General features: G+C 39.2%; 1 protein-coding gene across 1 annotated transcript; it reads left to right on the forward strand.

The window, feature by feature from the left end:
• Positions 1-26,333: 26,333 nt before the first annotated feature.
• On the forward strand, positions 26,334-86,754 carry LOC149792546 (uncharacterized). Its single transcript, XM_089971196.1, has 8 exons — positions 26,334-26,577; positions 41,139-41,312; positions 43,491-43,664; positions 45,669-45,824; positions 46,834-46,974; positions 48,752-48,894; positions 79,158-79,236; positions 80,903-86,754. Exons 1-8 carry the CDS (start codon positions 26,490-26,492, stop codon positions 82,114-82,116), a joined length of 2,169 nt encoding a protein of 722 aa, XP_089827322.1. The 5' UTR covers positions 26,334-26,489; the 3' UTR covers positions 82,117-86,754.
• The last annotated feature ends 57,425 nt before the right edge of the window (positions 86,755-144,179 follow it).

Consider the following 144,179-nt stretch of genomic DNA (forward strand, 5'->3'; position numbering starts at 1 on the left):
GCACTGTTCCGTCTTGGAAGGCTGAGTAGGAAAAGAAGACAATTATTATTAATAATAGCTAGTTTTATTTTCATGCATTCTTTAAAATTGTCCACAGGGGAACGAAGTACATGGTGCGGCAATACTATTTGTATAATCTAATTACGATATTCATAGAATCATTTCTAAATTTACATAAAAGCATGTTTCTTTGAGTTGTTTCTGGGTCTTCAAAAGTGATATAGAAAGAAAGTGAAACCAATAATTAAAGAAAAAAAATCAACAAGCAATTTATTTCCCTACAATCCAAAGTAAAGAGTCAAGAGACAATATTGTAAATTAAATTATCAATTATTATAAATGTCCTATCACAAGTCCAAAATCTAGAATAAATTCCATTAGTCTTGAATATTCTGATAAAACACAAAGTAGTAGCATTATGTCAGTTTTGCCTTTCCATTCCTGATATAGGTTACTGCCTTTATACCTCATAATTTCACTTATGTTAGCAAGCGAGCAACATAATACTTGCAACTCGTGAATTATTAATAATCCATATAAATGAAACATCCGAACAAACAGCCAAACAGTGGCCAGAGTCATACAAGATAGACGCAGTGACGCAGACAATTAACCGGCAAAACAGTTTATAACAATAGACATTTCTTTGAGCTTGTTTATTAAGATTAATGATCTCGGTAAAGTTTCCAGTCAGGCCTATATTATTGTTTGTATCTAAAATGCACAGAAATAACAGAACATACTCCTGGCTACAGAAAACTTATTCTCTGCAATTAAGGCTATTGCTTTTAATTACACAGTGTGGTACAGTTTAATTTCTTACAGCAGAGAATGTGTACTGACAGTATAAAATGTCGACGATAACAGATTTATCAAAGAAGCTCAAAAAATGTTAAACGCGATTTTGAACACATATTCGGAACATATTGATCAATTGATCAACTTAGGAATGGTTTTAAAACAGGAAACGGTGTAAACTTGGCAAAGCTTATGAGCAGAATATTTTAAAAATAATATTGTGCAAGAAAAAAGAAGGATCTAACTTTATCTAAATCACCCAGCTCATCTAATGTGGACAAGGAGATCTAGACAAATGAATACTCTGATGATATTAGCAGTGAATATTCTAGTAAACCAATTATACCAATTTTTTTTGTAGTATATAACAATCGAATCCCAACTCACCAATCTTTAGTACATCAACGATGCAGACGAAGAGGAACTCAAGCACCGAACAAAAGTTTCAGAAGCTATTACTAAAAACAATGAAGCGAAAACTATTTATTTAATTTACCAAGTCCCTAAGACACTTATTGTTATTGGAAACAACATTACTATGTCTGGTCACATTCGAGTTGGTGTAATACTCAGTGACGGGTGGTTTTAATTACAGGTGATACTTGTTGTTGTTGTTGTTGTTGCTGTGGGGTTTAACGCCATTTTCAGTTCTCGATAGACTATACATGGCGGCCAGTATTAATGGTGGCGGGAGAATCCGGGAAAACAACGGAAAGAGCCACCGACCCACGAGGAGCTACTGGCAAGCTTTCTCACATACCCACATGGGCCGAATCCGAGACTCGAACCCACGCAGACAGAGGTGAGATGGCAGTGATTCATAATGAAGAGCGCTTCAGACCACTCGGCCATTGGCGTTTTCAGTTGAATTTATATTTACGTTGGCAACCATTTTTATTTGAGAAAGTCTGATTTAAAATTTTGAATTATCATAAAATCTCGTCATGGATTCTGTAATTGTATTACTCAATGGCATTCTGAGAAAGAAAAAGATCAGAAGATTCTAAAGATTTTAAATTTCCGCTTTTACCGAGATTGACTTTTCCGTGCAAGCAGCACCTAAACCATCCAAGAGTGGAACCAATTCCGTGTTTCCAAACTCAGTTCGTGCACTGATCATTGGCCATGCTGGATAAGGTAACCACAACTGTTGTTGAATATGATTTTTTGATGATTTAAATAGGCTCGATTGCGCAATCGGCTGATGATCAGCCGTGTTATGATGTTTTGAAAGATGTTTGCAAGGTTATTTCGGGGGCAAAACATACAGTCACGTCAGCTCGTTTTTTGAAATTTTATATTCATTGTATGATATGGATAATTGTATTTTAGACTTGACCTTGTCAAAATCAAGTTTATTTTCTACCTGACCTGAAACATTGATTATTTTAATTTTGTAAACAACTAAAATATTGAAGTGGGGCGATATAGCGACAGTGGGTGGGAATTAGCATTACAAGACCCCTTGGGCCTGTATGGCGAAGACCTTTTTAGGCACACCCTGGGCCTATATAGCGACAAGCTTTATAGCGACAAAAGGTTGGGACTGTATACTGACAATCGGAATGGAACAGGTGCGTGACATCACGGCACTGGACACTGGCCGCAATTTTGCAAGGGGTTGTCTTGAAATGGGACTAACGTTTTCAAATGCTCGTATCGGTGATCCAGATGATTGTCCATGTTGATTTGACATACATAGGTAAGTCCATGCGGAACAGCATCGACGATACGAGGGTAGATGACTCAAGGTTAGTCCCCATCTTGTGACAAGACAAGGTGAGTGGAATGAAGTGAACCGGGGTTACTTATAGTGGAAGACCGTATCGAAATGGATTTAGTTTTTGTCATCAATCCTAACACGAGTTACAAAATACAGTCACAGTGCGGAGTCTGTCCTAAGAGAGCTACCTGTGAGGTCATATTCCCTATACAGATGCACTAGCGTATGTGCACAGTGAATCAATGCGACATTGTTTTCAAACATGACGGAAACTAGGAAGACGATGAATTGGGGCTCACAAGCCATGGAGAGGAAATGCGATGCTATAGCATCGGCTACCAAAGTCAACACGGTCCTACTTCCAGAAGAGACCGATTTTAATTGGGATTTAGCGGATTTTCGCTCTTCTTTGCAAGAATTTGTTCGGGCATCAGTACCATCACCACCTTGTCCTTCCTTACCACACGTCGAGGATTTTAAATAGAGACAGAAAAAAGAATTGGAGAAGTATTTACATTACTAGAAAGAAGCACAACAAACTTTTCTCCTTCAACAGTAGCAGCGAGAAGACGAAAAGGCAATGAGGAAACGACAGGATGAAGAAGCAGCAGAGAAGAAACGCTGTATATAAGAGATTGAAGACAGCAAAAGTCAAACGGAAACGGTACTCTTAGACATTTTTGCAGAGTTAGGGAGTCTGAAACAAATGTATCACACTTCTGTAATACACCCGAGAGAAAAAACCGTGCCGAGCCAAACAGCCCAATCCTGTTACTACGCCTGAGATACCAGCCCTAGAGGTTTCAACCAAATCATCTACAGGAGCAAGTCCAGAAGTAGGCCTTAGCCGTGGCAAAGGCTTAAGGCATTTAAGCTGATTACTTCCTGAATTTTTTTATACAATAAACAAACACTCAACGGTCCTTTCCAGAGCAACTCACTTCTCTGTAATAGAGATAGTATTCAATTTGTAAAATCAATTAAAACTCAAAATCCGTTTTTGTCCCATGATGTACCTTCGTGTGTGAGTGCGTGAGTGGTGGTCCTTATCGTAAAAGATCAAAGCCAAGAGACACTTACGTTTTCTGTCTTGTCTATTCTGGTACAAATTTTACAATTCAATTTACAACACAAAACGTTGAAAAGTTCATAGACTGCTTCTGTGACTTTTTTCACTCTCTCGGTGTTTTGAAAATTTTCATTTTCACAGGTTTTCCCTCTTCTTCATCACTTTCTCGTCGTCTTCTTTTCTTCTCTTTTTTCTCTTTCTTTACTTGTATGTGGTCTTCCTTTTATTGGGGGGGGGGTATCTCTTATTCTTCCTGTTCTGAGCCCCTCTCTTCCTGTTACTCCTTTTGTTTCTTACTGCAGTCTGAAGACCAATGTCCTTTCTTTTGACAATGATAACAGGTATTTTGACGTTTGTCTGTTCTGGCACCTGTTTTACTTTTGTGACTGTCTGGACATTCTGTAGCCCAATGCCCTTTCTCCTGACAGATAAAACAACGTATACAGACAAGAACGATACGGTAGAATGTACAAGAGCCTGGAAACTATTCAACAAACAACGAAGAGAAGCAGAACTCCTGTTACAGCAAGCGTGGCTATCCGAAGACACACGCTGAGGAATTCCCGAAATGCAAAAACTGCAAGACGTCTTGGCTCCACGCTACACGTTAACAAGTACACCCTCAAGAAGTGCGCGGACCTCTGTCGTTTCGAGGCAAAAATTTCTAAGACGGAAAAGACATTCACGTCTATTATCACGATGACATCTCAAGGCCATTACCAGTATCACCGCATTGCTTGGATACGGTTATTAATCTGAGAAATGTGACTATGGCTATAACAATTAAGAGAAACACAAACATTGTGGATCAACATATGAGGAATAATTGGCCTCTAAACCCTGTCAGGAGGAAAGACTAGAACGAGTGCATTACCTTGCTGGTCAGCGCACTTTTGTCAGCCCTACCTGTTACCAACAATATCTGAGGATGCATGGTTCAGAGCAGAAAAGTGCTTGTCAACTCCAGGTTCAGAGCTGTGAACAATTCCACACTGACCCACGTTACCATCAATGCGCGTTCTTCCTGGGTGTGATGACATGGTTGGTCTTCGTTACACGTTTAGGCACAAGTACGGCACAAGGGAAACATCATTTGTCCTTGACGATGGTGAGGTAAAACGGAATGATATAAGTCGGTGGGAGGCAAGACTTTATATTTAATTAATCCTTTGTATTGTCGAACGATATCTGTAAGTCGATTTGTTCTGTCAGAAATTGCAGGTGTCCTGCGAAAAAAGACAATATTTGCATAAGGATACAGTAAACAGACGTACAATTATTTGTTTTCTTCTCCTTTCTCCTCGTCGGCCTGGTACAGCAAACAAACTGTCCCTCGGGTTCAGAGGGTCCACGATGCGCTTAAACTCTGGATCAGTTTTCTAACGGTGATCGTACTCGTGTTCCGACATTTCCACCACTTGATATCCTTGCTGTTCAGGTGGTCTGGTACAAGTCTTCCAGGGCCGTTGCAAAAATTATTTTTTAGTGCCACGTTGAGGGTAATAAATGGAACTTCAGTGAAATAAGCAACAGTTAAACTCGTTCACGATCTTATGGTTTTCTTAGTCTCAATCATCCACCAAATACGTTACAATAGTCTTTTCGCCTCCTCCGTTTCGGGCATGTTGGATCCATTTGTCTTCCTTGTTGCACAAGTAATGTAACATAGGGCTTTGACCGAATATTGACGTTTCAGAAAGATCGTCGTTTGAGGGGTTATGACAGCCAGGATGTTTTCTGGCATGAATCGTTGGCGGTACACTAAGTAACACGCTTTGACAATGGTGCAGGCTTTCTCCGAAGGATCGATCCCTCCATGCTCTATGAATAATTCTCGAAATTTCCACAGCAACGCCGTATAATGTCGAAGTCGGAACGACACTATTTTAACATTTCTTCCTGAACGTCGAAGGGGTCTGAGGCGTGAGTCTGGTACCAAGCATAGAAAGCTTCTCGCTGTTCGGTGCGCATGTTGTCGGGGTCGTAGTAGTGAGCCATGGGATAATGGGGTAGAACGGCGCGTTGATTGACTTCGATATTGAAAAAGTGTGGCCATTTCTGTCATTCCAAATGTTTTAGGCATTCGGCCCAAAAACATGGCCAAGTAACTGATCGAATCTTTATACTGCACTTGTCCCACTTTTATTTAGATGAGTTTGACTCCATTCAAGTTGACGTTAGGACGTGCAGTGCCTTGTTTCGAACAGTATTTTAGAAGAAAGTGTCCATTGTATCCCGAGATATTGTGAGCCATAACCGTGGCATAGCGATAACAATCTCCGTAACGTTCTATGTCCTCTTGACTCCACGTCTCATCAACATGATTTAAGATCGAATTGGCGAAATCGGTCAGCGTGTTTGGTCCCCAAAAGATTTTTTCACGTCCTCCAGGAATCTTGCTACACTGGCGGCAATGCGAAGGATAGGTTCTTGGATGCACTTCTCGCACGCCCGATGAGCCATGATGAAATTAGGAAAGTAAATGCCAGTCTCTTGAATGCATTCGAAATCGAAAAATATGAATTCACTATCAGCTGGTCATACTTCTGAATGTCCTCTGGAACTGAGAGAACACATTTACCGAGAGTTGGTCAATGCATGTGAAACGGAAACTCAGAATTTTTTCTCCGTTTTTAAACTATGCTCTTTAACAAAGTAAACAAAGACTGATTATGGGAGCATACTACTGCAATCACAAATATAAACGAGACTATTGGCCACGACCCAGTGATTCCTGATACTTCGAGGACACTGAATGGATACTTTACAAGACAACATTCGTGGTTTGCCTGTGGTGTTGAGAGAACGCATTTACCGAGAGCTGGTCAAATTTCAAAGCAAAGAACAATTACATCCGTTACGTCACCGATGTTTAAACCACTGGTGCCTGAATTCTATAAGATGACTGATCCAGATGAAAATGTTTCAGTGTTCCAACATTGATCAACTACTCACGGACAAGAAGGATTGGATTGTTGTTAGAGATTTTGTAACCTACGAGATAGACATGCTGACGAATACCGTGGAAGTAAATCAGTGACAGAATTCAAACTGTGGACAATTACCAACACTTATTACCAGAAATGTGTCCCATGAATTGGGGGTCGACGTGTGGTGTGTGTCTTAGTGACTTCCTTTCTGGGATTTCGTTTACCAGCCTATTACTTGTGGGCTCCTTACGAACAGTACTTAACACCAAATAAAACGTGAAAGAGGTCCATTTAAATGTCATTCTGTTAAAAGCCTTGTGTTTTCATCTGGATACTTCTCGACCTCTACGCGAGATAAGATTCGTCAATATTTAGGTACTGAAGATTTGTACGACGATGTGTGTGTGTAACTTGTGACTTACACCCTCACTGGACAGATTTACGTGACTGGAAACTATAGGACATCGAGGCTTGGACCAAAGAAGTGGCCAATTATGCCCAAGAGTTGTGATCCTCAATTCAAGCGTCCAGTAAAGAAGTAACTTTCAAACCTGGAAAACCACTTCCTTCATTACAGGACTGCCATGGACATTCCCGAAAGACCATTCTGGGAGCACACCTGTGTGACTGTACCTAGTGTAGAGACTGTAAAAACATTACACACTGTCCCAAGGACATTTGTTAACAAAAACATGTTGTACAGAGACTTGTTTATTTTCCACTTTGCTCGTTCTCATGTGCATTTTATCGCTGTACTTAACCATTTGGTCTTTATGTAATTTTGTCTTTTGTGCTGTTCCATTTTAACAAAATCAATAAACGTGTCCTGAAAAAAGTATAAAAACTTTTGTCTTGTCTGTCTTCGTGTAACAAGTGACATTTCCTGCACTACTATGGCTACCTCTACTCTCTATGCTCCCTCTCCCTCCACTTTCAAAGTCATCCACGAAAACTTAGATCGTACCAGTTGGGAGTCCTTGTATCTTCGTCATTTCTTCAGCATGTTAATTGCCGGACCTAGCGGTTCAGGCAAAACCGAATTTATCAAACGTTGATCGAACACAAACATCATTTGATCGATCTTCTTCCTCAATGCATCGTGAGGAGTTACAAAGAGTGGAATTGGGCGTACAGTCTCTTGCAAGAAAGTCAATGCGATTACACCGTGTTTGTGGAAGGCATTCCTGGCGAATCGTGTCTGACCCCAGTCAAACCCATCTGGTCATTTTCGACGACACGTTAGGAGAAGACGAAATAGAAATTAAACTGTGGTTTACGCGCAAAGGGAATCATCGTAATCCCAGTGTCATTTACATCACTCAAAATTTGTTTCAACAAAGTAAAGTCCATCGCACCACCAGTCTCAATGTTCATTACATGGTCTTGTTTAAAAGCCTTAGAGATAAATTGCATGTGCAAGTGTTAGCCAGACAGTTAGGAACATCTTGACTGACTCATTTTGTACCCATTTGTTTCACAACTGGTGCAAAGACAGAGGGCCTGTCATGTACACATCCCCGTCGACTTAAGAAACAAACAAAAATCTTTAAAAACCTCGGCCACTTTTGGTCTGTCTCACACAGCGTGAACATGACGTCCCTTCAGTCTCATCTTCCCGTCAAAATGATACGTGCCTTGTACGGCATCAGTCGCGGAAAAAGTCCGCAAGGCATCATTCACATCCCTCATCAAACCAAACGCTTTTTGTGTCAGACACAAAGTAGCCTTCACGCAAGTGGCCGATCCTCACATCGACACGCAAATCAAATAGCAAGTCATTTTGAAACCGAGAGGTTCTCTAGGCGGTCCCATCATTTGCTCTCTTAAAATGGGATTCAAATGTCCCCAAAGTCATCTCAAGCAACAACAACAACAAAAACTACTCCCCGACGTACCAGAAGAAGAAGAAAAAGTTCAACGTGTCAAGACATGGTCACAACCTCAGAAAATGGAAGGTCCCCAGAAAAGACCCCAGAAAACAGCTTCTACCCGCAAAGAGGCACTTTGGCCAGGACGAAAATTTACATTCGCAAACCACGACCTGCAGAGACAGTGACCTCGTGTCCAGTAGCTTCAGGTGATGCCAGCCAATCCCAGTTTGACACCTGTTCTTCCTCATTTGATGAAACAATGTAAATCCGCGTCTCCAAGAACTTCTCCTCCAGAGGGGACACCCTATTCCTCTCTAGCTTCAGTGGCAGCTGCTCACAAAGTACATGCTCCCAAAATCATAGTCCAATAGAGATCGGGCATGTTACAGAGATTAGAGGGTTTATCCAAGCAAGAACTGTCCCGATGTAGTCCTTTGCAATCCACTTCACGACGTGTGATGCCTGTCATTCAGTTAATTCGACGTAATGACAATCAGTGGCGACGCATTCCAGTAAAAAAAAGACCTGAGGCAAACGATGGGAATTAGTGTTTTCGTGCTCCTAAACATCCAAATAAGCCCCATCAAAAATGTGCACACCGTCACCATCGTAGTTCTTCTGTCAGAAAAGGACAAGGAAAAAGACATCTGCAAAATCGCTTAGCCAAGCACCAACGTCACCCTCAGAAAGACCCTATCGTCCAACGAAAAGGAGACGGAAGAAAATGGTAACATTGTATGGCATAGAACATATAGTTAATCAGTTTAAACAAAATCTTTTATAAAAAAAATGATAGAAGTACGCGCGTCAAGTCATGGACTTCAGTGCATATTTGTGGGTGTTCCTGAACTCCCAAAAATGTCACTTTAAAGAAGTTCACACCGTCACCATGGTCATTCTTCTCTCCAAAATGGAAAAGGAAAAAGAAAAGGACAGTCTCATCATCCAAAACAACGGTTAGTCAAGCATCGCCGTCGAAAAAAAGAAGCAACCAAAGGGGGAGGGATTCTTTGGCGATTTTGGAAAACACATCGTCACCTTTATGACCAAGCGAGATTCCAACAAAGATAAAATGGTGTGTTCCAAGTCATCGACATCAGTGTATTTTTATGTGTGCCCCGGAACCAACAAACAAAGATGTCACCACACCAGAAAACATCCATCTTCACTCCTCAAAGGAAAGAAAAGGAAAGGACTTCCTCGTCGTTTAGTCAAAACTGGGGAGATATTGTTCGTTCTGGCCAAAGATTCTCCACCCAAGCGAAAAATTTCATTCAAACAGCCCCCAAAGGCGTCATCGATGCCGTGAGCGAATGTTTTCTAAATGTCTTGAAAGGCATGATACCTTTGTCTCCACATCAGAAAATATGCTTAGCCAACTTCAACACGTTCGTCGCCAAATGGGCCAAACGAATATCACCATCCGCCAAAAGAAAAAAATGTTTGTCGAACGTGGAAGATTTTTACCCCTGTTAGCATCTCTTGCCAAATCAATAGTAGAGCCTGCGTTGGGACTTATGGGGGTATTTTCCCCATGCTTCTAGGAAGATTATAGGGACCTCTGGAGTTAAAAGATCTCAGACATGACCATTGAAATCTTATGGAGGGACGAAAACTGACTTTAGTGCCTTACAAACGATGGATGAAATACCTTCGATGGCAAGAACAACAGACCCCATATTTACCTCCCAATCCTCATTTTACCGAAATGTCCCAGTTGCAACACGAATCGCAATCACTGATGGATCGCAACGGTATGGTCAATTGTTGCAACGACTGCAACTCTGTCACCAGAAAGCGTTAGACGAAACAGATCTACCAACTCTGAAAAATTTTAAGGTCCTGATGAAACGTTCATCATCACCGCGTCCACCATCCCCCAGCGGTCAAGGCAGACGCAGCCCCACGGATGAAGAGGCATAAGAAGTCTTTAAAACACCACCAAAAGCTCCCATTCCTGGTAATATTGCAGCGTCCTTGTTGATCCCTTCCCCCAGTCCTCAACGAGAAAAACTAAAAACTTGGATTAAAAAAATGATGTCCACTCCTCTTTTGACAGAAGTGTAAAGAAAGAAGGGAATCCAGAAGTGAAAAAAGAAAAAAGACCAAGCCATTACCACTCTCACCGCCACCACTAGCCTCGAATTCACCTCCCGTGGCACGTTGGACACGTAAAGCCGTTTCCAAACCACCATTTCGCCTCATACCGAGTAGCATCAGCGAAGAGTGGTTCACATTAAAAAATGGAGGTGTTAGCCAGCATTTACTACGATCCAGCCCATCCTGCAGGTTACGGAGGAGTTCAAAAATGATATCGTGCTGTCAAACGCAGCTTAAAAGTCTCCGTTTATCTCAGTCGCAACGATGGTTAGAAGAACAAGCCACGTACACCATACACAAACCCATTCGACAAAAAGTTTCCAGAAGTCGCACCCGAGTGGAAGGCATCGATCATCAGTGGCAAGCCGATTTAGCCGATGTCTCTCATTTGGTCACTTACAATCGTGCATACAAATATTTGTTTTCTGTCATCGACGTCGTTTCTAAATTTGCCTGGGTCGTGCCACTGACTTCCAAATTGAGCAGTGAGTTAGTGCGAACCCTCCAACTGGTGTTAAAAGAAAGTGGTTGCCACCCTCTTTGACGGCAAACCGACAAAGATACTGACAAAGGTTCCTTATTAAACTGGACCACTGAAATGGTCGTCTATAAATTGGAAGACATGAACGGGGAAGTTTTAAAAGGAACGTTGAACTTGCCCTAGTTACAACGCGTAACCAAAAAAGAAGACGAAGTGTACGACATCGAAAGTCTTTTTTTGAACGAAGAAACCGAAAAGTGGGAAAACGTCGTGTCAAAGAAGTCAAAGTACGTTGGGAAGGATATCCTCCCAGTTTTGATTTTTGGATCGACGCTTTGCAAGTCATCGACTATAAAAAGAAGTGACCATCATGCCCTTCCACACAGCCTCAGTTACCGCTACCACAGTAGTAACCACGCCTTTACCGAGTTCCTTTCTGTAAGATCTACAAAAGAAACCCTTGTGGATGTGATGTGGAGAACGTGTGCCTAAAACGCAAATCGTCTTTTTCTGAAAAATCATTGTGGTGTATTGTGTCATCGGTCCTGCCATTGCCAATTTGACTTTGCAATAAGGACATAAACAATTCCAATTTATAGACGACAGGATGACAACCACGCACTTGTCCAGTGACACGAAACACTTTTGTGGTCCAGATGGGTAAGTAACCTTTGTCGAAAGCACGTTTGGTTTTGCCAATACGCACCCAATCTCCTGTTGCCAGTACTACACTTTTCTTGGTGACTGTCACCGTCGGGATGTACTAAAGAGGTGCTCAAAAACAGTCATTTCGTTGTCGGGAGTCACTTCTTGGGGTGGGGGGCACGTCCGATGCTCCGATGGTAAGATTAGTTGTATCCTTGAACCAAGTGCGGTAAGGCATCAATGTACATAAGAGTGTGTTGATGCCTATAAATATTTCCACATGCGATTTTTCAAAGTGCGTTCAAAACGTTCCACGATGCTGGCCTTAGTTTAGGGATTCTAGGTGCTGAAATTCTTTATGGAAAGCTTGATTCGTCAAGGGGGTTTGTGTAAAGTGTACGTGTCTTGTTCTTGTAACCATCGTTGCACTTCAGGTAAACGGAGACTTTTCAGACGGGTTTTGGCAGCACGATATAATTTCTGAACTTCTTCGTATTCCGCAGGATGGAATGGATAGTAGTAAATGCTGGCTAACACCTTCTCCATTTGTGTTAATAGGTCACTCACTCTTCACTGATGCTACCCTTTTTTGTGTTGTATTTTCTTGGCTTGTAAAGCTTTGCGTGTCATGATAGGAATAGGTGTCGAGAAGGAGGAGGATTCTGAACAGGTATAATCAGTTCTTGTTTCACTCCTGTCTTCACCTTCCTTTTCTCTTCTGTGGAAGAAGGGTTGGCCATCATGTTTTTAATCCATCCAATTCTGGATGTAGGTGATGTTGTTAACTTGCATACTTTCTCTGGTGGTGTTGTTAACTTGCGTTCTTTTCCTGGTGGAGTTTGAAACACTTGTTCTTCTCCTTTTTATGTCTTGGTAACTGGGAGTAATGGTGATGGGCTTTTCAGCAGGGTCTTAAAATCTTTCAGAGTCGGCTGAGCTGTTTCTTCTACACCTTTCTGGTGAAAAAGTTGCAATAGTTGCAACAGTTGACTTTGTGATTTTTCTGTTTGGCACAAATCGTTGCGATCGATCAACGGTTGAAATTCGTGTTGTAATGGCCCTCTTGATCGAATGAGGATTGAAAGGCAAATGTGGGGACCGTTGTTCTTGCCAACGATGGAATACCATCCATTGTTTGTAAGGCATTAAAGTCAGTTTTCGTCGTTCCATTGGATTTCAATGGTCACGTCTGAGATCTTTTAACTCCCTTTAACTTCTTGGTCCTTTATATCTTGCTCCAATGGGTCCTCCCAGCATTGTTCCCAATACACTTTTCAGCAAGGTTCCTAACAACATGGGCAAAATTCCTCCTAGTTATAGCAATGTCTTTTTCTTTTGACAAATGCGTGTTTTCTTTTGGACTATTTGGCAAAGAAGGTATCGACGCTTGGCTAAGCATTCTTTCTGATGTTTAAACAAAGGTATCGTTCCTTTTAAGATATTCGGGCAACATTCACACACGGAATCGACGACGTCTGTGGAGGCTGTATGAATGAGTTGTTTTTGCATGGGTGAAGGAGCATTGAACAGGTCATACAACATGTCCCAATGTTTGGCTAAACAAGGAGGAAGTACTTTTCTTTCCTTTCCTTTTTTAGCCAGAGAGTGGTGTGCGTTTCCTTTAAGGGTCATTTTTATGCGTTCAGAAGCACAAAAACACTAATTCCCATCATTTTCCGCAGATCTTTGTATACTGGAATGCGTCTCGTGGAGGGGTTCGCAAAGTATAAATCGGGACAGTTCTTACTTTGACATATCCAGTAAACTCTGTAACATGCCCGATCTCTCTTGGACTTTGATCTTGGGGCAGGGTACTTTGTGAGCAGTTGCCTTTTCAGCTAAAGAGGAGGAAAGTGTCACCGCTGGAGGAGTGGTTCTTGTAGACGTGGGTTTCCGTTGATTCATCATATGAAGAAGAACAGGTGTCAAATTGGGCTTCGTAGGTATCACCAACAACGGAGAATTGGAAGAACCTGAGTCTTTTGGAGACGCGGTCACCGTTGCTGCAGGTCGTGGTTTGCGAATGTAAGGTTGCATCCTGGCTGAAGTGCATCTCTTGCGGTAGAAACTGTTTTCTGTGGGCTTTTCTTTTCCTTGGGACTTTTCTTATTCTTTTTCTGTGGACTTTATTTTCTGTGGCTGTGACCTGGTCTTGACACAGTTGCTCTTTTTCTTCTTTTGGGTTCGTTTGACTTCTTTGGTAGTTCCTTTTTTTCTTGGGTAGAACTTTGGGGGCATTATAATAACATTTTAAGAGGGAGAGAATGATGACACCTCCTAGAGAACCGCTACCTGCACTAAGTAGTGACATTGCGGAGACCATTGAGCATATTCTAAGTAGGCTGAATCTTTCTGCTCCCACTGGTGAAGTGACACGCCGCAACTGAAGGACTTGCCTTTATCCCCTTCGCCTAAGTAGAAAAATCCGGCTCTGGCTAATTCTTCGGGATTAGGTCCTCCCATATATTTAGGTTATTTTCCTTTGAAAGTTAGAAAACGAATTTCAAAGTCGCAGTATTTAGGCGAACGCGCAATGAACGAACATTCGTCTTTCACAGTTTTATTTCGATGACGGTACGGTGAAACCCGCAGCAGTTTTCTTATGGTAGGATGACATCTGTAGGGTGGTAGCTGCATGGTTTCACGTGGAGAATGACATCTACCATAAAAGTCAGTAAAAAATATCCACGACAAAGAAGAATATCTGTCAGGTTTGACACGTACAGCATCACTTTCCATGGTAGGTATTGTAGTAGTTATAGCAAAGTTCCCATGATGTGGTACTGAATCGCTGAGGTCACAGCGTACGGCATCTCTATCATCGAGAATCACCGAACGTGAATTATATCTGTTTAAAAGGATTCATCTTTCTCGCTTGTTCTTGGTAGTTACAATGAACTATTTGGACGTTGCCTTTTTTATATGCTGGCCAGTATCGACGTGTCCGTACGGGAAAGTGAAGTGGTTGGGGAGCCAATCTCTCTTCTGGTACACGATTTGATACACTTTTTTCAAAGGTCGACTGACGATTTGGTGAGTGGGTAAACTTACAATCTTGTGCGGTTCGTAGGTGGTCACTATAAGTTACCATACTGTCCAGACTGCAAACCTTCTTTCAGCACGCCAAAGTTAACCACTCAACGGGTGCGACAAATGAGAGTCAATCCTTTCACTTTACACTTCTCCTTGTTTGGACCACCACTAGCAAAACTTAGAATCTCGTCGTCGGGGTGCTCGTTCATCCAGGCTCCTAAACGGTCTCTTTCGATATCAGAGTGACGTTGACTCAAGAGATCAATGTAGATGCAACTGTCCGTGTCAAAGTACAGGACGCGATCTCTTAACAGTTCTAAATCTTCGTACACTTTTAATCAAGCATGGGCTGTCACGTAACCGCAATGCTGACATTTTCAAATTCGTAATTGACTAAGATCAAGTCCTCACGAAGGACATCCACGTGTTTCATGTATTTGGTTTTGTCGTGAATCATCTGAAAGCAATGGTAAGGTTTTGTCAAATACTCTGTCTTGGGTAGACACGGTCGTTGTGCCATGTTGCCTTGCAAGCAATTTAACATCACTTTGGCAAACGATCGCCTTCCTTCGTTTTTCTCCACGTGGTCTAAAGTGATGTCTTACTGCTCCAAGTATTTCTCTTTGTTTGAATTTATTTTGGTCTTCAGGAGTGTAGCACCAAGAAGGATAGCCACTGGCTTCTTGTTTTCAGTTTCTAAAAGGCATCCACGTAGTCAATAATAATGCCTTTCTGATTCTCGTGACCCTTGTCTGTCTTTCTGAGTTTGGTCATCCTTGTGGTGTTTTTGTGTCGTGGGAAAGTGGTAAATTTCGTACACTTCTAACAGTTGGTATCCCAGGTCCAGAGCTTTAAACAATTCCATACTGATCCACGTTCCCGTCAAGGCGCGTTTTTCCTGGGTTTGCTGACAATGTTGGGTTTGGTTGCACGTTTTAGCCCAAGTACTACACAAGGGAAACATCAGTTTTCCTTGCCAATGGTGAGGTAAAATAGGATGGTACAAGTCGGTTGGAGGCAAGACTTTGCACTTAATCAATCCTTTCTATTGTGAATGTTCTCCAGGTCGACGTTTTTTGTCACCAATTGCGGGTGCCCTGCGTAAAAACGACAATATATGCAAACGTAAGGATACAGTGAACACACATCCAAGTATTTTTTAAATTATCCTTTCGCCTCGTCGGTTTGGTACAGCCCTGTCCCTCGGGTTCAGTGGATTTACCAACTTGTAACTTTCCACGGTCCGTTTAAACTCAGGATCGGTTTCCATACGGTGTTCGTACTCGTGTTCCCACATTTCCACACCTTGGTATCCTTGCTGATCTAACTTCAAGCGCCGCTGACAAGTGGCCTGGTAGAAGTCTTTCATGGTCTGTTTTAAAATGTGATCGTTTAGGGTAGCAGAGGGGACATTTGTGAAATAAGCATCCGTTAAACGATTTTTGGGTTTTCTAAGTCCCAATCATCCACCGAATACGTGCCAATGATCTTTTAGTCATTTTCTTTGGATCCACTTGTCTCTCTTATCGCACAATTAATGTAGCCAGCGTAGGGCTTAGACCGAGTATTGACGTCTGACAAAGTACGTCGTTTGAGGACTGATGACAGCCAGGGTGTTTTCGGGCATGAATCGTTGGCGTTACCCTAACGAACACGCTTTGGCAATGAAGCAGGCTTCTTTCAAATCATCAATCTCTCCGTTTTCCATGAACGGTTCTCGAAATTTTCACGTCGAAGGGGTTCGAGGCGTGAGCCTGATACCAAGCGTAGAAAGCTTCTCCTTGTTCGTCAATGGGGTCTAAGATCCATAGGGCAAATTCGGCTAGAATGTTAAATCCCAAAATAATTTGTTAACGTCCTCCAAGAATCTTGATGCAGTGAGGGCAATGACTAAAGATAGGCTGTTGGATGCAATTCTTGCACGCTCGATGAGCCACACAGAAATTATAAAAGTGAATGCCGGTCTCTTGCATGCATTCAAACTCTGAAAAAATGAAATTGCCTTTATTTCGGTCATCGTCTTCCTCTCGATATTTGGAATGGCATTTTTGAATGTAGCATTCGTGTTCCAAGTCTACGACTTGGTGACAAATGTGGCATCGTTTCTCTCTTGAACATACGTGTGCCTTGGCATTATTGGTGCATTTGCTTTGTCCACAAGTAGGGCACAATCTCAACAAATGACAAGCACTTTTATACTGTGAAACTTGCGTCTTCAGATGTTGCTGGTAACAGGTTTGACTGACAAAGGTGCTCGAACAAGCAGGGCAATGCACTCGTGTTTGTCCTTCGTCGAGATGGGCTTGAGAGGCCAAACATCCTGAGCATTTTGATCCACAATGTTTGTGTTGCTTTTGATTGCCATAGCCATAGTCACATTTCTCGTAGTAATAACTGTATCTCAAGAATGGGGTGATACTGTTAATGGTATCGAAATGTTCATCATGATGATAGACGTGAATGCATTTTCCGTCTCTGAAACCTTTACCTCGAAACAATAGAGGTCCGCGCACTTCCAAGATGTAGCGTGGAGCCAAGACGTCTTGCAATAGTTTCATTTCAGGTATGACACAGGATGTGTCTTTGGATAGCCCCGCTTGCAATTACACGAGTTCTGCTTCACTTTGCTGTTTGGCTCGGTTCGATTTTTGAATAGTTTCCAGGCTCTTTTCCAGTCTGCTGTGTCGTTATTGTTGGCATACGTTCGTCCCACCACGGTGACACGGGCTAACACATATGGTCTTGATGGTTCTTAATTTGGACAAGACTACACTTGATGCTACGAAGGTCGTCCACCAATAACACCTTTTCTAGTCAAGTCCCTTGGGGAAGGGATACGTTGGTCATGAAAGTGTCGCTTTTCCATCGATGATGTGAAACTAGTCGTTGGATTGTTGCACGTGTTGAATCTTGTCTATGACTTTGGAAGGTATCAATTCTGATGGGTTGGTAAACTCGATCCAAACGGGGGACTTCATACTGTCATGATGAGTGGAAAGTCTCAAGCAATCGTCTTCTTTGGCTTCACATTGTCGTTTCAGTGTGCTATACAAAGAATCCCACACCTCGGTGATGAAACCCCATGTTTTCTCCAATGGTACCTCGGACTTGAAATCTTTAAACTTCACCGTGTACGTGTAAGCCGTAATTCTAATTTTCTAGAGGAGCGCTTTTTCGTCTCTCTGGTGTGATAGTACTGTTCAGGGTTGATTCGTGAACTTTGGTTGAGTGTTGGCTCTCTGGATCTGGATTTGGGCTCGCTCATGTCATCTTCAAAATTGCTGGCATGAGTATGAGCCAAAACTTCAGCTACTGATCGAGGCGATAAATCACTTGCCTCTTACTTACTTCTGGTTTCTCCTAGAAATCATGCAATCGTTTCATACTGACTGCAAAAGGTCAAATGACTACATTTTAAACGCCATGGGTCCCTATATCCATGTCAAACCAGGGTATTCCATTATAAAGGGTCAGTGTCTTCCCTCCCAGTAATCATTTCAATCTCAAACCAACCAGAGCCCACACAGATCGACTTCTGATCGGAGCTTTGCGAGGTGTCATACGAAAGTTTTCTTCAAACAAGCTTTCAGTCTACTCTCCCTCCTTTCGAAATAAAAGTCAAGATACTTTCTAGATCTGTAAGCAGAAAGGGCATTGGGCTACAGAGTGTCCAGACCTTCGAAAACGCAAGACAAGTGTCAGAAGAGACAAAAGTCAAGATAAATTTTATCATTGTCAAGATAACGGACATTGCTCTTCAGAATGCCCTAATAGACAACAGGAGCAAGAGGAAGACAAGGCTTCGGAACAGAAAGAAGACGTATCCTCCCCAAAGGTAGAACCCTAACACGTCCAGAAAGAGAGAAAAAAAAGAAAAGAAAAATATAAGACGAGGAGAAAGTGAGGAAGAAGAGGAGGAAAAACCCGAGAAAGTGAAGAAATTCAATTTTAAAAAAACAGAGTGAAAAAAGACACAGAAGAAGTCTGTGAACTGTTTTAAAGTATTGTGAATTGGATTATAAAATTTGTACCAGAATAGACCAGACAGAAAAAGTAAATGTCTCCTGGTTTTGATATTTCAGAATATGGACATACACTGACGCATTCACACACGTATATTATGGGGCAGAAAAGGGATTTTGTGTGTTAATTGATTTTGGCAAAATGAATGCTTTTTCTTTTCAAGAGAAGTGTGTGGCCCTGAAAGGGACCTTTGGATGTTTGTTTGTTTTAATTTTTTAAAAAACAACTCAGGAACGGGACGCAATCCGCTTTAACTGTCTTTAGCCTTTGCCACGGCCCAGGCCTACTTCTGGACCTGCTCCTGTCAATGATTTGGTAGAAATCACTAGGGGTGGTATCTCGGGTGTAGCAACAGGGTTGGGCTGTTTGGCTCAAGAAGGTCTTTTTCTCTAGGGTCGTAATAGAGTACCATCACCTTCTGCCGTTGTAAAACTTTCTCTAATTCTTCTTTCTGCCTCTGTTTAAAATCCTCGACGTATGGTAATGAAGGAGAAGGTGGAGAAGGTACTGGTATCGGAACAAATTCTTGCGAAGAAGAAACAAAATCGACTAAATTCCAATTAAAATCGGTATCTTCTGGAGGTAAGACTGTGTTGACTTTGGTAGCCGCTGCTATACCATCGCTTCTCGTCTCCACGACGGGTGCACCTCAATACATCGTCTTGTTAGGTTCCGTCATGTTTGAAAACTCTGTCGCACGGATTCATTGCGCACAGACGCTAGCGCATCTGTATAGGTAGATACAGGTAGGTCTCTTCTGCTTGGAGGGACACACTGTGACTGACTTTTGTAACGAGTGTTTAAATTGGTGAAAAAAAAACCTCAATCCGTTTCGATCCGCTCTTCCTCTATTCATTACATTCCCTTCACCTGTTCTCTTCACAAGATGTGGACTAATGTTGAATCATCTACTCTCGTATCGTGGATTCTGTTCCGTACGGACTTACCATATATGTCAAATCATCATGGACAATCATCCAGATCACCGATACGAGCGTTTGGAAAAGAAGAATCTATGTGGAGAGACAAGGCTGTTAGAAGAGAATCCTCATCTACGGCCCAGAAGTCAGAAGAAGTTTGAGGAAGAGAAGAAGACCTATGCGATGTCCTCTATTTTAAGAAAATGATGTTAATATAAAAACCACAGGTCCTTTTCAGGGTCACTCATATGCCTCTAAAAGATTTGCTTTCTTGCCTATTTTTTTTCTCTTATATATGTCTATGTCCCGCCAAGCGTTCGAGGTTTTTCCCTCCACTGGTTGGTCCCGATTGAGTTCAGCCTCTTGCTACATTGTTACCAATCTTCAGTACCGTGACGTCAACTCACCAGTTCCATTTCTATTGTCCCTCTACAACTACCCCACTTTCCCTTGTCGCTATATAGACTCAATATTCCCCATGTTCAATTCCCCTTGTCGTCATACAACCCCACGATCTCTTTGACTGGGTTTTCCCTTGTCGCTATACATTTTGTCACCATACAGCCCCACGACCTTTTTGACTGAGATTTCTTTAGTCGCAATACAACCTCACTATACTACTCTCACATCCAGGCACACATCGTGTATCTTCCTCAGATTACTGCATGTGTGAGAGGACAAACTGCAGTCTCAATGTAATTATAACTTTGATATATTTAATCTTTTGATTGCCTTTTAGGGACCTCCTGGTAGGTTAGCCATCCCTACCTTTGAGTAAATTGTTACCATAGCCACAATTTGTAGGATTACTTTATGTGCTCTACTGACACATGAACACGTGGTTTTAACGAGCCGGAGTAACGTTCCTTGCCAGACCTACCTATGTCTAGGCAATATTCAAACTTGCACCATTCTGGTTAGGAGCTTAGCACGCCGAGCCACATGGATGAATAAAATGCAACCCCCCCACCCCCACCATCCCACCCCGAATAAAGTCATAGCCATAGAGTCCCGTATTTGTAAAAGACATGTTTCCACGCTTACAATATAGGATCGAAGACCCTTCCGGTCAGAGCTAGGGATAGTTAGTTAGGTTGCGGGCGATGTGAGAATCGAAGCAGTTATGACCAAGGGGTTTAAGTATTGGGTGGGATTGGGGGAAAGGAGGAGGATCGACAACAGATCAATGTCAGCTGCATGTAGAAATTTGTATTTTCGTCAAAAGCGAAAGTGGTCGGTTAATTTTAGCTTGACTGTATTATGCAGGAAAATAACATAGGCTTGAACCTCTCAACTTCTCCGCCACGAAATACACTAATGGTGGCTCTCTACAGTTTCGTATTTTGCAAAGGCTTAGAATTTTAAAGAAAAAGAATTTCCCCGGCTTTCCTCACTGGTTATACTGGCTATTTAAAAAAGACCTTGTATATCTTAGGTATAGTTCAAAGAACCTTTAATTCCCTTTATTTTGGTGTATGATTGATGGGTGTAGTATGGGTTATAGAGTATACAGCTTGGCCTTACTCCAGATTTGCACCTTTCAAAAAAGTGCTAGCTCCACTTGGTCATTTTCACTTCCTGAACTTCAGTGGTAAATTGTATGAAACAAAGCCGATAACCTGTTTTACATTTTATATATTTGGTAATTCATTCATTGCATTTTCAGAAACTGGTATTGTCTAGTCTGGCAAAATTCATTTTCCCTATTTTAATAGATGCTACGGATAGTGTACTTTAGACTAATTCAGGCTGATTTATTGAGCGTAAGGGAACAGTCATTTTAGTTAGCAGTGTGTTTAGATCATGTACCATTTCCAAAATTACAATATTCAAAGAAATATCATCAACATTACATTAATGTAGCATAGAGGTATGCCAACATTCTCTCCACTGTGCATGTTTTAAATGCAAACAACTTCACCTTATATACGTCACTCTCTCAAAGTACATAATAACTGGTGAGCGTCCCCAATATCATTACATCACAGCCTCACTATAAGACCCTTCATTGTAACGCGTTTCTTCTTATAAGGAGAGTAATGACATAGCTCCCATTTTCCTATGCAGTAGTATTCTTTGTCGTATAATGTACGTACTTTACTTAAAGTCTTTCTCACTATAAGGTTGTATACTCCATGGCTCCCTACGGGCAAGTGGTATAATGAAGGAGTGCTGTATTTTACCGTGCACATGATTGAAAGCAAATATTTTTTGCCGATTATTCGTACATACCCATTTATGTTAAATAGACCCTTCCTTGCAGCTAGACAGTGTCATCATACCGTGCTCACAATGTGTTCAACGAGTCTATTGGATCTGGCAACGAGTGGAAGAAGCCTTTCCATGGGTCTGGTTTCTGGGTAAAACGTACACTCGCGACGTTAATTGCAAGCAATTAATTAAAACGTCAAAGCCAGTAACGCAGAGCCAATTCGCAGTGGCGATATTACTGGGAATTTAAATATCAACGATCAGAAAATTAAATCAGAGGCCAATTTAATTAAATCAGCCCACAATCAATATGGAAACTGAAAAGTTTTGGACGTGGAAAGCATGTAATAACGACAAGTAGGTCAGAGAGAGATACATGAAACGGAATGTTCGTAGTTAAGTATTTAAGGTTTTCTCTATACAATTGTTAACATTAATTAAACAGCTTTTCAGTTCAAAACTCAGATGAAACATAAGCTTTTAGAAAGTGTGTAGTTTCTTGAAAACTGTATCGTTTTAAAAGCAATTTAAAAAAAAATTTCGCATGGAAAATATTTTAAAAGTTATCTTGAATATTTCTGGCTCCAGCGAGTGGAAAATATTTGTATAGAGTATTATACCTACCATGCTGTTCAAATTTAGGCAGATAATCAGGACAACGAAAGAATGCGATTTAAAAGGAATGTCTATATTACTTGTCCTGAACTTAAATGGAGAGAGAGAGAGAGAGAGAGAGAGAGAGAGAGAGAGAGAGAGAGAGAATCAATGTTTTGTACTGGAAGGGCATTATGTACTATTTTCTCACATTTCTGCGTTCGTATGATCATGTTTTCCATTGTAGAACAACATGTGGAATAACTCTGTCTTTATCCATTTACTGCTGGTTTTCATCAGGAATCGGGTCACAATTTGTACTTCTAGTTTAATACCCACGAATGTAGTTCTAGTGTATTTTTAGAACATCTTTTCCTCTCTCATTCTGATGGTGATATAAGAGTTATATTTATTCATTTTGGGTAGGGATTTAAAGGTAATTGTTTATTCTTGAGAATATGAGCTTATGATGTGATTGTCAGTGTGTATTTTGGCGACAGCGCACAGAGAGTAATAAGGCCTTGGTGATGATCCGGAAGTGAAATATGTGTTCCACTGCATGTTTCTCTATTTACGGTGCAGCCTCTGAAAAAAATGCCGGTGAACCTTTGACAAGAACTTCACCGTGAAGTCATCTTTGAAGGTTGTTTAGATTAGCATATGATTTGTATTGATTGTCACACAGTGGAAAGGTTAGTAATGAGAAACAAATGTAAAGAACATGTAGTAAAATTAATTGTGTTCTGTCCATCACACGACCTTCTCCTGAGATCAAAGTGCAAATATACTGGCAAAACTCCATCGTTTCCATGGACACGTCAGCATTCTTTTACAACAGCCAAGATGCACATTAACTGCAACATACTGACATCCTAAAACCAGAAGTGATTGAAGTTTGTATCCCGTCTACAGGACGTTGTGCACTGATCAACGTAGCAACAGATTCAGATTCGGAAGTCCGATTTTGAGTCGTGAAAGCCGTTGTTGTCATTGTTATTTTTTAAAAAAACAAATCATCTTCTCCATATTAGTTATGAAAGAAAACTATGCCCATATTTAAAAATTGAATGGAGGACTATATCATTTATTTTGTCAGACTGATTGAATATTGGTGATAGAAGCCGGCTTTTTTGATATGTTCACATCTGTTTATCATTACCTCCACAGTCTGTACCACTGGTCTTTTAAACACCACTATGCACATAAAAGTCATTTAAATTTTATACTGAAACTTTTAAGCCCTATATTAAGCCGATGACATTTGTAAAGGGTGTTTCTTTTATGTATGACATTTACTAAAGGTGTCTTTACTGTTTTAAGGCGAGGACATTTGCAATGGGCGTTTGACAGTTTTAAGGCGAGGACATTTGCAATGGGCGTTTTACAATTTTAAGGCGAGGACATTAGTAAAGGATGTTTTACTCCTTTAAAGTGATGGCATTTATAATGAATGTTTTACTGGTTTAAGGTAATGGCATTTGCAATGGGTGTTTTTATAGTTTTAAGGTGAGGACACTTGTAATGGATGTTTTTACTGCTTTAAAAAGAAAACATTTGTAATGGCTGTTTCATTGTTTAAGGTGAAAACATTTCTAGTGGATGTTTTTGGTGCTTTAAATTGAGGAGTCAGACCCTCATTTTCGCTCAAGAATATGAAAAAAGTTTAATTCTTCATTAAATATCGGTGCCGGATATGGAAAATTCCTCTCTCGGGATGAAATTCACCCTTGGGGTCAGATTGTTTTCATTCAGCACTGATGCCTACGTAGTACTTTAATAATCCTGCCAGGGTTGCGAGGAAGTGGAGGTTCGTCTTTCCAAACTTACGGTCAAGCGGACGTTCGATTTGATTCACAATACTGTAAGTTCCGTTTAAAGTTTATTTTTATAAATAAGAGAATTAATTCGTTTGCATAAGTTTCACAATAATGGTTACATTTGCTTCCTTCTGTTGCTTAGTGTAAGACCGTACCAAGCGTGTCACGGATGCTGGCACAGGTACAGACATAGTCAATAAATGTAATCTGCATGCAGCGTGCAAGATACCAGCGGCCATAAGATGTAAAGTTTTTGAAAAAAGGAGATTAAACTACATTGGCAAGATTCTCTTAACAATAAACATGTAATGTAATTAGAATACAGACTAAAGACTTAATCATTTTTTGCGTTAATTATATGTCACAAAGTCCAAATTATTGCACTCTGAATCAAAATGGCTTTGCAATATTCTTGCAAAATTCATAATTAAGTATCATTTAAAATGTTTGTCCTTTGACTAAATTTACAGTAAAAATTTACCTATTCGGATGGCAGTAGTATTATTTGATCAATGATTAGTACAAATACAACAAGAAAAAATATTGTTGGTGTACGGTTGTGATATAGATCTATTGTGAAGAACATTTTGCATGACGTTCCAAGATTATTACTTTATTAAAGGGACACAAAATTCTCTAAGCAATAACTATATCATATAATTAGATCATAGATTTGTATCATTTTAATGTTATATGATGAACATTTAGAAGTGTTTTCCATAGAAATATGTTTAATTCATATTTAGATGACATTACACATGCCAGGACCATGATTAACATTTAAAAAGTATGAAGCGTAAGCTTTGCCTTAATTGTTGTATTTGGTGGTGGGTTTTATTTGTTGTTGTTCTTCTTCTTTTCTTCTTTATAGTGCTTTTCGTGTTGATGATGTTGCAAATGTAATACAAATAATTCCTAAATAAGGGTCCCGGGTGGCCATGTGGTCTAAGGCACTCACCTTGAAAAGACCAGACATCTCACCTCTGTCAGCAAGGTTTCGAGTCTTGGGCTTTTATATATGTGAGAAAGCTTGCCAGCATCATCCGATAGGTAGGTGGTACTTCCCGAGATTTTCAAGATTTTCACACAACAACAAGATTTGTTTGATTCAGAAATTTATTTCAATGTAGTTTCGTACCCTGTAGTTCAATAATACAGGTTATGCAACATATGTGTACAAACGTTTAGTTTTACCGGTGCGAATATCCGTTTCATACCATGTACCTTACAATGATACATTAAGCTGCTTTGTCTACTAAAAAAAGCATTTCTTTCACATTTCACTCGTCGTTGAAGACTTTGCGCTGACGAAACACGGTTTGGTTTGAAATTTGTAATTTTTAAAGAGAATAAATACTTCTCAGCTCGATGGAAACAGTAACCGACACTTACTTCGAAGACTGGATATGGGGTACGATTTATAATGGACCGGAACCAGACTATAAGTGTTTTTTAGATTTGATGATCTCAGTTATTTTTTTATATATAAAAACCCCAATTATTTTTGCTTTCATTGTGTTTCCACTTAATTTATTAACCTAAATGCAAGAGAACGAAGTTCTGTGATTATTCCGTGTGTGTGTGTGTGTGTGTGTGTGTGTGTGTGTGTGTGTGCTTCCTTTAAATTAGGCAGAACATTTTCTCGGAAAGGAGATTGAAGATCAAGGTAACTATGGCCAAAAATCTTTCTTCTTTGCGTATCACATACGTGCACTTACCTAAGATAACTTTAACGGACTTCATGAAAATTCAGTATAATTTTCCCTGTCAGCCTTCAGTAGAAACTGATTAATTTTTGGTCACTAGTTGGAAACTTAATGTTACTGTCACTTAAAAAAAGATTTTTCATTTATCTATAGTTTGGACTCGGTGACCCAGAAACAGATTCCGTACGAGCACGGATGGATAAAAAAGTACCATAACGTTGGTTCTCCCTGTTCATCTTTATAGGCAAAATAAGGAATAAAGTTCAATAATGTCATGGACAAGGAACACCTTAACAAGGGCAGCTTGACCTTGCTAGGGCATGATGTGCCATTTGTAGCCCGCGTGTTTCATATAAGGTTCAGTTTAAATATCCAATGGCTCAAGTTGGTTTTATTTTAATTAGGTATCCTTCTACATAGCACAACGAAACGACGGGAAGTTATAATAAGGTCCCTCCTCCAAAATTCGAAAGATATCCAAATGAGCTTCTTCCTGTACACGGATAGGCTGCGTCTGAAGTAGTTTCCGTAAGATCCATTCCAAATACCAAACAAGAGCAAACTTCTGATGCATGGTGTATACATAATCATGGAATTTTATCTATCTTTGTGCACTCTCCTCGTGATAATTAGTGTGTTTTCAGAGGCCTCAATAGGTAAGTTCTGGCTCTCATTTTAAAGTTAACCTTTCTTCATGAACATGCTTTGTATATATTATACAGATTTATTTAACAAGGAATCTTGTCTTGAAATACAGGTCTATATATGTTTGTATATTTTGTGTATGCAATGTGTTTATCTTGTGCGCGTATAGTTAGGAACATTGCTGATAATATTGTAGTGATGGGAGCGCGAATGACTTTTATCATAGTATGAAAACACAAATATTGAAGCCAGCCATGAATGTTTCTGTCTTTCAATTACAAATTAAAAAAAAAGCTGACTTAAGAGATGGGAGAGAGGAGAGGGCCTGTGCCCTCCATTTGACTCGTCAAGAAAAAAAAACAGAATGTTAAATTATTCAGTATCCCTTTCATTCCTCAAACGGAACCTTGTTATTTAACCAGACACATCACTATATATCTCATTCTGTATCGTTAATGCTAATAGCGATCCACTTCGTACCACAAAGTGTGAAACGTACTTTATGAATCTACTTCTTGTATAAGACCGCGACCAGCCTTTATTGAACCAACAAATTTAGACAACCTTTGCTCAAACTGTCTTCAAAACAAAATTGCAGTAATGGATGCTTTGCATGTATGACAGGGGAAAAATATCTTAAGCTGAAAATTTTCAACAAATCGCCGAACTGGAACATGATGGCCGAAACATGTTCATGTCAGTATTTTCTGAAAATCAGGTGTAATGAGAACACACTAGTGTCCGTGGAGCTCTCCTAAGTTTTGAAAATACGTTTGATTCATTTTCATATCTACCTTTTCTGATTCAGTCTATCTCGCATATTATTTCTCATCTTTCATTTTCAAAATTAAGAATGTAGCGGGCTTATGAGTTACACTGATGGTCTTTCTATTTTTCAATGTCTAATTTAGTGTCAAAATATGTTTACTCAAATTAAGTTTCTATGTTTCTAATATTATAAAATTTTGATAAAAACGCCACCAAGAGATCATCTAGCAAGCAAAGAGTACGAATTAAAAATTTCTAACGCTTATGATAGTTATATATATATAACCCATTATCAAGTCAAACTTTAACCGGTTGTATACATCCTTTGGTATCAACTCTGACACACGGGGTCACCTTTTAAGCCCTCATGTTGGCAGACTAATAAATGAATCCACCAGTAATTGGATTTTGTTGCATTAAACGATCTGTGATCAATGCCGACTGAAAGATAAATACTCACCATAGTGTTTGAAGGTCACAGTGACCTACTATTAGCAGTGGCAAGTAGTACTTGTACGCCAACAACAGAATGCTTTAACTTTACCATGCTTCGTGAGGGAGAAAAAATTGAACCAAGATTAGAGCCACCTATAGTGCCAGAGCATGCTACCATACAAGGCAATACAAGAAAGGGTCAGATTATGATCCCGCCGTCAGAGTAATTTTGATCTGCTACCGTAGTGTGTCCAGGGACAAATCACTTTACTCTAATTGCCTAGGCAGGATATAACCTCCAACGTGTTGATGTGCTGTGACCTCCCCCCCCCCACCAAACCAACATTTCTATTCTAGTTTTGAGCAGATTTCAGCCGCAGTCGATTTGTGACCTAGATCAGTTTCTGCAACGTCATTTGTTAACCCGTGTATCAATTACTACTCATTGTTTTAATTAATTCGTTTTGCTTTCCTCCCATTGTAGCGGCTTCCGTTTTTCACCAACTCGTGAGATTAAAACTGCAGGGATCGTCAATCAGTGTAACGGTTTTAGCTAACGATGGTTGAGAGAGAGAGAGAGAGAGAGAGAGAGAGAGAGAGAGAGAGAGAGAGAGAGAAATATATTGAAAAGGAGCGAAAAAGTTAAAACCTGTTGAAGCATTTCAATTACGATTCCAATATATGCCTAAAGTTACTGAAAACGCAATCGTAGCACATTTTTGAAGACACGCTGAGTCAGTTGACAAGTAACATCAGTTATATTATATGTTTAATGCTTAAATAATTGAAATACTGAAGTCTGAACTGTTTGTTGCCTAATATTGTGCAAAATTGCGCAAAGAATGAATTCAGAATAAGTAGAGTGAGAGCTTATGTTAAATCCTTAATATGCATAATCTAGAAGGCATGTTTAGCAATAGATTTACATGAAAATCAATCATGACAGTCTTTGTTCAGTAACGAAACTTATGTGAAAAGCATTCATCGGTACCAAATGCTTTATTAGTAATGGAACGTATGTGAACATTATTCATGACAATGAGACAGCATTATTCCGTAATGAAACGTACATCAACATATTCATGAAAATCAAGTATGTTCAGTAATGAATCTTACATCGAAAGTATTAGTGACAAGTGTAAAGTATACTTTAGTACTGAAACTTAGATGAAATTAATGACGACATAAATGTGAACTTAAAAATACAGCAAAAAATGTATTAATTTGTGATCATCTCTGCCCCCATGCTACTAAAACTACTCGTACAAAAAGAAAGATTGCCTTTATTACTACTATTAAAAGTACTGCTACTACCATTAATACTACTAAAAGTACTACTACTATTGCTACTATTACTAAAAGTGTTACTACTATTATTACTGCTACTAAAGTACTACTACTAATGCTAATATTACTAGAAGTACTAATAATAAACATACTACTACTAAAACTACTACTACTATTGCTACTACTACCACTAATAGTGCTACTATTAGTATTACTACTATTAAAAGTACTGCTACTACTATTAATTCTAGTAAAGGTACTACCACTATAGTTATTACTAGCAAAATTTCGACATTATTGTTACTACTACTAAAAGTATTGATACTACTATTATCATTACTACTGCTACTACTAGTAAAATTACTATTGCCATTGTTACTACTACTAAATGTGCTACTGCTATTATTATTACTACTAACGTACTACTACTATTAATACAGTTACTAAAAGTATTAATATTAATATTATTACTGCTAAAGTAATATTACTATTTTTACTACCACTAAAATACTGTCATCATTATAAATACTACTAAAATTACTACTGATATTTTTACTGCTACTAAAGTGCTACTACTAAAATTATTTCTACTAAAAGTAATATTATTACTATTAATGCTACTAAAGGACTACAAATATTATTACTATCTTTTGTTTCTACTACGAAAGGCGTCACTATTACTACTATAAAAGTGCTACTATTATTGGTACCATTACAAAAAGTACCACTACTATTATAATTACTACAAAGATACTTCTACTATTATTACTACTACTACAATTACAAACATTGCTACTACTAATTAAAGTGCTACTGCTATTATTACTACTAAAATTACTACTTTTATTATCACTACAACTAAATTGCTGCTACTATTATTCATACTACTTAAAGTACTATTCCTATTGCTACTACTATCAAATGAGCTACTACCATTATTTGCTAATATCAAAGTACTTCTAATAAAAGTGATAATACTAATATTAATACTACTAAAAATGTTACTACTATAGTCAATACAACTAAAAGTACTACTACTATAGTTAATATTACCAAAAGTGATGCTACTGTAGTTAATACTACTAAAAGTCGTACTACTATAGTTAATACTACTAAAAGTACTACTACCATATTTAATATTACCAAAAGTGGTGCCACTGTAGTTAATACTACTAAAAGTCGTACTACTATAGTTAATACTACTAAAAGTACTACTACTATAGTTAATATTACCAAAAGTGGTGCCACTGTAGTTAATACTACTAAAAGTCGTACTACTATAGTTAATACTACTGAAAGTACTACTACATTTAATATTACCAAAAGTGGTGCCACTGTAGTTAATACTACTAAAAGTCGTACTACTATAGTTAATACTACTAAAAGTACTACTACTATAGTTAATATTACCAAAAGTGGTGCCACTGTAGTTAATACTACTAAAAGTCGTACTACTATAGTTAATACTACTGAAAGTACTACTACATTTAATATTACCAAAAGTGGTGCCACTGTAGTTAATACTACTAAAAGTCATACTACTATAGTTAATACTACTAAAAGTACTACTACATTTAATATTACCAAAAGTGGTGCCACTGTAGTTAATACTACTAAAAGTCATACTACTATAGTTAATACTACTAAAAGTACTACTACATTTAATATTACCAAAAGTGGTGCCACTGTAGTTAATACTACTAAAAGTTGTACTACTATAGTTAATACTACTGAAAGTACTACTACTATATTTAATATTACCAAAAGTGGTGCTACTGTAGTTAATCCGACTAAAAGTCGTACTACTATAGTTAATACTACTGAAAGTACTACTACTATATTTAATATTACCAAAAGTGGTGCTACTGTAGTTAATCCGACTAAAAGTCGTACTACTATAGTTAATACTACTAAAAGTACTACTACTATATTTAATATTACCAAAAGTGGTGCTACTGTAGCTAATACTACTAAAAGTGCTACTGCTATAGTTAAAAATAATATAAGTGCTGCTACTATTACTATTATTACTATAGTACTACTACTAGTATTCTATTACTAAAAGTACTACTCCTATTATTACTAGTACTAAAAGTATCATTATGATTACTATAGAACTACTACTATTACTAGTATTATTACAAGAATTACTGTTGTTATTATTATTACCACCAAATATACTACTAATTTTATTACTATTACTAGAAGCAGTATTGCTATCGTTACTACTACTAAAATTGTTACTACTAATATTACTGCTATTGAAGCACTATTATTATCATTACTACTAAATCTACTACTAGCATTATCACTGCTACTTATCTACTATTATCATGTTTACTACTACTACTAAAAGTATTACTACTATTATTTCTACTGCTAAAAGTGCTATTACTTTTCTTGCTACTACTAAAATAAATTCTATTATTATTATTATTATTATTATCATCATTATTATCAAAACTAAAAGCATTACTATTAACAATTACAAAAAATGCTACTTCTATTATTTTTACTACTAAAATGATAACTGTTATCATTATTGCTACTAAAGTACTACTACCAACATAACTACTAATAGAATACTAAGACATTGTTAATACTAATTAAAGTACTACTACTATTATTACTACTGCTAATAGTATTACTAGTACTAAAAGTACTACTACTCAAAGCACTAATACGAATGTTACCACAACGAAATATTCTACTACTATTATTACTACTACTAAAGTGCTACTACTATTATTACTCATATTAAAAGTGCTACTACTTTTACTACTACCACTTAAAGTGCTACTACTATCGTTACTATTACTATCAAGTATTAATAGTGTTATTACTGCTATTAAAGTACTACTGCTATTAGTACAATAACTAAAGTACTACTGCTATTAGTACAATAACTAAAGTACTACTGCTATTAGTACAATAACTAAAGTACTACTGCTATTAGTACAATAACTAAAGTACTACTGCTATTAGTACAATAACTAAAGTACTACTGCTATTAGTACAATAACTAAAGTACTACTGCTATTAGTACAATAACTAAAGTACTACTGATATTAGTACAATAACTAAAGCACTACTGATATTAGTACAATAACTAAAGTACTACTGCTAACAGAACTAGTACTACTTTTGCTACTACTTAAAGTACTCGTACAACTTAAGATACTACTAATTCGATTACTACTACTGCTGCTACTGTTATTACTAAAAGTACTGTTACAATTGTTTCTGTTACAACTACAATTACTATAAACACTACTACTCAGCTACTACTAAAAGTATTACTACCACTGCTACTAAATAATATCACTACTGTTACCAAAAGTATTACTGCCAGAAAATTACTTCTACTAGTATTAACACTGCAACTGTTATTAGTATTACTGCATATACTTCAACGTCCTACTACTAATATAGCTATTATAAAATGGAGCACTAATGTTATTACTGTCAAAACTGCAATTAAAAGTACAATCACTAATATTACTGCTACTGCTACTACTAATGCTAAAAGTACTACTATTGCTACAATTGCTATAGGTCATACTACTGTTATTATTACTACTGCTAAAATTAGTACTATCGTTATTACTGTTTCTACTGCTACTAAAAATACTTCTATTACTGCTACTATTATTATTGCTACTGCTACAGCGACAAAAGTATTGCTACTATTATTGCTGCAACAAGTAATACTACTACAATTACTATTACTACTGCTATTAAAATAATTACTGCTACAAAAGTACAACTACTAGTATTAATGTTGCTACTGTTACTACTATTGTTACAAATGCTAGAACGTACTACTACTACTTTTGCTACTATAAATGGAGTAATAATATTATTAATGTCAGAACTGCTAAAAAGGTAATACCACTATTATTACCGTTTCTACTGCTACAAAAACTAATTATATATTACTAATCTTATTATTGCTGCTACTACTACTACTGCTACTGAAAGTATTAATATTACTGAAAGTACGAATAGTACTGCTATTACTACTACAATTGCTACTGTTACTACTAAGATTACTTATAGTGCTGCTGTTATACTAATATCTCTACTACTACTGTTACTACTACTATTAAAAGTAGTAATACAGCTAATATTGCTACTGCTACTATTATTACTAAATGTACTACTATTATTCATGCTATTACTTAAAGTACTACAATAATTATTAATACTATTGCTGCTGCTACTACTTCTAATAATAATAATAATAACTACTATTATTGCTATTGCTTAAAGTTCCACTACTATTAATACTGATTTTACTGTTATTAAAATAATTATATTAGTATTAAAAGTACTACTACTACTACTACCACTAAACGTGTGTGTGTGTGTGTGTTTGTTTTGAAAGCAGATTTAACAATTTCCAGTCATGTTACTACTATCTCTGCAGCGATGTCTAAAACTGGGGCATCATGTAGCATTTTGTCCCACCCAGTCACACTATTCTTACACGAGGTCGACCAGTCCTAACACTAACGTATTAATGCTGAGCGCCAAGCGAGGCAGCTGTTAGTACCGTTTGTACAAGTTTTTGTTATGACTCGGCCGGGGTCGGAACTCGCTATCTCCGGCATGCGAGGCGGATGCTCTAACCATTTAGACCACCGGAGCGGCCTACCTACCACTAAAAGTATTAATATTGCTAAAAGTACAACTACTTTTACTAAAAAATACTACTACTACTATTACCACCACCATTACTACTGCTACTGTTATTACTATTACTACTGCTACTACCAATACTACTAAAAGTACTGCTACTATTCATCCTGCTGCTACTACTACTACTACTTATAAAAGTACTAATTTTACTTACTACTACTATTACTACTAGAAATAATATTACTAGTATTGCTGCTACTACTGAAAGTACTACTACTACTATTACTGCTGTTACTAGTAATACTACTAAAAGTACTACTACTAGCATTGCTGCTAATACTGTTACTACTGCTGCTACTAAAAGAACTACTGCTGCTACTACTACTACTACTAAAAATAATGATAATTATACAAATAATAAGTTCAACAACATCATCAACAACAACAAAAAAAAAAACAACAAGAAAGCAACATTAATAGCAACTTTATATGACTTTTCTCTTTAAATTTCATTTATTATTGCTATCACTGAATTACACTTGCTTATGGTGGTTGATCGCGATTAATCATATTGTCGGTATGCATAACAGTTACCGGATGTAGTTGCACCACGAATTTCGTTAGTCAATTGTCTACAGATCAGATGGCGCCACAGGAAAACCAGTTCATGTAATTTGGATTAATTCTGATAATACCCAAATTTATTTTGAAGTACCAAACACCGCCTATTGGGAGTAATATAATGCTGCAGTCTTTAATATTTTTAATCAAATTTCATTATCTTCTTTCGTGTTTAAAACCTCGCTGCCTTTGCATATTACATTATTTCATTCACAAAGGATTAGACTCGAGACAATCCCTATTCATTTTAGAGACATTAACCGCTAGCATCTTCTGACAATCTTTGGAATTATTTTCATAATAAAATGTTTAATGCTTATAGGCGAAATATTTATACAGGGGATTTCAAAATAGATTCTTAAATATTTTCAAAATCAAATATTTGAAATCTTATGCTGATCGAGGTTTCGATATAAGTCACGTGATGTTTTGCACTGATAGATTCATATTTTTCATACAGATTCAAAAGCAGTAAGTTTACGAATGTTTAATACAAGAGCATACAAAACTCAAAGTTAATTTATTTTATTGGCTATCATAAATTGGTTACAATTTAAAATCAAAATGAAAAAAATATGTAAGCTACTTACATATTTATGAATCATAAATCCCCCCCCCCAAAAAAAAATACCAGACCGCTTTCTAAACTAATATATAAAAGAAATTATTGCTGTACCATATATTTACTAATGGGTGTAAACAGAAAAACTCCAGACAAATTTCTAAATCACCGCATGAAAAGAAAACTAGAACTTAAAAGCTGGCCACTCATACTTTATTTAGAGCTCTGCAAAAAATTAATGCGATACATAAAATAACTGGATCACATTATTAACTACCGCATAGAACAATAAATCCCCAAACTACTTTCTAAATTGTTGCGGATAAACAAAACCATACTAAACCACTTTAGAAACAAAACATTAGAGTTTAAAAGCACGCTGTTGTTCCAAGACATTACCATTGAACCAGTCTCCTTACTGTTGCATAAAATGAATAACCAGGGCCGGCGTTACCATATAGGCAAACTAGGCAGCCGCCTAGGGCGCTGATTTCAGGGGGCGCATTTTTTAAAAAATGTATTGTTAATAAATTTTGAAATTGATATCTTCCGGGGGGGGGGGGGGGGGGGCGACAGTATCTAACCTGGCCTAAGGCGCCAGATAGTCTGGCCGGGTCTGGTGCCGGCCCTGTGAATAACAACATATCTCTTTGCTAATTACTGTATGATTAAGTACAAGACACCTTTAAAACTACTGCTTACAAACGAAAACTAACACCAGAACACCTTGATTAGTACTGCTTGAATTATAAAGAAACAACTAATACATTAAACAATATAAAAACAACAAACCACTGTCCAAACTACTGCATAAAACAACATATCCCCATACTACGTTCTAAACTGCTACAGATAAACAAAAACCGTACTTAAACACTAAACAACATTGGAGTTATAAAAGCACCCTGTTGTTCCAGGGTCTTCCCATCGAAGCAGTGTCCTAAATAATGCATAAAATCAATAACACCAGACCACTTTGCTAATTACTGTGTGATTAAGTGCCAGACACTTTATAAACTACTGTATACAAACAAGGACTAACACGTGAAAATTTGGATTAGTACTGTTTGAATTATGCAGTAAAAACAAGTACCAGATCACTTTCTAAACTACTCTAACAATTATACTTTTATATATATATATATATATATATATATATATATATATATATATATATATATATATATATATATATATATATATATATATATATATATATATATATAATCATGATCCAGAAAAATGGAGTCATTGATGATGTTTAGCACGCGGCTCTTGACAAAACTTTTAGTGTGTCGTACAAAATGCTTCTAATATTTTTGAACATTTTTAAAATTAATTTCAAGACTGTCACTTTTGGAAACTTGATAATGCGAATTAGACCTGAGGGGTTAGCAGAAGTATATTAGGTTTAACTAAACATTAGTGGCTATTTTCCTGAAAATATTTTGCAATAAATGTTAGAAAAAAAGCCCACCTGCAATCTTTAATCTATCACAATCCCTGGTGTTTGTATTATCTATACACAATTTATTAACCAATGTGATCTGGTGTGCCTTAATTTTTGTCTATTTCTACAGAATTTATTACCTAACTGGTCTGGTGTTTTTATACTTTATTTCTAAAAGTACGTAGTAGCTTTAAAATCCTATCGTGTGTGTGTGTTTGTGTGTTTCCGTGCATTGTTCACACAATGGCAAGCAACGTGGTCTGGTGTTCTAGTTTACATGCAGTATTAAATAGGTACCCAGAAGTAACGTCTAGGGACAAAAAGCTGTTTTTAAAATTATTTTTGATGCATAAGTTTTTAACGTTCCTCTGTGGATATTGTTGTTGTTTATTTGTCTGCTTTTTATTTGATATGTATTATGTTGATAGTGGTCTGGTGTTTTCCTGTTTGTATGCAGTAGATTAGAAAGTTGTATGATGCTTTATCTTTTTCATAGTAGGAAGAAAGTAGGCCAGTTTTATTTCTTTTATGCAGTAGCTTAGAAATTGTACTAATATAAAATAACCCTGCATGGCGAGAACCACTGTGGAGCGTGTTATATTGTTAAATAACCATCGATAACGAGAGTCACTATCTAATATGCACTAATGTAAAATAGTCCTGTATAGCGAAAGTCATTATGTAACGTGTACTTTTGCAAAATAACCATGTATAGCGAGTCTCTATTTAGTGTATACTAGTATCCAATAGCCATTTATAGCAAGAGTCGCAATGTAGCGAGCACTAAGGTAAAATAAACCTGTATAGCGGAAGTCACAATATAGCGAATACTAATGTATAATAACGATGTATAGCGAGAGTCACTATGCATTGTGTACTAACGTAAAATAACCCTGTATAGCGAAAATCACTATGTTGTGTGTATAACCCTGCATAGCAAGAGTCACCATGTTACGTATACTAATGTAAAATAACCATGTACAGCGGAGTCACTATGTAGTACGTACTAATGTAAAATAACCATGTGTAGCGAAAGTCACTTTGCAGTGTCCACTAATGTAAAATAAACCTGAATATCAAGTCACTATGTAACGTGTACGATTGTAAAATAACGATGTATAGCGAGAGTCCCTATGAAGTGTGTAATAATGTAAAATAAATCTGAACATCAAGTCACTATGTAACATGCACTATTGTAAAATAACGATGTATAGCGAGTCACTATGTAGTTTGTACTAATGTAAAATACCAAGTATAGCGAGAGTCACTATGCAGTGTACTAATGTAAAATAAACATGAATATCAAGTCACAATGTAACGTGTAATATTGTAAGAAAACGATGTATAGCTAGAGTCCCTATGCAGTGTGTACCAACTATGTAACGTGCAATATTGTAAAATAGCCATGTATAGCGAGAGCCACTATATAGTATGTACTAATGTAAAATAACCATCTATAGCGAGTCAATATGCAGTGTGTACCAGAGTGTATTAATGTAAAATATACTTGAATATCAAGTCACTATGTAACGTGTACAATATGCAGTTTAAAATAACCGTTTACAGCGAGTCTCTACTTAGAGCATACCAATGGATATTTAAAAAACCCAGCATACCGTGAGTCACTGTGCAGTGTGTACTAATGTAAAATATATCATCCGTATGAACCTTTTTAACAGAAAGGAATATTCTAACGAAAGTATAATATACACTGAATTTCCTAATGAAAATATAATATACATGGAATATTCTAATGAAATTATAAAGACACAGAATATTCTAATGAAAATATTTTATTCACAGAATATTCTATTGAAAGTATAAAGACACGGACTATTTTAACGAAAATATATTAGTCAAGGAATAGTCTATTGAAGGTATAAAGAAACGGACTATTCTAATGAACATATAATATACACGGAATATTTCATTTCGTACAGCATTTTCAGTCTGATCACGTGATGTAGGACAGTGGAGATCGCATTTTAATAAGACTGACAACATTTCACATGATCAAAACGGCTTTAGCAGATAAGCAATCTTACCCATCTGTGCGGAAGAGAGGTTATGCGATTGTGTGCAAGATATTTTGTAACCTCTCCTGCGCAGTTACAGTAGAGCTGATTTTTGCGATATGATGAAGTTGATTTTTATATGATCAAGAGTTTCCTCGTTTGTTTACAGCACACTTCCCACACTTCTCTCCCATACGTGGGGTCAGAGTTTTGAAATGGTTGGAACCCTGCAGAAGTAATGAACAAAATGAATAAATGCAACAAGTGTGGGTATATACCACTTGGCGGCAATGTTCTGACTAAGTCTTAAAGGCACACTTAAACTGGAGTGAAATGCACTAATGCTGCAGGAGTTCGAGAGGTCTAATGAAGATCATATTTTAAAAGCAAACCATGTAGCTATGTGAACTTTTCATTTATGACATTGGACATGGCTAGGTCAGCGTATAAGTCGCAACTAAACGATAAGCTGAAGAAATTCAATTCTTACACAAATAAAATGAATCATAATGTTAGTATTCAAAAGGAGTAGGGGCCCCTAGTGGCCAAGTGGTCTAAAGCGCTCTCCGTTACGGATCACTGTCATCTCACCTCTGTCTGCATGGGTTCGAGTCTCGGCCAATGCGAGTATGTAAGAAAGCGTGCCAGTAGCTTCTCGTGGGTCGATGGTTCTTTCCCGGGTTTTCCCGGGTTCTTCCTTCACCATTAATACAGGCCACCATGTATAGCCTACGTTGTGCTGAAAAATGGCGTTAAACCCCACAACAAGCACTCAAAAGGAACCTTTAGCTCTCAAAGAGGGCAACGTGTCACGTGCAGGGCAGTAGGGGCACGACACATGTATGTCAATCAAATAATGCTCACGGCTCCACGGAACGGTGTGTCCTTGATTTGGAGATCCTAGCGATCGAATTGAGCCTGATAAGATCTAAGTGTGCGCATGACCAATAAATGTAACCAACATTGAAATAAAATTAAAAGAACACAATGCGATGATTCAAGATGACTTAGTTTCACCTCACAGAATGTTCCTTCCCGCCATACTGGTTACGTCACGTTCTTGGATGTTACCGACAAAATGGGGAGTATGTCTTCGGGCCTACATTAACAACCCAAGTGTTGTATTCAAGGCGTTCGATTAGAATCCTCGAACCTACTATCTAGACTCTGCGATGAATCGGACGCTCCCAATGTCTTCCATTATCATCCTCGTACTATCACTTTTCTGTTGGGTACTATCAAATGAATTACCCGTTCCATGCCATCTAAGTGTATATATAGTTACAAGGTGGGGTTCTGAATTGTTTTCGGGTTATGTCCCAGGAACCAAATCATAAGTTAGTTGGCCTTTCTATGCGATAAAAGTGTGTTATTAGGCACCGTGTTCATTTCCATTGATTCCAAGTTGTGAGCAAGCGGCTGGGTCTCTGGGTAAGACTATCTAAAGGAACTAATGTGGAAGAAGAAGAAAAAAAAAACAATATTGAGTATATGCTGCTTGCGACGACGACGACAACATCAGCATCACTATATCTTGAAATTTTGCCCTAGACAGGCCTAACAAAGAAGGCTTTTATACAGAAACTCTGCGTATGCTACGTCAGGGGCAGCATAGAGTATCGATACAACCGGCGCTCGAAATCTGCATTATGCTAAGTCAGGGGCCGCAATGAGTATCGATACAGCAGGGCGTTCAAACTCTTCATTATGGTAAGTAAGGGTCCACCATGGAATATCGATATATCAGGGCGCTCAAACTCTGTATTATGCTAAGACAGGGGCAGCATGGAGTATCGATTCAGCAGTACGCTCGAACTCTGTAGTATGCTAAGGGGCGGCATCAAGTATAGATATAACAGTGTGCGCATGAATGTACTTCATTTCAATAAGTAAGGAACATCACTGAATATCGGTATAGCAAAGTATTCGTCGAAAACTGCAGGGTGCAGCACCCTGATTTATTCTGAATAGTTTAGAAGGCCATTTTTATTCACTGTCTATTACTACAATGATCCTTCAATAATTATAAAATCAGGGAAAGAAAATGTTAAAATTTTTAATACAAAAATGTGAAAGGATAAGTAAATGATGCAAAACAATCAATATAGCACGCACTTTTATCGACATACATCAGGCGTAGATAATGCAAATATTTAAATTCAGAATATTTATGATTTTTTCTTTAAGGTTTGTGAATTGTGTTTGGGCAGGGAAGAACATATCAATCAGATGATGTTACTTTTGAGTCCTTGCAATGAAATCGTCTGACTTTTAATTGGATATATAGAAGCAAAAACTCGGCAAGCACTATTCACTTGCAACATTTATCCACCGACCATTTTATCTTTGGAGGTGTCGAGTGGGGGCGGATGGTCGGGTGGGCTGCAATTTCCCGTTGAGCTAGATTCTTTTGTGGTTCGTATTAAACATTTTAATCTGTTCATCATGTCACCAAATAAGATGAGACATACGGACATGTGTGTGGAAAACATTTTTATATCTAAACCCCTCATGTATATTCTATATGATATATCTTTTCCTCACATTATGAAAGTACGGATTTAATCCTATTATTAGACTATGGATATTTGATACTTATAAAGCGACATGTCTACAACCGACTGTGGTTTGCATTTGATGCAACTTTCATGCTATACATAAGAGACTGGAAACCTTGGAATTCATTCATTCATTCATTCATTCATTCATTCATTCATTCATTCATTCATTCATTCATTCATTCATTCATTCCATTTTTAAGTGAGTAAATATTACATCCATTTATTTTTTCAGTAAAGAGAGATTCTGGTTGCCCAAAGAACCTAAAGTTAGCCAATGGGAAAGTTAAATACAGACAGAAGGGGCTAATGGCGCGGTTCAAGTGCCGTGACAATTACGAATTATACGGAGAAAATTTGATTATTTGTATAGGGAGTGATTGGAGCAATGATCCACCGATCTGTATCAGTAAGTCGAATTTTTAAAAAGCCTCTCTGAAAAAAAAGCCGAATATTCTACAAATTGTTCATATGGGAAATACAGTCCGTCCTCAAAAATATAATTCTTCCCGCTAACTTAATCACCAGATTTGTATAATATTGATAGTTAACACATAGAGAGAAATAAACAGATAATTCCTCTATACACCTGTCCATCTACATATGTATATGTCTACCTTCAGTGTATCTATCTATTCAAGTGCATGAAAATGAGAAATAAACATGTAATATAAATAATATCTTTAGGTCCCAATAAATGGATATGGATTTTAAAACAAACTTTAAATTTGATTACTATGCAAGATTGCCGCATTTGATGTACACTAATAAATTCACAAGTAATCTCGAGTTTTGCAACATTTGAGGTCAGTAATAAATACACAGGTAGTCTGGAGTACAACACTACCTAACGTTGTCGTTTATTTGCAAAAAAGTTAAATTTATCTCAAACATAAGTCGATCTAATTGATAGAGCAAATCTGAAGTACTGATAAATAAAACAAGAGGATCATTTTGAATTATGCGCGCGCGTGTATGTGCATCTGTGTGTGATTTGGATTTTTAACGTACCTTTAACACATTTGTTTGTCATATCACTAAGATGCCTGCAGTGTGGCAGTTTATAGTATTGTATAGAACTGGAGCATCATGTCACAGACATGTAACATCATGTCTCATCCAGTCACATTATCCTGACATCAGGCCGACCAGTTCTAACATTAACCTCTCAATGGTGAACACCAAGCAAGGCTGCTACTGGTACAATTTTAATAAGTATTTGGTATGACTCGACCGAGGTTCGAATCCTAGACCACCCGCATCAGAGGCGGACGCTCAAACTAATTAGGCTACCGGAGCAGTAAAATGTGACTCAGTCATAATATGTAAAGTTCGATCAGTTCTAATACTCAGAGATGCAGCCGATACAAGTCTATCTTTTTATTGCTTTATGAGGGCTTAAACTTTTGCCTAAACCATTCTTAATACGATGGTTCGTTTTAAGTTTATAAATATTTGAAAATTTGATTGCCTAACCGAAGTGAGGTCATAATCTCTCATTAAAGAGTACTTTTCCAATAAGGCATGATTACTTTGAAAGCACTCAAATGCCTCAAGCAATATAATTATTCTCTAAAATCACTAAAATGCCTCAAGCAATATAATTATTCTCTGAAATAACTCAAATGCCTCAAGCAATAGGATTATTTTCTGAAATCACTCAAATGCCTCAAGCAACAGAATTATTCTCTGAAATCACTCAAATGCCTCAAGCAACAGAATTATTCTCTGAAATCACTCAAATGCCTCAAGCAATAGAATTATTCTATGAAATCACTCAGATGCCTCAGACAACATAATTATTCTCTGAAATCACTCAAATGCCTCAAGCAATAGAATTATTTTCTGAAATCACTCAACTGTCTCAAGCAATATAATTATTCTCTGAAATTATTAAAATGCCTTAAACAATATAATTTTTTTCTGAAATCACTCTACGCCTTCAGCAATAGAATTATTCATTCTTTCAAGTGTTTTTGATAATTTAGTATCACGTGTCTGAACAAATATTTCAACGTCAGGACATAGCTGTATAACTAGACCTAATGGAAACATCTGTGGTCATGCCTTCGTTATAAAACATAAATAAATCGTCGGTACTCCAGCGAGTGTTGAACCCTTCAAAAGTCTTTGTCCAAGTGAATTGTTTGAGGTAAAGATGTGTCAGTGCAAATTGCGCCTTCATGAGAGAGAGAGAGAGAGAGAGAGAGAGAGAGAGAGAGAGAGAGAGAGAGAGAGAGTGGTCATTAAGTACAGAATAAACTCGAAACGATGGCAAGGTGTTTGCCTACAATAGAGAGTCTAACATAAATGAACTTGTTCTATTCGCCAACAAAAAGCGTAGTCGTAAGAACGATACATATTACTGCTATACTGCTAAATCAATCGGTTAGATGATTTGGATCTAGAGACATGAAAATCAACGATTATATCACCGTACTTGAACCGATACACTAAGTCCATTAACTACCATCATAATGTGCACGTGCTGAACGTGTACTGTAAAAATTATCTTCTGTAAGATTGTGATTTTCTTGTAGTACTAGGTACATTAGAGTTAACATATATCAACTTTTATGTCTTTCAGAGAAGGGTAAAAACTGCGCCCCCTTTTTTCCTGGTCCTCATTTGAAATTTAAGAGCGAGAAATTTGGAGGCGCCCTTGTAGAGTTTGAGTGCAGTCCGGGTTATGAGATGAGCGGGAACGCCATATTACATTGTGATGGAAAGAAATGGAACAGTGCAATGCCAACGTGCAAAGGTAGATAACTTTGATAAATAAAACGAAATTGAGTTGGGGGACGGTGGCATAACAACATTGCTATACTTGTGGTTAGAACATAGTTTCATGGATTTAATTCCATTTTCAGCACATGATCTATCTATCTATCTATCTATCGCGGTCAGTATTTTTGCTTTTGGTGAATAAAAAAAGACGGGAAAAGTCCTGGAAGACCAACTGACCCACGAAAATCTACTGACAAACTTTTCTCACATATCCACGTTAGCCGAATCGAGAGCTGAAGGGGCAGATGGCCCGTTGAAAACATACTCATAGCGACCGATCTTAAGACACATAAATGTGGTGTACAGAGAATAGTGCCATCATTGGTTTGCTAACACACCTACACGCAGTGAAATAGGAAAGCCGATGACAGACGCTTCTGACTGATTTTTCATCATGTCGCGCTTAATGCTATGTTCAATAGTTTTCGAAAAATTCATTTTCTGGGGTACTCGTGTCGTCTGCTTGAGGTCCGATATTCGTTCTGAAAGTGCTCCAAATTGGATATTTTTATTTATTTTATTTTTGACATCTCATACGATCCATACTTTTGCTATCAGCGTAGCTGGTGATTGTATTTGGAAGTGTGACTAAGTCTTCACCCGTTGAAATCCAGTTCGAGGACGAACAAAAATGCTTCATAAATAACCAGAACTCTGTACGTTCGCCCTGTCCTTCTTCTGAGAAATGAACTTTCCTGCACTTTAACTGGTACGGAGATAAAACTAATTTAATTTTGCCTTTCTCTAGACGAACTTTGAAGAAAATATTGGACTCTTTGAATGCCAATTCACCAGTAATCATGCATTTTTGCTTTCTAAAACTGGATGCTTGCTCTGAGAGCGGTTTCGTATTTAAAAGTCAAAATACCTCGACGAATTATTTTGTCAAGAAATATAAAATTGAAAGTCAGTATGTTGATACGCGTTATGTTAAGGGGTTATATTCAAGGGTGCATGGCGATATATAATGAAAGAAAACATATATCTTTTGGAAACTTTTCTTGTTGTTTAGAATCATGATACAATGAATGAGGCAAACGTCTAAGGTGGCGCTCCACACATATTATGTAATTTTGGCAGAGCGGTAGACGTGAGGTGAATTAGTTTGCATTTTTAACATGCACAGTAAAGAGAATTCCTCTATTTTAATTTCATGTACTGTGGCTTAAAAATTTCATTACATGTTGTAGTTGCGGAAATCGTGCATGATCTATTCACACATCTGAACAAAATGTCTGCACGCATGTCCACAAAAAGTCTGCCTGAGCCAGTTCAGTGTATCAGGTGTTTAAACAGGCGACACGATTTTTTTTCCACAGTAGGCAATGCCAGTCATGAAAGTGCAACGATCGGTTTATAAAATACATAAAGAAAGTTTTAAACAATACGTTCTCTACAAGTTTTGTTACAACTACTTTTGAATTCCAGGTAGTGATATTGACCAAGCGAAGCTGTAGATTGTTTTTATATGTACACATCTGAAATAAAGCCAAGTTGTCTACTCTATTACCCGAATTACAACCATCTATTCGTACGCCAAATTGTAGGAAATTACAAGTTCTTTCAAGAGTACTTAAGTTACACAATGTTTTTTGTTTAAAAATATACCATATAACCAGTACGTTAACCTGGGAATTTCGTTTTCTTTAAAAATAAAACTCTCTGCAAAATACGAAACTGCAGAGCGCAACAAAAACTCATGTACAATACTGCACAATACGTGTCATAATTTACCCTGGAATATTATCCATTTTTGTGCGTAAAACAATAACATTTTTTTTATTCCAAACATTTTTTGGGAACTAGTTGCACATAATTGCTTTGCTAAAATATTATTAATTAAAATCAATCTAATTAACTGGAGATCATCGGTCCCCCACCCCTACCCCAATGCTCAAAGTTTTTTTCGATTTTATCCCAAATTTTAACAATAAATGTTTGTAATCAGAGAAAAAAATACTTTAATTTTTAATTTTAGTCAGTTCGATACAGACAGGGTGTGACTTCGAGACAGATTTATGCGGATGGATTCAGGACTCAAAAGACAATATGGAGTGGTTGAGAAATGTCGGGCCCACACAAACCGGAGAAACGGGGCCCAAAGGCGACCACACTTTAGGCGATTCCAGTTCTGGTAACCATATCTCTCTGAACTTGCACAATAAATAATGCGTAATCTGATAATGTTGAAGTTTGGTTGAGTGGATATAAGCTTAGAACGAAATAATGAATGAAGACCGAATGATTTAATGATGTTTTTTATTTATTATTATATATATTTACTAGTTTTTAACAAAAGTATATTTATATTTGTCAAGGACTAATTTCATTGATCTCTCAGAACTATCAATAGAGCAGTTTTAATCTTTCCATATATTTTAGGTTCAGTTTTGTCTGTTACCGGTCTAAAGGTCGACATTTCTTTAAAAGTAAATGCGATGTGATTCTTTATTTATTCGTAGATCGTAATCTTGTGATTTGCTTTCCGTTATGCTGTGACAATTTTAGGCACATTGTTAACCTCACATATAGTGAATGCCGTTGAATAAAACGTAAATGGTAATGGTAGAAGAAACTGGATTTTAGAATTTACAATATGTCCTCTTCTTTAAATTTAATCATATTTTATTTTATCTAGTTTTGTGTTACAGGCTTCTTGTGCCTAAATAATTACAGACCCCCCCTTCGAATGTTCCGTATATGGCAACGCGTTTCATGCGTCAAAATAAATTTCATTTCATTAATATACTAGTATTCTAACAATTTATCCTCAACGTCGGTTTGTGGTCGCTAGCATGTAAATTATTTCACTCTTGTTTGCTTGGGTTTTGTTTCTTCTTCAAAAATTGGAATAGGATATGTCACCTTCTTTCTTTTATTAATTAGGTTAGTGTTAGTATCTTCGGATCTTAGAGCTGACACCAACAAGAACTATAAATCTTACAAACAATTCAATAAGTAATAATTACATTTGCTTTACGAATTTCTATTTGAAGCAAATTATTTTACGTGTTGTAATTGATTTCGTGGGGGTGGGTGGGTTTGGCCAATGTTTCGTTCAAACTAATGACAATACTTGAACAGTACTGTTATGTACCGTTTCCATTAAGCAAAAATAGTCTTTGACACTGTGTTCTTCACAGGCCATTATATGTACATGGAAGCGTCTAGCCCAACTCAGGAAGGGGACAAAGCACGTTTGGACTCCCCTATTTATCCCGCCACGCTCAGCGACAGTTGTTTCGAGTTCTACTATCACATGTTGGGACCGGACGATCCAAAACGTACGTACTGATTTTATATTTGATAATTATCCTTATTTTTCTTGTTTTTATGTCCTATGTTTTTTCTCCATCTTTCTGGTGCATTTGCATACACTGACCATGCACTTGATCCATATTAATCGATTTTCATAACCACAGTTTCCAATATTTAATTTTTGTCGTGCATCTTCCATAATTTTATCTAGTTCTTCACTTTTAATCCATCTTTCTTCAGCTGGTATATTCCATTACCGATGGTTTTTATCCCATTTGATCTAACGTTCTTATGCGTCAGGTCTTCGCTTTTTTCTGTCCACTATTACGACTCTATGGTTTTAAGCTAATAGAACAGAAAAAAAACCTGCAAGCTTTGTAAAATTCTACAAATAATTTTTTTTTCAAGGAATAAAAAGTGAGCATTTAAAACGAACTAGAATCAAATCCCAAATTGTCTAAAAAGTTGCATCATCTGCCCTAATGATAAAACTTCTAATTAAATTCCAGTGGTGTTCGAAATTACCATTTCCTGGAATACTCTGTCACTAAATAGAATTTTCCTTTCTAGAACATTCCATGTTGTTAACAAGATAAAACCTATTACCAAATTATGATAGAGGATGTTGTTAACATCAGGTAGACCTAGTTTATCATGGGGAATACCAATGTCCTGGACCCAGACCCAAGTAACATGTTTATCTGTATTGATAATGATCCTAATATTTAACCCACTCTCATCGAGAAATGTTAACTGAGTATTGTTTGTTTACACAATATAAATAAGATCAGTGTCTCTAGTCAGGTATACAGTGAATTTGATTTTAGACAAGGTCAAGTCCAAAATACAATTATATAAAACACAAAATCATGGAGACAAAACTAACAAACAATGCAAGTTAAATATCCATAGCACCACCCACAAAATATTTTTGATCTCTAAAAGCAAATAATGAATGTTTACACCATGTTTCACTTTAGCAGCAACAGTCTATCCACAATTTAATTATCTTTTAAAACATCGCAACGAAAAACTTCGCATTCGAATAGGTGCAAAAATATTCTTATAAAGTTGTTCTAAAATATCAAATAATTATCAGAAACAAGTCCAGTTTCAAACTGTGTAAATTAATGGCAGCGAATCAAAATAAACATTGTGCATAAAACCAAATGATTTAATCAGAAAATGAATCTAAGTTCCGTTTCCTCAATAAATTCACGATGATGATGATGATGATGATGATGATGATGATGATCAAAATAATAACAACATCTTAGTTTCATGAGGGTGACTCAGGCATTCTATCATTTATTGCCAAATTCCTGGCTAAAATTTTATAAATTGTACGAATGCTGCAATCAAGCAATTACGGAGGTATGCATAATATGATCACAAGTAACGGAATAATTTCCCTTACTGGAAACAGAATTCTTGCATATGTGTAGAAATTATACATTAGATTTAGCCCGCGCCATTAATTTCTCTTAATCATTTTTCTTTTTTGGTCCCAGTTTACAGAATCACGATGGCTACGTGGTTAGCGTGTTGGATTTAGCAAAGGTATGCGGGTTAGAATTCTAAGCTTGAAACAGTCCGGGTCGCGTGCAATGGAATTTCCCTGGGCAAAGTGCATTACGTGACTCAACTAACTAGAACCTTTATGGCGTAAAATTATCAGACCAATCTTCGCCATGCATTTCTCTCTCTCTCTCTCTCTCTCTCTCTCTCTCTCTGAGACCATACACATCGTTGTAGAATGATAAACTGATAATTCATTCATGAGTTTTGTTTTGTCTCTTGCAGATGTGGGAAGTCTAGAGGTCTATGTGCGAAAGGAATTACAAGAATTTGGCGACCTTCAGCCATTATTTTACAAGGAAGGCAATCAAGGGGACGAATGGAAATATGGAAACATTTACATTGATAAGACGACCGAGTCATTTCAGGTAGAACTATTGTTTAAAAAATCTTTTTTAACCGTATCGAATTTTCCGAGTCATCTGTTTTATCTCTGATATGCTCTACACACGAATTACTCAGGGTCTTTATCATCTTTAGCAGAATGACATTTCTATCTCTACCTCCGTTTCGTGTGTTAAATCGTCATATATTCCGACTCACTGATGGCTGATTTTTGAATTTGTCGTTTTTTATTCATCAAAGTATAGGTATAATTTAAGCAAAGAATATAAACTATATTTGTTTGTTTCTTTCCTTTCTTAACAACCACGGAATGAAAATCGATAGCTTTATGTAAACTAGAATGATCGCATAGAGAGTTCTAGCAAAATACAAAGCCGACACAACGGCATAGATGCTTGTGTGATTTGATATCTCATGCGAGAATGTAATACAAATAAAATACGAATGAATAACTTATTAATTCAGGTTTTTGATCTATCAAGTTTTCATGTATTACTTTTTTGTAAAACAACCCGTTCATATAATTACGGGGCAACCTACTTTATTTACAGTATGGGAACAAAATGCACCATTGTGTCATGAGATCACTCCCTCAATTACTGGATTTTCGGATATGTTGTTTATGACTGTCTTTTACACTACTAATGATGCACTACCAAACTACTGAAATAGTATCTTAAATGGAGTAGACAAAATGCTACAATTATGGTACTGAAAAATCAGCAGTCAAGATGACACGGAGGAATATTCTATACCAAACATGCAGAGACTGATCATGTAGGAAACAGTTTGATTGGGGGAGATCAAAATCGTATATGACCATCCTTGCCGAGTTTGAGTATTACCATTATATATGCCTGGACCATAAAATGCATATATTTTCCAAGCACACTATTAGAGTAATGCAGAACAATATGAAGCTGAAAATTATAATAAATTCAAAACAGAACAGAGAGAAAATAATTGCCAAAATATTGAAAGAAACACAATGCTTATATAATCCAACCAAAACAGTCGAGTGAACCATGTACTGAGAGTTAACGTGTCATTGCCTATGATCTAATTGGTTTATGGGAATGACTGCTCATTCCATTCAAATGTCTACATAGGCCCGGTCCTAGGGCAAAACATGCAAGGCAGGCGCATTGTGCTTTCAGGCAGTGAGGTTTTTTGCTTGGGTCCCGCACTCATCGCTTGCTACCTTGGGCCACTCATGCAGCGTTGGGCCCCGCACATCCTAGAGCAGGATATGTGTCTATAGTCTAATTATTTAGCTACTTTTCTACAGGGGCCCAGCACTACCGAGTAGTCTAAGGCGCCAACCCTTACACATCACTAACATATCACTTACATACAGCCAACATCACACCTCTGTCCGCGTGAGTTCGAGTCTCGGCTCGGCCAACTTGGAAATTTTAGAAACCTAGCAGCAGGGGGGGCGAATCGGACATTTTGTCCAATCGTTATTTTGCTTAATTATTACTTTCTGCACTCAACGATCTAGTGTCGTCAGCGCCTGGTAAAAAAAAAACGACGTCGGTCCATCCTACACGATGGTGACGTCATTTGGTTTAATTAACACCTTCTGCGCGTCGATCCCCAGCGTCGTCAGCGTCCGGTAAGCACGTCGACGACCGCGTCGATGTCATTGCCCCCCCCCTGCTGCTAAGGAGTTATTTAAAATGAAAATTATTTACAACTAACCGAATATTTGGTCAAGTCCGATACGATATCGTGTCCGAGGATCATGTAAATTTATCGTTACGAATCCATGTGGGGTCGACTGAGCATGACTAAAAAAGTTTCGAAAACCATTAAAGTCCATGTCACCGCCGCACCATGTCTGCCAAATATTTCGTAGCGTGTGTGTATCAACGCCGTTGAATACAGCAAGAATATTACAGTTGTCTCTGATTACTTTTGGAATCTGAGTATACCGTTGAGTGACATATATCACGTCAGTGTTTTTATGCCTGCCTCTGGAAAATATCCTAGCTGGGTTTTTTTGATTGTCTAACATAACATCATCGTACACGACTAGATTGTTAACGTCGCCATCAATATCATCAATACCTGGTGCATCATTGATATCTGTAATAAACTCAATAACATTTTTTTTAGCGATCGCTGATGCATTCTCGTTGAAATCTTTCAACACCTCGTAGCATCGTTGATCATCCACGCTAGGAGCAACCAAATATAACTTATCCCACTTCATCCATCTCATTATTAAATTGAGTAACAATTGCGTCTTGCCGGATCCCGATGGTCCGATGATAATCATCCGGATCGAGTTTGGTAATGCTGCAACATGCTTAACTGGTTCTCTTGTTTTAGTCGCCGAAAAATCAATTATATTCATATCTCTATACATAAATTATGGATCTATATTGTGTGAAGTGTAGAGTACGTACTGGCACAAATGATATGACAACCGCTACAACAAGAAATAACAGATCGGCCCTTACTGGTAAGTGTGTACAATGCGGTACAAAGAAATTTAGATTTATTTCTATTAAACCCGGAGATGTTTTAAAAAAAAGCGAGGAGGTGACATCGCAGCCAAATTGGCAAAACTCCCCGGAACACCGTGGGCAAAGTATCCAGGAGAAAAACACCTCCCAGGATATAACTACTGTGGCCCCGGAACACGATTAGATATTAGACTCGATGATCAAAATCAGCCCAAACCCGGTGAGTATCCAATAAACGCTATCGATAAGGCGTGTCATGCTCATGATGTTGCTTACAAAAGTAGCGATCTGCAACAGCGTCATATCGCGGATGTAAAATTAATTCACGCGCTAAATGCTATTCCTGATAAATCCGTCAAAGAAAAATTGGCCTCATGGTTGGTAAAATCGGCTATGAAAGGTAAATTAATGATTGGCGCTGGTAATTAATAACAATCATCCAAGAAAAACGATGGATTCCATCTATTATTCTCCGAGAGGATACTGGAAGGGGAAGGCCGCAATTGGTAAGCTTGCAAGCGCTGCAAAGGTAACAAAGGCCACTGCGGCTAATTGGTTATCCAAACAGGCTATATGGCAAATTTATCTACCACCGCCTAAACAAATCAACTTCTCGCGCTTTGATGTCAGCGTACCTAATGAAGTTCATCAGGCTGATATACTATTTTTGCCGCATGACAACGGTTACAAATACGCGCTAACCGTAGTTGATGTTGCGAGTCGATACAAACAAGCGGAACCGTTGAAAACAAAGTCAGCAACTGAAGTAGCCGATGCGTTTGAGCGGATTTATCGAAGAGGTCCTCTGCGCTGGCCAAATCTATTACAAGTTGATCCTGGTAGTGAATTTCGCGGCGCTGTTTTATCAACGCTGAAACATCATAGCGTCGCGATACGACGAGGTCATACTGCGCTACATCGTGATCAGGCAATTGTTGAACGATTCAATCGGACTCTCGCTGAACGGTTATTTGGATATCAATACGCGAAGGAATTCATCCAAGAAAAACGATCTCGTGAATGGGTTAAAAGGTTGCCAGGTGTAATTGCAGCGTTAAATAACGAGATTACCCGAGTAATCAACATGAAGCCCAGCGACGCGATTAAATACGAGTATATACCCGGAAAATTAAAAATAAATAGCGTTTCTAAGCCGATTCTTGGCGATGTCACTGTTAGATATCTATATGAACCAGGAGAGCTTGAAGGCGGTAAAAAAAGGGCTACCGATCCTATTTGGAGTGTTACCACACATAACATATCAACGATAACACGATCAATTGGTAGACCACCGATCTATAGACTGGATTCAACTGCTCCTCAGCGCGGATTTACACGCGAGCAACTACAAGTGATACCTAACGATACTCAATTACCCCCGCGTGGTCTTAACTAGCGCCGTTGCGTCTATTACACTCAAGACAGGTCAACCTCACATTGTTTTTGACATGACCGAGACTGTTATCGATCCTATCCACGGTAAATTGGCGAGTGTCTTTATCCGAATAACGCCAACTCATTATACAATTGCAACTCGCGCAGTGATTATTCTGTTGTTGTCGTAGCGAGATTATTAATTCGGCATCAATATCAAAACGCCGCTGTTTTTTTTTATCCTGTTGGCGGTAACCCGAGAGTTTTCTATCAATGACGCTTGCATCGATGGTGACTTTGTCGCCGGCTTCGTCGGTGGCTTCGTCAATAACAATTCTTCGAAGCTGATTTATCCTTCGTACTCTGGACACTGCAAGATAGACTAGATTCGACCATTCGATGCGATTATCAACTATCCAAACAATTGTGTCCGTGATGGTTAGTCCCTGCGAGGAATGTATTGTTGTTGCGTATCCTAGCGTCCACGGGGATTTATCAGCACGTAGCGCGTCCTCGACGACGCTGATATCAACGAGCACGATATCATTCAGCACGAGAATTTGTTTTTCTGTCCGGCCTGGAATTTCAACTTCAATGTTCTGCCGCCGTGTATCCGCGGGTCTATAACATAACGGCACTGGACGCGTTGGAAACTTTTCCTTATGCAACGTAAACAACTTCCGCTGAAGTGTGTCCCTGACTATCTTTCTACTCGCTACAATCAAATCGTTTGGGTTCCATGTTTCCCAGAATTCGTTTAACGGCGTTTCCGGAATCACCTCGCGGATTATTTCACACTGAATTCTATCCGGCTGTAATCTGATTAATTTTTTAACCCCGCGCAGTTGTTCATCAAGTGCTCGGTAATCAGTATCGGTTTCTTCATAATAGTCCACAAAACCCTTTAACCAATCATGTGGACCCTCGCCGACAAATGGTGGTGGTTGGCCATGATCCCCACACATGATTACCGCTGTATTCGCGAGCAGCAACCAATCAAGAAACATTCGTAAAGTATCTAACGAAACAGTACATATCTCATCCCAAATGATAACCCCAGGAATAAATTTTTCACCCATTCGATCAGGAGTCCACTCACCGCCGCTGTATCGAAAAAAGCTGTGATAAGTAACGGCGTCAACATTTCGTTGTTTTATCTCTCGCGCTAGTCTATGGGTCGGTGTAAGCACGATTATACTTGCCCGCGTTCGAAATAATTCAATTGCCCGAGTCGTCTTTCCTGACCCGCCACAGCCGCTTAAATAAACCGTCTTGTGTCTACAAATTGGATCAGAACACGATGGTGCATTAGACCATTCTGACAATTTATCACCGCGTAAGTAGTTGTTCTCAACGGTGACATCTGCTGACGGGGAATAATCGCGTCGTATTTCATTTTTAATTCTCCATGTACCCCAACTCTCGTCCGGACTAGTAAACTCGGCTACGTTTCCTTTATACGCTACGTCAACATAAAACGAATCAACGGCTACTCTAACCGCGGTATCGGGGAATCTATTTATCATCGAGAATAAATTGATAGCGGCATATCCCAGCATAGACGCCCTCAAATGTGGATACGCCGGGCTGTCTCCATCGCTGTAGGTAACAACTGTACCCAACCTCGTTCCATTGGACAAGAAAGCTGTTTTGCAGTTCACGTATCTATTTTTTGCCACTGTGTCCTTGATTACGAAATCATATTCTGCGTCATCTATAATCAGCCGTGAGCAATATCGTTTGTAGTCGTGGTTTTTTCCACCTTGTGTGAACTTACCAATTATTCTTCTACCGAGATCTTTTGCCTCGCGGTTTCGTTGGTTAAATATCCTCCTGGACCATTCGATGATATATTCCTCGTCGGCATCAATGTTTTTTCTGGACTCGTCAATTATGCTATCTAGACGCTCCGGTTCTGGTAACCAGACTTCAGTCTGTGCCCGGTATGATATAATCGCGTCACTGACAATCAACGAAACTAGCATGCTACAATCAATCATATACCGTAGCAGCGCTATTGGCAGCCACTTCTTTTCAGCCATGTGTCTACCGATCCAAATATAGCAACAGCGATGGAGTCCTGCCGCGAATTCAAATGATACTATGCGAGCGAATCCGGTTAAATCAAAATCAGGCAGTGGTCCATTAATAGCAACACGAATCATTTCATGACTGGGGTGTCCAAATCGTCTAAAGTACTCAGCGGCGGATCCATACCCGAGAAAACTCGCTGGATAACAGGCAACCATATCAACCGAGATCATAGCGTCGCGGTTGTATTCAGTGTTCCATAGTCCACCGTGATAGTATTCCAAACAACTGGATTGTACATCCGGTAGAAATTCTCTGCGCGTTGGTCTCCACGCATTTTTCCTTGCTGCAACATGAGCTACAACCGATGGAATCGTAAAACAATTTGTTAGCAGTTGTTCATCATGCTCCTCAAATTCTATGGCGGTTTTTTTCATCCTGTTGTGAAATGCTTCAGTGCGATATAATTCACCGTTTGGTCTTACAAACTGATCAAAGGTATCCGCATCGTTTTCAGCGCTGCGAAGTAACCACATTGATACAGGGTCGTTTTTACACAAGTAGGCAATAGCATCAAATAGTTTCCTCTCCGCGAGAAAACCGTCCTTGGAGAATTGTTCTCCCAGGAATTCTTCGGGTATATACTTTACTGTTCTATCCCGTGGAAATATTGTGATCACGGGCGTCCATGCGTGTTCGTTATGATCAATAATTTTGATTGGGGCTCCCTTCGATTTATACTTCGATTCGTATAATACTTCACCGGTTATCGTTGTAACGGTTATTGGAAATCTCAACGACGTTTCTAATCTCGCTATGTCGCTGATGGTTGCTCCACGCTCTTTTACGGTTAGTTCCCACTGGTTGATTTTGCTACGTCGTAAATCAGTCAATTTGTTTCCTCGACATGCATTTGTAAAATGCTCTATTATTCGTTCTGCTACACAATTTATCCCCGTTGACTGTTTCATCGGTTTCAGTTTTCCGATATCAGGTTTCTTATTTAACGGGTATATTCCATAAACAACTGCTGTTTCAGGATACGCTCGTTCATAGTATGGTCTGTCAATTCCGGTTAACAACCCCGGCTTGGAGTCGCGGCTGACAGTGACTGTTTTCTTGTCGCTGAAAACTGGTTCAAATTTATCACGTATGATCCAATCGCCTGATTCCACCCGGACAATGAATTTTACTCTGAAGAAATACCTTTTACCGTCAAGTTGTGATATTATCATTGCTGCGCGGTTGTCGTTCATGGTAGCATCAACAATGCCATCAATTCGAAATGTTGACCAACTGTGAGATGCGCCATCACGCTTGAATTCATTGATACAATCGCGTATTTTACTCAACAGGGTTTTATCGTTTATTAACGCTTTTGGTGTGTCCTTGAGGACTCTATCGAGATTAAACCTAATATTTTTCCGGGGCTTAATTGCTGCCAATCTCTCGAACTCATCCATATAATTAAAACAAGTATTTAAATGAAAGAATATAGTATAATGAATCACTGCAAATGGTTGATGATTGGGTCGACAACCCCGTGCAATAAATCATGTAGAGGTGAATTCTGCGGGTATCATTTACAAAGCGTTCGTAATGGTTCTCTTGGCCCCCTCCCGTGCTTGGTTTGCCACGTCGGTGTAAGAGGAAAATCACAGTTGTGTATCAATTGTGGCGGAAAGCGATACAGGGAACTAAAACGCTATTATGACAAGCGAATTAAAAACGCCGTCATTAACCCCACCGCCGACTTCGTCATCAAAACCCCCCAAGACTACGTTGAAAGATTCATAATTAAACCAAATAATAAATTAGACAAGTAGTATTATTATACAAATGGACCAAGAATTTCAGCCGCATCCCCTGCTCGTCAATTACGAGGCATCTCGCGACGGTATTGTTAGAAATCGTAGACTGAAGAAGCCGGTTGGATGGAAAAACAATCACGGGTATTTAATGTTTACTGCTGGAGGGAAAAAATATCTCTGTCACAGAATCATCTATGAATGTTTCCACGGATTGATCAAAGATACTCTCGTTATTGATCACATTGATTCTAATTATCAAAATAATAGACTGTGTAATCTGCAAGCCATCTCTCAGAGTGAAAATAGTAAAAAAGGCCAAACTGGTAAATACTCAAAGAAAGCAAAACCCGTAAAGTCATTTGATACAACAACTCACGAGGAAAAAATATTTCAGTCGATGAATGAGGCAGGAAAATATTTTGACATTTATATCGCCTCAATACAATTTGTTGCAGAACGAATATATCAAACAGCGATCTCAAAAAAGACGGGTCATAGAATTCGATTTTCATATATAACAGAAATCAGCGAGTGACAAGGTCACCGTGACGAAGTCACCGGCGCCTATGGCGCTGACGAGGTCACGTCTAACGAATTATTAAACACCTTCGGAATTGATACACGGGGTTTCATTTTTTTTTTATTAATATTTTTGATATTAGAAACAAGATGTTTTATAAGAATAATGAATATCGAAGACATCAATAATATATTAGCCGAGATTTCAAAATTAAAAAATCAAGGAATTGAATTATCTGATGGTCTCGACAGTGAAAAAATATTATCCGATTATGAGATTATTAACGAACAGTCGAAACGGGGGCGTTTTACCCTGGCCCGCGAGTATTTTTTTATAAAACGATTACAACATACGATTAATGAGAACCTGTACCACAATGACGCAAATGCATTCATTGGACTATTTACTGCCGTTGAAATAATACGAAAAAAACTCGGACGTGTTTATGAACGACGCCGGGAGATTTCTAGTAAGATCAAAAACATTAGAAGGATTATAGACGAAAACTCCGTGGAGCTCCCGATGGTACACTCGGCGGAAAATTAGAAAATTGCGGATCAATTTACAATAATGGTAGGTGAATCACTTACTACTCGGCTAGCCAGAGAGCGGCTAGCAGCGCTTATAAAGTTTATACCGTTACGAGACAGAGTGAGAGAGAAACTTCAAACGCGACAACAAATGCAAACCGATTTTACTGTTGGAAGCGAACAGTTATTTGCCCCGGTAACTAAAGCGACTAAGGATGTTACGGCGGCAACTGTACCCGTTCTTGGTGCGCTTGAAAAGATAGCGGCAGAGACAAAACAAACAAAAAGGTCTTTAGAAACACTCCCTGCAAAAATAGCGGCTGCTACAACACGGAGGCCACCACCACTCGCTATAACCGAACCACAAGAACCTTATGTTACAATGGCCGACGAAGAAGAACCAGGCGCCACCGCAAGAGAACCAGAAGAAGAAATACCCGAAGAAACACCAGAAGAAGAAATACCGGAAGAAAAAGAGGGGAATATACCCCGTATTGTACTCAAGAAGAGCACAATAGATCAAATTAGAGGCTTCAGCAACAGGGAAGAATTAATTAATTTTACTGCCAACAATTTTGCTAAGAACATACGAGATAAGAAGCATATCAATAGCGGTTACGAGAAAAATATAAAGTCGTTAAAAGACTGGGCAAGAATAGTGTATTTAGCAAGTAAACATAAAGATGCATTACCACATCGTAGTAAATCCGATTACGACGCATTCCACAAGGAAGTTAAGAGTATAACACCAAAAAAAGGAAAAGGATACCCTGTTGGTAAAGAATCCTACGGCGTTACCTGCCCTAATAGTGTTCTCAGTGATATATCACGGCTGGAAGTACTAATCGGAGGAAAACGAGCCGGAAATAACTCTCCGGAAATAATCAATGAGGCCGCTGATATTTGCAAGCGTTTATTTGCAGGCGGTATTATGGACATTAATGCATATCGAACGCTCATAGACGAGCTCGTGGATGATTAATTGGAAAACTGGTGTTTTTAATAAGGATGATCATACACTACAACCATGATAAACCAGTACTCGTCTACGTGGTAAACTCGCGATTGCCTGTTTACCGCGCGTACTATGGAGATGGTCTCGGTAGCACCATTGCGGGGTTATTTACAAGAATGGCTCCAAAAGTAGCGCCGTTAGCCAAACAATTAGGAATGAAGGCTATTGATGTTATTCGTGATAAGGGTATTAGTGCTATTGGAGATGTTGCCGGAAAGGCGCTTTCTGCCGCGCGAGACAAACTAATGTCGTTGGTGAAATCCAGGAGAAAAAAACAGAAACCACCGGTGATGCCATCGACGACAGTGATGCCTGCAAATGTCAGTAAAGTAATAAATAACGCCGTGGAAGAAAAATTAGAGTCGTTGGCGACGACTCAGTCGTTGGCGACGACTCCGTCGTTGGCGACTTCGCCATCCGCCGATGCGGCAACCAACGCGCTCATGAACGCGATAGCGGGGAGTGGTTTAAATTCAAAGAATTTACGACGAAAAAATCGCAATTGAAAACATCAACATGATAAATAATAGAATGTTTGCGCGTACCGCTGATCCCGCGTTTGATATGGATGCCCCAGTGCGCAGGGATGATTCTGTCCGTGATTATCAATATTATTCTTATTATGCAGCGCAACCCGACCTACCATCGCGAATTGAACTTCAGGTCCAAGATACCAGTAAATACTTTCTGCCGTGTGAAGCGTTTATCGAAATTGAGGGAGAACTCGTGACAAATGCCGCCGATAATACACCATACGCAGATGACCATCGTGTTCGAGTTGGCTTCGTCAACAACGGTATCATGGCGTTATTTGAGAGCGCCAGATATCTTATTGACGGGCGAGAAATTGAATCAATAGAACGCGAGGTTGATGTTGCAACGACGATAATTGGGTTGGCGAGATACTCGGATGATTATACAAGATCGGCGGGCCCATCTATGATGTTTGCGAAGGACACCACCAATAACGCTGACCATATTCAGTACATCAACGTGCTGGCGGAAAGAGATACCGCAACTGACCCACAGGCTGAAGCAGCCAATCCAGACCGCAGAGCAAGACCAGGTGCTAATTTTAATATTATAAAAAGCACCAACAATGATTACAATCTAGGATTCGCAGCACGAGTAGGAATGTTGCAAGGACCACGCCGACAGTTTTCATGCGCGATTCCACTCCATCACATATTTGGATTCTGCAGAAATGTCAGAAAAGTTGTCTATGGGGCTAAGCATACAATCGCGCTGACGCGAAGGGGCGATGATAACAATGCAATATGGCGTGCTGCTGGCGTCGCTGCCGGTAAAGTCATTTTAACTAAAATGGCATTGTGGATGCCGGTGCTGACTCCATCAGTTACCACGGAAGCACGATTGTTAGCATTTATGGAACAGGGAGGGAAATCGTTGTTGAGTTGGCTAGCGGTAACAACTGATGCTAAAGAGGATAACGTCGCCGATACGTTTACATGGCACCTGGCATCAAAACAGGGTGTTTCAGCCCCGCGTCATATATTCATAGCGCTACAGAATAGGGAACGATTGGGCAGTCAAGAACGCAGCCATATGATATTTGATCAATTAGGAGTCAGGGATGTTTCGCTGAGAATAAACGGACAACAGGAACCATCCGAGGATATACAGCTTAATTACGGCGACAACCATATCGCACGTGTGTACCATCGATTGCTGTCGTATATGGGTCGTGATCAAAACGTCGACACTGGTTTGCAAATATCACAACTTGATTTTAAAAACCTGTATCCGATTTATTATTTTTCACTGGAACATCTTGATTTAACGAGACAATCCGTCGTTGATATACACTTCCGAGCTCGTATAGCCCCGGGTGGTGTTAATTATAGAGCGGTTGCTGTCATTCTCAGCGATAAATCAATGCTGCTAGAAGGTGTTGGTGGACGAATGAGAATCGTTGATGCGCCAGTGGAAAACATGTAATTGAAAGCACAAAACGCGTTTACAATAAATGTCGTATAGTGTCGTCAGTGTAGAGTTGACTGATGGTCAAGTCAAGAAATTACGATCAAAGTCGGCTAAACAATGCGGAACCACAATAACGCTGAAGCCGTCGCAGATGGCGGGTGGTAATCATAAGATATCGTTGACGGCGCGTCAAATAAAACATTTCAATGATGCGATGAAGAATAAAAAGGGTGTTCAAATAGATTTTTCGGCCGCAGCAATTAAAAACATGGAAAAGACCGGTGGGATATTTCCGCTGTTAGCTGCGATTCCAGCGTTGATTGCCGCGGCCGCACCAGCAGTGGCTAAGGCGGCGGCGTTAGGAGCCGTTGGTACCGCGGCGGGGATGGCATTGAAGAAGGCAACCGGGAAAGGCTACAAAAAAAAACGACCCGTAGCCGGAAAGGGTCTAAGACTACCGGGAACCCCGTATTCATGGTATTCGGGAAAGGGTCTAAGACTACCGGGAACCGTTTATTAACGCAAGAGTCTATGACTCCTGAGTCAATGACTCCTGAGTCAATGACTCCCATGTCTAATTTTGATTTAATAGACGCCGCAAACGCGTTAGCGATAAAAAACTTCAGAGGTGTTTTTATGAGGGATCAATTACCGGCGGCACCAAGGAATACTGAAACCGGTATAATTAACCTCGATGGGTCCTCCGGAGCGGGAACTCATTGGGTTGCATACGCGATTGATCCGCGTGCGATCGTCTATTTTGATTCATACGGGTTAGCCCCGCCGAAAGAGTTCATGCGGTATATCCGGGCGTGTTCAACCCGGGCGTGTTCAGCCCGGGTTTTTTATTCCACGCTGCCAACACAGCGATTAAGTGACCCACCGATATGTGGTCGTGAGGTATTAAACGTACTTGCGGCGATTTCATCATCGCGAAAACCACCTCATGTGGTTGTAAACGAATACACTAGTGGGAAATTTAGAGACAATTACATTAGATAATAATGATTGATATTTGGGGACGACCGGTTTCGGCGCTGAAAAAGCCCACGGAAACGCCTACCACCGATGACATAAAAAAACTAATCGAGGATGAAATCGCTGATACGTTGAATTTAACAAGTGTTGACCCAGGTGAAATAGTTGTATTTCAAGACCGCCAGGGTAAATTGAAATCCAGTAATGTGTCGCTGGATGACGTTTTAATACGACATCCTAATGTAGCCAATGGCACTATCGCGTTGTATACCGGCGACGGACGACTCAAACCGGGTAAACATATATCGGAGGTGATGAATGAGATAACATCCGTTCGAGACAGACTTACATCGTTGAATATATCTATGATCGAATTCGACGCGCGGGTGAAAAAATCTGTCACCGATATACAACTCACTACCGCTAGTTTTTTTGGAACCCCGACGGTAACCGAACCAAATCTTGCAACAATAAAGAATACTATTTCGGAGTTTACGACGCTGTCGGGCCAATTTTACACGTTACGAAAAAATGTTAACAGGATCGATGACAACTTTGATAAATTCTTTGGTAAAAAAAATACCAAGCCGGATGAAATCACAATAACTATAAATGATATCATTGCGTATAGACAGGAAATAGAAACAATCAAAACTAATGTTGCAACGAGCAAAGGGAATGTAGACGCGCATGAACGAGAAATAGGAATAATCGGCGCTAATGTTGCAACGATCATAAATAATGTAGACTCGCATGGACGGAAAATAGAAACAATCAAAACTGATGTTACAACGATCATAAATAATATGGACGCGCATACACAGGAAATAGGAACAATCAAAACCGATATTGAAGCGAACAAAAAGAGTGTGGACGCGCATACACAGGAAATAGGAACAATCAAAACCGATATTGAAGCGAACAAAAAAAATGTAGACGCGTATTGGCGGGGAATAGGATTAATCAAAACTGATGTTGCAGCGAACAAAAAAGGTATAGACGTGCATACATATGAAATAGAAACAATCAAACTTGATGTTGCAGCGAACAAAAAAAGTATGACCGAGAATACACGGGAAATAGAAACAATCAAAACTAATGTTATAACGGTCATAAATAATGTAGACGCGCATGGACAGAGAATAGAAACAATTAACACTAATGCTATAGCGAGCAAAAAAAGTATAGACGTGCATGAAGGGGAAATAGAAGTACTCAAAATTAATGTTATAGCGAACAAAAAAAGTATAGACACGCATATACAGGAAATAAATACACTCATTACTAGGGTTGCAGCGAACAAAAAAGATGTGGACACGCATATACAGGAAATAGGAACGATTAAAACTGATGTTGAAGCGATTAAAGACGGACTACCGAGAGTAGCAGAGCAATTCGAAAAAATAAAAATCCCTCATGAGAACATCATCAACACAGTATACACAATTCGGCATGGATCATTCGATTGGACTCCTACACAGAATACAGTAAATATTACCGCAACTGTTAAGGGTATTTATCGATTGACACTGGTTTCAATGATGCAGTTTAATATATTATCGTCGAGTTCATCCGGGTTTAACAATACAATATCAACAATTATAGACAAGAACGCAACTGAACTGTTTACAATTTATGCCGTTGATAGAAATCTAGCCGGGGCAAACATTACATGGTATGTGGAATTTGCAGCGAATCTAAGTAATTAAAAACACTAGCTCTTTTAAAATAAAAATGACCACCAAGGAAATTGAATCAGAGGTATCACCGACGTCACATCAATATCGATTCGATACCGCAAAAGAATTCTCCGCGAACTTAAAAACGCTTTCCGAACAATACCGTGCAAAAATAAAAAAATACCGTCGTAAAATAACCACCATCGACGCGGTCGTGTACTCGGTGTCGGGTATAGTAGCTGGCACCGGTGTTATTTTATCCACGGTGACCACGATAGCCCCGATCGCTGTTCCAATCGCTGTCTCCGCGATGACAACAGTTGCTGGAGTTGCCAACGCAATCACTAGGAAGATATCATCGTGTTTTCAGAAAAAACTCAACGAGTATACAGTAAAACATCAAATAGTATCCGACGCGTACTCGAAATTATCCGGGTTGATCTCGTTATCGATTGATAATTTGTTCGTATCCGATGTTGAATTCTCCACGATGGTCCAGTTGTATAGCTCCGCGATGTCAAAAATCGAGGATTTTCAGCTGGAAGCCGGAACCACCTGGTTGTTGAAATTAAACACTAAAGACAACGAATAATAATAATGTCGCTGAACCCCGAAGGGTTTCAATTACTTCAGCGGATCGCGGAGAACACCACTCCGGTACAAACAAATATGATATCGATAACGTCAACGAAACCCGAATTCAGTGTGAACTTCCCATCACCGGTTCCAGTGAAGGAAATAGCGCTGGCAAAATTGCGAGTATATCACAGTTGGCCTAATATTCGAGCGGACGCATTTAACGGACAACAACCTAATAACTCGCTGGTTTTTGCATGGACAAGTAAACCCGATGGAACCCCAGACTGGAAGGAGGTTACAATACCAACTGGGTCATACCAAATAGAACAAATTAATGAAGAATTTCAACGCAGGATAAAATCGATCACAGGAAAAGAATCAAAAATCGCTATTACGGTTCATGAACCGACGTTATCGTCGACGATTGAAATAAGCACACCGGGGTATACGGTTGATATCTATAACAGTTCAATAAGAACCATACTAGGATGGCCTAAGAATCCACCTCATGAAAGTCCGCGGGAATTTCACACGAATGAGCAATCGTATCATAAGATTGATTCCACTTATCAAATTGATTTGCCTATTATAAAAAGCGTGTTATTATTACCCAGTAGGTTTACATTTCAAGACAGGAATACCATGCAATGGATATTTTCGTATAAGGAAACTCCTAAATTGTCCGACGCGGCCATAATTAGTTTAAGTGATATTAATAAGTATTTTATCGGGATTAATCGTGATTACCAATTACAACTAGGACGGCTATGGGAAACAAAAGCACAAAAACACGTTGAGGCGTTAAATCAACTTATATCAGACATGGAATATATCAATGAACGAATCGTTAAAGCAATATCCGATAGCAGCGATGATAATAAAAAAAAATTCCTAACCGAGTATAATATCGCAGAAGCCGATTTACCCGATTTCAAGTTTCCAGGATACAACGCGCCAGAACTAAGAAAGTCTCTTAATGATTTTCTCAGTCCATCAACTCATATCCTCAGACACGATAACGGGGATGATGGTAGGCATATTGCCCCGTACAACGTAAATATCGCATCGGTGATAGCAATCAATCTAGTGTGTGATGCTATCGAAGGGAGTTACCAGGTGGATACCAATCAATCAAATCAAGCTCAACAGGGATATATCCTTTATTCATTTTCACCAACAGCCCCTCCGGGATATTTAATCGTTGAGAATCCGATTAATCCGGTCTATATGCGATGCCATGATCGGTTTTTAACGAGAATTAATTTTAAACTCACCGATCAGTCAAATAACCTAATTGATCTACAGGAGGAGGAGTTAGTGATCACTCTGTTTGTAAGATCATAAAGACCCTCATTGTAAATAACTCCTTAGCAGCAGGGGGGGGGGCAATGACATCGACGCGGTCGTCGACGTGCTTACCGGACGCTGACGACGCTGGGGATCGACGCGCAGAAGGTGTTAATTAAACCAAATGACGTCACCATCGTGTAGGATGGACCGACGTCGTTTTTTTTTTACCAGGCGCTGACGACACTAGATCGTTGAGTGCAGAAAGTAATAATTAAGCAAAATAACGATTGGACAAAATGTCCGATTCGCCCCCCCTGCTGCTAACCTTGCCAACAGCTTCCAGTGGGTCGGTGATTCTTCCAGAGGCTTTCCAAGGTTCTATCGCCAACAAATATACTGAACGCCATGCATCATGTGCCGATCTAAATCCACAACTCTTTCTACACACCCATCTTACCTTATGTACATGGAATTGCCGCGCTGCAATAAGCCTTGTATTTCCGGTACAACTCAGAGATATATGTGCGCCATGTTATTACGCAGCAAAAAGTCAATACTGTGCTTGGCTCTGAGTAAAACATATGTGTGTGTATATATATATATATATATATATATATATATATATATATATATATATATATATATAACATTTGCCTCTGCTCTGAACTGTACCCACTGGTTTTCGATTCAGTTTTATATTGGAACAGAAACAATCAGACAGCGAAACCCAGTCTTCGCTTAGACTAAAAATGACAGTGACGATAACTGACTTAATTAGCTTGGTTGCATATTATTTTGGTGGTTTTAACCTAAAGGTTGATGAGTCGAGTGTTACAGCCATCAAAACATTTGCAGATGAAATCGAATAACAGCTAAGTACCACGTAAAAAGACGACTTGACTTCCCGATAGGTTCAACTGTAATTTTGCCTGTAAGATATTTGGCAGGAATTGATCTTGTCTAAAATTAATGACTGAGAGCATTGTAACACAGACCGAAACAAACAAGCTGCCAAATGAGCAATAATGTGAAAAACTGAAGCAGCACTGGTCAGCCACAAAGGCATTAGGGTGAAGCTGGTTTCATGCATGACTTAAAAACAGAGATGCGCACACCTAGCAACACAGAAAGTCCTAAATCAAGGGATGAGGTACTTAGGAAAATAGATCTTGAAAAAGTAAATGTGGCCTCTACTACTAACACGGACAAAGGCATTAGGCACCATGATGGTAATGTTGCTAAATTCATATCACCTAAAACATTTTTCATACACATTTTAAGATTTAGTAGTAAAAGAATGTAATTAAAATTGTGTTTGTTCTTACATGAATCAGAGCTAAAGAAATCTGTAATTTATCAACCTATTGCAATGGGTTGGAAAGGCATTAATGCCTTCTTTAACACGATAAAAAAAAAGCCATGAAGAACTCGGACATTATAGCCTTGTTTAATGCGATCACAAAGTCATAAATAATTCCGACATTAAAATCTTTGTTAATACGACCTCAAAGCCATAAAGAATTCGAACATGTAAGCCTCATTTAATACGATCAAAAATCATAGCGAATTCGAACATTAAAGGCATCTTTAATACGAACACATAACTAAGGCATTAAATCCTTGTTTAATACAATCAAAAAGTCATAAAGAATTCAGACGCAAGATGTAGATAGAATTACCAAGAGAAGACTATTCTTTCAAGAGAAACAAAGTAGTATTATAATTAGAGGTTTAGATTCTGGTAGCTGAGATAGGCAAACTCCTTCTATACCCCATATTTCGACTGCTTTTACCTCGATTGTCACGCTCGACTTTATGAGTTAAGGACAATAAACAATACGTCTAGAGCTTGCGTTAAAGATTTATTCTGCGAAGCACGGTCGACTAGAGTAAATGATGTAACTGTTATTAATTCTTTGGAAATACAATTATACATTTTGGGAGATACAATTAATACAACCTTTATAAATACAGACAAAAACAACGGCAACACCGTCAAAATCCTGATACCGTAGGTACAGACAATTCCTTCTTTGTATATGCGGTGTCAGTGTTGTAGCTGCTTACATTTCAAAGACGATACACATAATAAACCCACCAGATACTATTAAAGTGTTGATTTTACACATTGGTCTCGTAAACGATTTTCAAAGCAGTATCTGATGGCTAACAGGTATTCGATGTTTACTGCCTATAACTCAATTATCTGTTCACGGAGACGTCCATCCTTTCTTGTTTCCACCGACATCATTTCAAAATCCCCCATTCTAGTTGTATTATGTTTTATTGCATCGAGTAGAGTTTTTAAATCGTACAGAGATTTCTTTGGTCTGCCGAGAGAAGTTCTGAGTAACACGTATGTATTAATTGTATCGAAATTATTATTGTACCAGCATCGCCAGCCAAATCGGTGATTATCGATATTGTCTGAACGACAAATCCGACTGGTGTGCCTATAATGGTTGCTATGATCACAATTCCAGCGATACAAAACCAACTGTGGTCGCGGCGGAGAGTCTGTAAATAGCATCTACAACCAATCACACTAGTTTATATTTAATAAGCAATGCGGTTCTTTCGGTAGTTTTATCTTACAGTTCTTGTTTCGCTTCGATTATTTTCGCACGATGGTAACATTGAATGTCTTCATAGTTCTTATATTAATAATTTGATCGCGAAGATTAATTGCTCCATTGGCTGGCCTTGAACAGGTGCAACACGCACACGCTGGTATAATCAATTACCCTGTTTACTTCTACAACTTCAACCTTAATGATACCTTCACCTTTCATCACTAATATTCCATGCTGACGTTTATAACATTCAACATCAAAAATAAATTTATTCCAGTGTTTGGCAGATGCTGAAAACTGATCAAAACTTTCCCGAAATTTCCATTTGGTCCAGTTTTAATGTCATACTTACAAACATTTTGCATTTCTTGTACATAACGTTTCCGATTGGCGAAGAAAACAGCAGAAAATGTTATAGGTTTTATCGTGTCATAAAAGAACTAATACATAAACAGCTTTGACAAATCCAACACGGACGCTTCAACATATATTACCTTTAAAACTAGTTGTGTTGATTATCACTAACAAGGTCAGCACTGATACGTTTTCCTAAATTTTCCATAGTCTTGCCGAATACAGCATTATTCATAAGTTTAAACAGATTTTCCTAAACCTCGTTCGTGGCCTTTCTTAGCAGATCCGTGTTTATTCTTATGTATGGAACCATCAGTCCACGCTGGTCAGACTGAAGCACCAATTGTATTTGCGACACACGCTTACCTGCTCGAAGATAATACTGCTCTTTTCTAACATGTAACACATAAGTAATCTTAGTGCATATATTTGGAACCAGTTTGACGAATTATGTATTGGGGTTACTTTCGAATGAGTTGGCACTGATGCGGAGACACGACTTTGCTACTGTGATTGATTCTGGTGCTAGTGAGTGGTCGTTGTGGAGATGGCATAATTGATTTTTGTGTTGGGTGAGATGTTCAATGTTTCCTGGATATTCCAGGTCAAATTGATAAAACTTCTGCTTTGTTATGATCGTACCCGCATATCTGTATTTATATATCCATAGTTATGATTTCAATCAACTGAAACCGTGAAACAAGCATGAGTTACAGCATTATACATTCCTAGAGGCTATTGGGGCAAGATTCATGACGCAACTATTTCGTAGGGCCTGACCATAATTATCCATCCTAAGGTTGTTAGCGATGACTTACCATTATGATACCGACATGAATATCATGCTGATTAGTATTAGTAAGAAGTTCCAATTCCATTTGGGTTTTGTTAGCAGCGCGTCCGAAGTCATTCCCGGTAACAAAGATTAATGCGCGGGATGGAGATTGTACACACGCATGGCTTAGTCATGAAATGCTCAAAGACTTCCGTGAAAGAAACACGTCTGTTCAAGGTACAAGACATGATAGTCACAGGGGTGCTGACAGTGAAACGCAGACTATAATTTTATTGCAGGCATTTTCACGCGGCAATGTTGAAATAAAATAGTTTGATAGGGCTAACATCATTAAATGTTTCTAAGGAATCCATATACTCATGTGGATATTCTCCTTGACGATGCAGTAGCACGAATCTTTTTTTTAATTACGTTCATCACAGTTCGCTTAAAGGATGCTCAGGAATTTGTCCGGATAGGAGTTTAGCAAACATCGCGAAATGATGGAATACAATTGACCAACCGAAACGTGATATATTTTTCTATCTGTTCTGGATTGACTCTTATTGGTGCATTTAACACTTTTGCTACTTCTTGCATAATGAAACGTCTATTACATCCACACAGATTGTAAGCATTTATGTGCATTTTTATTTTATTTGGATACATCGTTGCTGTTTATTGCATTTATTGTATGCTGCTCCACTATACGAGTCAGTGATGTGGCAGTCATTGTGGGCTTTAGAGGTTTCCGTGAAAGGGCTTTGTGTGACTTGGTAATGAGTCAATACATTCCGTTTTAAAACGTTGGAGCATTAGGGAACAAATTATACTGGTAGAGAATGACATGCTCAACATTCATTATGTTAGTGACAAAGGTTTGAGTTTCGAAGTGGATGTTGGCTATGATAGCACATTTATACGAATGTGTCAAGGACTTTTCCGTGCTCCAGGGAAAATTGCACAAGCAGAAAATGATTTATCGCCCATTTCAAAAATTTGATATATGATTTCAAGCGCACTAGACCAAAGGTACCAAGCTCTTTTTCATACTGACACACAAAGAAATATGTGATAGATTATAAAAACTTAAAGATTTACCTTCAGTTAGTTTTAATAGTGAACAATATACATAAAGCTGTCTTTGGTATAAAAAAGCAACCGTTGCTAAAACAGAAAAAGAGGTCAATATCAAGTTCAGACAAACTGAAATCGAAAGAATTTTGTCAAACTTAATAATAATTTGGTGTTCGGCAAAAATGGACAATCTCAGGAAAAGGACAACAGTTAAATAAGTCCAGATGAACATATATTATTCTAATGCAGACGATATATAGGAGATAATGCAGACGTGATATAGGGGATAAAGCAGACGAGATATATGAGATAATGCAGACGATATATAGGAGATAATGCAGACGTGATATAGGGGATAGAGCAGACGAGATATATGAGATAATGCAGACGATATATAGGAGATAATGCAGCCGTGATATAGGGGATAAAGCAGACGAGATATATGAGATAATGCAGACGATATATAGGAGATAATGCAGAAAAGATATAGGAAATAATACAGGCGAGAACTAGGAGATAATACATAGGAGATAATGCGGACGAGATCTAGGAGGACAATAGTAAATTAACGCTGGGGACTAGTCTGTGGGAAAAGCAGAAAGATCTAACAAACGAAACAATTTATAGCGGATTTACTGTTTTAGAACTTTAGAAATTGTAGATGCATCAATTTTACTACAAGTTGAAAAGCAAAACATGTAATAGGCTGAGACTACTTACAGCTGACACATACTTCTTTCACATTCATGTCGAGACAGTCAATTGTCACAGAAACATGCTAGTTACTATCGCAAGAACAGTGTATTTTAATATCCTTCAGGCGAACCTGGATTTCTGTAGGATGAGTCAAACAGTACAACCATATGAGAGTTTTGTGGGTCATGAAATATTAGATAGACAAATGTGAAAGGATACTTTGAGAAGGAGGTGTAAAAACTGCCTATTCAATATAAGTTTACAACCTGAGATGTACAAATGTATCTATCTGTTGTCCTAGTTTAAATATCTACATTCTCTGATTTCATTTCAAATGGAACAAAGTGATTTTCATCAAAACCAGTTTTGTTCATTGACAGCTAATACCAGTTTGTTCATTGACAGCTAATACCAATTTGTTCACTGACAGCTAATACCAATTTGTTCATTGACAGCTAATATCAATTTGTTCATTGACAGCTAATACCAATTTGTTCATTGACAGCTAATACCAATTTGTCCATTGACAGCTAATACCAATTTGTTTATTGACAGCTAATACCAATTTGTTCATTGACAGCTAATACCAATTTGTTCCGTCTATGCTTTGTGTCTTTCAAATTGTTAAATTATTAAATACACGTATATAATGTCAGCTTATTAAATCATATCAATACAAATCTCTTATTTGCTGCATTTTTTCTAGAGTGAAGTAAATTGACTTTACGATTACTAACGAAGTCTATGTTGCTGTTAATCGTCTGACCTGATGCTGGATCTTTTGCATATCTTTAGTTTCAGCGTGTACATTTTCAATGGGACCTTGAAGAAATATATATTCAAACATTATTTACCTGCTTCTTTTCCTTTACGAAGAATACAGACGTTAGCATGAAAATCAGTTACTTTGTCGTGTTCATCTCTTCTGCTGATATTCAATCTGTTAAGTGTACCCTCTCTGTAATTATTTATAATTGTCACAAACAGTGCACGAAACAAAGCCTAATTATAACAGATTCTAAACTATGAAAGTCTTTAGAAAACACAATTAATAGTTAATAGTTATTATAATAATATATATAATTATTTATTTGGCTCAGGTAATGTTTATGTTTGAGGGTTTTAGAAACTCGCAAACTGTATGTATCAAATTTGAGAGGTTCTATTATAGTTCTGTGGCTAAGGAGTCATAACAGTTTAACATTGCAGAAGATCATATGGAATTGCATCATTGTTAATGTAAGTGTCGTGATCTTTTGCGTTGTGTTTGAAACATTCAAAATCAAATATTTCTTCATTCTCACCACTTTGAGTCGTTCCCTTTTGAGATTTTGTTTCACGAACATCCCAAATAATACCCATCGCGAATTAAAACAGTCCTGATTTTATTCTTGTTATTGCTGTAGTAAAAGATAGTGTTTGTGACAGGATGGAGCAGGAATTGGGTTGAATTTAGCGAAGCCACACAACAAGTAAATGTGAATTATATGTCTATTTATGACATATTAGTTTATGAGCATGTAATTTATGATACCATTGCTCACAAGCACATAGCAATCCCATACAAACTAATTAAACTAGAAGTGTGAAAGACTTAACACACACACACACACACACACACACACACACACACACACAATTAAAAATCCATGCATGTAATCGAAATGATCATATTCCTTTCTATTTTGGCACAATTGACTAAATGTAGTTAATACGACCCTGCCCCGTTGGATATTTCATGTTCCCCTGTAACTGATAAGGAATCATCTGACTGGTAGTGCAGATTAAAGTTGTTCATAGAATGAAATTAGGAATCTGATGGCGTTACAGGGATGTAAAGCGTAATTTGACTGAAATTATTCCCACATAAATCGAATATACTTGTACGGATTCTTGCATAGATCATGAACAGGTATAAGCCAATGTACAAATAGTTCATCAACAGATATGATAAATATATGGTTTATCAACAGGTATGACGATGCATCAAAAGGTCTCTCATATAACAAACATTTATTTTAAGGTGAAAAACGAAATATGCTGCTCATCAGCATACACGATACTGCTATTCCATGTGATTCCCACGACGACGTTGAATACTCGCAATCCACTACTCATAATGCTACTATTCAATGTTATTCGCACGACGAACGTGAATAATCCCAATCCACTACTCATAATGCTACTATTCGATGTTATTCGCACGACGAACGTGAATAATCCCAATCCACTACACATGACGCTACTATTCCATGTTATTTGCACGATGACCAATCCAATACTCACGATGCTGTTATTCCATGTCATTCGCACGACGATTGTGAATAAACCCAATCCAGTACTCACCATTAATATCTGAGGACTTATTCTCTGCACTTCAGTCATCCTGGCCTGCTTGTGATGGGTCTTTCTGGAACGTCGTCCTCAGCGCAAACTCGTTGGTCCAGAGCCTTTGGCATCTCACCATGAATCAACCAACATTACTTGTTCTCCAAAGTCACCAAAGTTGCCATCAACATAGAGATCAATAATAATGATATTATGATTAAATGTGGAAATCATAGACTGCACTGAAATAGCTAAAAATGTCATAACCGAAGAGTCACATTTCACAATGTGCTTAAGAACAAACACAGCGATTTACATTACGCATGCGATTACATAACTGACCCAGTTGCACAATAAACTGTTCTTCTTCAAAAAGGACTATATGAGATTTTCAGTACGAAGCAAACGTTCCTTTATGAATCTGTATACCATACAAAATGTCTACGACAATGATAATCTTACTTGCTAAAGAAGGGCCTGAAGACTTTTCATCTTTCTCTACGCATGACATTTTCAACTTATCATTTCCTATACAAAAATACTTAACCTGAAACAGGGTATATTCTGTTCGATAGTACATCGTCATACGACATAGATCTCACTTTCAGGACATATGGAACAATTTGAGAAACATTCAATGTTTTGAACATACTATAAAATACAGAGGATAGTAAGAGAAACAAATTCTAAAACTGAAGATAACTGTTGTACAATGGACCAATAGACCTATATCTACTTGAATGTGGTTAAATCCACGGCATGAGAATAGTAAGCGGTGAGCGGACCAGAAATGCCGGCAGTTTGGAAGTGCTGGTCTAAAATAAAAATATTCGCTATTTTGCTATAGCACAGGTTAAAAACATACACCACGGTAAAGAAACCAAGTCTATATTTATTGTAAGTTACAATTTCCAGATATACACCCTTCCGTGACAACAATATCCAGGTATACACACTTCCATAAAAACAATATCCAGATACACACACTTCCGTGACAACAATATCCATATACACGCACTTCCGTGACAACAATATCCAGATATACACACTTCCGTGACAACAATATCCAGATATACACACTTCCGTGAAAACAATATCCAGATATACACACTTCCGTGACAACAATATCCAGATATACACACTTCCGTGAAAACAATATCCAGATATACACACTTCCGTGACAACAATATCCAGTTATGCACATTTCCGTGACATACCTTTGAGTTCGTCCAAAATTTTGTGCTACCCAGCAATAAATATCTACTCTCTGTAATGAAGCAGATACTCTACCACCTCTGTTATCAATTAGTCTGGTAAAATATTAAGTTCGTTTCCAGGAAGTGACTCATTTGTAGTATAGTAACTCTTGATCTCAGCTGTCCGGTGCTCCTTTTCAGATTCTTCCGTGTTTTCCTGACAGCTTTCCATATCTTTATGCTCGTACTAGTTGTAATCGTTACCGATAAAAGTGAAGTCATCATCGACATTGTGTTTCTATCAGCGATGGCTTTGTTTATCACTTCATGGATGCTGTACATATTTCAATGATTGATTTTACTCTCTCCTCGTTTTTCAAAATGATCTTTTCATTCAAGGACTTTGAACAATTTGTATGACATATATGCTGAATCTTGTGAAGATTAATGGAACAATTATACAAGCAGCTATGCCAAATAAACAAAATTCAGTTCCTGAAAAACCTACACCACTAATTATTTTACAGCAAGATAACCAGGCTACTGGTTTGGGAATAACATATAGAATACTAAATCTTTTGAGATTTACACATTGGTTTATAAATAGATATATTTTGTTTCCATTTCATAAACTTCAATCTTTGCACTATAGTTGACAGCAAAATATTTACTTTTATCTTGATATTCTTTATTTAATTTCCAATGGACAAAATAGCATGGACTGCTCGAGCGAGACTATGTTAGTGATTGCAGACTATGGAGTGCGATGTTTTGTAACTCTAATAAATTACATCTGTGGTTTGTATGCCGATCTAATGAAGAACACAATTCTAAATGTTATATATTAATATTAAGTGATCCATTGAATATCTGTATCCAGCCATTTCAGACGTTTGTATGTCTTTATTTTTTTCTTACTCATGACTTTGTAATATTAGATCTCCCTAAGCTACATCATTTCTGATCATAGTAACTTGTCAATGATAATGTGTTTTCATTTCGCTCTTCACAGGCATTATTTACCTACCACTAAAACGTTTACACCTATTGTATTAAAAGTTTGTAAAGTAAAAGGTCAATTGGCTATCAGGTAGGCTGTTGTGAATTGGGAAGGGTTAATTGGCCGTAAGTTGGGCTAGTGTTAATTGGGAAGGGTTAATTGGCTGTAAGTTGGGCTAGTGGGAATTGGGAAGGGTTAATTGGTTGTAAGTTGGGCTATAGTGAATTAGGGGGGTTAATTGGCTGTAAGTTGGGCTATTGTCAACAGGAAAGGGTCAATTGGCTGTAAGTAGCTAACCATGATGTACAAGACTGCAAACAACCTAGTGGACATACCAGCAGACAAATACCTGACCCTGGCATATAGCCAAACTAGGGCAAACCACAGGAAAAAGTTCCAATTAAAGTCAGCATCGACAAATTGTTTCAAGTTCAGCTTCTTCCCATGTACAATAGGGACTTGGAACAAATTACCATCAATAATTGCAGAAGCTCCTGACTTGGTATCTCACAAGCAGGAGCTTTCCAAAATCACATTCTAATGAACTAGTCAGCTACAAGTAAGACCTAGTGATTCCAGGGCTATGCCGGTTGAGGTTCCATATCTCATTGCCGCTACGGTAGCCGGATTGGTCTGAATATGAAGGGACGAAAACGTACACTGACACACTTTTACTTATTTCTGCCTTTCCTATCATTACTCTTCTGACTGTCCTATCACTTCCATCTTTACTTTATCTTTGACCACATACCACCCGTTGCTTAATAGTCAAGTGTGACTGTGTCAACGTATTTATAGATAGATAGATAGAAGTTGGGCTAGTGTGAATTGGGAAGGGTTAATTGGCTGTAAGGTGGGCTATTGTTAATTGGGAAAAAGTCAACTGGCTATCAGGTAGGATTTTGTGAACTTGGAAAATGTCAGTTGGTTGTCAGGTCGGCTGTTTTCAATTGGGAAATTTCAATCAGCTATCTGGTAGGTGGTTGCCATTTGGGAAATTTCAATCGACTTCTGGTAGGTTGTTGCCATTTGGGAAATTTCAATCGACTATCTGGTAGGTTGTTGCCATTTGGGAAATTTCAATCGACTATCTGGTAGGTTGTTGTCAACTGGAAAAATGTCGATTGGCTATCAGGTCGGCTGTTGTCAATTGGGAAAAAGCTCAATCTAACAGCTTCAAAAGACTTTCAATAGCTAATCGTACAATGCAATGGCCTATTTAAAAGCATGATGTGTGTAAAAAAAGAGCAGGTCTCAATGTCGTGTGGTACACTGGATTTGTTTAACTCGTTGTAATGTTATTAATCTAGTGAAAAAGTTATTCTTAATTGGGCAGACTTTAAGTATGTTTGTGTCTCAACTATTCAAACGATGTTAAGAATTATGCTAGGCAAATGTTCATGTGCTGTGAAACGGTCGATTCCGAAATGATTACGCGGGAAAGAAATATCAGTTGGGCAATTTCAGTAATGTCCACTTTTGATGGTGACCGATTGTAAGCTGAGTAGCTTTTGGATTATCTGTTTATGAATGAGTCTGACATAAACATAAGTATCCTTATGATTGTGTCAATGTCTATTCGATTTGCATATCCTTTCAATTTTATCAAAATCTTGTACTATCATAACTACCTTTGCCCACATTTTAAACCTACCCAAATTTTAAAACAAACACATAGTATTTATTGGTGCAATGATTGACACTATTATGTTGAACTCACTACATATTGTATCGTGCTCACCCCGGTTTAATTTTCCAGCTCAATCTCACTTACATTTAGAGAATTTCTTCCTGTTTCGAAACATCGGCAATCCTTAAACTGAGACCTTGAATTGGTTGCAATAGTATACTGTACTGGTAGTACATAGAAAGTCGTCTGATAACAGACGAAATTCCTTTAGAAATAATGGCTTCTTATACTAGCTACTTATAGGTGAGGAAATTATTTATCTAAGTATATAAACAACATAAAATCTGAATGAGAAAAATAGAGGATTTATTTTAGTCTTAAAATGTCAATAAACATATAAATATAAAAAAATTCGCATATTCTCTTCCTAGTCAATAAATAAATTAATATGACAAAATGTACATATAATTATAATCAACAGTCTCAACAATTTGTATGAAATAATAATATTGATCACATTGAATTTACTATAATAATTTTAGAATATTCATAGGGGTAACATTAAAATCCCAACACAAACGGATTCAAATAAATATAATTAACAGGCGAAACGGGGGACCATTTCTATTACGATAAAAATTTAAAGTCATTGAAATGTACTGAAATAGGGTATTGGAGGCCCTATATCCCTACGTAAGAGTACACAACTCTTTATCATTGGCTTTGATTTTCCTTAGTACAGAAATTTACTATTAATTTTTATATTACAGAAATGAATGTATATTTTCTAATATGATTATTTCCAGTTAATTTCTACATAGAGATTGATAACATTCCCTATCACTTTTAGAAGCCGATTACACATTATGTATTGCATTTGCATACGAACCAGATGCCGTTTGAAGGGAAATTGACTGGTGTGCACGACACCCATATTTATAACCTTCGGTTGCACTACACAGTGTAATACTCCGCCAAAATAGTACATATTGCTAACACGTATTTAAGACTCAATAAATATTAAATATCGTTAAATTATTGAGATTCAAAACAAACATTAAATACTAATTATAGTATTACAATCTTAATCACAAACGTATGATCAAACACTAAAAATCCTTGTGTCATACGTATAAACAGTAAACATTGGCCTCCAAACAAGTTGGTGGTGCGGGAAAATTAGAATATGCACCATCCTAATGCGTTATCCTTGCAGGAGAATGCAAGTGCATTATTGATGAGTATAACTTACTCTACGTAAAAACTAGTTATATGAACAGTTTATTGGTGTTCAGTAATGATTGCATACGCCGCGTAGTGGAAATCTGAGGTGCCTCTAATACATAAATTGCCTCCAAAACAAAGATGGCGGACATCATGAAATACATTGAACGTTGTACATAATATCAATCATACAGAACATTTGTTTTGTAATACACCGAACTTAGCATAGTCTCAGAATATCCATCTGTACATGAAACTATTATATGTGTGATTTACAGCATTGAAACAATGTAAACCAATGATATGACACACTGGAGGTACCACCAATACATAAATTGCCCCTAAAACAAAAATGGCGGACATCGTAAAACACATCGAACGTTGTGCATAATATAAATGATACAGAACATTCTTTGGCAAAACATCTTACTTAACATAGTCTCAGACTACCCATCTGGACATGAAACTAGTATATTTGTATTCATGTACATTCGTAACAATATATTTTTAATTTCTCTACAAATTGCTGCGTTAATCAAAATTTACGTTTGCTCAACCATTTCTCGTCTTGACAAAATTTCGAGTTACTTTGTTCCGAGATTTACTCGGTCCCCTAGTTGTAATACATTATCAAACCCATTTAAGGTGTTAATAACGATTTAAAAACACGTCACTGTTTCAGTAGTAAGGTGTAAGAGAGTTCTAGATAACATGTCTGAATATTCAATTGTTGAGGAAGTGGTCTTGTTACACAATGGTGGTCGTTGTCTTAATACAAAAGTAATCTAGGTGTCATCTTAACCGCATGAATATGCTGGGATTGTTTCAGTAGTAAGTACTCTTATGTTATCACTATAGAGCAGAACATTAATTTAAATTAATAAGTGAATCATTTTATTTCATGTTTGTGTGTGAGTGAGACAAACACGATCAAACTGTTTGAATTTAGTGATCTAATACCTCCTTTATTATCTTCTGATGTACTTGAAACGGAAAAAACTAAACCGAAGCACAGTCCGATCAGTTTTAGCCAAATCTTACACAGTGTTCCGTGGAGGAAATAGATGTGAATGAATGAATGAATGTATGAATTAATTAACTAATTAATTAATTAAATAATGAACGAACGAATGAACGAACGAACAAATGAATGAATGAATTAGTACTCAATTAATTAATGATTAATTTATTGAATTATTAATTTAAAGATCGTGATTGTGGCGACCAGGATGAAGCATTACGTCGGAGACATCGCCATTGATGATTTGGCACTTGTAAATTGTTCAGGTATGTTTTCGACAGTTGCTGTTACCTACACAATCTAGGCAATATTTATTACAGAAAAGGAAAATAATTTTCAGTTCAATGATTTATCAAACGTGTATTTATTTAGTATCAGCGCTATATTTAAGTTTATTAAAAGTGACAAAGTAAATATTTTTAAAGTTTAAAATCTTGTTTGAAATAAAGAATTAGTTTCGCCATACATTTATCTGAAATAAAAAAAATCTATATCAACTGATAGGATAGGGACGGATCAAGGGTTCGTACCAAATTAGGCACAGTACTGTTACAACATTTGTTTAGGAAACCATCTTAGATGTTTCGTATGTTGATAAATACAAACTAGCAGTTTATTTGATACAATATATGAGCACGTAGTACAGCCAAAGTGTAAGTTTGCCTCCTTGATTCAAACCGTTTTTTTAAAAAAAAATGTTTTATGTACACCATTGCCACAGTCCACCATGACTTTTCCTCATGGATTAAAAAAACCCACATGTGTATGTGCAATACGCTATATATAATCCGTGAAAAGTAAAAGTTGCAGGGGCTTTAGGAAATTCGACAAAACCAGATCTCGACAACCAACAAATACCACCAACTAAAAGACCAAACGGTCCACTTCCATGTACTATCTATTGATTTTACAACCGACAAAACGACCCAAACAGCATCGTAGAATACGTGACGCAATAATACAAATACAATAACAGACTAGTTGCACACTTGTAGACAAAACAGCTTTGCAGACACAGCAACATATTGGATTTGTATGGATATTTGCAAGACCGCAGAACATCTTCGTTTTGTCGGTTGTAAAAAGGTAGTGATTTTGATGGTTGTATTTGTTGGTTGTCGAGATTTAAACGTTTCTTCGCTCCTATAATCAGTAAGTTGCACATGCACATGTGATATTTTCACCCATGAGCAAAACTCATCAGGGATACTGTCAGTGGCTTATATAAAACAAAAGTATAAAACCTTTCTGAACCGAAAAAGCAAAAAATATATTTTGACACTACTCTTATGTTTACGAACGACAAAAAAAAGTTTGAATTTGTGGATAGAAGTCGTTTTCTATAATATATAGATTATGCAACATTTAATTGCATAGGTTGGTCTTAACCCAAAACTGTCTTATAACACTTTTATGAACGTCATCACCGAGTTTAAGCCCAAGTGTCATTTACGGACAAGTATAAAACAAGTCTGAATGACATTAACCGACATGTACAAAATACACAGTCTGAATGTCTTTCACGGACAAGTATAAAATGCACAGTCTGAATGTCTTTCACTGACAAGTATAAAATACACCGTTTTAATGTTGTTGTTGTTTTGTGCAGCATAGGCACCTACGTAAACGTTAAGTGATTGTTTTGCCTGTTTGGTGTAGTGGATTAGACGAAAGGGTCAGACAAATCGATTATGGGCGGGAATGTAAATGACAACAATATTATTTCCCTTCTTCCTTTGCCTTTTTTTAAAAAGCGAGTTCCATGATCCACAACGTTTGATAATCACATACCTGGAAGTAAATTGTTGAAAACGTGCACTCTTTTCATATGCTATTTGTATATGATGTCTTTGTTGATGATGCGGTACATGCGTGTATTAGTACTCACTGTATTATCAGTTCTCTTTAATTTCTTTTATTCTTTCCTAAAAGCATCAACGACAAAAGCCACCCCTGGCGCAACTTCATCAACGACAACTGAGATTACGCCCTCGACACAACCACCCGCCTTTTCTTCAACTGAAATTAGAACACCAAAATCAGAGCAAAAAACTAAAAAGACGTGTAAAACTGCAGCACCAACTGTAATGTCAACTCCAATTTTATCAACTACAAATGAGACGAAAACGCCAAGTACAAAGATAGAGACGACAAGCATGAAACCGTTTCAAACCACAACTGGTTTGAAACAACAAACAACCCTTCATTTGTTTCATTCTTCAACAGACATCAAAACAAACACGACTGTTCATCCTACTTCTAACCACACAGTGTACTTTTCTACGATACAAAATAGAACCAGTCCGACAATAGGAATATCTTTGTCTTCAAGCAAGGAACTAAAAGTAATTAGTTCAAGCAGTTCAAAAGGTACAACAACTGAACACCTGACCGAGAAAGTGACAACTAAACTTATGACTACACAGGCAACGCAACCAAACGATACTACCAGCGCCACTACACCTAAAGAAGTCTCCACTACTCAGGTACTGACCACAACAGTCGCGGCAGAGACAACCAATCCTCCAAATGAGACTACTGCTATTTTAACGCCTTCGCCAACGATATCTAGAACATCTGCCTCAACACAAAAGATTGCAGTGACATCAGAGATTTTTGGCACAACCACCACATCAAAGAAATTTACAAGCGAGTCAACCAATCGAAGTTCACCAACTGAGACATTGCCGTTTACTCAATCAACCCTGAGCAAAAACATCTCTTTTGAAACAACAAATATCACAGCTATATTCACTACTTCAAATTGGCTATCTACTAATATGACGGAAACGTCGGATAATTCATCTTCAAGCCCAGTGCCAACAATGAATATTTCGACTTCCTTTGATGTAACTGAGAAAGTGACGTATTTTGTCGTTTCCACAACGCCAGGCTACACGGGAAATAGATTTGTGGCGCAACAAAGGAAAGAGGCTGAAGATACTCCAATCAAACCTCTTTTGATTGGCTTAGGAGTTGGGCTTTTTGCGGGGCTCGTTGTCATAGCAATCGTAGCTTGGGTGTGTGTGAAAAAGCGTGAGAGGAAAAAGTATGAAAGATACGGAGAGGAGTTGGAACCAATAGCTGACTCGGAAAATTTTGGCAGCGTGCAATACTATCAAGAAGATTTGAATCATGAACGATAAAATTCGTATGATCAGCGCCTTGGTATCTGCATTGTCCTTTCCCTTTCCTTATAATTTTAAAATGTAAACAGTTACGACCCATTTCTTTTTAAACACTTATGAAGATCGTTTATTTACATTCCAATAATGTGTGTTCCACTGAGCAGCATTACACGATGCTAATTGAATGCTATAGTTATTTATTGTCAATTTGCAACTTACTTTGCTTGCCAAATTCACCCACTGGCAGATTTAATACAAACTAACTGTGGTACTGATTTGTACAAATTTTATACTGAAGTAGCTGAAACAATTGTTCTGATTTGTCTTCACGACAGGCTTTGGAATAAAATTGGCTAAACCGGCTAGGTGGGTTTAAGTCTTAACACAAATTTATCTACCCAAAATCAGTGACAAACTACCAATATAGTGTAGATGGAGTTCCATTATGCTTCTGTCGCAGAGCATCAAACGTACAAAGGGTCAGAAACTAGAATTTTGTCTCTTGAGATGCTTTTACTCAGCAAATGCAGAGAGAGAGAGAGAGAGAGAGAGAGAAGAGTGTCGCCGGTAAATGAGAGAGAGAAGAGTGTCGCCGGTAAATGGGGTTGTCTGAAAGTTTGGGTCATTTATTCTTCCGACATTTTTAATTTATTCATAAGAACAAAACATATAAAACATTAAATCATTCATATAGAAAATTAAGAAATTAATTGCCGAAGAAATTAATTTTCTTCTGATCTCCACCTGCTTTCTTTTCAAGAGTCATTATTAAGATAAAATTATTGTTAAAACAACGTTGTCCTAGAGTAGAATGTATGATAGTATCAAAGGTTCCTTCATCCAACCAAACCAAACCTTGGTGGCCTTAACAGTCATAATGACTATGGGGTTTAAAAATAGAGCTACGGGTTATTGTATTTGTGTTGGTTACACGAGTGTCTACCATAAACTATTCTAGTAGCTCTGACGCAGAGATGAAGAATACGGACAAAAGTGTTATATTCATCTCTATCCGTCTAACAGTGTGATTTCTGTGCAATAAACTTGTACGTTTACTTCAGATGAGCTGATCGAACTTTCCATCTAGTTACCCTTTAGGAGTCAAAGACCTCATATGATATGGGAGTCTGAAGGTCAAAGGTTAAAATCACTTTGGCCACCAAAAAAAGATGTCTTGCTATAATATGGATTCTGCTTGATAGACATTTATCAAAGATTGTACGCTAGCTGCTGAAAATATCTTAATGGTTTCTAAGTAATGCCATGAGTTCTGCTTACTGCAGCACATTTTGCAGGTTTGAGTACCCCATGAACGAGAAGCTCTCATTGGAGCGTGGGAGGATGGTTAGGAGGTCAAAAGTTCAAACGGTCACTGTGATCAACCATAATGAAACGGCTTCAGTGCAATAACTTCCGTTTTCCTTTACATACTTTCCCCAAACCTTGTAATGTAGAATTCAACAGTTTCGTATGATTGGTGATGATGTAAAAGTTTGGATTTGAAAGACTGATAAACAGTAAATCCGTGTTTCTCCCTCGTTATTTACAATGGTGTTAAGAATGCGTTATTTCATGTTGTATTCACAAGGGTGACGATTCAAGTGCAGCAACACATTTGTACTAGCATGGTTCGAGACTAGTGTTTGCCTTCAATGCGAATGGGAAGCTGTCCATTTTCTCCCTGCTCTGTTTTATTGTGCTGACACAATTTCATGGTGGGTGATTTTTGTGGGAAACTGGTCCGTTCATATTTGACTTTCTTTTCCATGAAAATAATATATGTGATGTAATTATCACTGCCTTATATATGAAATATCTCCAATATTGTTTAGTATAATTTTTCATGGCGTCCAAAAAGGGGAGTTGTATGGATATTCATGCGTCTGGAGTGATCTGTGTGTGTGTTTGTGTGCGGTGCGTGTGTGTGTTTGGTTGTAATGACAGAAAGATCACCTTAGTTGTGCCAAAACCTTTTCTGGTTCAGCTTCTCCATTCTCTGGTGAGTTTGAAAATTACACACATTAATCATTGTGGAACTTTAAGTTGATGGTTTGTAGCTTTAAAGGTCAGAGGGTGCATCCTCGACCAAGGCCATAGCAGAAAACTGTACTTTCTAAAGATTCCAAAGTCACGGTCTTTTATAACTTGAATTTCATTGAATATACTTTTATTAAACTTGACCTGTTGTCCCTGATGAAAGAAATTTACAGACGGTTGCCGTTAATTAAAAAAAAAAACTTAACAACAGGTTGCCTTTGATGAGATAAACTTAACAAGAGGCTGCCGTTAATTAATAAAACTTAACAGCAGGTTGTCATTGATGAGATAAACTTAATAACAGGTTGCCGTAATAAAAAAACTTAACAGCAGATTGCCATTGATGAGATAAACTTAACAACAGGTTGCCGTTAATTAAAAAACTTAACAGCAGATTGCCATTGATGAGATAAACTTAACAACAGGTTGCCGTTAATTAAAAAACTTAACAGCAGGTTGCCATTGATGAGATAAACTTAACAACAGGTTGCCATTAATGAAATAAAAATTTCTGCTGATTTCAGTTTTCAAACATGTCACGGTCAAACTCTTGGTGAATTAAAGAAAATAAACGGGAGGCGCATTTGGTATAGTTTGTGGCACTGCTATTTCAGTTTAAAGTATATTAGATGTCTTTCTGACTTCTATATACAATAAGGCACTTTGTTGCCATTGTTTTATTTAGATGCAACCGTGACCTTTGATACAGACTCATCTAGATTGTTGATCATGTCAAACAGTAGATGCAGACTGCATCATTTTCATTTTTGAATTTTTTAAATTATTTTAATCTGGTTATATTAAATGCATAATTTTAATCACAAATTCACAAAAACTGTTTTATAGTCCTCTATATATTAATGGGATGCTTATCTGATTTTCTTGTTTGGTAAATGTAATCAAGTTCGCTACTTTTTGCTGCACTTTATTCTCTAAACAAGTCGTTATATTTGATAGACACAGTTAAAGATTGTACATCTATGAGTCGTGGGAAGCACACGTGTTGTGAACCTACTAAAAAATACTAAATTTAAGGTCCTTAGAAGTCCAGAGGTAATTCTGTATTTTTAATACGGCTGGTTCAGAATACAGCAAAGATCATTGCAGCTTTCACTGATCGATGTACTGTGACAAATTTATTACAAGAAAATTTGAAGCTTTATAAACACACCCGTTGGAGACTTCAATTGTTTAATGTACATTCTCAGATAGAATAAAATAGGTTATATGCAGTTAAACTAATTTTAGTAACAAATTAGAGAAAACGTAGCACGAATCCTCAGATGAGAAAAAGGAGGAAAGATTTTCAAGTGTTAGTCATACGTGCGTAAGCAAAAGACAAGTCAGGATACAGCAGCGAACCCTGGACAAAATCTGAATTTGTTCCATAATGACAACAACGATTCTCGATTCTGTGTCAGTGTGATGTTCGCAGTAGGCTCTGAAATTCCAGTGCATATAAAAAAATGATACTATCAGTATAAGCTCTTTGTTGCGAACATACGGACAAATTCATAAGGAGAAACAAAACAAAAAAGACAGTAACATTCAATATTGTCGCAATTTATTTTGAGCATCTATACGTTATGCCAGCATGATTAAGGAATAGAGGATAGTACATGATTGATTGATATGTATGATGAAACTTGTTTTTGGTGAAGTATTTGAAAATGTGACTTTACCAGTTGTCTGGTTGACATCATCATATATACGAGTCCACATTTTGGAATGAAAAGTTTTCTTTTAGTTCGCGAAAACTTATATTTCGATGTTGTACATTGACTTGTATATTTACTATGATTAAATTACATTAGACAATAGCGTTGAAATTTATGAAATTGAATGCTGATTTTGTTTTTAATTGATTGCTGACTTTATTTTGCCTATCATTTTATCCGATCCACAAGCTTATCATTTTGGACATGAAAAACACAAATGCAATCAAATTATAGGTCATGAAATGTCTATTAAAACTAATCAAGACATGTTTGTGCTCATTTGAGACGGAAAATCAAGGTATTGTTCTTAAATCTGAATTCGGTGAATCTTTTTTTTTTTTCTTCTCTATTTTAACAACACAATTCTTGAGCCATACATGTGACTTTAGCTCTGCAAGTTGAGATTTTTGATGTCCAACACATAGACGATACACCCAAGGGATTCAGGTATGTGTCAAATTTAATCCCTCTTTTAGTAACCGGTGTATGATGATGATAGATGATAATACGTCTTTAACCAACCCATGTATGATAATGATAGATAATACGTCTTTAAGCAACCCATATAGACGATACTTATATAGGCAACCCATGTATTATGATGGTAGATAAGCCCTCTATTTGCACCCAATACAGATGATGATAGATAATCCCTCTTTAAGCACCCCATGTATGATTATGATAGATAATCTCCCTTTAAGCACTCCATGGATCCTGATGATAGATAATCCCTCCTTCAACACATCATGTGCGATGGTGATAGGTGGTCACTTAGATTTTAGACATTTTTCTCTTCGTGTGGCTAAATATTCTTTTGTGCTTTTCTTCGTGTTTCTGTATATACTGTTTGCTTTTTACTTTACACGAATCTTATCTTGTGAATAAAATCCAATTAAGTTCACATTTTTGTTCATTTTTTGTCCTTGTGATTTCTGATGATGTCATAAATATAATGTTCTGTTCAAATACGTAGACGATCGGTAAGAGCATGATAACTAAATAACTTTAAACCATTTATGAAGGTGACATGAATTAACTGGAACATTTGATTAGAGCAAACTAAGTCTTACTCTCCGTAAACCGCCCGCCTGCACCGGTCCAAGTTGGCCTTTTTTGTTGTTACTGTCTTGGAAATAATTGTCATTGAAGTCATTCATGCTCTGAACTTTGACGAATGAAGTGCTGGTTTTTTTCCTTCTCAAATGTGCTTTCTCGACAATTGAAATGTGTTGTAGTTTTGCCTTACTTTCCTGCGAATGTCTTGAAAACTGGATCTAAAAGCAATACTAAATGTTTCTCCAATTCTGTTGGCAGTTACGTTTGTCGGAAGCAACAGCGCCATCTGGTTTACAGTTTGAGTTTTGTATCTAAAGATTCATGGACGATAGTCGTACTTGAAGCTTGTGCAGTTTGTGTTCTATCGGCCACGCATCATTAAAGATATATATATATATATATATATATATATATATATATATATATATATATATATATATATATATATATATATATATATTCATTCATTCAAAAATTCCATTGTGATTGGCGGGAAAACACAACCCACCCCCACCGAGGCACAAAGAGTCACGAAGAGGACCAATGTGATAAAACCGCAGACGCAGATAACCAGTATGGAAATTAGGTACATTAACATCCACAATGGTGTAGCTTTCGACACAGAGATCTAGTACGGAAATAGCACACTCACATCGTCTAGCAGATAAGTGGTTGCTGAGCTCCATTTATGGAAAACTCTGAAACGAGGCTCGTTGTTATGTTACAATAATGATGATAAAAGTGTACAAAGTTTAGGACCGCTCACAGAAAGTCTCCTATCTTAATTAATGTACACGGAACACGACCATCGTTTCAGTTTTCTTTTTGGAGAAAAAACACCTTTTAGGAAATTAGAGGTTCATAATATGTGCCAATGTCTCGGTTGATAGCATTTTACTTATAATAATAATAATAATAATAATAATAATAATAATAATAATAAAGTCAGACGGCTAATTTTTAGACTGACTCATACTATGGTCGCAATAAAGCCATTAAAATACTAATCAAAACCTCTTTACAAGGGTCATCTCTACAAAACGGCCAAACTTTTCGATTGCATAATCATTAGTTTAGCGGAAGTATTACTGTAATAAGGCAAGCCTTGTAATCTAGAAACTTTCTGAAAAAAAAAAACAAGTTACGAACCCGAAAATCGCCATACAGTACTTGGCATGTGAATACTCCGCTCAAATGTAGCATGCTACCTGGTAAGTCAAACTTCCAAAAAAGTTCCATGAGACTAACTTTATTCTAATCAAAGTTGTAGTACTTTATTGTTTCAGTACTTTAAAACCAAGTTAGAATCGTTTTCTCACAAAGTTTCAAGAATATGGAACCTATCCAAATTATCATCATTTCATATAAACACGGAAGTTTAGACAGAACATATATGACAGCTATGGAACCATTCCTAGCAATTACAATGACCTATCAAAACGCAATTTTAAACATGACACAGATGACATTTATGGAACCAGTCCTGAATATCACCATGACTTATCAAAACGGAATCTTAGGTGGCGCTCTATAGTTGTTTTGCTTAATGGTTAAATCTGATAAATAAAAAAATAAATAGAATTTGACAGGTTTTCCTCACTGGTTTTACTGAATATTTAAAAATTACCATGTATATCTTAGTATTGTGAAAAGAACTTTATTTTTGTGCCTGATTGATGGGTGTCTTTTTGGGTCTAGATTATATAGCTTGGCATTACTTCAGATGTGAATCTAAAAAATGCTGCTAGCTTCGCCTGGTTATTTTGATTTCCCTGATTTCAGAGGTAAATTGTAAAAAAAACGAGCCGATAACTTTTTCTGCAGTTTATATATTTGGTAATTCATTCATTGCACTTTCAGAAACTTGTACTCTCTAGTTTGGCAACATTCATTTTCCCTTTTTTAATAAATGCTGAAGTGTGTTTTAAACTAATGAGTCTGATTATTTTTGAGCACATTGGAGCAGTAATTTTAGTCAGCTGCGTGATTAGATCATGTACAATTTCCATAAGTACAATATATAATAAAATTTCAGCCACAGTACATGAAAGTAACACAGAAATATGCTAACATTTTCTCCATTGTCCACGTTGCAAATGCAAATAATTTCACCTTACACCTGTCAGTCTCTCAGAAGTTCATAATATATGAAGAGCGCCCCCTTAGATAACACATATGACGTTTATAGAACCAGTCCATATTATCAGCGTGATACATCAAAACGGATTTTTAGACATGACACAGATGATAGTTATGGAACCAGTCCTGATTGTCACCATGACATATCAATACGGATATTTTTAGACATGATATAGATGATGATTGCATCATGTTTGCGTATGAATTACGTTTTCAACGTCATTAGGCCTACCTTTTGAAATGTCCCTTATGACGGAAGCCATTGTACTTAAAGCATGCATACAAAACCAATTAACAATAAGTACAAAATGTTGCTCTCGAGCAGTTTACATCCTAGGAGTGTACACTTTGAAGTCTTGGTCAAAATTTGAGTGTTCGCAGTTTTTGATGAGTAACGATTTAAAAACATTCAGAAAAAGAAAGATAGAAAAACATAAATAAAATAAAGTTCGACATGGCCTGTGTATTAAATATGATAACAATTATGTATGATTACGTAGCCAGCAACTGTTTGAAGAACAATGGATTTTTAAGATTTGTGATATCTGAATTGAAAACATACGGGTATTTCATTTTTCAGTATGGAATAACTGATCCAATCATGGATTGAATTTTTTTTAAATGTATTTATTAAGTAATAACAACCTTACATTAAGGCATAAAAAAATGGGAGGCCTATAACTTCGTGTTATTTAGTTTGGTTAGAGCTCCTCGATATATAAGAAATATAATTCTTGTTTGAAGAGAAAGGTAAAATCTACCGTAGATCTAATATGCTATAAGTTTGACGAGTAGAACCGCGCACGATTCCTGGCGCTCTCACTGTACAGTTTTTTAATAATGGAAACAGCCTATTAACCAGAGATTATGTGGAGAGTATTATTGAATGATGTTTGTTAAAATATTCGAGTTAATTCCAAGTTCACTTGATAGCTTTTGTACTGAACTAACATTCCTTCAACCCCTTTTTACAAACGGCCAGTTCCTAAGGTCAAGGACTATTTTGACCATTATGACAATGCCGGAACCCATGGGGGCCGATTAGTCTAAAGCGTTCGCCATTACCGATTGCTGCCATCTCATCTCTGTCCACGTGGGTTCAAGTCTTGGGATCGACCAATGTGAGTATGTGAGAAAGCTGCCAGTAGCTTCCCGTGGGTGGGTGGTTCTTTCCGTGATTTTCCCGGATTCTTCCTCCATCTGTTATAATGGCTGCCAAAAGTGTCCTATCTTGAGCTGAGAAATGGCGTTAAACCCCAAAACAATATGACAAGGCGGCTCAAACAAACAATATGGGGATTATGTACAATTAAAGATGACTATTATTATAAGAACCTGGTGTGCTTGTCAAAACCCATCAACAGCAAATTGTGAGATATTTACGCGGTTAGCAGACTGAAACAAAGTTTGAAGCCTAAATTGCTGTATTATCCTATAGCTAGTCTTTGATATGAAGACACCAAATAATATAATCCATTTTTTAGCCTAACTTTAAGCAAATGTAAACCAATTACTAATTTAGTTTTATTCTAATTCACAAACACTAGACTCGTGTTTATTTGGGAAAATGCCTTCAACCTTCAGTATTGGCAAGGCCTAACTCGAACTACAGATGCTTACAGTGACGATGCTCATTTAGTAATCCACATTCGTGCATGCCCGGAGGTGAAATATCAATCCGAAAATACCTCGGTCTTTTCCGTCAGATCTTTAAATAACCTCGAAAGTGACTGTAGGAATACACACCAATTTGTGTTTGTTATTCGCCTCTGGCAGAATGCACCACATATTTTATGACAGCAAAGATCGACGATATTCCAGTTGTAAGTTTGTCTCCTTCCGCAGTCTCATGGTTCCTGAGAAAAAAGATGTTCAAAATAGTGTTGTCATTTCGACGAATTACTTCCGATGTTTCTTTCTCGACCGATAATGTTGACACTTATTAAATCTGTGGCCCATGGCACGTTTTGTTTACAGGTCAGCCTTTCGGAAAGTGCCGGTTAAACCATAACAAGAACTTCACTGTAAGTTCATCTTTGAAGATATTTTAGAGTGACTTACGACTTTTTAGGATTTAGACACTGGAAAGTTCAGTACAGACAAACGAATGTAGATACTATATAGGAAAATAATTGTGATCCAAGTTTCTATGTCATTCATTGTTTCAAAGCATAAAAATTTCCAATATTATTTGCAAAATGGGTAAATTCGGACTGCTGTAGGATAACGTCGGCCTGTTACGAGGTAAGATGTACAAGTAAGAAGTACATTCGAATATTTGCAACAACAGCACCACCACCAGCAGCAATGGTAATAATAATAATAATAATAATAATAATGATCATTGTGGCCATGATGAAAAATAGGATGATGATGGTGACAAACAGAAAAACATTTATGGGATATATGATATGGATTTAAGTTGTATGAAACGATTATCATGAGATGATTTGTTTGTTTGTTTGTTTGAGAGAGAGAGAGAGAGAGAGAGAGAGAGAGAATATGCAGGCATTGACAACTATCTATAGAAATATGTTAGTATCCCTTCGGTACACATTACTCTCTCTCTCTCTCTCTCTCTCTCTCTCTCTCTCTCTCTCATTGTACAATCTTTGCATTTTAATCGCCCTGTAATTATTTACTGCTTGGTTTCTTTCTTCATTTATTTTTGCCAAATTTCAGTGCTTTTATCCCTTGTTTTAGTGCGTAGCTTTTCACGCTCGCTATAATGTTCTTCCAGGATATCCGAATGTTTTTAGGACAATTATACAATTTCGTCATTACCTAGAATCAAGGGCGGCTCCCCCATAATGTTCTTCCTGGATATCAGAGTGCTTCTAGCACAATTGTACAATTTAGTCATTACCTAGAATCAAGTGCGAAATGAGGGATGAGCTACAACAGGGGAGAGTTAACCTAAGAAAAATAGGTCTAAGAAAATTCAAAGGAGAAATTCTGCCTTTTTTCCCGAAGAGAATTATCAACCTATCATTAACTTTCAAATTTACATTAATTTGTTTATTCAAGTAGAAACTGTAAATAGCTGAAACTGATCTCAAAGTGCAGAGAAAGAATTAATTCAATGTTATTGCAACAGGTCAGTGCAACGAGTATCGTTTCTTTTGTTCAAATTCAGATCGTCTGCGTCCCGAGCTCTCTGCGAAACAGTACACTAACTTCCGCATTTTGCACATAGGCTGCAAAATATCGGAAGCATGGCATTATTTTCGTGCTTTCTGCTGTTACCACGAATATTACCGAGTTTATCGAACAAATCGGCATTTGGTTGTCAGTTATGACTAAAAGGGGTAAATGTTATAATCTATTATACAATAGTTGGAACGGACTTTGCGACATTACTCGGAGTCTGAATAGCCCATATTTCAGAATATACTAACTTTTTATGTTTCTATTCAATCACGAATTGATACTGAGGTAATATATCTGTTTTTTTTTTCATAGTATCATATATTCTACATTCTTTTTTGATATACAAATTCATATGTAGTTTTTGTTCTTGCATCCCACATAATGGTAAAATGAAACTGAACGAGCACCCCTCCCTCCAACTGCTTTAAGATTTTTTATGTGACACATGCGACTGCGCATTTTCACGTACCATATCAAGACGAACCCATTCTGTGCACATTAGGTGGGTGTGATCAAAAAATGATTTCACCTTTATCAATTGTTCCGGTGTACGCGTGACCTAGAAATGGATCATGTCAAGAATTTATTTAAATTGAGGGCAACAAAAAAAAAAATGAGTGGTGATTCAGGCCGATATTTGGCTACAAGCGCCTAAAAATGCCCATGCAGGTGTTCAAGTACGCTCATCCACTTAACCTTTGGCCTGCCCATCGAACTGTGGTTGGGATAGGGATAGTAAAGGAATGTGCATTAACGATTAATTAGATGGAAATAAGGATTTCTCCTAGTCTAAAAATAGTAATTCGCATGCGTAAAACACGTCTCAAAGTACCAAGTATCGGGGAGCATTAGCTTAAAGTGGTAACTTCCCAAAAATGAGAGCAACGAACACCTTCGTAATGAGTCATACATTATGTTTTGCAACATCTTCCTAAATGACTGCGTTTTACAAATATAAGTCACTGATGACTTGCAAGTAATACAGTTGTAATATTGTTAGCTATGCACAAATTCAACCATTGTCCCCTCAGTTTCGTCTTCTTATTGTGTCGACGTCCTTCGACTCCTACGTCTTTTTTTATCTCACTATTACAACTACGACTATCCCACTCGTCCCACTCCTCCTCCAGCTGTCTATTCTTCTTCCCACTGCAATTATTATAACAACACCATTTGCCCGTTTCTTCTTCCCACTGCTATCACTATAGCCACAACACCACCCGTCCCTGTCCTCCTTCATTGTCAGTTTCTTTTCCCCACTGCTATTATTATAACTAAAACGCCACTCATCACCCTCCTCCTTCATTTATGCTCTCTACTTTTTTCCCACTACTGTCATTATTCCTACTGCCTCACTCGTCCCCCTCCTCTTTCATCGGCTTCTTCTTTCCTCGAATGATCCCGCTGCTGATCAATCTTCGTTTTCTTCCCCATACTACTACTTTTACTACTACTACTACTACTATTAATACAACTACTATTACTGCTACTACTACTACTACTACTATTACTGGTACTACTACTACTACAACTATTACTGCAGCAACTACTACTACTACTACAGCTACTAATATTATTACAACTGTTATTACTGCTACTACTACAACTATTACTACTACTACTACTACTACTAATACAGCAAGTACTAATACTTCAAGAACAACAACTGCTACTACTGCTGCTATTGATACAACAACAATAACAACAACAACTACTACTACTACTATAGTTAATATCACACATGTCATGAATGCATTAAGTACACATTATTTCAGTAGCGGGTTTCGTTTCTTTAGAATTGGATCATACATACCATTAAATGGCAACTATTCACTTTATTTGGAACCTAATACATCAATATGCCTGAAAAATCATTGTAAAGTCCATAGCGATCAAATCATTGTAAAGTCCATAGCGATCAAATCATTGTAAAGTCCATAGCGATCGTCCTGAAGTTTAAGGAGCTGATTATTCAATTATGAAGACTTTGGCTAAACTCTATTAATATTAAATTTAAAAACAAAAATTACTATTTAATTTAAGACGAGTAAATTAGCCAACATAGACATACATTTTATTACAGCACTACCACTTCTCTTCCTTCTACCTACTACTACTGACACAATTACTATCAAAACTATTACTACTAAAATTACTACTAAAGATTCTACTACTACTACTGACACAATTACTATCAAAACTATTACTACTAAAATTACTACTAAAGATTCTACTACTACTACTGACACAATTACTATCAAAACTATTACTACTAAAATTACTACTAATAATTCTGCTACTGCTACTACTAAAACTACTACTAAAGATTCTACTACTGCTACTACTAAAACTACTACTAAAGATTCTACTACTACTACTAATTCTGCTACTGCTACTACTAAAATTACTACTAAAGATTCTACTACTACTACTGACACAATTACTATCAAAACTATTACTACAAAAATTACTACTAATAATTCTGCTACTGCTACTACTAAAGATTCTAGTACTGCTACTACTAAAACTACTACTAAAGATTCTACTACTATTAATAATTCTGCTACTGCTACTACTAAAACTACTACTAAAGATTCTACTACTACTACTACTAAAGAAACTAATACAACTACTACTACTACCACAACTACTACTACTACTTAAACTACTAATATAATTTATACTACTTCTACTACTACTACTTGTATTACTAGTACTACTACTACTAAAGCTATTACTATTACGTCCACTATTACTACTTTTAATACTACTACTTCTACTACTGCTACTACTAAATCTACTACTACTACTTCTACTTTTACTACTACTTCTACTACTACTACTACTTCTATTACTACTACTTCTACTACTATTTTACTACTATTACTTTTACTATTACTACTAATAGTACTACAACTACTACTGCATCTACTACTACTGCTTCTACTACTGCATCTACTACTACTACTTCTACTACTACTTCTACTGCTACTACTTCTACTACTACTTCTACTACTACTGCTTCTACTACTACTGCTTCTACTACTACTTCTACTGCTACTACTTCTACTACTACTTCTACTGCTACTGCTTCTACTACTACTACTTCTACTACTACTTCTACTACTACTGCTTCTACTACTACTTCTACTACTACTGCATCTACTACTACTACTTCTACTACTACTTCTACTGCTACTACTTCTACTACTACTTCTACTGCTACTACTTCTACTACTACTTCTACTGCTACTGCTTCTACTACTACTACTTCTACTACTACTTCTACTGCTACTACTTCTACTACTACTTCTACTACTACTGCATCTACTACTACTACTTCTACTACTACTTCTACTGCTACTACTTCTACTACTACTTCTACTGCTACTACTTCTACTACTACTTCTACTACTACTGCTTCTACTACTACTGCTTCTACTACTACTTCTACTACTACTACTTCTACTACTACTTCTACTGCTACTACTTCTACTACTACTTCTACTACTACTGCTTCTACTACTACTTCTACTACTACTACTACTTCTATTACTACTACTTCTACTACTATTTTACTACTATTACTTTTACTATTACTACTAATAGTACTACAACTACTACTGCATCTACTACTACTACTTCTACTACTACTTCTACTGCTACTACTTCTACTACTACTTCTACTGCTACTACTTCTACTACTACTTCTACTACTACTGCTTCTACTACTACTGCTTCTACTACTACTTCTACTACTACTGCTTCTACTACTGCTTCTACTACTACTACTTTTACTACTACTTCTACCACTACTACTAAATATACTATTATTACTACTACTACTTCTACTATTACTACTAATACTGCTAATACTACTACTGCTTCTACTACTACTACTTCTACTTCTACTACTACTACTTTAACTATTACTACTAATACTACTACTTCTACTACTAATACTACTTTTACTACTACTTCTACTGCTACTACTACTGCTAAAAACTATTACAACTACTGCTTTCTTTTCATAGTTCATCAAAGTTTACATAGTTAAAAAATGAACGCATCTATATGCACTTGAAAGGACAGTTAAATTTCTGAATGCTCATAAACAAACCTATATTTATCAGTATATACATCATCGATCATGATTTGCTGTGTACAGAATATCAAATGGGTCACGGTATTTTCTGATCTACCTATGTTTGAAACATGTGCTTCAATTCCGCATGAAAGTATCAGGTGCTAATTTCATAAACGAATTTTCCAAACATCGATCCTTTAAAAGGACTGACATTCGATCAACTAAACTTTATCTCTGTTGTTTGTAATTACATCCAGGATAAACTCTAAAAAGATTCTTTTTACAAAAATGTTTCTTTCATTATGAACCAATGGTAGTCACCCAATTCCAAATATATGCTATTTTATGTTCACCCATTTCTAGACTGTTTCCCATTCTTCCATGTCATTTGTAACGTGAGTCCTGAAATCGCTTTACAAATAACCATGACACACTCTATTATGAGTGTCCTTAAATTAAAATTAATTTTAATGAATCATTTCATATCGTATATACTTTCTAATTATTTTCAACATATTGTTGTTTCGAAATAAGAAGCTGATCGAAAACAGTTCATGAATATATCCATGTTTACGTATTCCTATATCTGTTGTAATCTTTGAAAACTTTTCCACATATTTTGATTAGTGGTCCCATATTTTGATTTGTGGCTAAGAGTAGTGAATAGGGGCACTTTACGTACAATGGAAATTAGCATTACAGAGACCCCTTGGTCAGATTACGTACAATGGAAATTTAACATGGCGAAAAATCATGGGTCAGATTACGTACAGTGGGAATTAACATGGGAATAAATCGTGGGTCACTTTACGTACAAAGGGAATTTAACATGGGATTTTTTTTAATATGGGATTTTTTTTAAATTTAAATTTTCAAAAAGGGGTATGCAATTGAAAAGTCATTCTCTTTTCGAGAAATATGCGTGGCCCTGAAAAGGGCCTTTGGGTTTATGTTAATGTATCCATTAACATAAAGGGCACCGCATTGGTCTTCTTCTTGTCCTTAGGCTGCGTCTCACTGTTGGCCCGTAAATCAGCACTCTTTTGAGGCATCCTTGTCTTTCTACGTAGATCCTACGTATCCACAGACTGGTGTTTGTCCTGTGGACAACGGTCCACTTGGATCGGACATACATGAGCATGTCCGTTCTGAACATCATGGAAGACACAAGGGTGGATGATTCAACTGTGGTCCACATCTTGAAGCGACGAGAACAGGTGAATCAATGCAGTGAACTGCGCTTATTTATAGGTAGAGGAAGGATTGAAACGGATTGAGTTCATTCACCAATCCGAACACGCGTTACAAAATTCAGTCAGCTCGCATCCAATCCGAAGAGAGCAGTCTGTGACGTCACGTGGTCTATATAGATTCGTTAGCGCTTGTGTGCAGTCAATCTATGCGATAGTGATTCAACATGACGGAAACTCAGAAAACGATCCATTGGGGTGCACCAGCAGGGGAGACCGCCCAAGGGAACCCGGACTTACTTTCGGAAGAGGTGAATTGGGATTTTGTGGATTTTCTTACCTCGCAAGAATTTGTTCCGGTACCTTCATTACCGCAAGTGGAGAATTTTAGACAGAGACAGAAAGAAGAATTTGGAGAAATTTATACAACGACAAAAGGAAGCTGAACAAGCTTTTCTCCTACAGCAACAGCAGCAAGAAGAAGAGGTAAGAAAAAAACAACAGCAACAACAGCAAGAAGAAGTAGCAGCAAAGAAACAAGAGGGTGAAAATCAAACGGTCACGGTACTGTTGGACATTTTAGCGGAGTTAAGAAGTCTGAAACAAATGTATCAGACTTCTTTATTACGACCGATGAGAATACGACCTTCCCGAGCTAAACACGTTAACCCTGTGACTAAGCCTATCGTACCACCCTTAGTGATTTCAACCCAATCATCATCATCAACGTTACGCAGTCCAGAAGTAGGCCTTGTGAAAACACAAGGTTCACAGAAGAAATGTGCTTGTCAGCTCCTGAGATTGTGCCCTACCTGTGGACAAGGCATATGTACCAATACTGCCAAGGCACACGTATGTCGAGGAAAGAAAAAATGTCACATTTGTCACCACATCGTGGACTTGGAACACCAATGCTACGTGCAAAAATACCAACCCCCACCAGAGAAAAAGGACGGTTACAAGAAGAAAGGCAATTTCATCTTTTTCGATTTCGAATGCATGCAAGAGACCGGCATTCACATTACTAATTTCTGCGTGGCTCATCGAGCGTGCGAGAAGTGCATTCAAGAACCTATTTTCAGTCATTGCCCTCACTGCAGCAAGATTCCTGGAGGGCGTGAAAAAGTCTTTCGGGGACCGAACACGTTAGCCGATTTTGCCCAATGGGTCTTAGACCCCATCGACAAGACGTGGAGCCAAGAGGACATCGAACGTTACGGAGATTGTCATCGTCATGCCACGGTGATGGCTCACAATTTCTCCGGATACGATGGACAGTTTCTTTTGAGATACTATACGGAACAAGGCACCGAACGACCTAAAGTCGCTTTGAACGGAGCCAAAATCATTTTCATGCAAGTGGGACAAGTGCAGTTTAAAGATTCGATGAGCTATTTGGCCATGCCTTTGAGTCGAATGCCTAAAACGTTTGGAATGACAGAAATGGCTAAAGGGTACTTTCCACACTTTTTCAATACGGAAGCCAATCAACACGCCGTTCTACCCCATTTACCTGAGGCTCACTATTACGACCCCGACAACATGCGTAGCGAACAACGAGAAGCTTTCTACGCTTGGTACCAGGCTCACGCCTCGGACCCTTTCGACTTTCAGGAAGAAATGCTAAAGTATTGTCGTTCCGACGTGGACATTTTACGGCGTTGCTGTGGAAAATTTCGAGAACTGTTCATGGAACACGGAGGGGTCGATCCTTTGAAAGAAGCTTGCACCATTGCCAAAGCGTGTTCCTTAGTGTATCGACAACGATTCATGCCTGAAAACACCGTGGCGGTCATCAGCCCTCAAACGACCCACTTTGTCAAACGTCAATACTCGGTCAAAGCCCTACGTTGGTTACATTACTTGTGCGACAAGGAAGACAAGTGGATTCATCATGCCCGCAACGGAGGGGGCGAAAAGACCATCGGAACGTATTCGGTCGATGGCTGGGACTTAGAAAACCCCAAGATCGTGTACGAGTTTAACGGTTGCTTATTTCACGGATGTCCCGTCTGTTACCCTGACCGTAGCACTAAAAATCAGTTTTTACAACGAACCATGGAAGACTTGTACCAGGACACTTGTCAGCGGCGCTTAAAGTTAGAACAGCAAGAATACCAAGTGGTGGAAATGTGGGAACACGAGTACGATCACCGTATGAAAACCGATCCCGAGTTTAAACGCCTCGTGGAAAGTTACCAGTTCATGGACCCGCTGAACCCGAGGGATAGTTTGTACGGAGGAAGGACCAATGCCACCTGTTTGCTGTACCAAGCCGACGAAGAGAAAGGAGAAGAAATCAAATACTTGGACGTGTGTTCGCTGTATCCCTACGTGTGCAAATATTGTCGCTTTCCTGTAGGGCACCCGCAATTGCTGATGGAACACATCGACCTGAAAAACATTCCACAATACGAAGGCTTGATCAAGTGTAAAGTTTTGCCTCCCACGAACCTATACCATCCCGTCTTACCTCACCATTGTCACGGCAAACGGATGTTTCCATTATGCCGTACTTGTGCCGAAACGTGCAACCAAGACCAACCTTGTCAGCACACCCAAGAAGAACGGGCCTTGACGGGAACCTGGGTCAGCATAGAATTGTTCAAAGCTCTGGACATGGGATACCAACTGTTAGAAGTGTACGAAATTTGCCACTTTCCCAAGACACAACAATACCACAAGGGTGACCCCAGTCAGAAAGGCATTTTCGCCGACTACGTGGATGCCTTTTTGAAACTGAAGCAAGAAGCCAGCGGCTATCCGTCCTGGTGTCACACTCCCGAAGACCAAATACAATTCAAAGAGAAATACTACGAACAAGAAGGCATCACTTTAGACCACATCGAGAAAAACAAAGGCAGGCGATCGTTAGCCAAAGTGATGTTAAATTGCTTGTGGGGTAAAATGGCACAACGCCCGTGTTTACCCAAGACGGAATATTTGACAGAACCTTCCCGCTACTTCCAGATGATTCACGACAAAACCAAATACATGAAACACGTGGACGTCGTTCGAGAGAATTTGATCTTGGTCAATTACGAAGAAGATCTGGACTTTGTACAAGACGACCCTTTTGGAAATGTCATCATTGCGGCTTACGTGACAGCTCATGCTCGCTTAAAATTGTACGAAGTTTTAGAACTGTTAGGAGAACGCGTCCTGTACTTTGACACGGACAGTTGCATTTACATCCATCACCCGAGTCAACAGCACCCTGACATCGAAGGAGACCGTTAGGAGCCTGGACAGACGAGCATCACGACGACAAGATTCTAAGTTTCGTCAGTGGCGGTCCCAAAAATTACGGCTACGAATACCGGGACAAACAAGGAGAAGTGTACACGACGTGCAAAGTGAAAGGACTGACTCTGAATTATTGTACCAGTCGAGTGGTCAACTTTGGGGTATTGAAAGAAGCTTTGCAATCCGGAGAGGATGGAAACTTTAAAGTGACCGCCTATCAACCCAACAAGATTGTACGTTTACCCACTCACCACATCGTCAGTCGGCCCTTGGAAAAAGTCTATCAAATGGTGTACCAGAAGCGGTTGCGACTTCCCAATCATTTCACCTTACCGTATGGACACGTTGGTATAAAACATTGGTTGTAAGAGGATAGTCACCTGCTAGAAGGATGACTTCGCCACAGCAAGAATCGAGTGAGAAACCCGATGAGAACTCCAAGTTCAAACCCTACCATTTTCCAGTCTTCTTACCTGACTATTGTGATTGTGCCCGTCGATTGGACACGTTTCAGAAATGGCCTACGGTTAGGGAAGGATTACCTTCTTCGCATGTTTTAGCTAGAACAGGATTTGTCTACTTGGGACCTGAGTCAGGATTGGAATACGAGGTACAGTGTTTCGCTTGCGGACTGAAGTTACGAATGGATCTATGTATCTATAAAGATTCAGCTATTCTGGAACATACTCGATGGTCTCCGCACTGCCCTTACCTTTCTATGGCCTTTCCACCCATCACACTACGGTACAATGTTGACGGTACCTTAGAGACGGTACCTTCCAGAACAAGACATAAAAAACGTAAAAAAGGAAAGATGTACAAGCTGGAGACTGCATTGCGACTAGTATAAAAAGGGGGCTATGGTCAAGATCGATAGTTCATTGTGACTACCAAGACCGAGCGAACAAGATGAATACTTTCAGAGAAACACAGAACAAGTTGTTTAGAAAGGCACAATTCAAGTGTGAGGCTTCTGAAGTGGAATACGATTGTGAACCTTGCGATGGGTACGATGCTGTACGTTGTGACCTTAGCGATGCCGTAAAGCATCATGGGAACTTTGTTCTTACGACCCCTATCATGGAAAGTGATGCTGTGCGTCTCAAACCTGAGGGATGCGAAAGTGATGCCGCTCGTCCTCTTGGACATTTTACTGGGTTTCGTTTTAAAGGGGAATGTTCACCTTCACGTCTACCCCCCATCCAGCCCTGAGCAAACTGCTGTTCATGTCACCCAACCCTCATCGAAACGAACCTGTGAAAGACGAATATTCGTTCCCTGTGCGTTTGTCGGAATACTGCGACTTTGAAAATCGTCTTCAATCGTTCAAAGGAAAATGGCCTAAGTATCTTGGAGGACCGACCCCCGAAGAATTAGCCAGAGCCGGATTTTTCTACTTGGGCGAAGGAGATAAAGTCAAGTGTTTCAGTTGCGGTGTGTCACTTCACCACTGGGAACCGCAAGATTCGGCCTACGTAGAACATGCTCTATGGTCACCGAATTGTCATTACTTACCCTTAGTGGGACCGAGACATTGAAGTAACTTACCATAATCTGTTCATGGATACTTTACAAGAGAACATTCGTGCTTTGCCTGTGGAGTTGAGAGAACGCATTTACCGAGAGCTGGTCAAAATACAAGTGAAACGTAAAGAACAATTGCATCCGTTACGTCACCGGTGTTTGAACCACTGGTACCTGAAGGCTATACAAGGACTGATTCAATTGAAAGTGTTCCATTGGACAGACATTGATCAACGATCCCCTGGTTTTAAAAAGGATTGGTTTGTTATGGACGATTCTATCTACTACATCATTGTAAACTTACTGCATCGAATTCCAGAGGAAGAGTTAACGAATTACCAACATCTTGAAAACAATGTCAACTTAGTGAAAGAGGAAACTTCTGAACGAATTATAATGTGTAGATTAGTGACTAAACGATTTAAATTCGACACTGAAGTAAAACCATGTTTGTGCAAAGAGTACATTTCTTGTGTCAGACCAAAGAGGATTTAGTATGACCTATTCATGGATACTTTGCTTTGCCTGTGGAGTTGAGAGAACGCATTTACCGAGAACTGATCAAAATACAAGTGAAACACAAACGCAAAGTTATTCAACCGTTTTTAAATTATGCTCTGTTCCAAAGTACAAGAAGACTGATTATGAGTGGATATTACATTAGGCACAAAGTTAAACGAGGCTATTGGCCACCACCCAACGATTCCAAAAACAGTGTATATACTTATGGATACTTTACAAGAGAACATTTTGGGCTTGTCTGAGGAGTTGAGAGAAAGGATTTACCGAGAGCTGGTGAAAATACAAGTCAAACGTAAAGAACAATTGCATCCGTTACGTCATCAGATCTTTAACCACTGGTACCTGAATGGTATAAGAGGACTGATTCGTCAGAAATTTTTTCAGTGGTCAGACCTTGTTGAACACTTTCAGTTTGTGAATGATGATGAACTAGACGTTCGTAATTTTGGTTACTTCGAGATTCACTTACTGCAACGTATTGAGGAAGACGAGTTAAAGGATTACCAACATTTGTTACATGGAATCTGCTTAGAAAAAGACGAAACATCTAGACAAACTCTGACGTTTCGGTTACAGCATGTAACATTTAAATTCCCTACTGGAGAACGAACATGCCTAGTTAGAAATTAGATTTATTGCTTCCGAAACAAAGACACTATAAAATCAAGTTGCCATGCCACGGATTATGTCACATATCATTGAACAGATTCCGTGGAAGGTACTCAATGACCATATTCAAACCGTGGATCATTACCATCGATTATTACAAGAACTGTATCCATTCAATTTGGGACGACAAGTGGTGTGTGTCTTAGTGACTTGTTTTCTGGGATTTCGTTTACCAGCCGATTCTTTGTGGACTCTTTACGATCAGTACTTACCACCTCAATGGCCTTAAATGGTCACGAAAAACTCCTTTTGCTCAAAACCTTGCGGTTTCATCTGGATACTTCTCGACCTCTACGGAAAAAAAAGATTCGTGAACTTTTAGCTACCGAAGACGTGTATGACGATGTGTGTGTAGCTTGCGACTTACATCCCCATTGGACAGATGTCCGTGCCTGGAAAGAATGGGATTTTGAGGTTTGGACCCAAGAAGTGGCCCTGTATGCAATAGAGTTGTTCAAAGAAAAAAGTTACTTTTCAACCCGTGTTAGTGACGGTGCCAGAAGAACCCGTCACCCAGGACGGGACTGTCGTGGACAGGCCTGAAAGACTCTTTCGGGAGGACACTTGTGTGACCTTATCTCCTACTATAGAACTGGTTAGAACATTACCCAAAACATGTTGTTGTACAGACACTTGTTTTTATTCCACGTTAATGGTTATCATGTGCCTTTTATCCTTGTACTTAAGCCTTTGGCTTTTATGTATTTTTGTCTTTCGTATTCATGTTTGAAAAAAAACATTCAATAAACGTGTTCTGAAAAAGCATATAAACTCTTGTCTTGTTTGTTTTCGTGTCACAAGTGACATTTCTCACACTATGGCTACCTCTGCTGTCTCTGCTCCCTCTTGCTCTACTGTCAAAGTCATCGACGAACACTTAGATCGTGCCAGTTGGGAGGCTTTGTATCTTCGCCATCCCTTTAACATGCTCATTGCTGGACCTAGCGGTTCAGGCGAAACCGAATTCGTCAGACGTTTGATCGAACATAAACATCATTTGATCGATCGGCCACCTCAGCGGATCGTGTGGTGTTACAAAGAGTGGCAAGACGGAGGGCCTGTCCTGTACACGTCTCCGTCCTCGACTTAATTTCACTCCCCATAAAAAATCTATAAAAACCTCAGACCTTTTTTCGTCTGTCTCACACAACGTCAACATGAGGTCCCTTCAGTCGCATCATCCCGTCAAATTGATTCGTGCCTTGTATGGCAAACATCGTCACGTTCTTCGCCAAATGGTTCAAAAGAAAATTCCCATTCGTCAAAAGAAGAAGATGTTGGTCCAACGTGGAGGCATTTTGCCTCTCTTGTTAGGCCCCATACTGAAAGGAGTGTTGGGAACCATGTTGGGAGGACTGGTTGGAGGAAGATAAAAAGGCCCTAGGAAGTCCCAAGATCTCAGAATCGACCCTTGACAACCCCATGGAAGGACGAAAACTAGCTTTAGTGCCTTACAAACGATGGATGGAATACCATCGGTGGCAAGAACAACGCACCCCGCATTTACCTCCCAATCCCAATTTGAGTGAGATGTCCCAGTTACAACACGAATTACAGCCCTTGATGAATCGCCAAGATTTGTCCGAAACAGAAAAATCGCAAAAGTACGGTCAACTCTTGCAACGACTGCAACTCTTTCACCAGAAAGCTTTAGACGAAAGAGCTCTACCCACTCTGAAAGATTTTAAGACCTTGATGAAAAGTCCAGCTCCATCATCACTACCACCACCACCACTACTACCATCCCCAGGGGTCACCAGAGATGCTACCCCACGAAGACCTGAGGAAGAAGAGATGCGAGAAGTGTTTCAAACACCGTCAGCAGCTCCCATTTCGAGTAAGATTGCAGCATCCTTGTTGACCCCGTCCCCCACACCCCAACGAGAAGAAATGAAAGCTTGGGTTAAAAAGATGATGTCCACTCCTCCTTCGACAGAAGTGTAAAAGGAAGAAGGGAAACCAGAAGTGAAAAAAGAAAAGAAAACCAAAGCCATTCCATTGCCACCTCCACCACCACCATTACCTTCGACTTCTACTCCCGTAGCCCATCGGGCACGTATATCCGTTTCTAAACCACCCCTTCGACCCACCCAAAGTAGCATCACCGAAGAGTGGGTGACATATTAACACACCAAAAAATGGAAAAAGTCTTAGCCACCATTTACTACGATCCTTCCCATCCTGCAGGTTACGCAGGAGTTCAAAAATTGTATCGTGCTGCCAAAAGTCGACTGAAAAGTCTCCGTTTACCTCAAGTGCAACGATGGTTACAAGAACAAGCTACCTACACTTTACACAAACCCATTCGACGCAAGTTTGCCAGAAGTCGCACCCGAGTGGAAGGCATCGATCATCAATGGCAAGCCGATTTAGCCGATGTCTCTCATTTGGCCAGCTACAATCGTGGCTACAAATATTTGTTTTGTGTCATCGACGTCTTTTCCAAATTTGCCTGGGTCGTACCCTTGACTTCCAAATCCAGCAGCGAGTTAGTGCGAGCCCTGCAACGGGTGTTGAAACAAAGCGGTCGTCACCCTCTTCGATGGCAAACGGACAAAGGTACCGAATTTCTGAACCAAGCTTTCCAAAAAGAATTAAAGAAACGTGACATTCATTTTTTTACCACCGAGAATCCCGAAACCAAAGCCAGCATCGTGGAACGTTTTCAACGCACTTTGAAAGAACGCACGTGGAAATATTTTACGCATCACCACACTCTGAAGTCCATCGACATCTTACCGCACCTGGTGCAAGCGTACAACCAATCTTACCATCGAAGCATCGGACGTGCCCCGCAAGACGTGACTCCCGAGAACGAAGTGCTGGTGTTTGAGCGCCTGTTTGGTACGTCCCCGACGAGAGCTGTCCCCAAGAAAAGTGGAATGTTGAGCGTAGGAGATTGGGTGCGCATTGGCAAAACCAAACCCACTTTCGACAAAGGTTACTTACCTAACTGGACGACCGAATTGTTTCGCGTCACTGGACGAGTGCATGGTCGTCATCCTGCCGTCTATAAATTGGAAGACATGAACGGAGATGTGCTCAAAGGAACGTTTTATTTGCCCGAGTTACAACGTGTCACCAAAAAAGAAGACGACGTGTACGACATCGAAAGCATTCTCGAACGCAGAACCCGTAAAGTGGGCAAACGACGTGTCAAAGAAGTGAATGTACTTTGGAAAGGATATCCACCCAGTTTTGATTCTTGGATCGACGCTTCGCAAGTCATCGACTATAAAAAGAAGTGACCTTCATGCCCTTTCACACAGACGCAGCTACGTCGACCACTCCTCCTTCACCTAGTTCTTCTGTGCAAGATTTACAAAAACAACCCTTGTGGGTGTGGTGTGGAGAACGTGTGCCTAAAAACTAGTTTGCAACAAGGAGACAAACAATTGTGGACCATTTTATTGAGCAGTTGCATCGGTTACCTGCTTCCTAATCCCTCCCTGAAATTCACCTCGAACGGGAACAACGGGAACCTTGTGTCCAGTGCCAGTGTCAGTCACCACTCCAACAACAATAACAACCCTATTTTGGGCGGAGACACTCCTCTGACTTCCAGTAACCCCTCGGACAGCCACAGAACTCTGGAATTATGAATAATAACAACCAATTTTAACAACCTTACCCAGTGACAGTTCCATAGAGGTGTTTCCCAACAACACGTTGTGCTGTTACACGGCCAAATTACCTCAGGCCATCCAATTAGATAACGAAGCCCATTGGGAAGTGGCTTAAGGAGAAATCATTCACCCGACCCAAGTCCTCAATGTCCTTCCCAATCAAAATTGTTTTGATGTGGAAGTTCATGACGAGCAATTGCAACAGGAATTGGATAAGAATGTCAAATATGACAAGAAAACCCGTACACAAAATTACAAAACCTATCACTTGTTCATTCCCCCAGGCTATTATTTTAGTGGTCAACATTTGATCAACACCATAGCCACCAGGTTTAATGGCGTGTTTCTTAGAGCTTTGGAGCATGTCAACAAAAGTGTCACCATGGAGTACCACAAAGCAGCTCGTCGCTTCTCGATGAAATTTGAACGGAGTAAAATCATGTCCATTTTATTTTGTCCTGAATTGTTTGACATGTTGGGCGGAGACATGAACATGAGAATGGCCATGATGAAGAAAAACGAATTACCCATCGTTTACGACAACGAGTCTTTTACCAAGTTATTTCGTACCCCAGTAGAACTGAATCAAGGACTGTATTTGATGTTCTTGTATTCCGATGTGGTGGAGTATAACGTGGTGGGACACACCTCCGTGCCGTTACTGCGTGTCATTCCTTTCAAAGTGGATTCTGCCACGACCGCTGACGAGGAAGGTGGAAACACTTACCACGTCCACTGCGAATTTGTCCATCTTCACTATTTGCCCGTCAGCAAGTCTTATTTGGACACGGTCAACATTACTATAAAAGGAGATTTGGGACAAAATATTCCATTCACCAAAGGAAAAGTCACGGTGAAACTCCATTTTCGAAAACGGTTTTCTCACGACTCTTAAGTCATGTATCCAGTGTACCAAGGGGTTGCTCGACAGCGAGGACACGGTTTAGGAGATATGTTAAAATCGGCCTTTCGTTCGGTGGCCCCGGTGTTGAAACCGATGGTGACACGCGGATTGCACGCCTTGAAAGATGCGGCACTGACGCAAGGCAAAGAATTTCTCCAAAATGTCATCATCGACAAACAAAACCCTAAAGAAGCCTTCATGAGGGCAGGCAAAAATGTCTTGCTACAAACAGGCAAAGACATTTTAGGACGATGAGACACACCTATAAATGACCTGCACGCTACCGAGTCAGGCATTCAGCAAGGACAAGGCAGAAAGAGACGACGAAGAAAACACCCTTTCACCATACTTCAAGCTAGAAAGGCCAAGAAAAGAAGAACCGTTCGAGACTTAGACGTTTTCGATTATTGAGACACAGAAAAAATGATGCACCCAGAGTCATGTGCTTGTTCCAAGTCGGAACTGGATATGTTTGCCATGCCCCCCACCATGATGACGATGCAAGAATCCCAGTGGGTGGAATTTCATTCCGTCTCCTCACTGACCGATTCCGCTCCCATCGAGTTTGAAATCAAAGGACAGCCCGAAGATTACATCGATCTGAATAGCAGTTACCTATACTTGAAAGTGAAAGTGATCGAGCCACCCAACGCTAACATAGACGCTGATGAAGCAGTAGCTCCCGTCAATAATTTCATGCATTCCTTGTTCAGCGAAGTGGACTTGTACTTGAATAACAAACTGGTCAGCAGCAGCATGGATACTTACCCTTATCGAGCGTACCTGGAAAATCTCTTGACGTACGGAAAAGAAGCCAAGAATACTCATCTAGATGCTTGCGTGGTATGCAAACCTGACCAAGCGAATAAGTTCAACGGCATTACACTTGCTGGGGATGCTTCAAATCCAACGGGATTTGTAGAACGACAAAAGAAAATTGCTGGAAGTCGTAGTTTAGAACTAACGGATCGCTTGCATTTGGACATGTGGTTGCAAGAAAAGTATTTGCTGAACGGGGTGGATATCCGCCTGAGACTGAATCGCAGCAGTGCCGCTTTCCATTTGATGGCTGCTAATGATGCCACTTACAAAACCAAAATCGAAGAAGCCAGACTCTACGTGCGACGTGTGGAAGTGTTGCCTAAAGTAGGTAACGACATCAGTCAGACGTTGAGCAGAACGACCGCCAAGTATCCGATACGTCGCGTGGAAGTGAAAACCTTCACCATTCCTGCTGGACAGCGATCCATGATCGAAGATCATCTGTTCCAAGGACAGTTACCCAAACGTTTGATTGTTGGTATCGTCAAGAATTCAGCTTTCAATGGAGCCTACAATGAAAATCCTTTCTACTTTAATCATTACAATGTGTCCAAGATTGAAGTCAGTCGCGATGGCAAGACCTTGTGTACCCGACCTTTTGAGCCTAACTTTGGTGCCGCGAAGAATTATTTGAGATCGTACTTGTCCCTGTACGAAGCTACCGGACAGTTAGGAACCAACACCAGTCACGGCATTACGTACGACGATTATGCAGGAGGCTACGCTTTGTGGGCTTTCGATTTCACTCCAGACCAAGGCAGCGACGTGGACATTTCCACCCTATAAAATCCGGCCAAATTCGTGTGGAAATTCAGTTTGCGAGTCCACTGGATGCAGGGAACACAGTGAACGTCATCCTGTATGCATAATTCGATAATACCATAGAAATCAACAGTTTGAGAGAAGTCATTCTAGATTATTAGAAGCCATGGAAGACTGTTATCCCTCTTTACCTAGTGGAGAAACTTTGGACATGAAATGTGAGGAGACTGTGAAAGAAGAAGTGATCATGATGAAGTCAAGATGGCCAGAACAAGAAGCCCATTTAGTCTCCTGTTTTGCCAAACACTTGGTCGAAAAAATGACGGAATTGATCAAGAAAAATTGCTATGGATGTCAAAACGATCATCCCAGTCAAATTCAACACGACAAATGCCTGATGTTGAGCCAAGAAGAAAAATTGGACGAGTATCTGGACGAAGCTTGGAGTCTCATCTCGGACGAAGACGTGTTGCATCAGTGGTATAAAGACTTGCGTGAACATTCTTGTCCACCATTAACCAGTCAAGAGATCCATCGTATCGAAGCTCTCCTGAATCAGAGTGAGGAGACGAAACGAAGAAACGGTTATTTGTCAGACATTTTCAAGCAAAAAGTCAGGATCGAATTGACGACTTATTATTACCTGTGAAGAAGAAAAAAACACAAATCAATGGATAAAAAAAATGCCTTTGTCTTTTGTTTAGCTATAAGAATATTGGATTGATGCTGTTTAATTTCTTACTATCCCTCTCATGACACTCATTGAACGTTGCGACTCGAAAACCGTAGAGGGATGTTTTCCTTCACGTCCGCGCTTTGACTTTAAGAACCGGGGCAATTTCCAGTCTAAACATCCATTGTCGACTCATCCTCCTACGAAGATGTGCTCCAAACTATCTAAGCTCAACGAAGCCTACGTGAATTTGCATAGGGTCAGACACAGTCTGATACCGAGGCCAGAAGAAATAGAGAATGTGAGAATGTTAAAAGTCACTGAAGACCTGATAGAAGAGCTCTTCAGAGAAGAAGTGAACACGGAGAAAGAAGAATGGACAGAGAAGTACAGACTTCAGAGACAGCAGCAACAGCAGCAACAGCAGCAGCAACAACAACAACAGCAGCAGCAACCTGAACCTGACAGAGGCTTTGTCGATTGTCGTATCAACACCAAAGAGTTCTTCTTCTCTTTCCGAAGAAGCAGACCTATCGCCAGAAAGTCTATCCTCAGAGGACATCGCATTCTTAGAAACTAAAAAAGATTGCCATAGCAAACAAAAAACAGCCCTTTTCAGGGCTACCCCAATACTCTAGAAAAGAAATAACCATCAATTTGCCAATGTGTGTAGGTAGAGTAGTGTGAAAATAAACACTAACTCTTTTTTAAAAAATGTGAAGGTATGTGTTTGTATATAGGATTGTGTGTTTGTAAGTGCTCACGTAAGTTGGTGTGGATAGTAGATTAAAATAATGTTTTTGGTGTTTGAGGTGTAGATTTGGGGTTAGATTGGATTGCTTTGCGTATGTAAATAGTCTATTGAAGTGATTTATAAAAAAAATTTTAAAATAGTGATGGGTAGCATAAAATAGTGATGGGTAGCATAAAAAAGTGAGTGAGTGTTTCTTTTCGGTCCGCGCGTTGTTGTTTTTGGTCACGATCTAGGTAAGATCAATTTTATGTTTTTAGGGGATGTTTTCCTTCACGTCCGCGCTTTCACTACAAATTGAAACTCGTTCGGCAGTCTAGCTACCCTTGTTGATTGATCAACAGTAAAAATGAGCAGCAGACTGACTAAATTGATGGAACTTCAGATGCATCTGGAGTATGCCAGATACCTACTGAACGAGCTGACTGCGGAGGCCCTTGTGGAAGAAGTGAGAATAGAACAGGAGGAGGAGGAGAGAAAAATGAAAGAAGAGAATGAAAGAAAGAGAGAGATCAGGTGTCACCCTATGATGAACCCTGTGTGCAAGGTGACACCTGAGGCAAGGACATCTCGCCAGCCTGTAGCTGAACCACAATCACAACGAAGACAAAGACAAAGAAGACAGAGGGAAGAAGAAGTGTTCACTATTCCGCAAACGGAGGAGTGGGATAGTGAAGCCACTCACCCCCCGTCTGCTCTTCAAACGAGTCATGTGAATTGGACAAATGATTGGAGTAGACGTTGTGTCTGTGGTGCCAGACCTGGAAGGTGCCACCATTAACCAGGGGCCTCTGAAGTTAAAAACAAACAGCCCTTTTCAGGGCTACCCCAATACTCTAGAAAAGAAATAACTATCCATTTGCCAATGTGTGTAGGTAGAGTAGTGTGAATATAAACACTAACTCTTTTTTTAAAAATGTGAGGGTATGTGTTTGTGTGTTAGTGTTTGTAAGAGCTAAGGTATGTTTGTGTGAATAGTAGATTATGGGTTTCTTAGCATATGTGGAGAGTATACTTTGGGTTTTATTATACGAAATGAAATGAAAAAAGTAGGGGGATGTTTTCCTTCACGTCCGCGCGTTGTTTCGTCATGATCAAGGTAAGATCAATTTTATGTTTTTAGGGGATGTTTTCCTTCACGTCCGCGCTTTTCGTATAAGAACCCACATTATTCGTCGTTCAAACCATTCTACAGAGAAGATGGCTTCGAACCACCTAGATAAATTTCAAACATTACAAGACGTCCTTGACAATTTGGGCATGATAGAACAAATGCTAGTACAACTCAATGAAGACCACTATTCTTATAGTCCGCATAGAGTAAAAATGGAAATTAACAATTTAAGAAAAGCAAAGGATATGATAAGTGGTGTGATGAAGGAAATAAAGGAGGAGAAGGAGGATGAAGAGGAAAGGATAAGAATAAGAAAATGGAATGAAAAAATTGAAAAAGAAGAAGAAAATGAGAAGAGGAAGAAAGGAGAGGAGGAAGAGAAGAAAGAAGAGGAGGAGGAGAAAAAAAGAAGAGAAAGAGTGTGGGAGAGAAAATAAGAAGTTGGTTGAGAAAAAGAAGAAATTAGAAGCAGAAGAAGAAAAACCAAAGGCCCTTTTCAGGGCCACGCATATTTCTCGAAAAGAGAATGACTTTTCAATTGCCTACCCCTTTTTTAAATTTAAATTTAAATTTAAATTTAAATTTAAAAAAATTTAAAAAAAATAATCCCATATTAAAAAAAATCACATGTTAAATTCCCTTTATACGTAAAGTGACCCACGATTTATTCCCATGTTAAATTTCCATTGTACGTAATCTGACCCAGGGGTCTCTGTAATGCTAATTTCCATTGTACGTAAAGTGCCCCTATTCACTACTGCTAAGTTTCAGTTGGCACAGACATGCTAGGTGGGTCGGTACACGTCTTCTGGAAGGAGGTTAAGGAGGTACCTTACACGTCATCTGGTTGGAGATTAAGGAGTACCTTACACGTCATCTGGAAGAAGATTAAGGAGGTAACTTACACGTCATCTGGAAGGAGGTTAATGACCACCCAGCTACGTAGTATCAGGAAGTATGGGACATAACTGTCAAACATTTTTTAACGCCACAACCCACGACGCAGCGGGCGATAGTCTACGAGCATAGCAGACAAGCGAAGAGTAGACGAGCCAGCCCCCCCCCCCCTACGGATACTAGAGGCAGCCATTCTGCAAAGAAGAAGCTGCTATCCACTTTCATCTAGGAGTGGAAACGAACTGGATTATACTATACGTTTCCTGGATCTACCAACAAAAGACTGATGGCGTGCAGCAACCCAGGAGAGAATACCGTTACAGTTTCCTATTAGTTTCCTGTGATTGCAGCTCATTGAATACTGGATTGGATAAGCCTGCCAACGGACTCAGCCGAAGGAATTAGCTGAGTTCAACATCTCCAGCTGTGAGCTGATCACGATTGCTTAACTTTATGTGTTTTTGTTGTTGTTTTTTGACTTATTGATAACCAGTTTTGAAATAACTCTTTTTGTAGTTCAGATTTGATCTATAAATATAGCTGCACCTTTGAGAAATAATGCGTGATGCTAAATTAAAATGAATAAAAGACTCACTGATTGGCATAAATCTTTGAAAAATAATATAAACTATGTACATCTAATTTAGTTCTATGTGAATAGTAAGGTAAATTTGTTACTTATTGGTTTCGGCTAATTAACTATGTGGCTAAACACGTTATTGGTTGCACGGGATCGTCATATTTAGGTATAACATTTCAGATTTTGCCATATTTAGTTCCTTTTTGGGCGCTTCAGAAAATTCCTTTGACGCTTGCGAACTTCAGCTGGCCTTCTCTTCCGGGCAGACGTGCCGGGTTGAATACAGACCGACAGCGACAAGTGCGTGGCTTCTTTCCCCACTTGTCTCACAAACCAAATCGTCGAGGTGTGTTCTTGCACGTAACCGGGGTGTCGTCAGATGTGTGGATCTATTCCTATCTGACTATTATTTAAGTAGCACGCTTTGCGTGCAGTAATGAGTGGCGCCACTTGCTCACCTACCACCCAACGAGAAATTATTTAGACTGCTGTGCAGGCAGCAAACTGCAGCACAAAATCAACTGGTCGGACACGTCATTAATTCAGAACAGACAGTCAGACAGGCTACCACATTCGTCTGCAGAGAGTGTAGCAAGAAGAAGCACATAAACATAAGAATGGCGCTAGCGAAGAGTTTATTTCCCGATGTAACCCTGAGCGTACTGAAATGCCTAGGCTAGACTGTCGCAACGGCATGGAGCCTAAGAGCACACGATAAAAGGACTACTCTTCTCCTGATATGAGAAAACGACAAAAAATTAGAGAATTGTCCCTTTATGACAGCAGAGAAGAGGAAGAATAAAGAAATAACGACAGCAGGAGCAATATACGCAGACTCAACAGTTACATAGCTCTCCTACCGAGAAATATCAGCAACTCCTTCAACGTTTCAACAGCTACAAAATATCCTCCTACAATGGAGGCGAGTAAGGAACACTCTAAGCCGAAATCACCTGTGGTACAAACGCAGCAAAAGGTTAGTCTATGGGCGAGTGGAAGAAGGTAAAGAAAGAACGAAAGGAGAAAGGATAAAATAGTCCCTGCAAAGACTTTCACACTGGGAGCAGAAACAGAGAAACTCTTCCACCTCAAAAGCTGCAAGGAACTGCAAGGCAGAGATCAGAATTGGCGATGGAACTGTGTTTCCAAGCTGAAGGATTGGGGTGTGGCTATTAATGGAGAACATACTGTTGGCCCAAAGACGCACAGATGACTTAAGAACCGTCCTGGAGAAGGGAGGTCCAGTGGAAGAAACGAGAGAAAACCAATGTCTCCCATGATGATGCTGTTGATATGAGTTCACTAGGTAGAAATACTGTCAGTGACCTGTCCTCCTAGTGACAGCAATTGTGAACGAGATGAATAGAACTTTCAGCATCCAGGTCCAGTTCATCTCATACCGAACTGATTTGGATGACCTGAATGGCTGACATCATCGTCCGAAATTCCAGAAATGGGCGAACAAGACAGACGTTTCAACCACGGGAAAACCTCAAGCCATAACGGGTCCTGCTTTTAGAGGTGTAACCTATCCCTTTTCAGTGCTACTAATCAAGTTGCTTGCTTATACCAGAGTTTTTGTTTTGGCTTGAAAACCAATTTCGCTAATCCATGTTATGCCGCAAATATGATCCATTAGTTCACTGTTCAAAAATAGTACCTTAAGTGTATTCAACCCCGGCTTAACAAATTTGTTGCTCACATAGTATTTTTCATTATGCTTCGGAACTTTTTTTGTACAATTTCTCCACAAAATTCCAAAATGTTATAGAAATAAAAAAATTTACTAAAATAGCGTAACTCTAATTACAATATGTGACCTACACACAAGTGGCAGTAGGGAAAATGACTGGGCAGAAATTGGTCTTAAGTATACTAGCATAATACCTGAGGTGATTGCTTGCGCGAAACAGAAGTGTCGTCAGGTGTGTGGCATTTTTCCTACTGGACAATTAATTATGGAGCACGAGCTGTGGCACGCAGTAATGTGACGCGAGGGGGCACGTGCTTGCTAACCACCTAACGATAAATTAAGTAACCTGTTTATGCAGCGGTCGCACATGGCCAACTGGTTGGACAGGATATTAACTCAAACAGACAAACAGACCGGTTGTCGTTGTCTGGAGCGGGTATAGGCGTAACAAATAGACTTTGACGCAAACAAAGGAATCCATTATCACCAGTCAAGTCCTGAATCAACTTAAAGGCCTCTTTCTTAACATTGCATCAGGGTGTAGCATCTGAACCCATACTAGAAGGACCACCCTTCTGATAATCTGGGAACTGTCCAACGACAACAACTACCAGAAAAATAGCCTCTCAAGACAGCAAAAAAAAAAAAAAAAAAAAGAAAAGAGAAAGCATGTACAACGGCAGGAGCGATCTGTGAAGACTCGACATATACCATGACCCCATCCCAAACAAAAGATCCCGACCAGCGACACCTCCACCCACTACAACAATATCAACAATTCCTCTTGCGATAGAAACAAGGATTTAATCTCTCATGCCAATATTATCTTCAACTCCAACGCAACAAGTTGAGAGGTAGGGGAGGGAGGATGATGTTAAAACGACGTAAAGAATCAGAAACAAAAAGAGGCCATAGAGAGTGCCAGAAGGCAAGAATCGGATGATAGACACAAAAACCTTCAAGAATATGATGAATAACCATGTCAACAGCAGCAGCAGCAGCAACATCAACAACTACAGAATCATCACAGTCTAGAAACAAATCCAAGTTAAAACCACCACCCCAACCAAAAAAGAGACCGGCGAAGAAACGGCAGCCGACTGTACATCAGAGAGCAGCGATGGTAGAGAACCTTTGTACCCTATCAGAGAAATGGGGATTGGAAGTCCATATGGCAAACAGATTGGTCGCCCAGCAAAACACAACAGATTTATGGACCATTCTGGAGGCTGCCAAGAAAAATGAAAGAGAGCACCAGCTGACCAGGAGATATATACGAATTTCCTTCTTGCAGTAGGGGATATCATTTGTAATGTGTCGAATCTTGAATAAGTATTGAACCTTAAAATTGAATATATCGTGCATGAAAAATTTAATACAGTCAAGCCAGCAAGGTTTTATGTGAAGGGTCACATCGACCTTTTCCCATGTCAGTTGGTACATTTCGTGGACGAGGGGAGGCCAGCATCTACGACTAATTTAGAATTGACGTTGGCATTGCAAAGCTGTCCTGGGAAAGTAAACATTAAGATGCCGACCATATCCGCTTAATGTGAACGCCATGTCTAATATTCATTTAACAAAAGAAAGTAGTGATGTATCGTATTTCTCAGATTCTGGGCTGTCCAATTCTGACGGAAGAGATAGTTATCTTGGGGAAAAAAAATTAGGAACGGTTGATTACGGTTGGTTAGTTTAACTTAAGGCGTACACCCTGGAAGAATGTTGAATTTAAAGTAACGACTTTGAACCACTTTCCTCAGTCCGTGATTTGTCCTGCAAGAGGAACAAGACTTCCTTGACTCCGAGGAAAATTAAAGAGTAGTTCTTCCTCGTTAAGACAAGTAAGGGGACCTTGTAGGCAAAGACAGGCGTTTAGTGCTAGGACGCACATTTTCTTGGAAAGAACGTCATTAAGAGCAACATCTCTCTGGAACAGCTTGGGACAGTTTGAAAGACGGAAGTCCGGATAAGAGATCGAGCGGTTATGATAGAAGCAACAAGAGAGATCAAACGTATACACGTGAAGGTGGGAAGACGTGGTATAGAAATGACAGAAAACGAAGCTAGGTGATGAAAATCAGGCGAGGACATTGTGCTCGTTTCACCACTCTCGTTATCATCATGAAATGAATCAATAATAGAACACTGCTATTGAAATTCTGTAATGTAAATTTCTTTCAACTGAATCTGAGACTGTTAGTTTATGTCACTGATTAAATTGTTATTCTCTTGTCTAAATGGGGATCGTATTGTATGATTTCATCTAATACTTATGCTCAGTTCTATATTGATGATCTATCTCTCCACTCACGCCGGACAATAAAATCGATAGGTCGTCCTCTAGATAACGACAGCCAAATCTAGTTAACCAACCCTCTTTGCCAAGAAGGAACATCGTTACATCACTTCACTAGGGGAGAAATATTACACGCTTCCAGTTCCCTACTGATTGCTACCGAAATAATCAATACCTTCATCATCCCGGCTCAGCCTATCCAGTACTGGTCATAACTGGACGACATGGTGATATCAGATCACATCACCACATACTCCACCCAGGGGCGGATTAGACAGAACAACTAAGATCGTCCCTGGTCCTACCTTCAAAGGTCTGATCTCAGCTCCTTTAACGGCTTACTAATCAAAATTGTTTCTTATACTTGGGGTTTCATTGTGGCTTCAAAGCCCATTTCGATAAAACTGATTAAATATCCAAATATGATCCATGTTACAACCACTCAAAAGAGCACTCAAATTTTAAGTAACTAATACACATAAAAGAGGTCACTCATTCCTGGTATTGGTTATCGGTCTTTCGGAACATATATATACACTAAGTACAAAAAATTCTAAATTCAAAAGGAATAGGAAAATGTACGACTGGTTAGCGTGATCCTAATTACAATGTTAGGCTTATACACACTGTTGATATTAGGGATTAGCCCGATTAGATAACTAGGCATACATTAATCGATAGTACTTTTATTGCGTTCCAGAAATCTCCACTGACGCTTTCTCCTTTTCCGCGTCCGGACATGCAATCCGGGACATACAGCAAAACGGATATGTATCCCACTCGACGAACAAAAAACCCTAATGATGCGTAGTAACACGCAGCCGAAGCGTTGATAGGTAATGTATTCCTATATAATTAAGAAGCATGCAGCTCATGCAATAGAGTGTACGACTGAGTGGAACATTTTCAATCCGGATGATAAATTGAGGCGGCTGCGGCACAGACATTAATCAGTCGATGGGTTGACTGAGGTTAACATTCATCGTTGCTTGGGTGCAAAGCTACAATGAAATAAGAATGACAACCACTCAACATGCCAAGCATGGGAGTTGATGGAAGTTAAATCTTTAATGGAGAGAGTGGACCACCTCCTGTGCCGGATGGTGGAGATGGGGTCATGCCCAAGCAAAAGATACCTAAAGAGAAAAAATATCTCTTTGACAATAGCTCGAGAAATCATCGACGAAGAAGTCACCATTTTAAGTAACATTAGCTAAAGGTAAAGATAAAAAAGGATCGGCAGAAAATGGAGAGGTAGTTTGTGAGCCCATATACTATGGAGGATTACGAGGTGGTGCGGAAAATGGGTATAAGGCCTGGATCCCTGATGAGTTGGAACACAAAAATTTAGATAAGGAAAACAAGGAGCATCTTTGTAAGCTTATTGTCTCAAATAAAGCGACAGGGGATAAAGATGAAATATTAGGATAAAGATATACAGGGTGTGGTCCCCGACCCGTTTAATGAGAAGAATGACAGACAAAAAAAATCCCTTTTCAAGAGCACCCAGACATCGAGAAAAGAGTGATACTACTCAAAACTTTGCCGACATGTTTGTTTGTATGGTTGTGCATGTCTATAATAGTGAATGGGGCCACTTTAGCCTTAATGGGAATTAGCATTAAAAACACCCCTGGGCCACTTTAGCCTCAATGGGAAATTTAGCATTACGAAAACACCTGGGCCACTTTAGCCTCAAGGGAAATTTAACATGGGAAAAAATTTTGGGCTTGTTTAGCCTCAAGGGGAATTGAACATGGAAAAAAATCTTGGGCTACTTTAGCCTCAAGGGAAATTTAACATGGAAATAAATCTTGGGCCTGTTGAGCCTCAAGGGGAAATGGAACAGGGTCGGGACCGTATTTTAATAGGGTCCCGACCTGATGGGTCTATGGAAATGGAACAGGGGAAAAATGAAACAGGGAGGGTCTCTAGTTGTTTTTTTTTAAAAAAAGGGTAGGCAATTGAAAGTCTATCTCTTTTCGAGAGATGTGGGTGACCCTGAAAAGGGCCTTTGGGTTTCTTCTTCTAACTTCTCCACTTCTTCCACCAAGTCCTCACTTTTTCCATTATTCCTTTATTCTTCCTCTTTTCAGTTTCTGTTATCCAGTCAGGATGACCCATATCTCTGAATTTCTGTTGGATCTTCATCCAGTTCTTATTCAATCTTTCAAACTCTAATTTTTTCTTCTTATTCTCTTCTTCCTTTCTCTCTTTGCTCCATTTTTCTTTTATCTTCTTCACTTCTACTTTCATTACCTGTCTAATTAGTTCTTCTGCTTTTATCAACTGGTTAAAACCCCACTTTACGTATCACCAGTCAGTCCAATAAAAGCTATTTTCTAGGAAGCTCCTGACTTCTATGACATTTTCCAAGGCTTCCTTTAAAGTACCTACTCTCCCGTAAGGTGGGTCAATGAATCCTCTGATTCTTTCTACTTCTTCGTCAATCATTCCCCCTATCAGATCTTTTGCTACTCCAAGACTCTTCACATTGTTCAGGCTACCTTCAAATCTTCCTTCCTTATTCAATCTTTCTACTACATAAGTCCCATCCATGATCCAAAAATAGCTATGTCTCAAATCGTTAAATAATTTTGTCACCTCCATCTTCTTTGTTTATTCCTTAGAATGGTGCGAACGACTAACAGTGTGGGTTCTTATACGAAAAGTGCGAACGTGATGGAAAACATCCCCCTAAAGCCCAAAAATTATATTACCTAGATCATCACTTAAAACGCGCGGACGTGAAGGAAAACATCCCCTACTTTTCTCATTTCATATGATCTACTATCCACATACGTGAAGCAGCAATAAACAAACACCAAATCTACTATCCACACGCGCAAAGCATTAAAATGAAACCCCAAATTTACTATCCACACAAACATACGTGATCACTTACAAAGCCCAATAATCTACTATCCACACAAACGTACGTGAGCTCTTACAGACACAAACACATACACTCACACTATTTAAAAAGAGTCAGTGTTTATATTCACACTACTCTACATTCACACATTGGCAAATGGATTACTATATCTTTTCTAGAGATTGGGGTAGCCCTGAAAAGGGCTGTTTTTTTTAAAACTCCAGATGCACCTATCTAATACTGACACCTTCCTGGTCTGGCACCACACACGCATCTTCAACTCCAGTCTCCTTGCCAATTCACCCTTGTTGCTGTAAGCGCAGAGGCGGGTTGAGTGGCTTCACTATTCCAATCTTCTGTCTCTGGAATAGTGAAGACTTCCCTTTCTCTTCTTCTATTTCTAATTCTAGGATGAATCGGCATCCTTACCTCCTGTTGTAACTGTGGTGCAGCTACAGGTTGGGGAGATGTCCTTGCCTCTGGTGTCACCTTGCACACAGGGTTCATCATAGCGTGACACCTGATCTCTCTCTTTCTTTCCTCCTCTTCTTTCATTTTCTCTCTTCCTCCTCCTGTTCTATCCTGTCTTCTTCTACAAGGGCCTCCGCAGCCAGCTCGTTCAGGAGGCATCTGGCATATTCCACGTGCATCTGGAGTTCAAAAAGTTTTTCAAGTCTGCTACTCATTTTTATTGTTGATCAATCAACAAGGGTAGCTCGACTGCCGAGCGATTTATAATTTATAGTGAAAGCGTGGACGTGAAGGAAAACATCCCTTAAGACAAAAGTTATCTTACCTAGATCATGACCAAACAACGCGCGGACCTAAGAGAAACACTCACTCACTTTTTTATACTACCCATTACTAATTTAAAAAATTTTCATTAATCAATTCAATATACTATCCACATACGCAAAGAAATCAAATCAAACCCCAAATCTACTCTCCACGCACGTCAAGCAGCAAAAAAACAAAACATGATCATTATCTACTATCCACACAAACACATACACTCACACCACAAAAGAGTCAGTGTTTATATTCACACTACTCTACATACACACATTGGCAAATCGATTGTTATTTCTTTTCTAGAGTATTGGGTAGCCCTGAAAAGGGCTGTTTTTTGTGTGCGAAGTTGAAACTAGGGTGATCTTTTAGTTTCTAAGAATGTGATGTCCTCTGAGGATAGACTTTCTGACGATAGGTCTGCTTCTTCGGAAAGAGAAGAAGAACTCGTTGGTGTCGATACGACAATCGACAAAGCCTCTGTCAGGTTCAGGTTGCTGCTGCTGCTGTTGTTGCTGCTGTTGCTGCTCTCTCTGCTGTTTCTGAAGTCTGTACTTCTCTGTCCATTCTTCTTTCTCCCTGTTCACTTCTTCTCTGAAGAGCTCTTCTATCAGGTCTTCAGTGACTTTTAACATTCTCACATTCTCTATCTCTTCTGGCTTCGGTATCAGACTGTGTCTGACCCTATGCAAATTCACGTAGGCTTCGTTTAGCTTAGCTAGTTTGGAGCACATCTTCGTAGGAGGATGAGTCGGCAATGGATGGTTAGACTGGAAACTACCCCAGTTTTTAAAATCAAAGCGCGGACGTGAAGGAAAACATCCCTCCATGGTTTTAGAGTCGGAACGTTCAATGAGTGTCATGAGAGGGATAGTAAGAAGTCAAAGAGCATGAATCAAAATTCTTATAGCCAAACAAAAAGACAAAGGCATTTTTTTTCAAAACAACATTTTTTATTCAAAATCACTTAACACTAATAAACAACTCTTACATTTTTAACAATAATCCAACAATATAACATCAAACATTTTTTTCCAACTAACACATTATTTTGGAAAAGGCTGACAACGTTGTGAATGAAATTGTGATTTCCACTGTTGGAAGCCATTAGGCCATTGATGGACACAACGTTTCCTAGCTTGAGACAAAAGATAAGCATAATGGTCACAAAACCATCGATCTACTTTTACATCGTTTCTAGAAGAAGAACGAGGATCAAAATGAGTCACTAAATGTTCTAAGGAATAGCACAGGCTGCGATGATGCAGAAAATACACACAATATTGTCCACACACCAAGGAATCTGTGCCTTGTAATTTCACATTATTGAATCGGGTGGTCTGAGCATTTCTTCTCATAAAGTCAATGATATCGTCTTCCAAAGGAGGCAATCCATATGAATCGAAATATTCCACACATCCTTCTTGAGTAAAGTAGACGGCTACCCAGTGGGTTCCTGGGAGATGACTGTCGTCCGTGTTGATCACATAAGCTAGATGGTCTTGAGGTTTGCGATGAGGAAGTTCATCTTTAGCACAGACGACAGGATTCCAAGAAGCCGTGTACGAGCTGTGGTTCAAAAGATAATAAAGTTCCCAGGTATTCATTAATTTGTGTGTTTTTTTTCTTCACAGGTTATGATAAGTGATCAATTAGATCCTGACTTTTTGCTTGAAAATGTCTGACAAGTAAAAGGCGTTTAGCTCCGACTTCTTACTCTGGTCCAAGAGAGATTCGATGCGACGGCACTCCAGAGACGTTAATGGAGGAGAAGAATGTTTATCCAGGCCTTTATACCACTCGTTCAACACGAATTCTATTTCGATGTGATCCCAAGCTTTGTCCAGATATTCATCCAATTTTTCTTCTTGACTTAACATCAGATATTTGTCGTGTTGAATTTGACTGGGATGATCGTTGTGACATCCATAACACTCTTCCTTGATCAATTCTTTCATTATATCTGCCAGGAATGTAGCAAAACAGGAGACTAAATGGGCTTCTTGTTCTAGCCATCTCGACTTCATCATGATAACTTCTTTGTCTTTGTCTTGAGATTCTTCTTCCCCGGTCTCCTCACATTCCATCTCCAAAGTTTCTCCACTAGGTAAAGAGGGATAACAGTCTTCCATGGCTTCTAATAATCTAGAATGACTTCTCTCAAACTGTTGATTTCTATGGTATTGTCAAATTCTGCATACAGGAGGACGTTCACTGTGTGATCTGGAGGTGGATTTGCAAACTGAAGTCCCACACGAATCTGACCGGATTTTATAGGGTGGAAATGTCCCTCGTCGCTGACTTGGCCTGGAGTGAAATCAAAACCACACAAAGCATAGCCTCCTACATAATCGTCGTACGAAATACCGTGACTGGTGTTGGTTCCTAACTGTCCGGTGGCTTCGTACAGGGACAAGTACGATCTCAAATAATTCTTCGCGACACCAAAGTTAGGCTCAAAGGGTCGGGTACACAAGTTCTTGCCGTCGCGACTGACTTCGATCTTGGACACATTGTAATTTTGAAACTCAAAAGGATTTTGAACGTGGGTTCCGTTGAAGGCTGAATTCCTGACGATACCAACAATCAAACGCTTGTGTAACTGTCCTTGGAACAGATGATCTTCGATCATAGATCGCTGTCCAGCGGGAATGGTGAACATTTTCACTTCTACGCGTCGTATCGGATACTTGGCGGTCGTTCTGCTCAACGTCTGAGTGACGTCGTTTCACACTTTAGGCAACACTTCCACACGACGCACGTAAATTCGGGCTTCTTGAATAATAGTTTTGTATTCATTGGCATGGGCCATCAAATGGAAAGTGGTACTGCTACGATTCAGTCTCAGACGGATATCCACCCCGTTCAGCAAATACTTTTCTTGTAACCACATGTCCAAATGCAAACGATCCATCAGAAGAATTTTCTTACGACGGTCGTTAAACCCCACATTGTGAGGATTGTCATCTTCTGTTAGGACTGTGTCGTTAAACGTGGCTACACCTGCCGTGTCAGGTTTCCATACCACGCAAGCATCCAGATGAGTATTCTTGGCTTCTTTTCCGTACGTCAAGAGATTTTCCAGGTAGGCACGATATGGGTAAGTATCCATGCTGCTGCTGACCAGTTTGTTATTCAAGTACAAGTCCACTTCGCTGAACAAGGAATGCATGAAATTGTTGACAGGAGCTACTCTAGCATCGCCTCCTGGATTGGTGTTGTCCGTTTTGATCACTTTCACTTTCAAGTACAGGTAACTGCTATTCAGATCGATGTAATCTTCGGGCTGTCCTTTGATTTCAAACTCGATGTGAGCGGAATCCGTCAAAGACGAGACGGGATGAAATTCCACCCACTGCGATTCTTGCATGGTCATCATGGTGGGGGCATGGCAAACAGATCCAGTTCCGAACTGGAACAGGCGCAAGACTCTCGGTGCATCATTTTTTCTGTTTTTCAATAATCGAAAACGTCTAAGTCTCGAACGGTTCTTCTTTTCTTTGCCTTTCTAGCTTTAGACGTGTGAAGTCTGGTAAAAGGGTGTTTTCTTCGTCGTCTCTTTCTGCCTTGTCCTTGCTGAATGCCTGACTCGGTAGCGTGCAGGGCATTTATAGGTGTTTCTCGTCGGCTCAAAAGGTCTTTGCCCGTTTGCAACAAGACATTTTTGCCTGCCTTCATGAAGGCTTCTTTGGGGTTTTGTTTGTCGATGATGACATTTTGGAGAAATTCTTTGCCTTGCGTCAATGCCGCATCTTTCAAGGCGTGCAATCCGCGTGTCACCATCGGTTTCAACACCGGGGCCACCGAACGAAAGGCCGATTTTAACATATCTCCTAAGCCGTGTCCTCGCTGTTGAGCAACAACTCGGTACACTGGATACATGACTTACGAATCGTGAGAGAACCGTTTTCGAAAATGGAGTTTCACCGTGACTTTTCCTTTGGTGAATGGAATATTTTGTCCCAGATCTCCTTTTATAGCAATGTTGACCGTGTCCAAATACGACTTACCGACAGGTAAATAGTAAGGATGTACAAATTCGCGGTGAACGTGGTAAGTGTTTCCACCTTCCTCGTCAGCGGTCGTGGCAGAATCCACTTTGAAAGGAATGACACGCAGTAACAGCACAGAGGTGTGTCCCACCACGTTATACTCCACCACATCGGAGTACACAAACATCAAATTCAGTCCTTGGTTCAGTTCTACCGGGGCACGAAATAACTTGGTAAAAGACTCGTTGTCGTAAATGATTGGTAATTCCTTTTTCTTGATCATGGCCATTCTCATGTCCATGTCTCCGCCCAACATGTCAAACAATTCAGGACAAAATAAAATAGACACGATTTTACTCCCGACAAATTTCATCAAGAAGCGACGAGCTGCTTTGTGGTATTCCATGGTGACACTTTTTTCACACTTTCCAAAGCTTTCATAAACACGACATTAAACCTGGAGGCTATGGTGCTGACCAAATGTTGACCACTAAAATAATAGCCTGGGGGAATGAACAAGTGATAGGTGGTGTACTTTTGATTTTGTGTGCCAGGGGTTTTCTTGTCATATTTGCCATAGGTATCCAAGTACTGTTGCAATGGTTCGTCATGAACTTCCACATCAAAAAAATTTTGATTGGGAAGGACATTGAGGACTTGGGTCGGGTGAATGATTTCTCCTTAAGCCACTTCCCAATGGGCTTCGTTATCTAATTGGATGGCCTGAGGTAATTTGGCCGTGTAACAGCACAACGTGTTGTTGGGAAACACCTCTATGGAACTGTCACTGGGTAAGGTTAAGTAAAATTGGTTGTTATTATTCATAATTCCAGAGTTCTGTGGCTGTCCGAGGGGTTAGTGGACGTCAGAGGCGTGTCTCCGTCTAAAATGGGGTTCTGGTTGTGATTGAAGTGGTGACTGGCACTGGCACTGGACACAAGGTTCCCGTTGTTCCCGTTCGAGGTGAATTTCAGGGAGGGATTAGGAAGCAGGTAACCGATGCAACTGCTCAATAAAATGGTCCACAATTGTTTGTCTCCTTGTTGCGAACTCAAATTGGCAATGGCTGCCCCGATGACACAATACACTACGAAGATTTGGCAGAAAAAGACGATTTGCGTTTTAGGCACACGTTCTCCACACCACACCCACAAGGGTTGTTTCTGTAAATCTTGCAGAGAAGAACTGGGTGAAGGAGTGGTCGACGTAGCTGCGTCTGTGTGAAAGGGCATGATGGTCACTTCTTTTTATAGTCGATGACTTGCGAAGCGTCGATCCAAGAATCAAAACTAGGCGGATATCCTTTCCAACGTACTTTGACTTCTTTGACACGTCGTTTGAACACTTTACGGGTTCTGCGTTTGAGAATGCTTTCGATGTCGTACACGTCGTCTTCTTTTTTTGGTGACACGTTGTAACTCTGGCAAATAAAACGTTCCTTTGTGCACTTCTCCGTTCATGTCTTCCAATTTATAGACGGCAGGATGACGACCATGCACTCGTCCAGTGACACGAAATAATTCGGTGGCCCAGTTAGGTAAGTAACCTTTGTCGTAAGTGCGTTTGGTTTTGCCAATGCGCACCCAATCTCCTACGTCCAACACTCCACTTTTCTTGGGGACAGCCCTCGTCGGGGACGCACCAAACAGGCGCTCAAACACCAACACTTCGGTTTCGGGAGTCACTTCTTGCGGGGCACGTCCAGTGCTTCGATGGTAAGATTGGTTGTACGCTTGCACCAGGTGTGGTAAGATGTCGATGTACTTCAGAGTGTGGTGATGCGTAAAAGATTTCCACATGCGTTCTTTCAAAGTGCGTTGAAAACGTTCCACGATGCTGGCTTTGGTTTCGGGATTCTCGGTGGTAAGAAAATGAATGTCACGTTTCTTTAATTCTTTTTGGAAAGCTTGGTTCAGAAATTCGGTGCCTTTGTCTGTTTGGCATCGAAGAGGGTGACGACCGCTTTGTTTCAACACCCGTTGCAGGGCTCGCACTAACTCGCTGCTAGATTTGGAAGTCAAGGGTACGACCCAGGCAAATTTGGAAAAGACGTCGATGACACAAAACAAATATATGTACCCGCAACTGTAGCTGGCCAAATGAGAGACATCGGCTAAATCGGCTTGCCATTGATGATCGATGCCTTCCACTCGGGTGCGACTTCTGGAAAACTTGCGTCGAATGGGTTTGTGTAAAGTTTAGGTAGCTTGTTCTTGTAACCATCGTTGCGCTTGAGGTAAACGGAGACTTTTCAGTCGAGTTTTGGCAGCACGATACAATTTTTGAACTCCTGCGTAACCTGCAGGATGGGAAGGATCGTAGTAAATGGTGGCTAAGACTTTTTCCATTTTTTGTTTGTGTGTTAATAAGGCACCCACTCTTGGAAAATGCTACTCTTTTTCTCTTGGGGTACTTTCTTGGATTGTAATGTTTTGCGTGTGCGGCCAGCAATAGGTGTCGAGGAGGAGGAGGAGGATGTCTGAACAGGGGATATTTTTTCTTGTTTCACTTCTGTCTTCACCTTCTTTTTCTCTTCTGATGAAGAAGGGGTGGTCATCATCTTTTTAATCCATCCAATTCTGGAGGTAGGTGGTGTTGTTAACTTGCGTACTTTTTCTGGTGGAGTTTGAAACCCTTCCTCTTCTTCTCCTTTTTCTGTCTTGGTCACTTTAGTGGTGGTAGTGGTACTGGTGATGGTGCTGGACTTTTCATCAAGGTCTTAAAATCTTTCAGAGTGGGAAGAGCTGTTTCGTCTAAAGCTTTCTGGTGAAAGAGTTTCAGTCGTTGCAAGAGTTGACGTACTTTTGCGATTTTTCTGTTTCGGACAAATCTTGGCGATCTATCAAGGACTGCAATTCGTGTTGTAACTGGGACATTTCGCTCAAATTGGGATTGGGAGGTAAATGTGGGGTGCGTTGTTCTTGCCAACGATGGTATTCCATCCATCGTTTGTAAGGCACTAAAGCTAGTTTTCGTCCTTCCATGGGATGTCAGGGGTCGATTCTGAGATCTTGGGACTTCCTAGGGCCTTTTTATCTTGCTCCCACCAGTCCTCCCAACATGGTTCCCAAGACTCCTTTCAGCAATGGGCCCAGCAAGAGGGGTAAAATTCCTCCACGTTGGACCAACATCTTCTTTTTTTTGACGAAGGGTAATGTTCTTTTGAACTATTTGGCGTAGAACGTGACGATGTTTGCCTAAGCATTGTTTCTGGTGTTTGGACAAAGGGATCGTGCCTTTCAACACGTTCAAACAACATTCGCACACGGTATCGATGACCTCTTTGGAGGCTGATTGAATGCGATTTTTTCGTAGGGGTGGAGAAGCTTTCGACAGGACAGATAATATGTCCCCATGTTTGACTAAACGAGGAGGCAGTCCTTTCCTTTTCTTTCCTTGGGTTTTAGAAGAGGGATGTTTTCTGGAGGGTGACATCCTTGAGTCTTCAGCACCAAAAACACTGATACCGATACTTAGTCACAGACCGTTTTTATACTGGAACGCGTCGCCACTGATTGTCGTTACGTCGTATCAACTTCAGGACAGGCATGACACGTCTTGCAGGGGTACACAACGGACTAAATCGAGCCAGTTCTTGCTTGGACAAATCCAGTAAGCTTTCTAACATGCCCGATCTCTCTTGGACTTTGATTTTGGGAGAAGGTACTTTGTGAACAGCGGCCACTGCCGCTAAATTGGAGGGTCCTGCCACTGGGGAAGTTCTTGGGGTCATCAACGGAGACGTTCTTGGTGTGATCAACGTCTCCATGTACTTTTCAGTTCTTGGTGTCATCAACGGAGAAGTGACTGAACCTGAGGCTACCGGAGACGCGGTCACCGTCGTGACAGGTCGTGGTTTACGAGTGTAAGGTTGCGTCCTGGTTGAAGTGCCTCTCTTGCGACTAGTTTTCTTCTGTGGGCTTTTCTTTTTCTGGGGACTTTTTCTCTGTTTCTTTTTCTGGGGGCTTTTCTTTTTGCGGGGTGGTGTCTGGTTAGAGGAGGGTCCCGCCACTGGAGAAGTTCTTGGAGACACCTTTCTCCTTGGGGACCTGGTCTTGCCACTGTGGCTCTTTTTCTTCTTCTTGGAGCTTCGTTTGACTTTTTTCTTGGGGAGAACTTTGGGAGCATTAGGATCCCATCTTAAGAGAGAGCGTATGATGACCACTCCTAGAGTACCGCTCCCACCAGGCTTCAAAATGATTTGTTTTTTGGTTTGAGTGTCGATGCGAGGATCGTCCAGTTGGGTCAAAGCGACTTTGTTTCGATCAAAAAAGCGTTTGGTTTGATGAGGAATCTGAAGGATCCCTTGTAGTAATTGACGTGCCGTCACAGTGAACCATCGTAAGACTTCTTTGAGACTAGCTTCTAAGACACGAGCCCGTATTTGTGGATTTTGTTCTCGACTGATGCCATACAAGGCACGAATCAATTTAACGGGAAGATGCGACTGAAGGGACGTCATGTTCAAACTGTGTGAGACAGACGAAACGTGTCTGAGGTTTTTATAGATTTTTTTTGTTGAGTGAAGTTAAGTCGAGGACGGAGACGTGTACAGGACAGGCCCTCCGTCTTGGCACCAGTGGTGAAACAAGTGAGTACGAAATCGCAAATTATCGGGGGTCGTAGGTTTCAAATCGACGAGTAAATAGGCGTGTGGAGTTTGAGTGGCATCGTCGTACGCCTGAGTCAGCCAAGGCGTCCCTAACTGTTTGGCTAAGACTTGCACTTGCGATTTATCTCGAGGGCTTTTAAACAAGACCACGTAATGTGCATTGAGACTGATGGTGCAATGGGCTTTACTTTGTTGAAACAAATTTTGGGTGATGTAAACGACACTGGCATTACGATGATGCCCTTTGCGCGTGAACCACAGTTTAATTTCTTCTTCGTCTTCTCCTAACATGTCGTCGAAAATGACCAAATGGGTTTGACGGGAGTCAGAGACGATGCCGTCGTCTTCTTTATGAATGCCTTCCACAAACACGATGGAATCGCCTTGACTTTCTCGCAAGAGGCTGTACGCCGATTGCCACTCTTTGTAACACCACACGATCCGCTGAGGTGGTCGATCGATCAAATGATGTTTATGTTCGATCAAACGGTTGACGAATTCGGTTTTGCCTGAACCGCTAGGTCCAGCAATGAGCATGTTAAAGGGATGGCGAAGATACAAAGCCTCCCAACTGGCACGATCTAAGTGTTCGTCGATGACTTTGACAGTAGAGGAAGAGAGAGCAGAGACAGCAGAGGTAGCCATAGTGTTAGGAATGTCACTTGTGACAACGAAAACAAACAAGACGAGAGTTTATATACTTTTTTCAGGACACGTTTATTGAATGTTTCAAATATGAACAACACGAAAGACAAAAATACATAAAAGCCAAATAGTTATGTACAGGAATAAAAAACACTTCAAAACGATCAAAGTGGAATATAATCAAGTCTCTGTACAACATGTTTTGGGTAACCAAGATGTCCTAGGGACAGTGTGTAATGTTCTTACAGTCTCTACATGAGGTATTGTCACACAAGTGTCCTCCCGGAATGACCTTTCAGGAATGTCCATGACATTCCTGTCCTGAAGCGAGTGGTTGTTCTCGGTGACGGGTTCTTTTGGCACTGTCACTAACACAGGTTGAAAAGTAACTTTTTTCCTTGAACAACTCTTGTGCATACTGGGCCACTTCTTGGGTCCAAGCCTCAAAACCCCACTTTTTCCAGTCACGAACATCTGTCCAATGGGGGTGTAAGTCACAAGCTTCACACACATCGTCATACACGTCTTCGGTAGCTAAAAGTTGACAAATCTTTTTGTCCTGTTGAGGTCGAGAAGTATCCAGATGAAAACGCAAGGCTTTGAGCAAAAGGAGTCTTTCGTGACCATTTAAGGCCATTGGGGTGGTAAGTACTGATCGTAAAGAGTCCACAAGAAATCGGCTGGTAAACGAAATCCCAGAAAACAAGTCACTAAGACACACACTATGCGTCGTCCCAAATTGAATGGATACAGTTCTTGTAATAATTGATGGTAATGATCCACGGTTTGAATATGGTCATTGAGTTCCTGCCACGGAATCTGTTCAATCACTTGTGACATAAGCCGTGGCACGGATTCCTGATTTTATAGTCTCTTTATTTCGGAAGCAAGAAAGGTACTTTCTAGCCAGACATCTTCGTTCTCCAGTAGGGAATCTAAATCTTGCATACTGTAACCTACACTTCAGAATTTGTCTAGATGTTTCGTCTTCCGCTAAGCAGATTCCACATAGAATATGTTGGTAATCCTTTAATTCGTCTTCCTCAATACGTTGCTCTAGGTGAATCTCGAAGTAACCAAAATTACGAACATTTAGTTCATTCACTAACTGAAAGTGATGAACAAGGTCTGACCACTGAAACAATTTCTGACGAATCAGTCCTCTTATACCATTCAGGTACCAGTGGTTAAAGATCTGGTGACGTAACGGATGCAATTGTTCTTTACGTTTGACTTGTATTTTGACCAGCTCTCGGTAAATGCGTTCTCTCAACTCCACAGGCAAAGCACGAATGTTCTCTAGCAAAGCATCCATGAATAGGTCAGTCCGTACAATTCACAATCTTCTCCTAGAGCAAAAGTAATCCACATAGTGAGTAATTTCTGACCACTGCCATTCATGGTAACGTCCAAGAATGTCACTGAACTCTTTTGATGTAAACGGTCTAGAGTAATATAATAGGACGAATGCACACTTGACCCAGAGAAATCTAACACACTGGTTGATTTTTTTTCACTTTCCTCTTGTGAATTTCTCGGCACAAAAGTTCTACAGTGACCCATTGAGATTATACTCTGGCAAACCCCTGCCAAACTTCCTTGTAAATCTTCTCTTGCAGTTCTTTAGGTAATGATTCAATATCGTTTTTGAAATGAAGTTTAAACACTGGTCTCGGTGATGTCCAACATTTGACTCCTAACCAATCTGGTTTCTTCTTCTTCAACGACATGGTAAGTTACTTTAATGTCTCGGTCCCACTAAAGGTAAGTAATGACAATTCGGTGACCAACGAGCATGTTCTAGGTAGGACGAATCTTGCGGTTCCCAGTGGTGAAGTGACACACCGCAACTGAAGCACTTGACTTTATCCCCTTCGCCCAAGTAGAAAAATCCGGCTCTGGCTAATTCTTCGGGGGTCGGACCTCCCAGATACTTAGGCCATTTTCCTTTGAACGATTGAAGACGATTTTCAAAGTCGCAGTATTCCGACAAACGCACAGGGAACGAATATTCGTCTTTCACAGGTTCGTTTCGATGAGGGTTGGGTGACATGGACAGGAGTTTGCTCAGGGCTGGATGACATCGGTAGGGAGGTAGACGTGAAGATGGACATTCACCTTTAAAGCGAAACCCAGTAAAGTGTCCAAAAGGATGAGTGGCATCGCTTTCGCATCCCTCAGGTTTGGTACGCACAGCATCACTTTCCATGATAGGGGTAGTGAGAACAAAGTTCCCACGATGCTTTACGGCATCGGTAAGGTCACAACGTACAGCATCGTTCCCATCGCAAGGCTCACAATCGCATTCCACTTCAGAGCCCCCAAACTTGAATTGTGCCTGTCTGAACTTCTGTTGTGTTTCTCTGAAAGTATTCATCTTGTTCGCTTGGTCTTGGTAGTCAGAATGAACTATCGATCTTGCCTAGGGTTCCTTTTTATATACAGACCAATACCGACGTGTCCATACGGTAAGGTGAAATGATTGGGAAGTCGCACTCGCTTCTGGTACACGATTTGATAGACTTTTTCCAAGGGTCGACTGACGATGTGGTGAGTGGGTAAAAGTACAATCTTGTTGGGCTGATACGTGATCATTTTAAAGTGTTCATCTTCCCTAGACTGCAAGGCTTCTTTCAATACCCCAAAGTTGACCACACGACTGGTACGATAATTCAGAGTCAATCCTTTCACTTTACACGTCGTGTGCACTTCTCCTTGTTTGTCCCGGTATTCGTAGCCGTAATATTTTGGACCACCACTGACGAAACTTAGAATCTTGTCGTCGGGGTGCTCGTCTGTCCAGGCTCCTAAACGGTCTCCTTCGATGTCAGGGTGCTGTTGACTCGGGTGATGGATGTAAATGCAACTGTCCGTGTCAAAGTACAGGACACGTTCCCCTAACAGTTCTAAAGCTTCGTACAATTTTAAGCGAGCATCAGCTGTCACGTAAACCGCAATGATGACATTTCCAAAGGGGTCGTCTTGTACAAAGTCCAGATCTTCTTCGTAATTGACCAAGATCAAATTCTCGCGAACGACGTCCACGTGTTTCATGAATTTGGTTTTGTCGTGAATCATCTGGAAGTAGCGGGAAGGTTCTGTCAAATACTCCGTCTTGGTTAAACACGGCCGTTGTGCCATTTTACCCCACAAGCAATTTAACATCACTTTGGCAAACGATCGCTTGCCTTCGTTTTTCTCATTGTGATCTAAAGTGATGCCTTCTTGTGCCCGGTATTTCTGTTTGAATGTGTTTTGGTGTTCGGGAGTGTGACACCAGGAAGGATAGCCACTGGCTTCTTGCTTCAGTTTCAAAAAGGCATCCACGTAGTCTGCGAAAATGCCTTTCTGCATGGGGTCACCCTTGTGGTATTGTTGTGTCTTGGGAAAGTGGCAAATTTCGTACACTTCTAACAGTTGGTATCCCATGTCCAGAGCTTTGAACAATTCTATGCTGACCCACGTCCCCGTCAAGGCCAGTTCATTCTTGGGTGTGATGACAAGGCTGGTCTTGGTTGCACGTTTCGGCACAAGTAATTCACAAAGGAAACATCCGTTTGCCTTGGCAATAGTGAGGTAAGACGGGATGGTATAGGTTCGTGGGAGGCAAAACTTTGCACTTGATCAAGTCTTCGTATTGTCGAATGTTTATCAGGTCGATGTGTTCGGTGAACAATTGTGGGTGCCCTGCAGGAGAGCGACAATATTTGCACACGTAGGGATACAGCGAACACACGTCCAAGTATTTGATTTCTTCTCCTTTCTCTTCGTCGGCTTGGTACAGCAAACAGGTGGCATTGGTCCTTCCTCCGTACAAACTATCCCTCGGGTTCAGGGGGTCCATGAACTGGTAACTTTCCACTAGGCGTTTAAACTCGGGATCGGTTTTCAAACGGTGAACGTACTCGTGTTCCCACATTTCCACCACTTGGTAACCTTCCTGTTCTAACTTTAGGCGTCGCTGACAAGTGGCCTGGTACAAGTCTTCCATGGTTCGTTGTAAAAACTGATTTTTAGTGCCACGGTCAGGGTAGCAGACGGGGCATTTGTGAAATAAGCAACCGTTAAACTCGTACACGATCTTGGGGTTTTCTAAGTCCCAGCCATCAACCGAATGCGTTCCGATGGTCTTTTCGCCCCCTCCGTTGCGGGCATGCTGAATCCATTTGTCTCCCTTGTCGCACAAGTAACGTAACCAACGTAGGGCTTTGACCGAGTATTGACGTTTGACATAGTTGGTCGTTTGAGGACTGATGACAGCCACGGTGTTTTCAGGCATGAATCGTTGCCGGTACACTAAGGAACACGCTTTGGCAATGGTGCAAGCTTCTTTCAAAGGATCGACCCCTCCGTGTTCCTTGAACAGTTCTCGAAATTTTCCACAGCAACGTCGTAAAATGTCCACGTCGGAACGACAATACTTTAGCATTTCTTCTGAAAGTCGAAATGGTCGGAGGCATGAGCCTGGTACCAAGCGTAGAAAACTTCTCGTTGTTCGGTACGCATGTTGTCAGGGTCGTAATAGTGAGCCTCAAGTAAATGGGGTAGAACAGCGTGTTGATTGGCTTCCGTATTGAAAAAGTGTGGAAAGTACCCTTTAACCATTTCTGTCATTCCAAACGTTTTAGGCATTCGACTCAAAGGCATGGCCAAGTAACTCATCGAATCTTTAAACTGCACTTGTCCCACTTGCATGAAAATGATTTTGGCTCCGTTCAAAGTAACTTTAGGATGTTCGGTGCCATTCTCCGTATAGTATCTCAAAAGAAACTGTCCATCGTATCCGGAGAAATTGTGAGCCATCACCGTGGCATGGCGATGACAGTCTCGATAACGTTCGATGTCCTCTTGGCTCCACGTCTTGTCGATGGGGTTTAAGACCCGTCGGGCGAAATCGGCTTGCGTGTACGGTCCCCGAACGATTTTTTCACGCCCTCCGGGAATCTTACTGCAGTGAGGGCAATGACTGAAGATAGGTTCTTGAATGCACTTCTCGCACGCTCGATGAGCCACGCAGAAATTAGGAATGTGAATACCGGTCTCTTGCATGCATTCGAAATCGAAAAAGATGAAATTGCCTTTCTTCTTGTGTCCATCCTCTTTCTCTGGTTGGGATTGGTATTTTTGCCCGTAGCATTGGTGTTGTCACGGAATGGTGTAAATGTTGTTAATTAAATACATGTACTCGGGTTTCGTTTCTTTTCTCTGTACAACGATACCCGATTCGCAGAACTCCAGCTGTAGGGCTGAGTTTCTGATGGTAGGAATATCCGGGGTGTCCGGTGTTGTCAGAGTGTAGAAACGTCCGTGTGTCCGGAGCGTTTAAGGTGCCGGAGTGTCTAATGTCTAGCGTCCGGAATGTCAAGAGTGACTAAGGTGACCCAGCTGTAGAGCCGTCAAAGGACCAGGGGGTCCGGAGGGTCTAATATTTCAAGTGTCCGGAGGGTCTAATATTTCAAGTATCCGGAGGGTCTAATATTTCAAGTGATCATAGTATTCCGAGGGTCCGAAGTCTATATTGGTTGTGAAATTGATTCGGAGGAGCTGTGGAGCGGATATGGTGCACGGGTGACGGAGTGCATCTCCATACATGTATTTTTAGCTGTATGCTAATTTTGGGTTAGTAAGACCCAGTGTATTATTCAGGACTGGAAGGATATATTGTATATCCGTTCTTGTTTAGTGACATAATTTCGCTACCTGAGCGAATACATTTTTTTACTATGTGTAAAGACTTACATCGTTTACTATCTGAGTGAACTATATTCATCTTTCCATTATTGAATCATTTGTGAAATCATTTATCCTGTGTTTTAGGGTTACTGAACTAAATTTATTTGTATATTTTTTCCATCTTTGGAACTGTGCGTTTTTATGTTAAATAGATCCAATATCTGGATTATAAATACACACACATCTTCATAATCCACTACTCATATAAATCGCCATATTAAACCATATATCTGTGTCGTCAAAACGTGTTCTGTTGTTAATCCGAAATATCCCACCCGGTTATCTTGTTACAGGTGTTCCAAGTCCACGATGTGGTGACAAATGTGACATTTTTTCTTTCCTGAACATACGTGTGCCTTGGTACTATTAGTACGTAGACCTTGTCCACAGGTAGGGCACAATCTTAGCAGTTGACAAGCACATTTCTTCTGTGAACCTTGCATCTTCAAATGTTGTTGGTAACAGGCAGGGCTGACAAACGTGCTCAGACAAGCAGAACAGTGCACTGTTTCTTGCCCTTCGTTCAGACAGGGTGGAGAGGCCAAACATCCTGAGCATTTCGATCCACAATGCTTGTGTTGTTCTCGATTGTTATAGCCATAGTCACATTTCTCACAGTAATATCTGTATCCTAGGAATCCGGTGATACTGGTAACGGTATCGAAATGTTCATCGTGATAATAGACATGAATGTATTTTCCATCCTTAAAGTCTTTCCCTCGAAACAACAGAGGCCCACGCATTTCTTGAGGGTGCACTTTCAAGGTGTAGCGTGGAGCTAGGACATCTTTTAATGTTTGCATTTCAGGAATGCCACAGGGTGTGTCTTTGGACAGGCCGGCTTGTTGTAACAGGAGCTCTGCTTCACTTCGTTGTTTGGCTCGGTCCGATTGTCGAATAGTTTTCCAGGCTCTTTTCCATTCTGCCGTGTCATTCTTGTTAGCATAGGTTCGTCCCACCACGATAGCCCTGGCTAAACACATCTGGTCTTGAGGGTTGTTAATTCGGACGAGACTCTTTTTGGTGCTGCGAAGGTCGTTCACCAATAAGATCTTTTTGCGGCCAGTCCCTTGACGAGGAGAGACGTGGGTCATGTCCAGTGTGGCTTTTCCATCGGTGATGTCAAACTGGTCATTGGATTGTTGCACGTGTTGAATCTTGTCCATGACTTTGGAAGCGGTCAATTCTGCAGGGCTGCTAAACTCGATCCAAACCGGGGATTTCAAGCCGTCGTGTTGTATGGAAAAAGTCTCAAGCGATCGTCTTCTTTGGGTTGACATTGTCGCTTGAGTGTGGTGAGTAAAGAATTCCACATCTCGGTGATGAACCCTTCTGCTTTCTCTAACGGTACTTCAGCCTTGAAATCTTTAAACTTCACCGTGTATTTGTAAGCCGTGGTTCTAAATTTTCTAGAGGGACGCTTTTCCGTCTCTTGAATGGAATAGTACTTTTCAGGGTTGACTAAGGGTGGTCAACTTGGTTTAGAGGGTTTGGATTCTGGTTCACTCATGTCCTCTTCAAAATCACTGGCATGAATTTGTGCCAAGACTTCAGCCCTGGTACGAAGCGATAGATCACGTTTCTGCCTCTTACTTTCTTCTTCTTCTTTCTTCTCAGATGAATTGGATCGTTTCATCTTGAGTGAAAAACGTCAAATGACTAAAATTCAAACAGCATGGACTAATTTATAGTCATGGCAGACCAGCGTATATAAAAGGGTGTGTGTCTTGTCCTTTTCACTATTCATTTCACTCTCAAACCGAGCACAACGATGGAAGAGACTACCCAGATGGAAGGTTTCGTCAGAGCTTTGCGAGGGGTCATTAGAAAATTCTCTTCAGACCAGCCTTCGGATTACTCTCCTTCTTTTCGAGATAAAAGTCAAGATACTTGCTATATCTGTCAGAAGAAAGAGCATTGGTCTTCAGAGTGTCCAGACCGTCATAAAAGAAAAAAAGGGTTTAGAAAAGACAAAAGTCAAGATACCTGTTATTATTGTCAAGAAAAAGGACATTGGTCTCCAGATTGCCCAAAAAAGAAACAAGAGGAGTCAGAAGAAGAGAGGGATTCTTCAGAGGAAGAAGAAGAAGAAGAGGAGGAAGAAAGCAGACAGGTGAAGAAAAAGAAACAGGAGAACAAAAGAAGAAGGGAAGAAAGTGAGGAGAAAGAGGAGGAAAAGACTGTGACGGTGAATAAATTCAAAAACAGAGAGACTAAACAATGAGACAGAAGAAGTCTATGAACTTTTAAAAGTGCTCTGTTGTGAATTGTGAATTGGATTGTAAATATTTATAAAAGAATAAATTAGGTATAAAAAAGATAAGTGTCATTGGGTTTTGATTTTAAAATAAGAACCTACACTCACACATTCATACACACGTACTATAGGGGTAAAATGTTTTTTTTTTTTTTTGGTTATTGGCAATTGAAAGTCTATCTCTTTTCGAGAGACGTGGGTGGCCCTGAAAAGGGCCTTTGGTTTTTGGTGTAGGGGTGAGTTTAAGCAATCAACTTTAACTGTCTTAAGCCTTTGCCACGGCCAAGGCCTACTTCTGGACTGCGTACTGTTGATGATGATGATTTGGTTGAAATCACTAAGGGTGGCACGGTAGGCTTAGTCACAGGGTTGGAGTGTTTAGCTCGGGAAGGTCGTATTCTCTTCAGTCGTAATAAAGAAGTCTGATACATTTGTTTCAGACTTCTTAACTCCGCTAAAATGTCTAACAGTACCGTGACCGTTTGATTTTTACACCTTTGTTTCTTTGCTGCTGCTTCTTCTTCTTGTTGTTTTTTTCTTACCTCTTCTTGCTGTTGTTCCTGTAGGAGAAAAGCTTCTTCCGCTTCCTTTTGCTGTTGTATAAATTTCTCTAATTCTTCTTTATGTCTCTGTCTAAAATTCTCCACGTGCGGTAATGAAGGAAAAGGTGACGAAGGTTCCGGAACAAATTCTTGCGAGGTAAGAAAATCCACAAAATCCCAATTCACCTCTTCTGAAAGTAAGTCCGGGTTCCCTTGGGTGGTCTCCACTGCTAGTGCACCCCAATTGATCGTTTTCTGAGTTTCCGTCATGTGGAATTGACTGCGCACAGGCGCTAGCGAATCTATATAGGGAATGTGACGTCGCAGACTGCTCTCTTCGGATTTGATGCGGGCTGACTGAATTTTGTAACGCGTGTTTAGGTTGGTCAACAAACTCAATCCGTTTCAATCCTACCTCTACCTATAAATAAGCGCAGTTCACTGCATTGATTCACCTGTTCTCGGCGCCTCAACATGTGGACCGATGTGCAATCTTCTACGCTTGTGTCAACGATGATGTTCTGGACGGACATACCCATGTATGTCCGATCCAACTGGACAGTTGTCCATAGGACAGACACGAGCCTGTGGATACGTAGGATCTACGTAGAAAGACAAGGATGCCTCAAAAGAGTACTCATTTATGGTCCTACAGTGAGACGCAGCCTAAGGACAAGAAGAAGACCAATGCCGTGCCCTTTATGTAAATGGATACATTAACATAAACCCAAAGGCCCTTTTCAGGGCCACTCCAATCTCTCGGAAAGAGATAGACTTTCAACTGCGTACCCCATTTATTTATTTATTTATTTTATGTTTTTTGTTTTAAATTCCCTTGTTCACTTCCCCTTGTCCCTAGAGAGTCCCACGATTTATTCCCTATGTTCAATTCCCCTTGAGGCTAAACAAGCCCAAAATTTTTTCCCATGTTAAATTCCCCTTGAGGCTAAACAAGCCCAAAATTTTTTTCCATGTTAAATTTCCCTTGAGGCTAAAGTGACCCAAGTGTTTTCGTAATGTTAAATTTCCCATTGAGGCTAAAGTGGCCCATGGGTGTTTTTAATGCTAATTCCCATTCAGGCTAAAGTGGCCCCATTCACTACTGTCTATGTTTATGTTTACAGCAAAGCTAAAACATAAAACCCTTTACCCTTTTTGTGTGTGATGGTATGTTTGTGTGTGCATTGTGTGTCTCTCAACATAAGCACCATTGCTTGAATGTGATAGTATGTTTGTTTGATGTAGCTCATGTATAAATGCTCTTACCATTGAGTGTGTGTGTGCGTTCATTTGTGTGCATGTTTGTGAAAAATGTAGTTTCTGTTTGTGCATCAAAACGTGCCTGTTGCATAATGCATCAAACTGTGTATTTTGGATTGTAGATAGTAAGGTGGATGATGGATAGTATATCAAAAAGTGTGTGTGTGTGTGTGTGTGTGTGTGTGTGCGCGTTTGTTTGTTGGATATTATAATGTTGTTTGTTGGATGGTATTTCAAAAAGTATATGTAGATAGTATTCAAACAATCGGTTTTGGACAGCATCTAAAATCTGAACATTACATTTCCCGTAGAGACCTCATGTGCCATATTAATGTAATCCTATGGGCAAATTTAATTTAGTTTCCCGTAGATGCCTAACGTGCCATCTAATATAAACCTACGGCGTAATGTTAAGTCACGTAGAGGCCCCAATAAGGACATACTACTACCTGTGTACGTATCTCTGTCTGCGGGCGTTCGAGTCTCGGATTCAACCAATGTGGGTATGTGAGAAAGCTTGCCAGTAGCTTCTCGTGAGTCGGTGGTTCTTTCCGGGGTTTTCCCGGGTTCTTCCTCCACCATTAATACTGTCCACCATGTATATCCTATTGTGTGCTAAAAAAATAGCGTTAAACCCTAAAACAACAACAACAACTACCTGTGTACGACTAACGAGGGTACACAGTTATCTTTGCTTGGCCAAGAACCTTAGCTAAAGTCCTATATTGAACTCAAATAAATCTTAGGCACCAGGAAACTTACGAACTCTTTAATGAACAATGCTATTGTCGGTAAATGGCTGGACATTTTGAGAAAAGGACCTAGCGTGAAAATATGTACAGATGAGAAAAATATGGAAAACCTAAAAAATAATTCCAGTTGCAAATGGAAAAAGTTTTATGGTGATACAGTATTTATGAGTATAAAGAACGCAAACATCAAACTCGCCAAGCCCGTATCGTGGATTTAAGTTGCATTACTTTATTAAAATGGCTACTGTATCAGTTTTGCTACAACAAGATGAAAATTAAAATATGGCGATACGATGAAGCTGAATGTTCTCTGTGCATACGTGTTGATATGGATAACTTCTGTGACGATCTGAAACAAAGTAAAATTCAGTTTTATGTTACGAATCACTATCCTTAGGACAACAGATGACATCCCTAATGCTAGTAAAACGGTTCCTGGACAAGTCAATGATAAAGATAAAGGCACTCCAATTATAAAGTTTGTTGGTTTAATATCCAAATTCTTTTCATGCAAAATAGAAAGAAAAACATTTTGCAAAGGGATAACGAATTGTGATTAAACAACACTAAGATCTGATAAGTACAAGTTGCATATACAATAACTAGAACAACTATCGTCAAATGACATTGATGTTGACATTACTTGCATCGTAAAAAAGTTCTACGTATGTTGCTGCCCTTTTGAAGTTCACATAACAACGAGAAACACAGTCTACAAATTATCAAAGAAAACGGCATCTCTTTCTAGGTAAGAGAAATGATGCATCTTGAAAAAGCAACAAACAAACAGTGCTGAATCGGATGAAATTCTTGTAGTTCCAGGTCTTGAAGGAGTTCAACAGTTTTAAGACAGAAGATAACAAAGAATGAATGGGACACCTTATTTCTTTTCATCCAGACCTTGTCCATCAAGAATCTGAAACAGTAAAACACCATAAAACTTTAAGGATTAAAGTCATACAAAAAGAATTTAACTCTACACCTGAAGTGAATAGCTGATATCTGAAAACGATTTTGCTTTTGCTAGACAAATTAGCCACAAAGATTAAGTTATAAAAAACTGAGCGGTCCAGACGTTTACATCTTATTCCCACAACGTTTAATCCTTATTAATGACACCATCTTAATGCTATATACCATGACCCATATTAAGGACACCATTTTATTGCTACACAGCATGACCCGTACCAATGACACAATCGTAATGCTACACAGCATGACCTGTACTAATGATACCATCTTAATGCTACACAGCTTGATCCGTACTAATGACACCATCTTAATGCTACACAGCATGACCCGTACTAATGACACCATCTTAATGCTACACAGCATGACCCGTACTAATGACACCATCTTAATGCTACACAGCTTGACCAGTATCCAGTGACACCATCTTAATGCTGCACAGCATGACCCATACCAATGACACCATCGTAATGCTACGCAGCATGATCCGTACTAATGACACCATCTTAATGCTACACAGCATGACCCGTACTAATGACACTATCTTAATGCTACACAGCTTGACCTGTACCAATGACACCATCTTAATGCCACACAGCATGACCAGTATCCAATGATACCATCTTAATGCTACACAGCATGACCCGTACTAATGACACTATCTTAATGCTACACAGCTTGACCCGTACTAATGACACCATCTTAATGCTACACAGCATGACCAGTACCAATGACACCATCTTAATGCTACACAGCATGACCCGTACTAATGACACCATCTTAATGCTACACAGCATGACCCGTACCAATGACACAATCTTAATGCTACACAGCATGACCCGTACCAATGACACCATCTTAATGCTACACAGCATGACCCGTACTAATGACACCATCTTAATGCTACACAGCATGACCCGTACCAATGACACAATCTTAATGCTACACAGCATGACCCGTACCAATGACACCATCTTAATGCTACACAGCATGACCCATACCAATGACACCATCTTATTGCTACACAGCATGACCCGTACTAATGACACCATCTTAATGCTACACAGCATGACCCATATTAAGGACACCATATTAATGCTACACAGCATGACCCGTACTAATGACACCATCTTAATGCTACACAGCATGACCCATATTAAGGACACCATATTAATGCTACACAGCATTTCCCGTATCAATGACACCATCTTAATGCTACACAGCATGACCCGTACCAATGACACCATCTTAATGCTAAACAGCATGACCCGTACCAATGACACCATCTTAATGCTACACAGCATGACCCGTACCAATGACACCATCTTAATTCTACACACCATGACTCGTACGAATGACACCATCTTAATGCTACACAGCATTACCCGTACTAATGACACCATCTTAATGCTACACAGTTTGACCTGTACTAATGACACCATCTTAATGCTACACAGCATGACCCGTACTAATGACACCATCTTAATGCTACACAGTTTGACCTGTACTAATGACACCATCTTAATGCTACAAAGCATGACTCGTATCAATGACACCATCTTAATGCTACACAGCATGACCCATATTAAGGACACAATTTTAATGCTACACAGCATGACCCGTACCAATGACACCATCTTAATGCTACACAGCTTGACCTGTACTAATGACACCATCTTAATGCTACACAGCATGACTCGCATCAATGACACCATCGTAATGCTAAATAATATGACCCATATTAATGACACCATCTTAATGATGCATAGTGCGTTCAGTTTTAATTACATTATTCATTCATAATATGACTCCACATTGTAATTTTAACTAGACCAAAACGCCATTTTGTTTCAAAAGTTATGTCTAGCGCGCGACTAATATCAAATTTATCTGCGTAGCTATGTGCGCATTAATAATGTTGTTGTGCTGTAATGTTTTATCTGCGCTTGAGTATTTAATTTGGAATAAGGCATACATTTATTTCCTTTGGATAGTGTAGTGTATCATTGTTTACATATGCAATCCTTAGGTAGAATAAGAAAATGAGCATATAATAAAAAGGTTACTGCATTTGTATGGAAAAATATGAGCTCGTTTTGTCGGATGGATATACTTCACTCCCAAGGTCGTGCATTATTTCCATCCGATAAACACGTTCATAGTTTCCCATACAAATGCAGTAATACAAATGCAGTA

The sequence above is a fragment of the Sinohyriopsis cumingii genome, chromosome 9 (assembly GCF_028554795.1).
Source record: "Sinohyriopsis cumingii isolate HCF-2022 chromosome 9, ASM2855479v2, whole genome shotgun sequence".
Lineage (NCBI taxonomy): Eukaryota > Metazoa > Mollusca > Bivalvia > Unionida > Unionidae > Sinohyriopsis > Sinohyriopsis cumingii.

Bases quoted from the DNA above. Each gene is read 5' to 3' on its own strand.
- LOC149792546 (XM_089971196.1), top strand. From the start codon at position 26,490: ATGCATGGTGTATACATAATCATGGAATTTTATCTATCTTTGTGCACT. The intron at 41,313-43,490 runs GTAAGTCGAATT...TATGTCTTTCAG, and splicing joins TGATCCACCGATCTGTATCA to AGAAGGGTAAAAACTGCGCC. The intron at 48,895-79,157 runs GTAGAACTATTG...ATTAATTTAAAG, and splicing joins AGACGACCGAGTCATTTCAG to ATCGTGATTGTGGCGACCAG.